Source organism: Nipponia nippon, unplaced genomic scaffold, assembly GCF_047370975.1.
Source record: "Nipponia nippon isolate SJK-2023a ecotype South Korea unplaced genomic scaffold, ASM4737097v1 scaffold_2, whole genome shotgun sequence".
In the NCBI taxonomy this organism is placed as follows: domain Eukaryota; kingdom Metazoa; phylum Chordata; class Aves; order Pelecaniformes; family Threskiornithidae; genus Nipponia; species Nipponia nippon.
The window spans coordinates 99,665,205-99,809,383 of record NW_028262336.1 but is presented as its reverse complement, the minus strand read 5'-3'; the positions used below and the strand labels follow the sequence as shown (position 1 = coordinate 99,809,383).

At 41.5% G+C, this 144,179-nt stretch overlaps 3 protein-coding genes across 17 annotated transcripts; all 3 read left to right on the top strand.

Annotated features, from left to right (window-relative positions):
- The first annotated feature begins 11,998 nt into the window (after nucleotides 1-11,998).
- LCP1 (lymphocyte cytosolic protein 1) lies at nucleotides 11,999-41,677 on the top strand. Of its 2 annotated transcripts, XM_087758706.1 has the most exons (17): nucleotides 11,999-12,210; nucleotides 22,104-22,194; nucleotides 23,979-24,130; nucleotides 24,887-25,016; nucleotides 25,961-26,093; nucleotides 26,687-26,768; nucleotides 28,742-28,907; nucleotides 31,574-31,716; nucleotides 33,377-33,403; nucleotides 33,746-33,841; nucleotides 34,371-34,566; nucleotides 35,250-35,328; nucleotides 35,520-35,634; nucleotides 36,481-36,614; nucleotides 37,632-37,755; nucleotides 38,661-38,785; nucleotides 40,220-41,677. In XM_087758706.1, the coding sequence occupies exons 2-17, from the start codon at nucleotides 22,128-22,130 to the stop codon at nucleotides 40,350-40,352; spliced, it is 1,902 nt and encodes a 633-aa protein (XP_087614832.1). In that variant the 5' UTR covers nucleotides 11,999-12,210; nucleotides 22,104-22,127; the 3' UTR covers nucleotides 40,353-41,677. The 2 variants fall into 2 exon arrangements, with proteins under 2 accessions (XP_087614832.1, XP_087614831.1); XM_087758705.1 differs by lacking the exon at nucleotides 33,377-33,403.
- Nucleotides 41,678-52,532: 10,855 nt separating this feature from the next.
- On the top strand, nucleotides 52,533-70,891 carry CPB2 (carboxypeptidase B2). The gene is made up of 11 exons (XM_009463150.2): nucleotides 52,533-52,603; nucleotides 56,662-56,737; nucleotides 59,395-59,519; nucleotides 59,611-59,719; nucleotides 60,257-60,358; nucleotides 60,905-61,009; nucleotides 63,677-63,793; nucleotides 64,787-64,877; nucleotides 68,431-68,633; nucleotides 70,498-70,582; nucleotides 70,707-70,891. Exons 1-11 carry the CDS (start codon nucleotides 52,533-52,535, stop codon nucleotides 70,889-70,891), a joined length of 1,269 nt encoding a protein of 422 aa, XP_009461425.1.
- A 1,206-nt stretch (nucleotides 70,892-72,097) lies between these two features.
- Nucleotides 72,098-121,701, top strand: ZC3H13 (zinc finger CCCH-type containing 13). 14 transcript variants are annotated; one of them, XM_087756215.1, is made up of 20 exons: nucleotides 72,098-72,365; nucleotides 78,501-78,623; nucleotides 79,060-79,169; nucleotides 84,586-84,697; nucleotides 91,379-91,487; nucleotides 93,755-93,894; nucleotides 94,654-94,814; nucleotides 96,144-96,341; nucleotides 97,741-97,914; nucleotides 101,690-102,000; nucleotides 103,076-103,540; nucleotides 104,501-104,683; nucleotides 107,796-108,339; nucleotides 109,418-109,521; nucleotides 109,939-110,958; nucleotides 112,061-112,567; nucleotides 115,880-116,035; nucleotides 116,966-117,166; nucleotides 120,440-120,603; nucleotides 121,210-121,701. In XM_087756215.1, the coding sequence occupies exons 2-20, from the start codon at nucleotides 78,507-78,509 to the stop codon at nucleotides 121,378-121,380; spliced, it is 4,947 nt and encodes a 1,648-aa protein (XP_087612341.1). In that variant the 5' UTR covers nucleotides 72,098-72,365; nucleotides 78,501-78,506; the 3' UTR covers nucleotides 121,381-121,701. The 14 variants fall into 14 exon arrangements, with proteins under 14 accessions (XP_087612341.1, XP_087612347.1, XP_087612340.1 ...); XM_087756214.1 differs by having other exon boundaries at nucleotides 72,226-72,365; nucleotides 78,498-78,623; nucleotides 97,822-97,914; XM_087756213.1 differs by having other exon boundaries at nucleotides 72,226-72,365; nucleotides 78,498-78,623; nucleotides 115,880-116,029.
- Nucleotides 121,702-144,179: the final 22,478 nt, after the last annotated feature.

Here is a 144,179-nt window from a genome sequence, read left to right as displayed (position 1 = left end):
ACATAGACAAGCAGAAAGTCAGAAGAGGAAGGGCTGTCCAATGGTTAGACCACTATTTCAAACCATGGGAGATCTCTCTCAGATATATATATATTAAAAATATGTCTTTTTTTTAAATAAGAGAAGTACAATACCTTAGTCAGCAGCAGCTCGGTTGCTACCAGCATTTGGGCTAGCTTCTTTAAGCAAACTCAGGTATTTCTGCACTACTCTGCTTTCACTGTCTACATGCCCTTAGCTGCATGGGTTTGTGCAACCAACCATAACCAGAAATCCTAGTAGCTGCAAGAGAGGTATGGCCTTAGGCTGTGACCACCACATATCTGCCGTGTGTTTATCCTCTCATCCTTCCTCCCAGAGCCTTTCTTGTGGTGGGATTTGAGGACTCTCCTGTGTTGGCCCAGGTGCACAGAACCCGTGGAGTGCCATGTCCCAGAAATTTTGGACAGAAGTGCACAGCCTTTGCTTGAATCCTGACTTATTTAGCAAGGGCAGGAAGGAAGACCTGCTGAAAAGATGGCCTTTAGTAAAAGCTGGGGCTTGTGGCTGCAGATACCTGCGTGCTGGGAAGGAAGGGAGACGACAAAACTTCACAGGGAGGCTGCAGAACAGCTGGTGCACAGGATCTTAGTAAATGCACAGTAATTTCTCTCATTCATGAGTCAACATCTCTCACATTCATTGCTGGAACGTACCCTTGGGCACAGAGTAGCTGGAACATCATAGTTCACATGCCAGCTGTCGTCATTCATGTGGCCATGGCCAGAAATGCACCTGCCAAAGGTGTCCCTGAGCTTTAAGTAGAGAAAGCCCACAGTACTGAAATACACGTATTGTTAAAATGAAAGGTAACAGCTCTTCAGTCATGGAGGAAACAGAGATGACAACATACAGCTGAAACTACTGAGGAAATACAAACAGGCTGAACTAAATCTAGTCTTTGCAAAGGCACCTGCAAACCCTCTTGTTTAAATGTGATTTGCAAGTCAGAGCCTGCAGTTGAGGACGCACTTATAGTGTCAGTGTGCTGCACAGGAGCACGGTGGGGCTTACTTCTCTGTGAAATGGATCAGGAGAAGATTGGTTTGTAGGGGATCGTTGCAGGCCATCAGAGCCACCCCCCAGTTTTTCTTCCTCTTCCTGTTGCAGTTGCAGGAGCAGCTCCTGTGCAGAGGAGGGAGAGGGACCAGGCAGACTGTTGGGATTTTCTTTAGTGTGAGATCTTTGCCTGGCTCTGCTATAGTTTGGCTGTCCAGTGTTTCTGACAGCTAAAACGAGTATTTCATTACACCCTACTCAGTCATGTAATATGTAGCGCTGTGAAGAGCTGAAGAACATATTTCGTTATACCTAAAACTTAGATACTTTCCACACTAATGCTTAGGAAAGGATTTAGAGTTACTGTCATGTAGGAAACTCATTGCTGCTCATGTGAAGCTCATAACTCACCGGGTGGGAAAAGGCAAAGAAATGCCTGAAGGAGCATCAAAGCAGCCAAAGCAAGTTTAACCATCAGGCAGACTGCTCCTGCCACTCTTGACACGCAACCCTCTTTCCCTTGAGCTATTTGGTGGCTTGTGCCAATCTTTTATCCCAGTCTCATTCCACCTCTCCTGTGTGCCTGTCCTTCAGCCCTGGCTAGCAAAGGGGATTGAAATAAAAACTGAGGATGCTCCTGCTTTCTTCTCCCCCAACCCTTTGTAGCTCTCTGAATGATGGTGGTAGAGCAAACCATCCATTTGTCTATATCTGGTTTCTCTTACCCCCCTCTCCATCTCATCTGGGAGACTGCAAGCCCTTTGAGGAAGCTTTCTTTCTTATCCTCCGTCTCTCTTCATTCCTGGAACCACAGTGCCTGGAGGATCCAGGAGCTCTTGTAGAAACCAGCCCTAGGAACAAAGAAGACACAAAGATGCGAAGGGAAAAAAAACTGAGCACCCAGGAGCATTCTGGAAGAAAAACTTCCCACCACATTACCCATTCCTCTATGCAAACTTGAAGTGCCAGGGAGGATGGTTTCTGGCCAGCACTTCACAGTGATTGAGGCCATTTTCATCCCTGAGCAGTAACGTGGCTCATAGTAGCTGGTCCCAAGTTTTGGAGTGGACTCCATGGCCAGTCTGTACATATTGCCCATGGCAGAGCTTGCCAGGCGCGTCTTTGCCACTGGCTTTGGTGGGAACATGCCCGGCAGAATGGGACTGGCAACCCCAGGGTGGATGTGTAGATAGCTCCTGCCTGTGGAGATCTGCAGAGGACTTACACTGCAGCCTCTTTGGATCTGTCCTCCTGCCCATGGAGCCTGCAAAACACCACCAGCACCGCTGGGCGTTGTTGCTGCAGGAGGAAATCATCTCATACTGACAGCGCACCAAGAAATCCTACCGCTCAGGTGGTATTCCTCGTGCCCATCCGTCCTCCGTGTGCCCTCAGTTAACCCATGTGGGGTGTGCAGAGGAGACTGAGGCAGAGAACAAGCTTCCACGAATGGCTCTCAGCTATTTGGGAGGCTGGTCTGGCTCCATCCTTCCCCTGTCCGTGGACCACCTGCTTTCTTCCTTCCCTCCTGCTGCCATAGGGCAGGCACCAGCTCACTGGGGCGATCCCAGCCTTCGGCTCCCTGCGCACCCGTGTCTTTCCCTTGGCACAGCTTCAGCTGCCTGGCCAGGGGGTGATGGCGGGGCTGCTGGCCATGCCTTGGTTGTCCATACTGGCCAGTTGCCCACTTCCAGGTCACGACATAAGCTGGCCAGTGGTATCATCTGCAGAGGTTTCCTTCATCTTAAATGTTTTCAGGGGTCTATGTCCCCACTGTTTGGGAACAGCTGAGCTCAGAGGTGATGGAGTTGGCCATTCATTGCATGCGACACTGGTAAATAGCCGAGAAGGGGCTAAACTGATCTTCCTGAGACCATCTCCAAAGTCATCCTGCTCATTGGCTCAGCTGTACAATGAGGGATGGAAACTGGGCAGCAAAGCTGGCCAGGAGCAGGACTAGTGACACTGTCCCTTTTGGGGTTTTGGTTTATGGGATGGGTTGTGTGCTCTTGCACATTACAGGTCAGTGAGTGCCTGGGAAACCTGTTGACTTGTGGGTGACGTGCAAGGAAGCTATGGTCTGTGCATTTATTTAGTGGGATGCAGAGCTGAATATGGCCGAACACTATTGCTCCTTGGGCTGTTTATGCGGGGGATTTCTGGGCAGCTGCCTGGAAGAGTTTGTTCTTTTACTGTCATCTGTGAGAGCAAAGAGGGTGCTTGCTGGGATTACTGGTGTGTGTCACCTGGATAGCACAGGGCTTGCCTCCTGGCTCTGCCCTGTGGAAGGCCTTGGTTTCTAAATTCCCAACACCACTGGCACAAACACACACACAAGATCAAGACGGTTGTAGAGTTTTCATGTGTTACCGATGTGTTTAACATTTCAGTTTCCCCTGTGCCTCTGAATGCTGTGTCAAAAGAGCAATTAATGTTTGTTTCAAGTTTGTCTGTCTTTTAGGTAGCACTCAAGAAGTAATGTTTTCATGCTGCTTTTCAAGAACAGTTGTTTAGGGGCTCTTTTGAGTCTTCTGACATTTGTAAACACACCTGATGACTTTGCCTCATTAGTTTATGGTGTGCATTGGCCACAGCAGCACAGAAAATGGAGCAGCTAAGTGAGGATGAGGAGATGAGAAACTCCTCCGCTTATCTGAAGATGCGCTCTGCCCGTTTTCTAGCCGTGCAGGCAGCTCCTGTATGGTATCCATTGGTAGCAACACAAGCAGCATCTGGGTAAGCAAACTCATGCCGCCTGGTATGCATCTGACACTTCACTCTCGACACTTGCTTTTGAGTAGCAGATCTTCCATCCCTCTGTGTTCCCTCAAAGGTCTTTCACTTTAAGCAGTCAGCAAAATTAAAGTCTAGTTTTATCTTTTACAACACGTGCCTTCTGTATGATTGCTAATTTTAGTATCCCAATAGAGAGGATCTCCCTGACTATATTTTAGTCAGGTGCTAAATACGTTGTTTACTAAAACTTGTCCAGGCTGCATCAAAATTTTGCTCAGGTGTGCAGAGCCTCGCAATCTTGGCCACCGTTACTGTCAAAGCTTGGCTACTGCTCTCTATAGACTTCTGGAATAGGAACATGTCTTTGGATGAATACCCTTCAATTGCCTTGCAGAGTGCATCCACATCTCTTCAACCTTATCTCAGCTGAGCTTCCAAGAGGTATCAATGCCTGCTAGGACAGGAAGGTGTTTGACCAGCAAGATGAAAAAAATGCAAGGAAAAGCTTGGTTTTGCTTATTTGAGGTAAGCAAAGCTGATAGTGGAAACATGAAGGAATCATAACTGGGTTTTTATGGGGCTTGGGCTGAAGCAGAATTACAGCTAAAACCAGCTGTAATCAGTATTTGTTAGTTTACCTATGTCATGGAAGGGATTAATCCCAAATACAAGCTCTGACTTGGAGGTTTTCTTCATCACCATGTAAAAACATTACTGAGACTAGATTTATCAGGAAAGAGGGTGGCCTTTTACGCATTCCTTTTCCAAAAGGTAAGATTTTATTAGGGATTCAGGACCTTCATATTACAGCCTTTGCGGAAAGCCTGGCCTCAGATACCTCCTGTGTTTAATTTCCATACTAATGCCTCCACCAAAAAAAAAAAAAAACAACGAAACAATCTTTTTTTGTCTTCCTGCAGCTTCAGTCAATGCAGGACATGTTCCTTCTGAGCAAAAGGCTGTCACCCCGTGCAGTACACGGTCAGCCTAGCGCTGGCTTTCACCCGCGGAAGGTGGCGAGTCCCCCTGAGGCAGAGCCAAAAGCAAAGCCAGCTCTGCAAACACAACCATGGCAAGGCTGGAAATGAAACCCCCTCAGTTCGGTCATTTGCTCTCCAGATTCTGTACTGAGGTTTTTTTTTTGGATGTGCTGTAGAAGGACAGCAAGTTCCTCCTGGGGGAGGCAAACTTCCCCTCCCGACAGGGAACTAATAACTGCTTGTACAAATTTCTGAGTGGCAGCTTCTGTACAGAATTTCGGGCCATTGACCCCCAGGCTTGGAAAATGCAGGCGAGAGGCTGCAAAAAGGAGTGGGGCTTCTGAGCTGAACAGCCTTAGAAAAATTGTGAAGAACACTGGCAGAAGAGCACTGCGTGAGAGCAAGTGAGCAGAAGCTGCTAGGGTGGGACTCAGGGAGCAAGGAAACGGCAAGAGATAGAGGGAGAAAGGAAAAAAATGTAGAAAATGTGCAAAGGGAAAACAAGAGAATAAAGGGAAATGTGAAAAAAAAAAAAGAGGAAGAGATACAGGAATATAGCTTTTAAAGAAGTTGAGTGAAAAAATAGAAAAATAAGCTAAAAGCAAAGCAAACAGCCTAGGAGGTTAAAATTTCCAATATTTAAAAATATGTAAAATCAAAACATAATGATAGAGTAGACAAGAAGATATGTATGCGAGTGTGCCTGCGTGCACATGACATTTTGTTCAGTCGTACAGGTGTTTGTGTGCACATTTCCTTTTGGATCCAAAGCAAACTGAATTATTCTTTTCTTGGCAAAAAGCCACCTGTGGAGAATTTGTTCAGGAGAGCAGCTTCACTTATAATTGTTTTGTGTTTTGTTTTTTTTTTTTTTCCTGTCATCACACCATTTTGCAGCAGAAGACAGGTACTTGAAATTCTGGCGGTGTGGTGGCGGTGCCTGGGTTCCCAGCAGAAGTGCTTTATCAGCACTTCTATACTTCTTCACTTTTATTAGGTGGCAAAGCCACCTAAGATTCACCCACCAAAAATCCAGTGAGATTGAGGCTGTTAAGTGTAACAGATAAATGAGAAGGTTGGTTAACTATGAGACAGACTTTGCCAGACCCAGATTTTCAAAAATCATTACTTTGTATCCTCCCAACTTTATGAAAAACCCTGTCATACTTATAATTAAAAAGAAAACATTTTTTCTATCTGTTTCTCCACACTTTTTGCTCCTGTAAGCCTCTGGCCAGCTGAGCCACCAAAGTCACGTTTTCATACTTTCTCCCCTCATCACAAAGGTGAAATATTTCCTGAAAGAAAACCAGAACATCTAGGAAACAGATATTGGGCCAAGTCAGGGACTAACCAAAACTCCAGTTTTCATAGAAGTGCAAAAAACTGCAAAAACATGAGAGCCAGTATTGTTGCAACAGCCTCTGTGAAGGACACTTCTGGACCCGTATCCTTCTGGAAACAGGTTTATCAGCTGGCAGAGTCACTGCCGGTCTCTGTTCAAGATGTGGGATTCAGGCCCTTTCCCAGGAGAAGCAGCGGTGCATGCCCTCCTCCCACCGCAGTCAGCCCCGGGGATAGGCCACAGGCCGTGGCTGCTCGGTTGGCTAATAGTGGCCAAGCTTTCCCAACCGCTTTTTCTCTCCCCCCGCCAAGTAAAACCTAAGATTAGCTCATGCACCATTATTAATATTTCACTAGTACACCCCGTTGCAGCAAATGGATGGTTCTGCTCAATAATTCATGACTGGGCGTAGCGTATTAAATTTGTAGTGGGGTGTACGCTTTCTTGTTATTTATTTATCATTGCTTTCATTTTACAGGGTGCTTTTCCCTGGTGTTTCACTTTTCACTTGGTTAAATGCCTCTCCTTCAAAGTTCAGACTGCTTGCAGGAAATTAATCTTGTTCCTTACGCCTTTTAAGTAAGGCTAAGCTGTCACCGCAAGGGCCTGGGACTGGGCCATAAGGAGAACTTTCAGACACACTCAGTCACTTCAGTGCAGGAGATCTCTTTGAAGCAAATGACTTTGGGACTTTGGTACCAAGTCTGACAGCCCAAAGTTCATCCCTGGCCTCAGAGCTATCTGCTTTTTGTTTCACAGGGATGTTTGGCTCCTTCTGCTGAGGGGACAACCTGCTCCAAGGCCAGCGATTGATCGTTGCCTCGTCTCCTCCTCTGCCAGCAGGCACTCTTCTCTCCTAGGTCCCTCCAGATATGTTTTGGGGAGTGTAGATCTTTCTAGGCTGGTTGTAGGTTGTACCCCCTGCTTAAGAGTGATCTTTCGCTGTGCTTTGTGGAAACAATCTACTCATAGATTATTTGATCCTTGTGGCTCATCTTGATTCCTAAATAAGACAGCCTGTCAGTGAAACTGAAATAAAGATTTCCTTAGAAGACAAGTTTTCAGAGTTAAGGGTTTGGAAACTGACAGCTGCACAAGCATGTAAAATCATAAACCAGTCTCCCAGCCTAGATTTAACAGGGCGTTATCCTCCTGGCCATTCCTGTGCCCAGCTCCAGGGGAAAGGCTGAGGTTTGGAGAACCACTGCTTCTCAGAATGACCCCACCAAAACCACACTTTTCAGTATGAGAGAACTTCTTTTTACATGCCTCTATCTCCAGGCATGCCAGTATACAAGCCTAGATGTTCCTCCCAGCCCAAGTGTAAATGCCTTTTTGCTAATTTGCACTGGAGGCTGCTAGCTCTGCTATGTGGCAGAGGTTTCCCTTCATTTTCTTCACACCTGTGTAGACATGGGCCATCACCCTCCACGCTACCTTCTCCTTCCTCCTCTGGCTCCACGCAGCAGCTGTGCAGGGCACCACTGGGAGTGCCAATACAGGAGGTCCATGAGGGTTGGTGGGTCCTGGTGTGGAGGACAGTGATTGCATGGGGGTTGGAGATCCCATGTCTCAGGGAGGCAGAGCGCGGTGGCAGACTCCAGCTGGAGGTGAAGCCCGGCAGGGGTAGGTCTGCCCCATTCCTTCCTGCATGAACAGATTGAAACAAAGAACGAGATGCTCTCGTTGCACCAACAGGTATTTCATGATATCATGATTCCACCCCCAAAAGACCCCAGTATCCATGTTGTGACAGGTTCAATGGCATCACCCACCATTGCTTTGCATTCTCAAGGCTTTTTCTGGCAGATGGAATGCAGGAAGAATACAGCATAAAAGGTATTATTTTCACATGCATTCTGCAAAGCCCCCGGTCTTTAGTATTCTCTCTCCTGCAGAGATCACACGCAGCATTTCAGGATACATTGCTAACACAGTCCCAGCAGTGTGTCAAATTACCTTTCCCCCACCTGCGCACATGCCATCAGACTCCTGCTTCACAAGGACTCATTTACCTTTCAACAGCATTTAAGTTCTCAGGGTCCATTTTCAGAAACGAGGCAGGCATTTCAGTACCTAAATCACTAGTGGTTACAGGAAGTGTCGCTGGCTTTAATAGGAGCAAGAACAGGGTCACACGGAATAAAGGTGTGATTCAGATCGCATCAAACTGTCGTGGGAATTAGATCGGGTCCTCTGTACTTATATTAGAGCAAGATATTATTTGTTTAAATGAGATCACTTTTAAATAATTTCCATTAATTTTGGTTTGCCCTAGTTTTTCATGGACCAGGAGGTTCCCCTCAAAGGGTTCATTTAAAATTGTGCTGTCATTAAAACAAAGATACTTTGCAAGGTCCGCAGGAAGCTTCCAATGTCAGCTTGGAAGATCTGTGCTGCTGTCCCCGCTCTGCTCCCCACCATGCCTTTCCCATCCTGTGTATGTTCTTGGATGGAGGACATGTCCACAACCCGTGACTGTATCAGCAGTGGTAAGGAAGGCATTGCATTATACGAATGTGATTTTGCAAAATAATAGCTTTTGGAGAAACTCATTCCCTGAAGCAGAAGCAGCCTGCAGGAAGGCAAAGGTCTTCGGAGACTGTGGTGGGCAGTTACAAATGCAAGAGCCAAAAGGTGGTTGTGCCAGAAAAGGCCACCGCAGGAATACCCTTCCCTAGTTCCCACAGGGAAACTGTTCAACTACAGCAGACCCCAACTCCCTCCTCAGCTGGGGATCCCTGCAAACCCCCTCTGGGCTGCCAGAACACAATGCTGCCAAGATGAAGCTCTTGTACCTCTTCTTAGGCAGATGTCCCAGTTTCTCCAAATATAATTCCCAATTCATTGGTGGAAACGGGATCAATCTTGCAGGCTTTTTGGGTTGCCGCTTACCTTGCTAAGAAATACCAGAGCCTGATGACAGGAGAAAGTGGGCAGTCACCGCCCTTCCTAAGGGTCCCCAAGTCACCTGGGGTGGAGGGGAAGAAGGTGAGAGCCCATCGGCAGGCGAGGAGGTGGGAGTGAACGTGCAGTGCTGCTCAGAGCTGCAGGGCTGACACAGAGGCAGAGGAGAGCCAAGGCTGCGGGAGAGGAGAAAAAAAGCTGTGGAAGGGTTTGAAGCCTGCGGTGACACGGTCTGGCTGACCTGCAGCGAAGCGTGGCTGCGTTGCGCCGGCAGCAGGATGAGAGTGTCAGCGTTGCAAAAGGTGCGTGGAAAGAAAGGTCCTTCAGGCCCAGGGATGATAAGGGGCAAGGCTTCTGAAGTGTTTTAGTGGTGACAACAGAGGGGAAAGGATTGTTTTTCACCTGTTCAGCTGTGGCTCAGGGGCATCGCCTGTTTAATTATAGTCCCCCCTCTGTGAGTGATTGGACACAGTGCATGTTAATGTATGGTACTTAATTTGTAGACAATCATCTTAGTTGTTTCCTAATGTCTTTGCCTGTAACTGGAGTAACACCCCTCTAACTCCTCTGCCTTTCATGCAAGTGAATCTCAAAGTAGCTGCATTGGGATTTTGGAGCTGTAGGTCAAGTGTATTATTGTTCTAATGTGGGACAGTAATGGACATTTAACTCAGTATCACAGTAGATCCTACCATAACACCAGCTAGCCTGTTGCTAAGCGTAAGCATACTTTATTGCAAAATACAAGTTATTTATATTGAAGAATTACAATTCAACACCCTTCTAGGAATCGATACTATAATGATTGCCTGCAGTATCTTGCCTTGTGTAAGAAATTACATTAGATAGATCATTGTCATATAATCATACATGGTCAGCAATACCACAAACAAACATCACGAGTTAACCAGGTACAGGTAGGAGTTAACTATTGCACTGTACTAGTTAAATGTATTTCAATGCTGCCCAATAAAATTGTTATTTGTGTGATGCTTCAAGGATGCACAGTGCAGAATTTAAATAGTGTGTTGTCATGACAGGACTTCAGCTGAAGTTGTGTGTAAAGACTACTTAAGTTTAATAACGTTTGGTGAGACAGCGTTATTAGGTATACACAACGACATTCCAGTAGGTCTTGAAATAAGGCAGAAAAAGGGAAAGGGATTCATGGTCCACATGGCAAATATATCAAAATCTTTTGTTTATACTTGCCTTATAAATCCATCATACTTTAAATCTCATCCCTGCTGTCCTTGTATTTCTAAGCTTGTTCGAGCACTGTTTTAGCACTGCTGGTGCCTATTGGTATGTATTGGTATGAATCAGTGCTGTGTACTGATGACATAGTATTGAGCTCAGTCTAAGTGAGATGAATATAAAATATCATACACTAAGGTGGAAAATCTGAGTCCCTCACCTACCTTCTGCATAAGCTATGATAATGCAAGAGAGGACGTTAAGAGCGCTTAGCAAACATCTCTGATAAGGAAACACCCATCTCTAGTTTTCCTGTGCAAGTAAGATGTTAAATTTAAGGCATGCATCCATTTGGTGCCCTCTTCCCTATCTCGGAAAAGGTATTGCAGCATTCAAGGAGATGTCATGGAGAGCAACTGAAATAATTAAGCATTTGAAAAAGGTCTGTAAGAAAAAAGTTGAGGCAAACCATCAGGCTGGTGTTGAATATCCTAGAAAACAAAGAAGAGGAGCCGTGGCACAGTCTATGAAATAATGAAATACCACAAGGGAGGTATTTTTCTAATAGAAGGAAGTAATCAAAAATGCCTGGAATATATTTCAATGTAATTCTGAATACAGCAAATGTATGTGTGCTTCAAGGATGGATCTTAACTATGGGGATTTGTTCATGAGAAGGTTTTCCTGAAGCTCTCTACATCAGCGTGTCGCTGATGGTCCAGCTGGTCTGATGAATCGTGAATGACAGCTTTTTCATTAAAGCCATTCAGCTTGGTTATTTTTTCAGCTGCCTGTTTTCAGAGGTGAAAGTCAGAACATAAGTTGTTAAAAAAACTGAAGGATGATTCTTCAGTCTGTGGCAAGTGGTGGGAATTTTGCTGTTAAGGCCGGACATTTCTTAAGATCCCCACGGGGCTAATGAATCACTTTTATCTACTGATGTTGTGTTTTCAGTTCTGTTAAGGCTTCTGCGACACTGCATCATCAGGGTTGAAAGACAGCTAATATTTGCATCCATCAAGCACTTTTATGCTTGCCCCTCAGTGTCTCTGGGAAACATGTCCTTGAAATTGGCGTCAGTTGTGAGGCGTCATGAGGAGCACAGTGTCCTGCTTGAGGCTCTCCTGTACAAGAAAGGCTTTGACAAATTGTAGAGAGCCACCAGGATGGTCACGGGCTGGAGCACATGAGGTCCAAGAAGAGGCAGAGAGAGCTGGACTTGCTCCACCTGGAGAGGAGAGGGCTGAGAGGGATCTTTTTGGTGTCTACACATACCTAATCGGAGCTTATAGAGAAGATGGAGCCAGCCTTTTGTCAGAGGCGCGCACTGAGAATAAAAAGGTCACAAGCTGCCTCAAGGGAAATTCCAACCACACACAAGGAAAAAAGTTTTCACAGCGAGGACAGTCAAACGTTGGCAGAGGTTGCCCAGAGATGCTGAGGAGTCTCCATCCCTGGAGACACCGCCCCGAGCGCCCCAGCCTGACTTTGCAGCCAGCCCTGCGTTGAGCACGGGGTAAGACTGCAGACCTTGTTGTTCTGCAAGTCTCAAATATGGCTGCTTTTAATCGCCAAAGAGAAAAGGTGTTCTGTGCGTGCATGCATGCATGTGCTTAGTGAGAGAGAACGGAACTGAAGAGGGGTAAAACTGAGAGGAAGCGGTACATGCCAGTGGACCTATTGTAGGAGTAACGAGGTGACGAGGGAGGCCAGAGAAGAGCAGATTTCCTTATAAAGACAAAATCTATTTCACTATGACGTTTTGTCACCAGTCACTTCCCTCTCTGGGCTCAGCCTTGGGCTTGCAGTCTTGGGCTTGACTAGTTGCTCTGCAGAAAAGGAAGATCTTCCTAGTCACACAGCAGCCTGTTTCAACATACTACTTCGCAGTTCCCCAACCTACAAAAAGCTTTATTTTTTTTTTAAAGAAGTTCTTCCCTGTCCATTGGATTTGCAGCTGTCGAACAGTTGCTCTGGCAGTTTGGACCCACCGCTTGAGCCCGGGAGGTAAGATCACGGCACCTGCTGTTTTTTTAGCAAGCTGCCCTCATTGCGCGTACGAGCAGTTTAACTGCACAGGAAACTGTGGTCACCATGAAAAAGCAGTGCAGGTTCTGTAATAGCGTGAAGCCTTTTCCAGTTGTCTTGTGCATGCCATTTCTACTGACCTTCAGGAAAGTGTTTGATGGATTTAAATGGGCAGAGTGGTCTTTGACTGGGTAAAGTGGTAGTCTTTGAATTTGCATCTGCTGGCATTTCATTAGTTTGGCAGGGTGTGATAAAGTAAGAAGCTGTTATTTAGATTGCAGAGTGAATCCCTGTAAGAGGGTAATTCTAATTCCAGTGATGAAAAACACTGATTCATAAAGCTAATGTATTTTGGCCCGTATTGTTTACAATACACTCTGCTGCCTGTTAGGACATTCATACTAGGCTTTTATAAATGCAATTTTACTCTCCAGAGAATAAATCAAACTGATTCATGATGGAGCCTGATTGTAGTAGAGACTTCTGCTTTAAAAACGGTGATATGTGGTGGTCCTAACATTATATTTGCCTTTTAAGATCCTGATTGTTGAAGCTGGTCAGGCTTGTCCCTTGTCTTCTTTGGGATTTCAGCTCAGGCTGTAGATGAACTGTGACTTGCAATGGTCTACAGACATTTTAGGCGGTAGTATTGTGAACAGCAGCCTTTGGGCTTAACTTTTTGCTCTGTAAGAGCAGTAGACTTGCTGGTTTTGTCAGACTGTGGTTTCCTCAGCATGTGCATTTGGCTTGAACACTGTCTGTACAACTGACCCTTAAGCCTGTGAGTAACTTGACTTTTCAAGCAAATGGGACCTCAGGTCTTCATTAGTGCAGCCAAAGTCACAGACAACATTGTCTGGCTGACCCCTCACTGCTGCAGATATCAAGTGAAGATGATCTCTAAGAAATGGCAGGTGAGATTGTGCCATCAGAAGTGCAGATGGGTGCTCAGCAGATGGCCGACTGATTATCTTGATAAAAGTAGCTCACATCCTGAAACCTCTCGTGTAGAGAAACTCCAGCATGTATCACCTTCCTCCCCTCTTGCTTGTCATGCAGGAGCGGTTTGCCCTCCTGAGATGGGGCCAGAGGGTCTGCGGGGGTCAGGGATGGGGCTGGGCAAACTCTCCTGAGCAGAGAGGAGATGTGGAAACCCCCTCCGTGGTGGGAAACTCCATCGAGGAGGGATGCTAGAGCAGGAGGGACTGGGAAGTACCTGCCTGCCTGCTGGTAATGAGAGTGGGGATTTCTGCTTCAATCCTGACCACGAGGTCCAGATTTACTTAGCTCAGAAACTGAAGACAGTGGTCACACAATAGGTGAAAAAAAAGGTATTATGTTACTGTTTTTGAATCCGCTACCTCAACTGAAATCAAGTAAGGGTTTGGACTGATATACTGTTATGGTTATAAAATGTTTGAGATCCTATATGAAACTCATTGTACTTAAACAAGTCTAGTGGTGTTGCTTCTGCTCACAAAACATACCATGCACTCCATCATGCTGTATTATACTACCAATTTTTTTTTATCCTGTTTCCTTCTGATTTCAATCATGTGTAGCTTAAAACGCAGCTGTGTAGCGTGCAGCAGAGCTATCTTGATAGAAATCCTACAGTAAAAGTCATCACCATGTGTTTTTTCCAAAGTATGAAAGAACTTTAGAAAGAGATTGAGTAAAGGGGATGGAAGGAGATGGGGAAGATCAGGAAAGTACAGTGCATTCAGAAATGTAGCTGATTTTCATATTTGTAGCCCTTTCGTGCAAAACAGCAGACTCCAGTGAAATGCTAATGCAAAATGTAAAATATTTATCAAAATGAAAAATATTTATGAAAAAAACTGAAACAGCATTTAGGATACTGAAACCAGCTGTGCTGCAAGATGGAGTAGGAGGCTCTGCGCTGGTCGTTCTGTGCATCTTTGCAGTTATCAAAGGGGAAAGCTGTAGGACGGGAAATAAATGACCATCCCCAGGTGAGACAAGCGGGATGTCCCAGACATGGAGGCAGTGCCTGCAAGGAGGAGGGTGGCACGCTGCCACGAGGGGTGCCTGGCAGTGGGGGCTCAGGGACCACGCCATAAGGCCAAATTATTCTTCAGAGGAAAGGGGCACGAGAGGACTGTGCCTCCCGCTGCTCCAGTTCCTGCTTTGGTTCCCCATTGCACACCCAGAGACTCTACAGCTCCCAGCGTGGCACTGCTGCAGGAGGGGGTCCCAAGCAGCAGGACAGCCTGTAAGGAGGGCTATGTTCAGATGTGCTCTCCGTTTGCTGGTCTGGTTTGGTGGGTGGAAGGACCTGATCGCTCAGGGGCTTGCTAAGCCCCTGTGAATCCCTGCTGAAATCAGTGAGGAGTCCTGCAAAACTGAGGACAGAATACAGCTCCCAGCATGGGAGCAACAGTGACAGATTCATAAATCCAGGTGGAATCCGTCAAATGCAAATACACATTTGCATCTAAAAATAATATATCCACCTCCTTTTTACAGCTGGAACATGTTTTTAGTATTTTCCATGCACAGAGGAACTGTTTTCCTGCTAATAAGCTGGAAACACAGGCTATGTTCTCCTTTTCTTGTATCAGATACTGGGCTTTCATAGGACATTTGGGGCTGAGTCAGAACTTCGTGACCTGACCTTCTGCCATGGGGCTGCAGTATGATGCCTACCTCACAGGAGTAGGAAGAGAGGCTTTTATCTGTCTGCCCAAGGGTTTTGTGTCCCATCCACCACCCCGGTCATGATGGGGCAGAGGTGGGGTAACTCTTCGTGTCCATATCCAAAGCAGCCCCTGTAGATGCTCTCTTCTTCCCCCACCCTAGTTAGCAAAGGTGGAACTGGGTGGGGCAGGGCTTTCCTTGCCAAATAGGACATCTGCTGAATGACTGAAGATGTTTGTCCATTTAGCTTGGTTCGAAAACCAGCTTTGGCCAAAAAAAAAAAAAAAAAGAAGAAGAAAAAAAATCACTGGAAAGCACTTGAGAATCAAAATATTCCTTTTTCTATGGAAAAATGTTTTCACTTAAACGCTAGCTAGCTTGTGTTGGTAAAGGGATAGAAAACATAAGTGACCCAACAAAAAATGTAGTGTACTGGATCAATTTTTTCTTTTTAAAAAAAATTGTACAGACTTTGATTGAAAAATAATATGCACATATATGCTGTCTCCCTGGTAGGATGTATCTGACAGATAAAAGACACATAAGGAGAGTATTTACGGGTTCACAGCTCTGCTTCTTCAATGTCTTAATTTCCTTGAAGGATTAGCACTCCCTGCCAGTGAGGGGTATATTGGAAAGAGATCTCCATTTCTCTAAAAGCTCTGTGGATTTTCCCTTCCTAAGCCCTGTTGACTCGTACTTGATTTAGGACTCAGGCATCGTGTTGACAAATAAGGTCCTTTATAAAATGGAACATTAAGAAAATAACTCATGGGTATCACCATGTTGCTTTCTGAACAGCAATAAATGTCTCTTCTCTGTGTTTCTTCAAATTGTATACAAAATAAAATATGTGAAGTGCAACAGCTTAACAATTCCAGTGCCTGCATACACAGTGAAATTTCGCTGTTGCAGGCACCAGTCTTTTAAACTGCCTTTGAGGCAAAGAGTGTAATTTATTGTGGGCTAAACTGTCAACCTTTATCACGTACCAGGGAGGAACTATGTGCCATAACTTCAGAAAGACTCCTCTCTGTATTTTATATGCTGATTTAAACAGCAAGATCTTGCCCAGATTGAAAGTACAGTAATATCCAAGTTACACATTGCTAGTAGAGCCAAATATGTTTCTGCCTACTTTAGGATTTAAAATTTAACTCAGCATCTTTGAGGAAATTAGAAAAAGCTCTTATCCATGTGTGTATCTATAGCTATTTAAATAGGGAAATAGTCATACCACTAAGTGCACAGCTTGGAAAATGAACTTTTTTTTTATTAACCTCCTCACCTGTTCAAAGATGCTGCAATTCTTCATGCTTCTTCAATGATTTTCAAAGTTTTTGTGCAAGAAATGCATCTAATTGACATGTGGTTCAAAACTTGATGGTATTTGCTGATGCTGTCAGTCATGGTCAGTAGCTGGCTAGCTGAATAAGTCACCAGCGAGGAAGAAGCACATGGATTCTATTTTTTATTTTACATCATTAGCAGAAAAAAAACTATCACAAAAAAATGTCCACGCAATCTGCCTGGAAGCTGTGACACCAAACAAGAATAAAGGACATGGATGGGACTGTTTGTTTGTCTAAGATGGCTGGATACCCTAGAGCCATCGCTGCAAATTATCACTGCTCCAAACTGGCACTGAAATTTAGTGTTAATGCCACTGTCCTACTTTGCTGTGGGTGCACTATGGATCACCCTGCTAGTGCAGGGATACAAGCATATTATTTTGATCAGAACTGCAAGAATAACAACAGATAATAATAAATATATGAGAGAGAAGCACAATAATAGCAAGTATGCTGAGAATAGGAAGTTTAATTGGGAGATAAACTATTCTGGATTATGCAAAAGAATACATCTGGCTGATTGCCAACAAGATGGCTTTGCCTGTTGCATTTTAGTTGAAGGTCTTTTTTGCCGATGAGCATAAGATGAAACTTTAAAATTGAGGAACTTCTAGGCCACACTGTTGTGGTTATAGCATTGATTCTTCTTTCAACATAAGATCCACTGAATAATTTCTCTTTTTCTCACCCCTTAGTGAAAACGAAAATGACAAAAACTTGTCTCCAGAAGGAAAATATTTATTAGAGTGTAACTCATAAATCTTCTCCTTTCTTGTCTCCTCCTTAGCCCTTCCATATTGTACAAAAGAAACTAACTGAGACACATAATTTGCACAGAAATGCATATGGATATATGGACTTATGTGTGGGACCTTATGAGAGAAAGGTAGAGGGAAATATTTATGGGGACGAATATCCTATCAGGGATATTCTCATGAGTGACCAGGAATGAGGAGGGCCACAAAGGTGCAAGAAGTATGGGACAAAGGTCAAATATGCTCAAGATCCTCCTTTTTCCCTTATATTTTTCTGGCCTACAAGACGTTTCAGATCTGTCACAAGAGTTTCTGCACAATTCTGGGGCCACTTCTCTTATTCCTGCCTGCTGGCGGCACTCTCCAGCGTGGGCTGTACACTGGGGGAGGATTGCTGGTGGTGCCTCTTGGAAATTGGCTGGGAAAGAAAGGCTAATGCAGAAAAGAGCTGAGGAAGTATTCCCCAACCCTCATGGAATGCCTGACACTTGGAAATTGAATTTGTGGATGAGACAAGAAAGAGAAAAGAAAAGGAACTGGAGCTGTGAGCTCTGATAAAGTAAAAGGTAGAGGTTTGTGTGCAGAGGGGGACACACTCTTACGCTGCCCCATGCAATTCTAACAACAGCTGCATTTTGCAACAGTGAATGTCTGTTGTTTCATCGCTTTCAGAAAAAATAAGCAAGTTTTTGACAAGAAGATGGCAGAAGAAATAGGGAAGTTTATATGACAGGGAACCTACGTGCAATCCTTTATCTGATCACTCTCCAACAGCTTAGAGGGGTTATTGTATTGCTAGCAAAGTACTAGCGCATTAACAAAGCCCTGGTGGCAGAAAGTGAGTAAATATCAGTAATTTATTCAACTTTCTTGGCACCAAATTAAGTCATTCCTGATGACTTAAATATGTGTTTGTGAAATGTAATGTTGCCTCATGAAATTTGCTTTTTTGCTTTGGGGAAAGGTGCAACTTTATGTCTAGCTGTAAAATGTGGTTTCACATCTCTGAGGTTTTCATTGCCTCGCCTGCAGTAAAGCTTAAACACCAAAGAAGTGGAGGAAAATACAAAACAAGGTAACCATTTAATACAAGTCATGGAAACCTTTAGGTTTTAATGGCTTTGCCGTTTATTATTTATATTGCATGGTGGGTGCACACTTTGCCAAGTAATACGCAACCAGGCAGCTTCTCAGACTACAGCTTCAAAATTGAAAGAGATGAAAGAACATCAATATCGTTGTGTTTCAATTCAGCAGTAACGTTCAAGTTTGAGATTTAGTTCTTCTGTTATATGCCAGAGTGAAAATAGTTTGTTATTAGGTCTCTTAAAGCATCAGTGTGATGGTAGGTTGTTCTGAGGATAAAGTCAAATAAAAGGAGGCTCTACAGCATGGCTGTAATGTATTGGTTTGGAAATGACAGCAGGAAAGGGAATGCTTTGAATATCAGTTTGTTACAATTCTCAGCAGTTTAGGTAAGACCATTTTCTCTTTTTTGCATTAACCTGTAACTCAACAGTCTTCTGGGGAGGAAGGAATGTATTTGCACAACTTTATTTTCGCTTTTGCAATAGCGGGTTTATGCTGTTTGGCAAGCAAGAACGAAGTGTGACTCCCCGGCAACGTGTAATCCAGATGTCCTGATGCCATCTGAAGCTCAGTCTGTCTCAAGGAGTGTTTTGTTTTCCTTCTGAATTTTTATTACCTTCCATTTCTTTCTTGTTGGTAGTTCCACTGTCTTTCTTGCTCTGACCTATGGAGCTGTCTTCCCCTCCTCGGCGTCCTGCCTCCACATCTGAGCATGTGTTGACTTTCATCTTGTTCTCTCTAAGGAACTTCAATTCTTTCACTGATCTTCAATCACACCAGGTCCAGGATCCTTCCTCCCACCTGCTGCTGACCTTCAAAATCTCATTTCTGCTGATAGCTAAGCTTCTGTTTGCATTCCTTCCTTCTCAAACTCCCCTCCCTCTTGCCATGCCCCTCTCCTGCCCAGCTTTTCTTTTTGCTTCTTGCCATACATCTCCGTGCTCAAAGCTGTCGCCTGGTTCTCATCAGCTGATTTTCCCTTTGCTCCTCCCTCAGCTCCTCAACAGCTATTCCCTTCAAAGAAGCTCTTCCAACTTGTTCATATTGCCACATATTCTCCTTTGCTGTTATACATATATATTGCTGCATTTTTTTCTCTCCATCTGTCTTGTCATACTCATTTTACAAATGGTTTGGAGCAGAGCAGTGCACTATATGCTTACAATGCCTTGTGGATTATCAGTAACTGAATCATTCACCTAGGGTTGTTGGATGCCCTCTTGATGGGCTGCCTGGGGTATTTTCACTTTTCATTGAGAATAGTGAAATGCTGGAAGTGTTTGACCCCTAGAAGCAAATGACTCTGCTCTTGATTGATAAAATCAGAAGGAAAATATTGGATCTGACCTCCCACACCATCGTCCAGATGCATTTTACATTTCTGTGTGCCTAAATATCATCATTTACTTTTGATGATCTAAGCAAAATAGTCCGTTTATATACTGAAAAGTAGCTTTTAAGAAGTGGATTTGCTCCTTTTTGCTGTGTGTTGCTAAAGCGTTGGACTTTTACTCTCTTGATTTCCCTATTTTGTGTTTTACTACTTGAACATTTTCAGAAATGACAGTGATTTTTAACTGTGAATAACTCTGAAAACTTCAATCTGAATATTCTGGGTATGATTATTTGCATGTAAACTTCAGGGCTTTCGTGCACTTTGCAGAGGGCTTCTGGCTGCAGCTGACAGGCTGAAATCAAGAGATACCAAGGGACTGAAAATGCAGAAGAAACTCAGTTGTGTGTTTGAGTGGGCAGTGACGATAACTCCATCGCCCGAGTACAACTACTCCTTGGGTGATCGAGGACCAGTTCTCACACTCAGTACAGAGATTCATCTGATTTCTTGGTTAAGCTTTACAAAAGAGTGGGTAATATTGACCTGAGAGATATGTCAGAAGGGTTAATTACAGCAAAAACCTTCATCCTATTATGTATTATTAGTATATGTGTAAATGTATGTACTATTAATAGGATTCTCTGTATTTAACAGATCAGTTAGTTAGCTACAGATCAGAGGCCACAACTTCATATGCAATCCAGTAAAGTCCAGTGTATGTTGGTGATAATTTTTTCTCGAGGTTATAAAATTCTTTGCAAAAGTAATGTTACAGGCAACAACCTGTGGTGTTTCTCATCTGTTAAGCTCTAGAACAGTCTTAATGCTGTTAAAAGTTGTGTTGCAAATTATATTGCTTGATGAAATGCCTGGACTGGAAGGGTTGATCTTGCAGTGGAATATGGATTTTCTTGCTGATAGTGTAAGGTTTTCATGTGTCCAGGTGCATTTTAGGTAATCCACATGTTGCAAAACCACACAGCATGCAACAGAAAAAGATTGCTAGTGAAGAATCAGAGGCAGGAAAGATGCCAGGATGAAGGAGAAAGACTATGGATCTAATTTGACTCTAGTATATCTAACCCACATTGCTAGTGGATCACAGGGATTTTTACAGGTAATCCTTGAAAGGAAGGTCGTTAGAACCACTTTTAATATTATATTAGTATTTCAGTAGCAATCACCAGCTCCGTCGTGCTGAAAACTGCACATGGGTTCTTGTGCCCCGGGGGTGACTGCATTATGATGGATTATGCTGCATTTCTCTGCTTATGAAGGTAGGAGTGAATGAACAGATTTTTCTCTGGAAGCTGTCCTCACCCTAAAGTCACAGTGATGAGGCAGATAAAGGGTGCATGATACTACAGGGAGACAGCAGACAAAAAGCCAACCACATGAGATTGCCTTTGGGCTATTTCACAGCCATGTCCAGAGTGGTTCTCACAGATACAAGGAATCAATGCATGAGTTCAGGAGAGCATTAAATCCGAAGCCCAGACAGGCTGTACACAACTCTCTGTCTTTGCAGAGAGCTATAGCAAATCCATAATTTTTAAAATTATCCCTGTGTATCTTTCTATAAAGTTTGGAATCCAAGCCTCCAGGGTACAGTGTTGGTTTTAGTCTGGGAATGAGGAATTTCTGATTTTTTTTTCCTCATTTGAACACTGTAGCTATAGCAACCACTTTCCAGGATCAACTCAGGTTTCCATTCTATTCTATTTAAATAGTTGCTTGGTTAATTAATACTTAAAGAGGTATAGGACACTAGAGTCATTCTCACAAATATAAAATAATAGATAGTCTTTCTCCTGAACAGTTTCCTCATGAATAGATGCAAGGGACAGTAGGTGCATGAAAAAGCAGAGGGGTATAATGTGCATCTTCTGGCAGTGTATTAAATGATGTGACAAACAGAAGTAAACTTTCCCTTTCTGATTAAGAAAGGTGCCTACAAAGGGCAAGTCTAATCCTTCCTCCTGCTTTATGTCTTTGATGAGAGGAAAGGCAGGAAAACTCCTTCCAGCCACCCATTCCTAAAGTGCCACCCAACCTCAGGCACTAACTTAGGTACCTTGGGGGGCAAGTCCCTAAGCTCTCCTCATAGCCAGGAAGAGAAGTAGCCCTCTGGGGAGCCCAACCTGGTGCTTTGAACACCCTGTGAAGGAGCTTCTCTCCATCCATCCACCCCATAAGGGTGACCAGCCTCCTCATTAGGTACCCAGAGGTAGGCAGTGCAAATATCCCCCGGGGCTCTGGCTCCAACCCAGACCCCCGGGAGCAGACAGGGCTGCTGCTTCTCTGCCGGTGCTGCTGAAGAAGCACGTGGTGAACTGTGTTTCTAAAGGGGGAATAACAAGAACCAGCACAATTTTGTCTGCTTTCTCCATGAGAAGCAAAAGTTATCAAAGATGGGATTTAATTCCAGTTAAATTAGTATAAATAAAACTGTTGGGATTTTGAGCAGGGCTGGGCAAAACAACAGGAGGGACCTGGATTTGTATCTCATGTACACAGGATTTTACCCCTTCACTTGATTTTGGGATGCAGAGAGGAACTGGGTTTTCAGCTATGGGGAACTGCTCCAAGACTTTGAAAATCCAAGTGAAAACTCCCTTTTTCATCACGATTGCAAACCCAAAAAGGCACCAAATAAAAACAAGTGCTTTCTTCTTGCAGACCTGCCGCTCGGAGAACTAAGAAATGGCGTCGACAGCACACTTCTCGGAGGAGGAGATGGCAGAGCTACGAGAGGCTTTCAGCAAAGTCGGTTAGTACAGCAAACAGGAAAGACGCTGCAAAAGTGTGAAGCCGTGGCAGGCTCTTTTCTCACTGTCCAGCCGTGAGGAGATGGAGCTTACTCCAGCGCTGATCTACCATGTCACAGAAACCACAGAAAGCTCTTTTCCTCCTGCTGCAGACTGCCTAGATGAAACCACATCAGCAGGCTGCAGAGCAATGACCTCTTACCAGAGAGAGATGGTAGGGCAATGAGCAGCAGGGTTTACGAAATAACCTCAAAAACTGTACAGAAAACCATACTGGAAATACTCTCAAGTGTTTTTCTAAGAATACTGTTTATTCCTGGCAAATTATTTGGAAGGCAAAAAGGTTTTATTTTAATGGAAACTGAGTACTACCTCTGAGGAGGAGGAGTCTGGAGAGGACAAATGTGGAAATGGCTACAAAATTTGTAATCTCTTTTCTATGACCTTTCAAGCCCTATATATCTTAAAACTGTGTGTTTCCTTTCCAAGCCTTTAAAGGTCTCATCTGATTTGTCTCCTTTAAAGTCACGCAGATCCATCACTGTCTACCCAAATTCTAAGAAAAATCCTTGTGTTTCTCACAGCTCACTTAACTTTTCTTTGCAGATCTGTCAGCCTCGCTGGATTATGTGTTAATCAGTTTTTCTTACTGCTTCAGGTGATGATCATCTGATTTCTGCACACAGACTAGTCCAGGCTGGCAATCTTAAACATCTGGTCACTGTGTGTGCCCAGTGCACCCCATGCACTGACAAGGCAAATGCTGGAAGGAAGCTCTCATTCCTCTCCCAGACATTTCCCTCTCCAAGTGCAGATCCTTTTGTTGTGTGACTTCAGAAATGGATAGGATGCTCTTTGCCATCTGTATTACCCTGTGCTACTGATGCTCAGAGCCAAGTGCCTTTTTGCTGCGTGCAACAAGTGATTCACATTGCAGCTTCCCATGCAGGAAATCGGCACATGCTTCTTTGAAATCACCTCGGCCTCTGGGCTGGGGAAGAAGAGCCTGCAGAGCAAGAAACACACAGATATATAAAAACCAAATATAAATATACAACCATCTATAACTGTATAACTATGTGCATAACGATAGTGTTTTAACAGAAACTCTCCATGCAATAGAATAATTTTCCTTCTTTATTTGTGGAGATTTTCACAAACTGGTAGAGAAGAACGGACTATTTAACCCGTATTGGTGATCTTCTTATAAAATCTGGCCCTGGACATTGTAACAGGCTCAGCAGGACTAGCTGTGCTAGCAGCATCACAGAGAAACACCCAAGTTTTTATTTTAAGGATGACCGCATGCAGTTCCAAGTCTCTAAACTCATGACTTCTGATCATATTAGATGCAGAAAACAGGCCAGAATCACAAGTTATATCTATGAATATATGCACGTGTAAGGTGTAACTCTGTCTTGCGTCAACTCCATTTTCTTTAGCTGTTCTGTAGACAGGATACTCCCTCTATAAATCACTTAAATGTTTGTCTGTATGTAAACCTTGGAAAGTCAATTACATCCATCTAAACCTAGCTTTGTTAAGATATTACTCTATGTCTAAAACATATGAATTAATCACTGTGAGTTTTTGTTTGTTAAATGGTGATTGTAATTTTTTCTTGGGTGCAAATGACACTGCTGTGGTTGAAAACATTGGATTTCGGGATAACAAATCTTTATATATAATGTACACTTCCCGAGGTAAAATAAAACCAACAGCCTTTGTATGCATAAAATTTCATTAGACTGATGTAGAACCTAAGTGATTGCTTTAATCCTTGCAGATATCAGTGGGAACGGCTTCATCCACACCAACGATTTAACAGATGTGTTGAAGGCAGCCAATCTCCCTCTCCCAGGATATAAAGCCAGAGAACTCATTCAGAATTTGACAACCACGGGCGATGGCAGGATCAGTTTTGATGAATTCATTTCAGTAAGTAAGATGTTATTTATTTAGTATATGTAAGATGCCAGGCGGGATACTCAAGGTGGTCCCCAGGGCACAGCACAGGCACAACCACAAGGTCTCATGGGCACCTAGTTATTCCAAGGAGTCCCCTCACTGGAAAAGATGAGAGCAGGAGGTAACTGAATGAGAAATCCTGCAATTAACTGGGACAAGTTACATGAATACAGCTGTGTATTGAACAGACTTTATATCTTTCAGTTTGGTTGATGCAGCTGGATGAAGTTTTTCAGTTATAAGTTGCAAAAATATTATGTTCTAGCTAGATGGTTATGAAAAAATTCAGCAGATGGAAACTGAAAACTTTATGTGGCATTTTTTTCTATTAAAAAACTTCTTTTTCTGGTCTGAACTGGGACAAAAGCAAATGCTAAAATAGTGGAATTTCCCTTGGGATGGAGAAACAGAATTTTACTTATCCTTTCTTCAAACTGAAACTGTTAAAGGCCCTCCTCCTGCACATCTTAGCTCCGTGGTTTCATACCATGTATGTTTCTGTTACTTAGGTGATCTTTGTTCGCTGCTTTGAAAACATAAAAGCTGTGTATGATCCTGTTCTACCACAGCAGATACACAGATTTTACACAAAAACCTACTGAATAATATGAAAACTGTGCTTCCCTATGTATGAAGCAGAGAGGACGTGTCTCCTGGCCCAAGACCTCACCGTTTTAGCTTGGTTTAATTCTCCAAAATTTTAAAATTGCCTCTTGTACTTGAAAGATTTTCCAAAACCTGAAGAGTGATGACGTTGCTAAGTCATTCCGAAAACAAATCAACAAAAAGGAGGGGATCTGTGCTATCGGCGGGACATCTGAGCAGTCCAGTGCTGGCACACAACACTCTTACTCAGGTAGGTACAGCTGTCCTGTACTGATAGCAACTAGGACCAAGTGTGCCCTTGGATATCATCTGCACCTTATGTTGATACAAAAACACAGGTGCTCTGGCCTTGGTGAGCTTTGGTGGCTCTTCAGGCGAGGCTGGTGCAAGGCACAGAGTTGTGAAGGTGACAAAGCACGGCAGCAGGGTCTTTGTCAAAAATAGCGTGAGCCGGTTTACCGGGGTGGACAGAGCTGTGGCTATGGAAGGAAGCTCCAACCAGCTTAGCTTCCCTTACTATAAAGGCATTGCAGCTCTGCTGGAGAACAGCCTCCTGGCACAGCTGCAGCAGCACAAAGACTGGCCCGCTGCTGTCTCTGCTTACGGGCCAGGCAAGGCAGGGGTTCCCCGCTGTTACCCATTTCCTTGTACATTTTACCAGTTCCCTGGTAGTCTCTCTGTAAACTCACCTGTAACCAAATGGTTCCTGACCTTTTTCTAAAGAAGGCATTAAATAATTAAATTAATTAAATAATTAAATTAATTAAATAATTAAATTAATTAAATACAGAATTCACTTATTTGAACTTACATGGGATTTTGATTTAGCAGAGCAGTACAACAATGCATTCAAATTACGGTGCAAGTACAAATTACGCTTAGCAGAGCACAGCAACTGCAACATGTAGTTGAATCACATGAACTTCATTACCAGTCTCTATAATATGTCCACCCTCATGACACTGGGCAACCCCAGTCAGTGGGAAGGAGTATGGAAGGAGTAGTAACCAGCTCAAGCCCATTGCTATCTTCAGCTCATTTGCCTGTCTCCTCAGAGCCTTCTTCCCTTGTAGGGGTTCATTGATCAGTCACGCTGATGGGAGAGTCTTCTCCCCCAGGAGTTCTGCCTTTGTAAGTAAAATGACGGTAGTGGTATTGCACAACAAACTGATGGCTTTGATGTTGTGTCCACAGAGGAAGAAAAGTATGCCTTTGTCAACTGGATTAATAAAGCTCTTGAGAAGGACCCTGACTGTAAACACGTGGTCCCAATGAATCCAGAAACAGATGACCTCTTCCAGGCGGTCGGTGATGGCATAGTGCTATGGTAACTAATACCTATCTTTCTCACAAATGGGAACCATGAGTCTGCAGAAGCTCACACCTCTGCTTAAATGGAAGCTGCTGACTTGACCTTAAGCTCATGAATCTTTGCAGATTCAGGGCTTTAAGATTGCTAGTTTTTTTGCTTCTTTTCTCTTTAAAAATATAAAGTTTCTTTCATGTTAAATGAGAGTTTTTCTTTGCCTCTGGATCCTTGTAATAAGATGAAGCCAGTGACATCTGAGGAGTGAGTTGGTTTTATTTTTGTCCAAGGACTTTTAGGAGTTCACATGAAGCAGCATGAGATAGTGAGTGTTTCACAGAAATTTTCTGCACAATAAACTTCTCACACAACTTCACCTTGTGGCATTCTTGGCCTCACACCTATAGTACAATCTGCATGTGGCCCAAAAGAATTGCTCAAGTATTGCATGTGTGCCCAAGTGTGTATGTGTAAAAACAGAGGCTGTCTATATTTGTTCAGTAACTCTCCAGCTCTTTGACTTGTCCTACAGTGTAGTGACAAAAGCTATATTGTATTTTGTGCACACATAGCTAGTAGTGTATTTCTTGTTGGTTTTTTTCTTTTATTTCCAGTAAGATGATCAACTTTTCAGTGCCAGATACCATTGATGAGAGAACAATCAACAAAAAGAAACTCACACCCTTCACAATACAGGTACTAAAATGTAATAAGATTCTTTGCTTTTCCCGTGAGGATGCTTTGGTATAATCACTTAGAGCAAAGGCTGGAAATGCCATGTTCCTGCCCAACAAAATCAAGCCAAGTTGTTTGCAGCAAAGTGAGATGCTCAGGTCCTCATAAAAACATAAAGACTTATATTTCTGTTTCTTTCCAAACATATGAGCAATCTGACTAAACAAACTGTGTTTGTATTTGCATTTAGCCCAATGTATGATGTTTACCAGTTCAAAGCTTTAGATAAGCTTTGTGGTATATGAATGCAAGAGCAACTGGATAATAGAGGGACCGATTCCAGTTGGATTAGCTCTCAGAAGGCTGAACCCCACATCCAAGGTCACACAGGCACATCCACGGACTTGAGTTCACAACTGCTGTGTTGTAGTCTGATGTCCTCACCAAAATATTAACGGTGATCCAGGAAGTACCGTGGTGTGCGACATGCCTGAGATGGGACCGTCGCCTTGGCCTGCCTTTGACAATCCATGCTATTTCACCTTGAATACTGAATCCCTTCTTTATTTCTATTATGTGCACACATATATGATTTTAAAATTGGACAAAAAAGCTAATTTTCACCCATTTAAAGTTTATTGTGTTTCTCACACAGCAGTATGTAAAGAGATATTTTTATATGAACAGCATCTATGTATCTGGGTACAGAATATAAATAGATACATGGAATAGATATGAACCTAACCCAGTTTAGCCCTCAGCTACTCTGATTTGATGGAACATTAGCCAGGCTCAAGTAAGCTCAGAAGGCATTAAATTGGATTTTTATGCTGTATACCACATTTTTCAGTTCTAATCATTTTGGTCAGCAGCAGAGCTTAGTGATGCAGCTCAGATCAATCCCTGTCACACGTAGATGTGATTTGATCAATACAGCTTCCACTTTAACTTAACCCTTTTACAGCTGTCTGGTGGAGAAAAGGTAATTAATTTGAAATGCTCCAATTTTTCTAGCTTATGAGAATTTACACTATGTCTCTCTCTGTATTTTGTATCTAATCAAATCTCTCTGTCATGCCAACAGTGATGAAATTCATGTGAAAGATTGCGAATCTGTGTGATAAATTATATTGTCCAGGCTTCTTTGCCTGCTTTACTTGCCTGCTGTTTACCAAGCCACCTTTTTGACTAGTGCATACCTGTGGGTCAGATTTTCTTATACTCTTTGTTTTAAATGGGAGTTAAGTGGCAAAGGAACATAACATTCCTGAAACATCACTTTCTTTCTGCCCCTCACTGTGAATCACAGAATCCCTCTGCTTCCACTGAACACTCCCAAACCAGGACTCCACACTTTGAAGTTCAAAAAGAAAATATCCAGGCTTGACCAGTTCTGACCTTGGCTGAACTACAAGGTTAAAAACTTAACAGGTTTATTGATACTGATTCCTGTGACCATGTGCTTTTTGTATGCATTGCCAGCTAGCAACTTATTTGTATCATCTGAGGTGTTAGAGCTTTTGCATAGTGCTTAGGGAGAGCCGAGCCTGGAATATCTGCCAGTCAACTGGGTTGTAGCTCCCTCGTTCCTCCGTGTGTGCAAGACTGGCCGGAGGAGAGCTTGCCCCATGCTGAAGGGGCAAGCACTTGAACACGTGCTTGTGCATTAGCTATAGGGAGAGCCTGGCTTTGATAACCAGGATTGAGCCAGGACATCACTGTGAATGCAGATATATGCTCTGTGCTCCAATGCCTTTGTGACATGGTGTCTTTCACCTTTGCCTAAGAGGTCCTTTCCATCTTCGTGTTGGGACCCAGAACTTACTTGTAATTCCAGGAGATTCTGCATTCCCTTGCTCCCTGTGGTCAGACATATACATAAATGCATTCACACTGAAGCTGCTCACAGATTTCACTAGCTTTGGCTGTGCTCCCTTCCTGTATCCTCAGCTCTCCTGTTACTGCATCATTCGGAAGTTCTCTTCTTTCCCTAGGAAAATCTGAACCTGGCCCTGAACTCTGCTTCAGCCATTGGGTGCCATGTTGTTAACATTGGAGCTGAAGACTTAAAAGAAGGGAAACCTTACCTGGTTTTGGGTCTTTTATGGCAAGTCATCAAAATTGGACTCTTCGCTGACATAGAGATCAGCAGGAACGAAGGTATGTATGGCTCTTCATTTCAGTGCTCTACTGTTATCACTGAATAGTCTTTAGGATAAAGCTCTTTTAAAAAAATTCTTAATTCAATTTTTTCTTCAAGTATTTGCTGCCTGTCTTCCTGACTGCTCCAATTTCCCTTGCTCTTCACAAGTTCCAGCACTCCAAAGTCCAAGGCTGTGTGTAGGCTTGTATACGCAGAGCCAATTTCACGCTCATTGGGTCAGGAATGATGGTCTACACCCAGGTATATTGGTGTTTTGGCACTAAATCTGGGATAAGGAAATGCTACACTGTATTCAGGAGGCTTTGCTCTTTTCTTGCTCTTGATTGCCAAACATCTCCTCTTTCTTCGTGAAATCAGAATTATAGAATCATGGAATAATTTAGGCTGGAAGGAACCTCTGGAGGTCGACCTTGGAGGTCCTCTGGTTCAGCTGTCCAACTACCCACTTACAGCAGTACCAGTCTCAAGGTTAAATGAGGTTGCTCAGGGCCTTTTCCAGTGCTCTCTGGGCCACCTGTTCCAGAGCCCAACCACTCTTGCTGTGAATTTTTTTTTCTTATACATAGTTGTAATTTCCCTTCCTGCACCTTGTGACTGTAACTTCTCATCATTTTGCTGTGCATACTGGGAAAATACAGCTCTGGCCCCTCTATAATTGTTCAACACAATACTTGTTTCCCTCTCAGACCTTTTTCCAGGCTAAACAAAACCATTTTTTTCATCCTCTTCTCATGTATCATGTACTCCAGCCCAACCATCTTGGTCTCTCTCCAGTAAACTCGCTGCAGTTTGTCAATGTCTCTCGTACTGGGGAGCCCTGAACTGGACACAGCACTCCGGATTTGTCTCACCAATGCCAAAATTCTCCATGAAATAGCTTCAGCGTGAGGCTGTGGGTGTGTACATGCAGGCCACACAGCAGCTCATCTTGGTGCTTTCTTCCCTGCACCTCTAGATAGTCCGCTCAACCAACAGTGACACTTCTTTTCTCCAGTTACCATGCAGGTGTTACCTTCATTGCTTCACCCCTTGCACATTTCTATCCCTTTCATAGCCAGAGCCATCTGTTTCCAGAGTTCCCAGATCCCATTCCTTTGTAGGTAGCCTTACCCTGCTTAATAGCTATTTTTCCCTTTCTAGTATTTTCTTCTTCACTTCTCATCTCAGACTTCAGTTTGTCAGGGTAGACAAGCCAAGATCATTTTGATTACTTTTCAGGTTCTCTCTTTCCCTGACAGCCCTTCTCTGCAGCTGTTCCAGGTGAAATTCCCCTTTCTTGAATATGGGACACTGCATTTCCAATAAGGTCTCATGAGCACATGGTATCAAGGCAGTAATACATCCCAGCCTCTCTGGGAAATACCTGGGATGCACTAATATCATGTTTGGTTTTCCCCTGATCACATCACATGGTGGCTCAGAGTAGCTCAGAAGACATCTAATACACTCAAGTTGTTCTCATCCTCTGTTCGTATAAGCTTTATCTAATAGCAGTCATTCATATTAATTCCTTAGTGAATGTCTTTGAACGTGGCACTATTAAATTACATTCCATTTTTATTACTGTCATCTAGTTCTTTCTGTCTGATTTCCTGATCATCCTCTGTATTGACTATACCACCTAGTGAATATCATTATCAAATTTTTAGTATATTGCTAGTATTTGTGCCAAGACAATTGATGCAAAAAAAATAAAATGAAAACATTAGTCCAAAAATCAATCCATGATCAACTCCACAAGAATCCTTCTTCCAGCCTGCTTCTCTCAGTGTTAACATTGTTCTCTTCATAAAATCCACTGTCTACTTTCAAATGCTTCTGTTATCTCCTTCTGGTTCAGTTTAACCCCATAGCACCCTATATCAAATTATCTGTGGAACTCCAGATATAGTAGGTCTCCACTGTTTCCTTTATATAGCAAACCTGTATTTCTTTCAAGGAATGACAAAAGATATCAGGAGATCAGACTAGTGTGACACACTCTCCCTTTTTCATCACATTAACAATTAGTTTCCATGTTATTAGTTGTTCTTTTCAAAACTTGTTCTAAAGCCTTTCATGCTCCAGAGATCAGCTGAACGTCCTGCAGTTGCAAGGGTCGATCTTTCCCTCCTGCCTCTTCCTCCTTTTATGAACATAGCTACTATGTTAATTTTTCTATATAAGTAGGGTATTTTCTCCAGTTGACAGATAAGTTAACCCTACTGGTCAATGAGCCCATGAAGTCATGTGCAAGTTCTTCAGAATACCTGTGTAGATCCAGTTTCAGTGTGAAGGTCACTGAGATTCCTTTCATCTAAGCTGCACAAAGTCTGTGTTCATTTTTTCATTCCCATCTTGCCCCTGTGCTTAACATCATCATCTTTTCATTAAGATCTGAGGCAAGGAAATCAAGTAGTTCTTAGACCACACTGAAATTGTTTTGCATTTCTGTACTATCCACTACGAGATCCACACCTAACAGCCTTGTCCTCATTTTATTGATGAGATCCTTTTTCTGTTTATATGTCCTCTGTCATGCTAACCCAGCTTGAATTTTGGCAACGCTTTGGTCGCTCACCTTTAGAAACTAGGGCAGCAAAATGTGTAAGAGAAAATAGTTATACATTCTCCTCTACAAGTATTTACAATATCATTAATTATTTCTTTTTTCCCTGCTTAGCCTTGATTGCTCTTCTGAGAGAAGGAGAGAGCTTGGAGGATCTGATGAAGTTGTCTCCAGAGGAACTGCTGCTGAGGTGGGCAAATTATCACCTGGAGAATGCAGGATGCAACAAAGTCAACAACTTCAGCTCAGACATCAAGGTATGAGAAACACTGACCAACAACAGCAAAACAGCAGCTCCACACCCAAATCGCTGTCCTCCAAACAGGGATTGTGCACTGAAACAGTCCATGTAGCTGAGTCTGCTCTGACAAACACATGGAACTAGGTACATAAAATCATTTTAGTGGGGTTTACCTTTCCACTCAGTATTATTCCTCCTCCTCCCGACCTCCCAGTCATCACTGCCAGCCTCAGCACACCGAATGCCTGGGAAAGAATGGCTGCTGGCTCTGGGCAGGGCATATGGACTCTGCCTCTGTATTTTCAGTTCCCTGACTCTATTGCTCTCCTCCTTCCTAAATGTCCTTAAATGCCTCTTGACCCGGCTTTGGTTTGGAAAAGGCTGGACCTTACCCAGACATATAACTAGGTGTAGGGGAGGAGGATGGCGCTCTTCCAGTTCCCCCACTTGATCTTTCCTTCAATACAGCACCTGGGTTATGTGCTCCTCTGTCCCAACCTTTGCTATAACCCTGCATGCACTTACCTGCAAGTTTTAATTCAGTGGGACTATTCAAAATAATATAGCTAGATGGGGAGGCACTTGCAAGGATGGGTCTCTAGTCTGTGCAGCATATTTCATGTACTTGGGACTTCATGGGCTTCTGGGTGCAGATTTCAGCAGAGCTTTCTCTGTAGGACCTTCATTCTTCCTAGACAGATGTATTTGAACCTCAGTGGCGCACACTGATAAGTTTCAGACACTAAAGCTACAGTGTGAGGCCCAGTCAGCATCCCAGGGCTGTAGGAGGTGTATCGGGGAGGGTGTCTGAGCTGGATTCCAGGCAAGCCAGGGGCTGGCCGGCATACCAAACTCACCAGCCACGACCCAACCTGCCTGCTCCCAGCATAGCACGGGAAAAGCCCTGCTCCAGACATGTCTGCTTGTAGGCTTCACCAGGGACTGAAGCATGAAAAGTCATTTACTATGACTTACTTGACATACAGAAGAAAACACCAGGGAAGGCAACAGGAGAGTCTGAGAGTCACATTTGACAATACAGTTTTTACTGTAACACATTTTTGGTTCACTGGGTGGAGGTGACTGGGGAATATCCAGGGACAGGGAAGGGAATAGAGTATTTCCCATCTTTCTGTAGGCTGGCCGAGAGGACTATAATGCAACTGATTAAATCCCATCTGCAATTGAAAGGTAAATCACACTTACCATATTTACAGTTGGAAAATAAGGCACACGTTTACCTCTCAGAGGCCAAGACTTCAGCCTTTACAGTCATTCTCTAATTAAGTGTGTCTCCCCACCTCACAGATCTATAAGATTTAAAATAATTCAGGTAATCTCCTTTATATTTTGAAGAGTATTAGTTAGGTTAGTTAGTCAAGTCCCTAGACACTAACGTGTAGCTTTATTTTCAGTTCTTCGAGGTTTTCATGAAGTGAGATTAATATTTTCCACATTGGATGCAACATTACATTTCACAAAATATTAAAGACACAACATGTTAAATCCTTGTCTTGTTCCTGCCCCTTTGCCTGAAAAATGCTGATACTGTTGTCTGTTTTAACTTTTGTCCTTGAAAACTATGCTTTCTTTTCCATAACTGTTCCAGCGTTGCTTTGAAATCCGCTTTAAACATCTGCTTTCTCCTTCTGCATTTTCTTTTATTAAATGCTCAGCAGCCTGACTTCTACAGCATTATAAAGGTATGCATTTTCTTATCTCTAATTTAATGTTCAGATTAAGTCAATTCAAATATTGCTTTGGTGTTGCCGTCCTTTATTGAAGTACAACACACAGCATTTTGTCTTGTGTGTTGAGCATTCTGCAGCATATATATATTGGCTTAGGGAAGAAATTGATCTGGCAAATACAGCATAAAATAAGAATTGCTAAGTGCTTCCAGCTTAATTAATTTAATTATGTAGCCCAATGATTGATGTAATAAAAACAAAGCATGCAGACACATTGTTCAGGGGAGCGCAGGCATGCAAAACCTGAGCTTTAGATGTAATTTTTCCTCCCTTTAATTTCTCTGTTTGTCACAGGACTCAAGAGCTTATTACCATTTGCTGAACCAAGTTGCCCCCAAGGGAGATGAAGAAGGCATTCCGGCTATTACTATTGACATGTCAGGATTAAGGGTAAGATGAGATAAGTTTAGAGTAAATGCCGATACTTTCTGTCTGTTACTTGCATTGCTGGCCAACACAGAGTTGCACCGGCATGCCAGAACAAGCAAACTCTTTTTAGCATTGCAACACGATCTGGTATTTCAGAAATCAAAGCTTTCAAAGAATTAAATGATGCATTTTTGCCTTTCGTTGGATATTATCGCTGAAACTTTAACAACCATTGAACCCCACTGATAAACTACTAACACGTAACAAGTATATTTAAATACATTTATTTGGGAATTTCATCAAACCATCCCCTTTTATATGGAATATAACTGTAAAAGCAATATGGTGAGATGGCTGGACTGTAGGTAAAGCCCATTTGAAAACACAGACCTGCCGTTAGTAAAAGTGGGAAAGAAAATAGCTATAAATCCGACAAGGACTTGCTTTAACAGCCCCACACCTAGCTCCACACACGGAGACCCCGAGTGGGTTTTGGATGCAGTGCTAGGCGGTGGGGTGAGGCTGATGGCCCCGTTTTCTGCTCGCGCAGGAGAAGGATGACGTCCAGCGAGCAGAGTGCATGCTGCAGCAGGCGGAGCGGCTGGGCTGCCGGCAGTTCGTCACGGCCACTGACGTCGTCCGGGGGAATCCAAAGCTAAACTTGGCCTTCATCGCCAACTTGTTCAACAAATACCCTGCCCTGCATAAGCCAGAGAACCAGGACATCGACTGGAGCTCTATTGAAGGTAAGGAAAATGCAAATAAAGGATGTTTCTGGGCACCTGTGCCACAGTATCCCCAGCTCTGAGTTGATGATATGTTAACCTAACCTTATGTCCTTCAGACATATGTTCACTGCACCGTTAGCACAGGCACCCTTGAGAAAGGGAGGCAGCTCTTTACCTGCATGTAGCTTCTGGTATTGTGGGGGTCTGTTCTGTGGATAGCACATGTTAAAGATAAAAATGTTTGTGGGATGTCTGAAGCAGTACAGACTATTGAGCGTGCTTGTTAGTTGAAATTAGAGTTGATTTGGCATTCCCTTAATTGAGAATATAATTTAAAAATCAGATCTTGCATAAACCTGCTGCTTGTTTGCTCTGGGTTGGGGTGAGGACCACCATTGTATGGGTCATTTGCTGAGCTTCAGGTCCTTCTTTCTCAGCCTCATACTGTTCATGCTAAGGCACAGGCTGTTCTTGAATTCTTGAAGGCATTTCAAGGCCAATCTGCCTAAATACTATAATATATAGGGCATGAAGAAATATTACACGCTGCACCGTGCTCTCTTATTTCACATGTCAACCAGCATCTCCTGTTTATGGTTCAGTGCGCTGTAAATTCTGAGTTACGGTTTCATCACAAAACACTTATTTTACTGGAGTGTTGTGGTTTGCAGGCCTGTTGATTGATGTATCTGTTGTTTTAGGTGAGACAAGGGAAGAGAGGACGTTCAGGAACTGGATGAACTCCCTGGGTGTTAATCCACGTGTAAATCACTTATATAGGTAAGAGGAGGTATTACACTTCCTTCAGATGATAAATACAGCTAGCAAATTGTTTACAAAAACATAAAAACTTTTGGACTTTATAAGAATATATGCTGCTTTTTTTTTTTTTTTTTAGGACGCTAAGTTTATCTCTACTATTAGTTTAGTCTGTTCTTCAGACAATGATATATCTTTTTTATTGTTTTCAGTGACCTGTCAGATGCCTTGGTTATCTTCCAGCTCTATGAAAAGATCAAAGTGCCAGTAGACTGGAACAGAGTGAACAAACCACCATATCCTAAACTGGGTGGCAACATGAAGAAGGTACAAAAAGCTGGAATAGCTACCGTAGCCATGCCTTATCCTCAAAGGATGTCTGTATCATTTCAAACAGTAACATGTGCACTCATGTTGCTCTCAAGTCCCAAGTACAGCACATTAAATGATTTTTTGTCTAGTCAGTGAATACTTTTCCGTCCTGAAAAAAGAAACATACATTTGACTCACTGGCTCTGTTGACAGGTGAACAATATTTGTAAAGGAAAAAGACTTGACACCTTTTGTGTCAATATTTAAAAACTGTATTTGCAGACCACTTTTGCTACTGTCTTAGTCACCAATTATAATGCACCTTCACCGTGAGTCATATGGCACCAACTTAATTGCAGCTGTCTGGATCACTGCCCTCCACATCAAATGAAGACAGTGATGATAAGCATTCTTGACCAGATGCCTCAAGACCCGATCACAGAGTTGCTGCTAAATACAAAGCTTTCTCCCAGCTATCTGGATGAGTAATTCCATTCAGTTAGGCCAGAGTGATTAACTGACCTAAAAATTGACTGGGACACTAATGCTTTGTCTCAGTGCAATGCCATGATGCTGGAGGTACCCATGAGCCATAGATTTGTATCTTCTAGGGTAATCAGTTTTTCAGGCCCTGATGATGAAGTACAACATTTCTTTTTATATTAACTATTTACCATGGTATTTTTGGGATGGAACTGGCTGCTGGTAGTCAAACAAACAGCTGTATTATCACAGAGCCCCAAAGCTCCTGTTTGCCCAGGAGGATCTGGGCTAAGCGATCCAAAGAATTTAAAGTAACAGTGTCTTGTCTTCTTTTTTTCTATATTTTTGAACCGCACTAATTGACGCTGTCATTAACAGCTTGAAAACTGCAACTATGCAGTGGAACTGGGAAAGAATCAAGCCAAATTTTCCCTTGTTGGCATCGCTGGGCAAGATCTGAATGAAGGAAACCGTACGCTCACGCTGGCCTTAATCTGGCAGTTGATGAGAAGGTATGCCAGTCAGACACAAACTCCAGAGTGCTTTGGTATACTCAGTTTGTATTGTAGTAGTTTCCTGATGCTACCACTGAGACGGCTCTACAGGCTACAGCTTTCTCACTCCTCTGTTTGCACTTATATGTAAAGACAGAGTAACCTTTTGCTCACTCCTAGCTAGGGATGCAATCAGGAAGCACATTATCTTGTGGGCAAGGCTATTACAGCCAGCTCATGCAGAAGATTATTATTGTCACTATCTGTATAGCGTGAATAAATGTTCATTGCATGGAAGAGAGAAAAAGAAGTTGAAAGGTCTCTGTATCAGCGAGTGGGGAGAATGTACTGAAAACAAGGAATTAATGCAGAAGTTTTGTAATCTGCTACCTGAAGCAGATGCAACTCAATAAGTCTCCCCACTTTAATGTAATTCTCTGCATGTGTGTGTGTTTGTGTGTGTGTTTACGAGCTCCATAATTGGGTGTAAAGAGATCCAGCGGTTAGGAACTGGATACAGACTAAATTCAGTCTATGAAGCAAGGTATAGGTTTATCAGGCAGGTAATTAATCTAGGGATGTGGTGATTACTTGCCAGCAATTTGGGATGTCTTTCCAAGGTGTATGCTGTCATATAAGCAAAATATTCCAGGCTTGTGTTTATGCAGAGGGTCGGTCTTAGATGAGCAAAACAATTCCCTTCTGGCCTTAAAGTCAGTGATTATTTTTTAAGCACTGTGAGAATGAGTCATTTACACTGAGATCCACTAAGAGGGACCTTGTAGGAATTTTGGGTATCAAAACTTTTTAACACTATCAAAAAAGTGATTAGGGAACTGGGGGTGAATTAGACCCAACAGATGAATTAGCATGTTATAATATAATTCATACATACTGTGAGCGTGTGGAAAGCAGGGGAATATCAGGTCTAAGAGGACTTTTGGGGTGATCCCAGTCAAGATGAGCACGTATAGGGTGGCTCTGAGGTTATGGCAGACTTTGAGCAAATGCAGGTATCCTGGCTTCCCTCTTCAGGTACACCCTGAATATCCTTGAAGACATTGGTGGTGGAGAGAAGGTCAATGATGAAATCATTGTCAGCTGGGTCAATGAAACACTGACTGCAGCTGGGAAGGATTCAACCATCTCCAGTTTCAAGGTACAGTTTTTTGCTGGAAGTCTCTGCTTAGGAAGCTCTTATTCAGTGTGTTTGTGTGTAGTTATATGCATTGCCTGTATATAGATGTATATATGCATATACACACACACAATATATTATGATATAATTAACTACATAGTTTGATTATTTTTCATTCCCTCTTAAAGGCATGTTCAGATATAGAGATTTTATTCAAGGGGCTTTATTATGAAAAGGTAACAGAAACATGGTATGAACAATACAGCAAACACCTTGAATGCCAGTTTGACATAGGAAATCAAAGTATGGATCCAGGAATGATGACTGGAATTAAGCAAGAACTGCTGTGCTGTTGATTATTAAATGACGGCAATTACAAATGACAGTATTAAAAAGAACAAGAGCAATACTTTCATAATGTGGTAGTACCATTCAGGGGTGGTGCCCTATTTTGCAAGGCACCTTACAAACACAGAGGTGCTCCAATTCCAGAGAGCTTCCAATTTTTCTAACACATCTGAGACACTTCCCAAGCTGGGGAACATTCAGTGGATGTAAATCAGCAGTTTGCACCAGGCGAGGACAGATCCATCAGACTTCACGTAATGAGCTCAGAAGTCACACAGCTGGTCCCCCTTGCACCTCCCATCAGTAGACGTGTATTAATGTCATCTCCCCACAGGAAGCAAATTCACTAGCCCAGCACCCCATCTTTTGATTTAATGATGTCTCATCCATTGGGGAAAAAAAAAAATCCTTGAAAGCATTCTTAGTCTGCTTTAGATGAAAAATGACGCTAAGCAGCACTTCGTGAAGATCTAAATGGTATGTGACTGAGCTGTCCATTGCTCTTGAGGCTAGACTCTGGCTTTGTGGGAGATCTGCCATCCTGTTCTTGCATCTAATTGTATTTTTCACCTATGCAGGATAGCAAAATCAGCACCAGCATGCCAGTCCTGGATCTCATTGATGCCATTCAACCAGGATCAATCAAATATGACCTCTTGAAAACAGAGGACCTGAATGATGAGGAGAAACTAAATAATGCTAAGTACGTATGTGCCAAGTGACACTTAACACGAGTTACCTCCTCAGGCTTGCCTGACTCTGTCTTTGAAAACTGCTCTGCTGTCATTCTCATCTGGCACAACCTCAACTGAGAAATACCTCCAGAGTTAGAAGCATGAAGGCTAGGAGTTAGGCAGTAAAAAAGACTATCAATGGAAATGAAGTGTGTAATGTTATAATTCCCTTGAAGGGATCAAAATCACTTGGCTTCACAAGCTCCTATTTTCTCTTATTTAATTTAAAATTCTTTCAGAGATCAGGGAACAATGCCAACAATAGTGAGCCATGGAAACCAGTGATTCGAGGTCATGATACCTCTTTAGTCACATATAGGTGGAACAAGGGCATATTTGAGAGAGAAGGGGGAGGACAGGATTCATGCCTGAAAAAATGGTTTTATGGATGTAGATATTGATTTTTTTTTTTCCTGAGTGCAAACCATTTCCTAGCAGAGAGCCAATCCTGGGGGCATCTGCCTTTCCTTTCAGAATTATATAGATCACCTCCCAGTCTGATCATCAGTTTAGCTTCTCCTTTGCTATGTGGCAACTACAAAAGAGAAAAGGATGACTGTAAGGCAATCAGACCTGTCATCATTTTTATAAAGACTTTTCCCACTGTTCTTTTTCCCTTCCATTTCCTACCATCTGTTCTCTTTCTTTCCTTGCAATCCTACATGTGCTTCTCTCCGTACTTAATTTCTTCATCCCTCTGCTGATGTTTTCCTTTTTTCCCCTCCCTTTCTCCCCGCCCGCCTCCCGCCCCAACATGTTTCTCTGCATTTCGGGGAGAATTTCACAAACATATGTGCTCTGCAGTGGGAAGAACTTGGGATTTTCTAGCTTTTTTCATGAAAAAATAGAGAGAACAGACATACCCACTGGAGAACAGCCAGTAGCCATGTACAGTGCACTCTGAGGAGGGAGATGGGAAGGTCAGCTTGCAGATTCTGGGTACGACTCAAGCAGAAGAGAAGTCCCCAAATGTCGATCTTCCAACAACACTGATGTCCACCAACATCAGCCTTCTGCTTTCCGGCGTCATGAATTTGTTTATGTGCGAAGACTGAGCAGCAGGGATTGAGGGGGAGCAAGACCAGAATGGCTGCTTATTAGAATAATCTTTCAGGGGATGGGAGACTAAGTGTTTCATACCAGACTTTGACCTGCAGTCTCCTATGCTGCAGTTAATCAGTGCTCTAACCATCAGGGAATACACTCTAACTTTTGCTAGAAATTACTTCTTTATGAACCTGTCTCATACATTCCTACAGAAAAGTTTGATTCTGACAAATCAGTAAGAAAGTTCCCAACCCACTCTGGTACTGGTCATGTAAAACACTTCTTAACAGAGGGAAAATTAATGCTACTGTACTAATTTATTTCTTTGCTTTGTTTTTTTCACCCCTGCCATGCAGGTATGCCATCTCTATGGCAAGAAAAATTGGAGCAAGAGTCTATGCCCTTCCAGAAGACCTGGTTGAAGTAAAACCCAAAATGGTCATGACAGTGTTTGCTTGCCTTATGGGAAAAGGCATGAAGAAAGTTTAAAGCACAAAAGACTTGTACTGATGCCTGGTATTCACCCTTCTGGTTCCCTCAAACTGGATGTTCTTCTCCTTATCAAGGAAATATGCAGGGTGCTCATGCTTTTAAAGCATGAATGTTATACACAGTTCCAGATCGTACAAAAGTTGTGTATCCACATGTATCCAGGAAATGTTTTGTTCTGAACAATAATATGTGCTTGATTTCTTTGCCTTATTTTCCACTTTGCTAGATATAACCATTTCATCTTCCTGAGTAAGTTCTCAATAATGAGGCCTATACATATCCTTTTATTAATGGATACCAGGGTTTTCTGCCAGAGGTCACCTGGAGATCTTTGTCTTGGGAGGTACAGACAGCTTTTAGGATTATGAAATGTTATATGCTGCTTCTGCCTGAAAATGTCTTCATGCTTCTGGTAGCATTTCTGCCATACTTTTCTTCAGTTTGCACCTGGGATAACAAAAGGGGTTTCCCCAAGCCAATGCAAGTATTAGTGACTATATTTTTGGAACAGTAGGATCCTCTTAGGAAATTCTTGTGGAAAGAGAGAAGTGTCTGGAGTCTGCTATGTGTTGCCGGTATGTGAACTGAGCCATAGTTTTCCCTGCAAGTTATGCCTCTGCCGTCAGTGGCATTACCCACAGAGTACATTACTGTTCACTGAAAAAAACATACCGTAGCCTGGTCCTCCAAGAACACCCGAACTCTGGAACTTTTGCAAGAAATGCTCTCCAAAGGATAATTCATTTTTATGTCATAATACACTTAAAACATAAGCAGATTGCAAAGCATGATAGAAATGAAAACCATGTTAAAGGAACTAAGGGGTTATAGTCAGTTAGTAGCAATAAGATAAGCAAACCAAAGAGATACAGAATGACGTATTTATGTAGTGAATAAAAACTAAACTCTGTTAACTTTACAGACTTGCACTCAAAGGGCTTTGACCCTGATTCAGGAGAGCATTTAAATGTGTGCTTGCATATGAAACACATACTAAAATGCTTCCCTGAACCCAGGCTGGGATCCTCAATGGAGCTAAATCAGCATAGCTTTGCGGCTAACAAGGCGCTGTCAGTTTGCCTCAGTTGAGGACCTAGCCCCATCTGCGGATAGTCAGTGGGATATATTTGCACTGAATCTCTTCCTTGGCTTGAGTCATTTACTGTTCTGGCCTTTATGTGCATTTCAGTGTGATGACACGCAGAAGGAAGGAATTTTGCCTTAATGCAATCCCATTGACACAGTCTCAGTTCCCTCCCTCTCACCCTCCCTCTCTTCCAGCCACCTCAGGATTGCCTTAATAAAGAACCAGTATTCAGTGACATGAGAAGCGTCTCCAAATAAATTGTTCTATAAAGCCAAATGCTTAATCTTTGTTTTTAGTAATGCATGTGCTAATGGGGAAGGGTGTATCATATAGCTGAAATAGGGACAGATTTAAAAAAAAAAAACAACACTCTGGGCTTGCTAAAGATATGTCTTCCATATTGTTATTGAAACCACAAATTGCAGAGAGCAGGAAGAATTATTTCGTAGGTAACTTCTGTGCATGCCACTCTGAAACACTGCTAAAGATGGGATGTTGCGCTGGCTGGACCTGCAGCCTGACCTGGTACGATTTTCCCCATTTAGATCAATACCCCTCATCCTCTTCCTTTGCTCATATACCCATAAACTTTGTTTAAACTTTGTTTTTTTATGTATTCTGCAATGCAAATGTGCCACTGTGTTTCTGTACTAAAGGTCAGATCCTGTTCCTGATCAGATCCGGCTGCCCTGTTCCTCTCATGAACCTATGTATTTAATACAGGATGGGAAAGGAACAGCATCCCAAGACCTGTTCTGTCTGGTCACAGTATTTCCCAGTGCTGGCAGAGAAGGAGAACATCTCGAGTGTTATATGAAGAGATGTCACCCCAACTTACTGCCCATCAACAGCGAGTTATCAGAGCATGGTCTCTATGCTGCTCCTCCCCTTTCTAAGTGCAGGACCCCCTGTTGCCATACAAGAGGGGTGGCACTGAAAAGGCGGCTGCTCTTCCTTACGTTGTTTGACTTGGGAGTCCAGCAGAGGTAAACCAGAGAGAGGAAACTGCAGGCAGAAACTGTGACCACAGCATTTCCCTCGGGTGGGATGACCACGTATTTTGTGTGTGTTGCATGCATGTGTGTATGTTCGCAAACTGCAAGGGCCATTTTCAGCTGGAGAGACAGTGTAGATCCGAAAGGGCCAGGTAATCCTGCCTGAAGACAGCCCTGCTCTGGGTTCCCCGTCTCAGGGAGATGCCCTCGCCCCAGACTCAGGGGCAGACGTGGGGAATGAGGTACACGATGGATGGGAGATGGCAGCAGCACCAGGCTGTGAGGAAGGGCTTTTCCCTTGGTCCCAAATGAATGCTGGCACTTGCTATCCCCACAGGGAAGAAGGGATTTTCAGACACAGCATTTCCCCTTCACCAGGCCTTAGCAACTGTTTTTTGCATGAGGGTAGGATTTTTAGAGGAGCCTACTGAGAGAGGCGGGGAGAGGAGGCTTTCACACATGATGCATTTCCCATAGGCAAGATGTAGGAGTCCAGTGTCCCCAGGGATCGAAACCTGCCTCTAGCTCAGGCTCTGGAGAGGGGTCAGGTAATGTACGCTGTTATTCAAAGCGTGTTTTGCGAAGGGGGCTGCTTTTCCTCCTCCTCAGCATCCTCGAACTGGAGCCAGGCACTCTGCCATACAGCCCTCCCTCCTAGTCCCCTGCCCCCAGGTTGCATTTTGGGGCACTCTCTCTGAACCCCAACCTGCAGCTCTGCACCAGCGCTGAGCCCTGGCACCAGCCCTGGCACCAGTGCAGCAGGGAGAGCGAACCACGAGATGGCAGTCACTCTATCTGGAGTTTTAGAGACTGGCATGCATGACCTCCAAAAATGCTCTCCTCTGGGAAATGGGGAAAAATTGGGATATTTAACCCTAGGCAAAATGCTAGCACCTGTCAGTGTGCAAAAGGGAATAGGTAGGGATACTATAGTAAATGCCTTACCAGATCTTCATCCCTATCTCTATAATCTCCCATGAAAAATAAAGCTGACATGGACCCGAAGGTGTGGGAATAGCCACATTCTGGTACAGGAGTATAAACAATTTCACTTTTCAATGCATCTCTGTTTAACTGGGTATTCTCATTTTTTTGATGGAATTGAGGTTTTTCATGAACTGGTAATAATAACCTGTAATAAAGCTCCCAGCAATTGCTGAAGGGGTTAAACCCATGACAAGCATCACAAGAAAAACAGGATCTGGAATTTTTTGCTGTTGCTTTTCTCCAGCTTTTTCCATCACTCTTAAGGAAAGCAGCTGTCTTTGGGATTCACTCCCAAATCAAGCTGGCTTTGTAAGCACTTTAATCATAATTTTCAAGGCTTCAAAAAGGCTTAGACATTCATATGAATAAAAAGAAAGCATCAGCAGTTAGACTAACTAGGAGAAAAAAAACCATGAGGGCAATCAATCCACATGCTTCAGGGTACAGCCTGATCACCAGATGGACTCAGAAGGAAATATCCCCCCATAGTGTAGTAGAGCATAATTAGGTGCATGATGAGGATTTTACACCTTCTTGTAAATCATTTATCCTGGCTAGAAATCACCTATCCTGGCTTTAGAAAGGGGATAGCAAGCAGTATGGCTGGCTACTGTGCTCTTGTACAGAAAAAGTCATGTTTCTGCTTCCCCCAGAGATGGAATTGAACCAAAACCCCAACCTGACATCAGTCCTCCTTCCGAGTGCATCTTACTTCTGCTGTGAGCCTGGTTATAAACTTCAGGTCTTGGTGTCCCTTGCTGCCTAACCATGCAGCAGCTTCGGTTTGGCTCCTGCTTGGAAAACAGGACCCTATCTCTGGTAGATGGCTGCAAAGAACACATGAGCAGCACTGGTCCCACAGCAAGTACTCAGCTACTGCTGCTTTCAGCTTGATGGAAAAATGGATCCTGGTGCCTCCGGTCTTGCAAACTCATGTGTTGAGTTGCTACTGAGACTCTCCAGCTCCCCATCTTCTGCCGCTTCTGGCAGCCTCCTTCACCATCTGGAGAATGGACTTGTGAAGAATTTGGGAGCGTTTTCCTCCAAGCTGCTCGGCCACTTTAAGTCCAGTACTTTTCAGGCAAGCGGACAAAGCAAGCAGCAGAGAGTATTGCCACTGAATGCCTGAGCCTCGTTGCCTGCTGTGTGGTGAGCAATGCCAGAGTTAAGGTTTATACACAAACCTAAGAGTCTGCTCATTAAGCAAGTCAGTAAATAGGGGAGCTCTGTGTACTGGTAAGGTAATAGACTTTATATAGCTTAGTGCAGTCAAAATCTGAATTAGGACCAAAATAACTCAGTGACGTTCTCATTTAGTTCATTTTTTTTACGTATATCAGCGCTCGGTGGCAGTTCTCTTCTGCCACCAGGAAAACCGTGTTGTTCTCCTGTTGGTTCGTTTGCTACTCAGGAAGTAACACACAGCTCTGAAGTAAAATTACTATTTTTAAAGTGTTGTTTTTCATCCTACCTTATTTACTTTTTGCACCCTGATCACTTTTTAAAGGCAACAGTATCTTACAGAAAACCTAACTCGCTCCCAGGGTGCAAGCTACTATTGCTATTACAGATCCATGATAAATTGTCCAAAGCCGAGACGGCCCAGAATTCCCACAGGCCGTGTGCTCACAGGTAATGATACGTCTGAAATTCGTGACAAGGGCAGAAAGCTACGTAACCAATCATGCATATAAGCCCTGAACTCCCCTGGGGCAGGCATTCATTTAGTGCACGTGCTAAGGATCTAAAGGAATACGGCAATGAATATTTGTGAACACACAAAGCATGGAGAGAAGCCCCATGCATCCACCTGGGAAATCTCCTAGCAGGTGACTGACACACACGGTGCTGTTTTGTTTCACGCAGGCAGAAAGTGTCCCATTGCCAGGCACCTCTGGCAGCCTGTGAAGTTGTCCTGGCTCTTCACTGAAGTTAAGCAAACCGGACACCTCACAGCGCGTGTTGGTTTGTCACTGAGGTGGGGAGATGTCTTCTGACCAGCCTCTCAGTAAGATGTCCTCCCTTGATTTTGCAGCCCTGGAGCAGAACACCCTGCACGCCTGAGAGGTAGCAGATAAGCCTTAGGTGCACCACCTCTCCATGCCTTCTCCTCAAGACCTGCGTCTGCTTGGGTGCTAGTGAAACAGTCCTGTGGTTAAGTAACAGGCCAGTGAAAGTTTCAATCAGCCACATCAGTGAAAAGTAAGAGATCTCTGAGGAGGGATGTAGGCCCTCACCACCAGCCCTACCTCCACTGCTTGCTGCACTGTCACATTACATTTCGCGTCAGGGAAAGGTGGCTGCAGTTCCCCGTAATGCTTCAGTCACAATCCTTCTCAGACCAACATGGGGTGATGCTGCCCATGTGGTGATCAGACCTTGTAGAACAGTCAAATGCCTCTAGAAACTTTCCAAATCCACTGCTGGAGCCAAATTCTAGGAATATAGGTTCTGCTGACTGTAGAGGTTGTGAACTATGCTAATGGGACCTGTACTGTCAGAAACCTCCTTGGCTTGCCAAGCTTTACAACACGTGGGAACAACCTACTAATACAGCCTCTGCTGACCTGGTGGCATCCATTCGGGAGCACCCGGAGGCTTTGCGCTTAGTAGAGGAACAAATTCTCATAAGGTCATTTCACTCTGCACTTCTCATACAAGCTCTGGACAGGGGGATACCCAGCACTGTGACAAAAATCCCTCTCTAGCCTACAGTGATCTCCTACAGGTTTGGAAATGACATCCAAAACAGGAATCATGGGGCTCTTGGAGCATGGCCCTTGGATGCAGATTGCAGAAGCTTTCAGCACAGATGCCGTCAGCTGCCAGAGCAGTCGCACCATGCTGGGCTGGAGCAGCCATGCAACGGTGTCACTGCTTTGCTGGGGGCCTGCAATTGCAACACTAAGAGTACACTGTAGGAAAGCTCACCTCTCCCCTTCCCCATCCCTGGATGGATAGAAGAAAAGTCAAGTGCCTATTTGGATGTATTGGTACAATAGCTGTTCCGCTGGGACAGTGATGAGTCTCTGTGCAGTGTGGATCTGCTCACGCAGACTGATGGTCAGCATGAGCTGAGAGTGAGACGTGCCTCTCTCAGGCGGGGACCACATCAGCCGAGAGGGGTGAACAAAAGGGGCCAGGAGCTCTGCTCCATGGAGCTTCTTTTCACCAGCATCCCCAAACAGGTCCCACCATCCTCCAACAGGTCCCAGCATCCTCCAAAAGCCCAAAGGAAGGGCCCCCTCTTCTATCCTCTGCCAGATGCCATGCAAGTAATGGGAGAAAGTGCAAGCAGTGCAGAGAAGAGCAGCAAATACTACAGGCAGAACACATCCCTACTCCAGGGCTAATTGCATTCCTGATATGTACATACACACCTATGTACATAGAGAGGGAGACAGACGTGCATCCATTCGCTTGCACCTTAGCCGAAGCGTGCTCTCTGTACGTGGTACTGGGAGAACTTTTCTCAAGTGCTCAGAAGCTCTGCCTGGAGTGCTCCTGTGGCTCCCTTTGATATCCTTTGTTTAACAAAGTTATACTTGCTTTGCAAGTGCTCATTGTTAAGATACGGGCAAATAAATCAGTATCTACTGGCAATAAGAAAACATGAATCACTTGAACAACATGTTGTTTGGCTGAGAGTTGATAATAGACCTTCGGGAAACAGAGCTCGTGAGAAAAGTGCTTAACCAGTACAGACACCTCCTCACCTCCCCACCTCCCCAAAACAGCACATACACTGCAACATCTTTCTCTCTGCTGACCCTGGAAAGCTAAACAGCAAGGAGAGTAGAATAAAAAATGAATAAAGTAGGTTGGCATAACTGAGTACTCAAAAACGCAAAGTGAAGATGTATTTTGAGCCTCGGCTCATACCTATCAGCCATGATTGGAACATACTGCCTCTATAGCACTCACCCGGGGATGAGAGGTCTGTTTCCTTCCAGGTTAACCCATCATTTTCTAGCACAGGTAGCATCTGATTTTTATGTTTGGGAATGACGTGAGGGAGAAATGCCAGAACCACAGATATTTAGACATAGTCCAGATTTTCTCCTCCTGGTGGTTTCATGGGCTGCAAAATTGTTTCCAGAATGAAATGACAGAGGTTGGTGACATTGGCCATGTATGTAAATGATCACAGTGTCCTACGGAGATTAATTGGTTCATGAATAAAGATGAGGAGCTGAGGTGTGCAGGGAGAAATCATTTATCAATTACATGCCTTGGAAAACTGAAAGATGATGCAGCCTTAACGGCTGAATGGGTTTGAAAGGGAGACTTGTAAATTGAGTTCTAATTCTGTTCTGCCGCATTCATAATAAAGAGCTGTTAAACTAATTGCATCCTTGTGTGGTTCACAAGCAACGGCACTCAGCTGCATCACACAGCAAGCAACAGAGATCAGAGTTTAGTTAGATTTTAGTCATCCTTTGCCTCACATAGGAAGGATGCTAACCAGTTACCTTTGGCCTCATCAGTAGTGACAACGCACAAAAAAAGGGCAAGACCCTGTGAATATTTTTCAGGAGATTAATTTTGCATTTGAATCTGAATTTAAAGAACCAAGAAGGACAGCACAGACTCACTTGGCTTCTGTGTTCTGCTTCAGTCACATGGATCCACTGGAGTGATTACCCATCCCTGGAGGGACTCATTGCTGATTAACTGGAAACAGGAGGATTCTGGAGGATCAAAACAATAGCAGAATATGCTAATCCCAAACAGGGAAAAGGATCTGAGGGATGTGGTTGCTGATAACAGCTGACCTCCCCTCGTCCTGCCTCTTTTGTGTGCTTGTTAACAGGTTTACTGTTACCGACAGATAGTACCAACCTAGCACGGGCTCTGGCACATGCTGAAATACAGACGCAGATCTGAGAATCTTGATGCAGAATGAGGCTTGTTATTTTAAATCTTGCTGCTGGATATTGTGCAAGCCCCGAGATCAAAGAGGACAGCCACACCTAGGTCCTGGCTGAGCTTAGAGGAAATCTCGTGACACTTGGTTGCTGAAAGCCAAGGGTGCCAGTAATGGGAGTCACTGGAGATTACTCGGCGGCACTGCTGCAACTGCTCGAGCCCATCTGGCTGCAGCAGTTCAAGCAGTTCCTCCTTTGGCATGTTTTATCTGACCACTTTCTGGGTCTGGCTCTCCTTCACCAGCAAGAGCAGCTGCAGGAGCCCAGCATGATGGCGGGGCACAGCTGAGCATCTCCGAGGACACTGGTGCAGAGGGTGCTTGAGCAATGATACCCTGACTTAGCTGGGACGTGGGTGCCTGGCCTCTTCTGCTGCCACCTTTTTTGGCACTGACAGCTTAAACCACCACACAAAGATGTGCCAGAGCCTGGTCTGGGTGAGGTACAACACCTATGCAACATCAGGAGGACATGGCTGTTACTACATGTCAATGTGGAGAGGGAGGGGAGAGACAGCAGGTTCAGCAAAAAGAGTGGAAATATCTCTTTAGAATTGCCTTTAAAGTGTGATTATACTTTAAAAAGCAATATAGTAATGGCACCAGCAGGCTTTATATACTGCCAATCCTAATTCCCACACGTGTAGTTTTCAACAAAGAAATCAAGAGACTACTTTGTTAATTATCTGCTCTAAAAACTAGGACCTGACCATCCCTTTTTGACTAAAAGCCCATGCATTCCCCAAAGCTACTCTAAAAGTTAACAGAAACCAACGCAGATCAAACTGTCCCCCCATTCCTGAAAGGCTTCTGGTCACATCTGTTACGGTAACACTGGCAGGCACCAGTTCAGCATAGCCCATGGTCGACCCAGTGTAGAAGTAACAATTAATCCAGGTGCAGCAAAACCTTTGAACTCAGCCAGAATTTTCAACCAAGCAGCTCTTCATCAGGGAATGATGATTCATCAAAAGCAAAATGGGTTGCTGGAAAGGCTCAGTTTTGATGAATTTCCCAATTAGAGAAAAATATACTTGTTCAAGAAAGGAAGCTTTCAAATGGCTGAAATCTCCCCTTGCAACAGTTCCTAAATTCAATCTTATTTCCTCCAGGTCTTAAAAAAATGCATAGGAATTTAAGCTAATTTTCAATAAAACGAAGAAAAAGCTTTTAAATTGAGTAAAAATCAAACAACAGTTGAAATTATAAAAATGAAATATTTTTATTAATCCAATTGTTTTTATAGTTGCCCTTCACAGTGTTTGTTAAGACCACATTTTTCTTCCCAGCTTAGCTGGGAAATACTTCGCAGGTTCTCAGAAATTCTTGGTTAAGAAAAAATTTACTGTTGTGGGTAGAGCAAGTATATCTTAATTTATGACTTCTGTAGCCCAGAACACAGCAAATTGCTTCTGACCATAAGAAGCACCTGAAGTGTCCAAGCTGAGGGAGGGAGGTAGACAGAGTCCATAGGATTTACTGGAACAAACACAGTGTCCTACCTCTGAGCGAGTCATCCCAGCTCCGGTGGCCATGAATAGGACGAGGCGTTTCATTACCCTTTGAGATGTCTACAGGAGGTCACAGATGAATTGGTCCTGACAAGTGCTCACTTCTCTGCAGTGCCTATGCAAGCAGCACGAGATGGCTTGCTCAGGTGTAGCGGCCTGCACTGGGAAGGGCTAACATTAGAGGAGATGATTCTCTCTTCCTACGCGGATGAGACGAGCAGATAGGGGGAATGTCAACATAAGTCAAAGGACAAATGATAACCCCTAACAGCTGGGTGGAAGCAGGGAAGTTAATGCTTAAGTTTGGTGTCTAAATACATTCCCAACCCTTTCTATTATGTCAGTAGGTTTTTTTACCGATGTTCTGCCTGGGCAAGGCTAGAGCGCTCACAAGCCTTTGGGGGTAATCAGTGTATAGCTGGTTGCTCGTTAGAGCAAACCACAGCAATGCAGTATAAATAGATCATATCAGGAAAGGAAATCTGACCCACTCGGAGACTGAACTGTCACAGAAATTGTCTTTGTGTGTTAAATGTGTGTTAAATATGTGTTATACAGTATGAATATCTTTGCGATGGGAGGCTCCATGCTTTCAAAAATCAGCCCACTTCATGGAGGTGCTTACTGACCAGGAACCTCATTTTAGGCACCCAGATCCAAACAGCTTGGCTGCTGCTGGGATGGAGCTAGGGGATGCAGTGAGCGTGGAGCTGCCATTTAGTCACCCAAGGAGGATAACCAGTGGCACTGGTTTTGAATGCTGTGCATGACCTTGTTGCTGAGACAGGCTGTGTAAATGGAGGATGTAGTCTGCGTTGTTTAGATACTAATGGAAGGAAAAAAAAAAGCAGAAAGATGATTGATCCAAATAAGCAATGTCCAGCACATGCTTGAAAGGCAATGGGTTTGTGTCCTACCTTGAGCCATCAGACCTCTGAGGCTTTCAGACAAGCAAGAGGCATGGGGATATACATCTCTGCCTCCTGGTCAGTCACATCTTCCATTTTATTTTTTGTTTATTTTTTGTTTATTTTTTGATCTTTCATCCTACATTTACTTTTCCATTTATTGTGTTTTAACCTGTGCAATGCCTTAACCACCACAAGACTCTGTTTTGTCCTTCCCTCAGAATTTCCTCTAGTGCCTTTAGTTTCCTCAAACACCCATTTTTTCCTCTTTTTTTTTGGTGTGAAATATTTCCAGTGCATACCAGAAACCAAAAAGCAAGTAGGAAAATGGCAGTTTTCAAACAGCGTGTGAACCATCTCTTTGCAGATGAGCTGGAGAACCCATAGGAAAAGCAACCAACATACAAAAATGTCTGATACCTACCATTTGTCCAAAACTTTCTTCTCAGGTAGATAGCAGAAAGTCTCCCCTTTTTCCCACTTAATTAATACTTTAAGACATAGAGAAATATGATCCTTTTCTTTCTTTTGTTACCAGCAACCCCACTCCGTCAGCTTTTCGATCTCCTCTGTTACACCTATCTCAGCAGATCCAATTCTTCTTTAAATTCATATCTGTGCATCAGACATTTCCAGATGAAAGCATAGCTGGATGACCAAGTTTCATCTCCTGTATTTTATACTCTGTTGGCAGCTTCCTTTTGCTTACATGAGGGAAGGGCATCTGAACCATCGGTTTAAAAATCAACCCCTGTGGCAGAGCGCTGCCCACTGCCCTTGCCAGGAAGCGCCTCTGAACCTTACCAGAACTTCCTATTTGTTTGAACAACATCTAGAAAAGATAAAATAGGAACTACAAAAATCTAGGTAAGGTGTCAGTGGTTCAGCTTCCTGTGAGAACAGAACGTACATGGAGATCACCTATTCTGGACATGTCAAATTCATTCAGCTTTTCAGCATGTCCTGTCTGGACAACCGTGGATAGAAATATGGGAGGCAAATCTTGGGGCATGCAAAAATTAATAATAAGGAGACGAAGAGTCACTGGTACCTTTTCTTGAAAAGCTAACCCAGTGTGACATGTGGAAAATGCATGGATGTCAGAACATCACAGAAAAGAGGGCATGGAGCAACACAAGCAATCTGAAATCCTTGGATGGGTTGGGTGTTAACCAAAGAGGTAAAGGCCAGCTGCGGAAGACGAAGACCCAGTTGATGTGCTCCATTCTGAACTAGAGGAACGGTCCTCAGTAGCAAGAGTGTCATGTTCCACTTGCTCCTTGTTTTTTCTGCTAGCAAATGCCAGCAAAAGAAGCTTTCCTGCTCAGGATTTTTCCATTTGGACTTAATAACATCACTCCCACTCCTCTCACCCAGCTCCACGCTTGGCTGTGATGTGCTATAGGAGTGCTGAATGCAGAGCACGCTGCTGGACCTCCGCAAACATTAGAGGATCACCAAAACTTTGTGCTTGCTGTTCTTTCTTATGTTTGTGGTTGATAGCCACAATGAAATGACACAAAGGCTGAGATGACAAAGTGACTTGTCAATATGAAATGTCCAAAATGTACCTTATCCTTTTGTGGATGGACCTCCCCAGGGAGCTCTGTCATATTGACTTAGCCACCAGGAGTTTGGGGTCGAGGTGAGAGAGAGTATTAAATTTTAACCACTCTTTAAATAACATTTTTGAAATCAATAATGTGGGTCCTGAACCCTTGGCTTTCCAGTTGCATTTGGTTTCATTGCGGGTGCCGTCAAGATGAAGTTTTACCTGTTCTTTTTTACCCTATTTATCTGGATTCAAGAGAAGCATGGCTTGGCTCTTCCAAGGTAAATATCTGATGGTGCTACTGGGCTTTTAGTGTGTGGTGAGTAGGACAGGGAAAGTACTGAAGCAAAATAACTCCAAGTTGCATAAGAAAACATTTGGCAAAGGTTGACATTTATTTATTGCTGTTGTAATTGGATATGTGGTTCAATTTAACATATAGATGGTGGAGGAAATGAAATTATTCTAAGTCTTCTTTGCATCCATAAATCCTATGTTTTTAATCATATTAAAACTATTCTTTTTGGTCTAAGTGCAAATCAGTTCTGTTCATTCAGTGCTTTTGAATGCCAATAAAGGGCATTCTGAAACTTAATGGGAAAAAATAATTTGCTTCATTTGCCTTAAAACAAGACCTTAAATGAATTACTTCTTGAGGTAGAGAGAGAAACCATTTCAGAAAGTGCTAACAATCTGGTTTTTTTCTAAAGCAGCTTTTACGATTATTTTTCTGTTCATAAATCATTTTTGAATAACCATTTGGTATTTGTACAATGCTTCAGAAGCAGCTTTATTGTTACCTATCGATAAACTTCAGAAATGCCCTGAAACCAAATGCTTTGTTAAAACATGAGAACATATGTCAGAGATGAAGACAGCCAAAGTGCTTTTATTTTCTACATGTACAGCTGGTTTAAAAACCTGAAATGTTTTAATAGGTAGGACTAAAAGGATAAGCCCCTCACGTGGTGATATTAAGCAAGATGAACAACCTATAGGAATCACGATTAAACACAGGCTGCTCCCAGGACTGAAATACCTACACAAATAATAGTGAATTATGTCTCACAGCCCTTCTGCAACTCCGCACCACAAGCCAGTGGGCAGACCTGTGACAGGTGAACACCTCTCGAGTTCATGCCTTAAAAAGAGGATCTTTCATCTCCACTTGTGTTGCAATCATATTTTGTCGTGGATTGCTACGGAGGTGTGAGGGTTAAAGTAGGGGGACAGTTAAACATGTTTTTAGGTGAATTCAGTGGAGAAATATTGCTCTGTGCTACCTGAAGGTTCATTTATTTCATGTTTAAATAAAACACTGAGTATCTGTCCCTTACAGAAGAATATGGCATTTCCCACTGGAAAGCATGAATCTAAGCCTCCCAGCCCCGGTTATGAAAATGGCTAAAACAATGAGATTTTAAAGGTGATATATTATACCTGACTTTTTACTTTTATTTGAGTGCTGGTGTTGAAGGATTTAACAGTCATGTATTAAAGCTTCCCTTTGCAAGGTTATAGTGTGATTACTGCATCTGGACTTCTAAGAAAAATACGAAACATTGTGAGACTTGTGAAAGAGCTGATAACACTGGAAAGACACCTAGCTCACTTGTAGGGGAAGGGCAAGGCTGGAGGCTGTTTGAGAGCCAGCAAGGTGGGAGAAAAGAGAGCCCACAGGCAGACATCATGTGCTCCAGGCAGATGAACAGCTTACATGGTCCAGGAGAACAGGAGAAGATGCTGGCAGTGCTCCTCTGGTGACACTACCTGCTAGAGCCAGACAGATATTCAGCTGGAGTCAAGTAGGGAGGCCTCTCTTCTGGAAATGTTAGTCAGAAAGAACATGCAAGGTTTAAATGAAGCCAGGCTATGAGGACAGAGAGACACATCCATGCTGATGCCTTGTTTTTGTGGGCCTGTGTGATATGTGATGCTGACAGCCTTCCTAGTGACTGAGAAATGCAATGGAGAGAAGGGATGAAGAGACTGAGATGCCTGCAGAGAGCCGGCACTGATTTATGTCTATCTGTGAGATGGTGGCCAGGGCCCATGGATGGGATTCATCTGACTATATTGGATTTCTACACAGTTCTGCATGGGAACAAGTCCCCTGCACCTTCCTGTACAGCTAGTGGAGAAAAATACCTGTATTTAGGTTATAATTCATTCCAGTTTAGCACACACATCTAAATTAGCTCAGGTTAACTGGACCCTGAAAGTGCCTGTTTCTTTATTGAGAGTGACTAGCTCAGATGAAGATACCAAAATCATCTAAAATGAACTGTAATGTGTTCCACTCACTCTGTCACAGCTGTAGGATAAGACCTGAGCATTGTAGTGTGGGGATGGCAGCTGGACTTCTATTTACCCAGAGGTAAAAGGGAGAGGAAAAAGAGATGGGGAACAGCAATAGAGTCCAGTGGGACCCTGGCAGAAAGTTGGAGGAGGGGAATGAGAGGGATCCTCTTAAGGACAAACTCAAGGAGCAACCAGGGAAGCAGGGCATGAGGACAGAAAGTGAAAGAAAAGAGGAGTGTTCAAGATGAACATGTCCAGCCGTACCAGGGCAGCAGGCAGGGCAAGGAAGCTGGGAGTGGAGGGTTGTTTCTGAGATTGGTATAAAGGCAATAATTAGAGCTTTTGTCTCGGCGTTTTCTAACAGGAGTGGGGCAGAAGACAGATGAAAGAGGGTATAATGCCAAATCGAAGCAGAGGAACTGAGAAGCCTAACGGCTACAATTTCGGCTGTTAATACTCCCCATGTTAAACATGACTACCAGAGCAAGGGCAGAACTTGGATCAGCTTGTTCAGTGTATTCAGGTCCTACCAACGAGAGCTATAGAGGAAATGCTGCTAGCTACCACCTGTCCAGTACTTACTGCACCCAGCTGAAATATTTGTGCAACAAATGGTGGGGTACAAGTACATACCAGCTTCCTCCTTACGGCACTCTCGGGCTGTAGGAATCATAGGATGAGACCAGATGCAGCAGCCTTTTTCTGGTCTCCCCTGTGAAAAGACTTCCCCAGATAGAAGAAGATAAATTTTAAAGTAGCCCCAAATATACTCTTTGGAGTGCACTGGCCTAAAGATATAGGTAAACTGCCAACCCTGCTTATCCCTCATTGCTTTTTGATGCTTTGTCAAATGATGGTGGAGGCAAAAATAGGGCTGGCATATTGTTCGTTCTGCATGAGAAACAACAGCGATTGCTCGAAGCCTGGCTAAAAGCAGAAAAGATGAATCACCTGGTTCCCAGATGCTGTCAGGTCTCTGCTTGAAATCAGTCACAACAACGAGTTGTGACAATCATGTTATGCAGCTTGAAAACACTAGTTTTGAGAGCCCTGCCTGTTTTCTTTTCAGAACAGTCCTTGCAGACAGGGCTGGCAGGGACTTCCACAGTGCCCGGTTTAGGCACTGCCACCAACTCCACACGATTACAGGGCTGAGAGCCACCCCAGCCCAGAAAATGGAAATAGGGGTCTGACATTCTCCTGCGTCTCCTCCTTGTACACACACCAATTATTTTAATTATCTATCCAATGCAGTTTTGAACTACATCGCTTGCAGGGCACTGAAGATCAGGGCTGGATTTACAATGCAAAGCGGTATGTTTTCTTTCCAGACAGTGAATTTCACTTCTGTCACCGATGATGAAGTCAGGCATGGAGTAGCTGGGAAGCGCCATCTCATGTACAGCATGTCCGGACCATGGGTTTCAAGTAGAAAGGGAATACAAGTTACCGGGCAAAGAGGGAGATGACAGTGGTATAGATCAACTGAAACCATACCTGGCTGAGGGACAGAAATGAGGAGATCAGAAGAACTGGACTGGAGTAGGAATGATGATGGCCTCTGCACATCTCCAAATATACAGATAGCCTCTGCACATCTACAAAACATCATGTTTGGCATTTGCCAAACTGGGAGGGCTTTTGCTCTGCTGAACTGTGACTGAGACTGAGAAACTCAGGGGAGGAGAGGAGAGCTGTCTTCCTAGTCTAGGCTAGTTTTCCACTGGTGCTGCTGGACTCCAGATTAGCTGGGGCTGGTTTCTGTTGTGCTGGTGCCAGCTCCCAGGAGTGATCTCAGAGTCCAGCAGCAGATATTGGCTACCAAAGCCCTGCACCACCTCTTTCATGGATTTTACTGACTGGCAGAAGCAGAGGCTGGAACAGGGCTCAGCATCTTCACTACTGAATCTTCTTTTAGTTCATGGCAGCCACGCCAGGGAAGACGAAGAGAAAGAGACCAAGCCTGCTTCTCTATTTTTGCCTGACCTAGAGTGTTCCAATGACCAATGTATTTTACATAAATACCCTTGTTTTTCAGGGATGAAGTTTTGTGGGCTCTCCCACAAACAGACAAACAGGTTGAAGCCCTTCAGGATTTACTGAACACCACCGAGGTAAACAGATCCCTCTGTCTCTCTGGTCTCTAGGCCAAATTCTTCCCCAAAGTGCACTAATACTGTACCCCCCCCCCACCTCCGAGAAAGATTTAGCCCACTTTCATTCATTTGTCCTAATACAGTAACTCAGAAAATGCTTCGTTTTCATTGCTCTGCTACGAGCTCAGATTTCTGCAATTGATTTTGTGTATTAAGACACTGCAAAATTGGCAAAGGACCAACACACAGTAAGTAGAAATGCATTTGCAAAGGAACCTCAGTGCTTTAGACCAATGCAATCTTGACCTATATGACCTGCACGGCTTTGAAGATCGGGACTGGATTTTTGTGGTATTTTTCTTAAAGCAGCATTTAGAAGACAAAAATATCTTAAGCAATACATTTTTTTTATTACTTCTAACTTTCATTAAAGCATAGAGTACTTAATTAAAATAAGGCATCTCTTCCTCTTCAAAAGCACTTGCCCAATCACACCCTCTCAGTTTGAAGCCAACTCTCTGCAACAAAGGTATAACCATTCCCTTGACCAACATAATTTACAGGGTGATTGAGGATGTGTCTCAGATGACTGAGAGCTTTTAATGGTGCCAATGCCCAGTCTTTCTCTGTCTATCTTGGCTCCTATTCATTTTGTGTCCACCCCAAAATCCTACTAGTCTTCTGCTGTCCCTACTAGCATCTTCTGATCCTTCCCTTCAGTTCTCACATACCTTGATAACCTTCCTTGCTCTTTTCCACCTCCACAAGTCAACTCACATATCCATCTCCTTTGCTGTACCAAAATAAATCTCCCTTCCTCCATCTTTTCCTCACCACCGTCATTCTTCACTTTCTTGTACACAGGAGCCCCAAGAAGTCATGAAGAACAACTGCAGTACATTCGGTGCAGAGATAGCATGTGGTGGTTTCTACCGAGTCACTTATGTGACTATGCAAACTGAACATTTTTCAAGGGTTATAAACTGGCCTTTTTTTTCCCATGGCTATAAATTGGGCAAGTTATAAGAAGAAAAGGTAAAGGGAATAGGACAAGGAAAGGGAAAGGGAAAGGGAAAGGGAAAAGGAAAGGGAAAGTGAAAGGGAAAGCGAAAGGGAAGACACAAACAGTACCTCCCAACAAATTTTAATGGTTACAATCTAGCAAAAAAGAAGCAATTGAAAATGAGCATCTTACAAGAAGAATTATCAGGCTAATTATAGGTGTTACTCCTGCAAAAACTGGAAAGCAAAACCCTAAAACAAAGGAAATGCTTTGTTCTTACAGCACACACATTGCAGGTAGCATCCATCAGAAGACCCAGATGCAGGAACACCTACGACAGCCTTTTGTAGCTGCCCCTGGGCCAATATTGACCGTTGCTGATGATGGGTAAAGAGACCAATAATCATATGCATTATCAAAGTTTCCCATTTCCCATTCATTGCTCCTCTGCCACCTCAGCTGTGTCAGTCCAGAGTTCCTTAGTTTTCCTTACTCTCAATTCAAAGAACGCCTACACTAAAGAGAAACTAAATCTGAACTGGTGCACATCAGTGCAGATAGCAGGCTAGCCAGGGCAACAGGGAAATCGGTGCTGGGGAGCTAAGCATCCAGCTTGCTTCTTGGATGGGTTTTCCAAGCAATGCTGAGCCGTGCCATGCTGTCACTACCCTGCCAATAATGTCGGAGATGGTTACACTGAGACTAGCTCAGCCATTTGTACAGCACATTGTAGTCATATATCCAGGGGCCAAATGTTTTACCATTTATTGTTCCAAAGTCTTGATTAAAAGCATGGATGAGTTTTCTGTATGATTTTGCAGACATGGTCTCTCTGAGAAATGAGTGTGGTAAAGAGTTGACAGCTGATACGTGCCTGGAAACATGGTGCCCTAAATTGAATATAATATTTCTGGTGCAACTGCACCAGAAAGGAAAAAAAATAAACCCTATTGTCTGGCGGCTCCACGCTATATGTCTTCAAAAATGCATCCAAGAATTATGTTGACCTTTTTCACACTGTAAATTCATGCCTAATTTTCTCCTTACTGTCACCCCTGGATCTTTTGGTATTATTGGTTCTAAAGTTTCAGTCTTTTATTGAATATGTTGGCTTCTGATTTTGCTATTGTAAAAGATCTAATTTTACCAAGAAGAATCTCATTTTCTTATTTTCCTCCCATTTCTAATCTCTGTATTGCTGCTTCAACTTGACTTATATTCAAACCGCTTCTGGCATTTATTTCCTCCCTGATCAAAGTCATCAGCAAATTCTATAACTACAAAGACTGGTCTGATCTTCATTAATTCTCCAAATACCCTCAGGGAAAATAACTCTCAGTAGACTTGAAAGCACACAACACAATAACCAGCTAAACATATCTATTATACTAGAAATACTATCTCAGAAAAGGTTATGTTCCTGTCTTTGTTCTTGATTTATGAATTTATGTGCAGAAGTCATTATAGACGTTTCTTAAATACACACGTTTCATTTTCAGCAGTAGCAGAATGCTATAACACAGCACAGGGAACATCGAACTGCTTGTTACAAGTGGTGTCTTAAATTGAAAACATATGCTTTGATTATTTTCAAAATACTTATTAAATGTTAGTACGAATATCTTTTCTTTCCTCAGTAAAAAAAAATAAAATACTTTTGGAAACTTTGCAGGTCATTCTTTGGCAACCTGTTGTGGTTGAAAACATCAAGAAGGACAAAGAAGTCCATTTCTACGTCAGGGCATCCAGCATAAACAGCATAAAAGCTCAGTTAAGGCAACTGACCATCCAACACAAGTATGTATTTTTTATTTGTTGTCATGAGTGCTTCTGTAAAGTTGTTTGTCATTTATTTAACAGGAGGTTGTGCTCTCTCTTTGTTATTCAGAGTCTTGCTGGGAGATGTTCAAGGACTTATTGAAAAACAGACTACCAATGACACAGTCAGCCCACGCAGTTCTTCATCATATTATGAAAACTACCATTCGATGAAAGAAGTAAGATATTTTTATTGTAATCCTCTGTAGGTTCAATGGGTGAAATTTGTCTCATGGTTGAGAATGGAGATAGGGAAAGAAATCATCAATAGGTAAATAATTACCATTGTATTGCTCAACCACTGAGAGTTGTATTTACTGTAATGCCTTCATAGAGAAAGAAAGAAGCACCAGACAACATCTCTCATACATGTATTGCCTCGAACTGCCATTCAAATGCAGTCAATACAGAAGCAAAACGAAGTTACAAAACAACATACAGATATTTAAAACATGAAATGAATAATAATTTAACAAAACAGAACTAAAAAGGAATATCAGGGCTATACTTGGACTGTGTTGTGACTGTATCTTACTGTTTGTTTTAAGAGAAATTAGAGTCAGGCAACTGGTAAGTGGGCTCAATTGCTAGTTTTTCTTTCCTATCAGCTAAAGAGGCAGGATTTTGGGAGGAAGAATGAATTTAAGTCTAGACCACTTTCAGGGATGAAGGAAAACAATAGGGAGAAGACCTATTTACTAACTTCATCCTTGCAGATATATCATTGGATGGAAGAAGTAGTGAAAGTCCATTCTGACCGCCTCCAGAAAATATATATTGGATCATCATATGAAAAACGACCACTTTATGTTCTGAAGGTACAGCTGTGACTTACTGCAAAAACTTTCCAAGTACTAATGTAAACAAGTGATGGGTTTTGGCCAGAACACTTTCTTAAATCTATACTTATATGCATATTTTTGTGTTTTTTAGAAGTTTCCTAAGTTCTTCCAGTAAGATACATTACCTTTGCAAAGGCATTTGACCACATTAGGTTCCTTGTTGGGTCACAAAGAAGTTATCACATGTAGGCCATCATCCAAAGGCATGAAATACCAGCATGGTGGATACCGTCCTCTGTTGACTATGAAGCCAATCTAGTTTGTTGCCCTGCATAGTTGGTGATCTACTCACTTGACCTCAGGTCTTGCTGTAGTCTTAGTGTCTACGTTAGGAGCTTGCTGCAAGTAGCCTGAATATGGCTCTCTGGCTGTATGTGAACGTAACTGACAGCAGTATCCTGGCCCTAAGCTCTCCCCGCAAGACAGACGCTGCTTCTTCCATCTTAGTTACCCTTTTCACTTCCACTTTTATGTGGTACACTTTACAACGGTGACATTTCAATACAATTTCTCTTTTGTCAGCTTTCTAAAAGCCAGGAAAAGTCCAAAAGTGCCATATGGATTGACTGTGGTATCCACGCTAGAGAATGGATTTCTCCTGCTTTTTGCCTGTGGTTCATAGGCCATGTGAGTAGATAATCACATCTGATTACTGTTTTCAAAGCAAAGTAAAAAATCTTGATGCCATTTACCTTCTCTGTCCAATCACACTCTAAACTCCATAAAGTCTTAATCTATTTACTTCCACAACACCAACACATGAGATTTGTGTCTAAGCTGCATATGTAGCAGTGAGTGTGTGTGCATGTGTGTGTGTCAGCAGATGGAGGGGGGGGCGGTGTGAGAGAGACAGAAAGTCATATGGATCAAATGCAAAAGAGCTCGGATGTATTCTCAAGTATGAAAGAAACTTCAAAGTATGTGCAGCAAATTCAATAGAGATCTTTAAAATTATGAATGGTCAGGGATGGAGAGGGCATGCCAGGAAAAGCAAGTATTTGGTAATCTACTAGGGCTATGTCTATGCTGCCACACGGATCCAAGGAATGATCTTGGCTCTGGGCCATGCAGCACTTGGTGGCTTATGCCCATATTACTCCAGCTGGCACTGCCTGGAGTGGATCAGAGGACACCCAGAGTGAGCTCAAGCTGTCCTACAACACTTGCCTGTTCCCGACTTGCCTTAATAGAGCAATAGGTACCCCGCACTTGTCTGCTCCAGGCATGGCATACCTCCACACCAGCATGTGCACCTGCAGTCTCTGCTTAGCACTTGCTGTGATGTGTCATCTGCTGCTGCGTCTGCTGCTACTGCTCCTCCGCCTCCTGCCTCTGCGTTTTCCATTTGTGCTCCTGCTTTTTTCTGGATCTGCCTCATTCTGCGAATGAGGCCACACAAGCCACCTTTTTCTGAAGGTACCATCCCTGCTAGAGACACCCTCATTTCAGACCTCCAGAACATGACCAACAATACCAGCCACACACATAGCACCAGTTCACAGAAACTAGTAAATCACTGTTGGGATTGGACTGTAGTATGGGCTTAGCCCGACCAGCCTTGATGTGCAGCCGCAGACCAATGGTCACACCTGATCTTTAATATCTACACTGCTCAGGATAGTGAAAAAAGGAATGCCAAAAGATACAACATCCATGGTTTGCACCTGGATCTTAACATATGTTGCCTTGGTCTTTTTGAATTTAAGGCATCTCTGCTTAACTCATTATGCTGAGATGCTGGTCCAGTTCCCGGTATGGACCAGGAAAAGGCTCCTAAGGTCTTTCTGGCCCAGACAAGGTTGCCCAGCCTGCTCAGTTAATGTCCTGAGATATTATTTATTGCTACTTTTTCACAAAAGCAAAGTTCACAGTAAAAATAAGCTAGATGAGATTGAGACTTCACAATCACCAGGACTGTAGCCAGAGAAACAACATAGATGAGTCCTGGAAACATGAATTATGTTTTGACCATGATGGAACTAAATAATAATGATGATGATGACGATGACGACGACGATGATGATGATGATGATGATGATGATGATGATGATGATGATGATGATGATAATAATAATAATAATAATAATAATAATAATAATAATAATAATAATGAAGAATGTGTTTATTTCTGTCCTCAGTCACAACTATAAAACCTCAATGACTATAACATTTGAAAGGAGACTACAGAAGTTAGGGACAGATACGGCTGAATGTACCTTGTGACCGACTGATAATCCAGCCTTCCAGGTTCCCTTGGAGAGAAATGCATTTGCCCTTTTCATGCTGCTCCAAATAATTACCAGCTATGTTGTCACTTTGCCAGTGACACGTCCCTGCAGCATTTTTCAGAAGTAACAAGCTGAACATTTAGGTTCTCCATGCCCTTGATCTAATTTATGTGTTTTAAATTTAAATTTTATTTCTATATCACTTCATGAAGTAACATTTTAAAATCTGACATTAATACACATCTGCACACACACAATAAAATCACTGGCTCTCTCTAGCAAATCCTAGGCATTCTTTATAATGGGTCCACTCTTTATCATTAAATTTTGTTGTTAAGATTGTAGAAAGATGGACGTTTCTCATTTAGTCACAGAAAGTCCATTGCCTGAGGAAAACTAGGAAGGATTTAAAATGAAAGGTGGTTTAAGTAATGCATAAAGAAAAAAAAGACATGATTAAGGACTTAGTCTATTCTAATAGTAACAAAACCACTTATCTAGGTTAAAATTTATCCCTGTGTTGTGGACCGACAACCAGGTTAGGTATCACTAAAGCCTTCAAAATAGGCTGTGAAGCAAAATTAGCAATGTAGATCTTACTGGCTGTTGGCATACAAGAGCATCGAAGTTACAATGCAACCAGAAGAAATACCGTTATGCACAGCAGCCATTTGAAATGTTACTTGTTATTTTGGGGCTTGCTTTATTTCATGCTACTTTTGTGGTATTTTGGGTGGGATGGAGGGTTACTATCATTTCTACAAGCAGCAAAAGCTCAAACCTTCCTATTAAGGCTTCCACTCTATCTCATGACCTCCCATTAACATTAAAGGACTGCAGTGTATCCGATTGACTGTATCAGTTCGATTCCTACCCTCTCCCTGGCACTTCCAACCAAAGAGCTACTTTGCTATTTAGCAATTTCTGTGATGTGATGGACCTCTATCAGGAGGCAGACTGGTCTGATAATTGCACAATTATTTTACACAGGCCATCAGGTGCCATTCTAGGAAGGTAAGAAAACCTCTATTATGAGTGCTTTTTAAGTTTTCTCTGTGCTTTATAGGCAATCCATGTGCGTGAGAGAGATCAGAACATGACAACGCTTCTGGAGCACTTTGATTTCTACGTCATGCCTGTGATGAATGTGGATGGCTATGAGTACACGTGGAGCCATCCCTCTGTATGTAGAGCTTTTTTGACAGGTTGTGCAATGTACTGATGTGCTATTTATGGGAACTATCAGTGTGTGTGCTTAGGGCAGCATTTCCATCCTGGAACTGCATGCCCCAAACTCTTAATTGGTATTTGGAACTTCTGCATCTCTGCCCTATTTAAACCACATGAAATATTGCTACTAATTGGCATTTGACCCACAGTACCCTTGTGTCTTCCAAGCTGCTGAAAATGCATTTGGAAATGACAGAATCTCATCCTGAGATTTTAATACTACCAGATGTTAGGGAACGCCTGTGTCAGCCTTCAGCAGTGAGGCTGCAAATACTGGTACAATTCAGCACAAGCTGAATAGCGTGCTGCATCACATAGAGCATAGCCAATAACTCACTCCTTCCTCCTGTGAGGTAGTCCAGTCCTCCGAGTACTTTTTGTTACAGATAAATGAAGGTACAACAGGTATCTTTTGTCCAGGATTTTATTTATTGGTTGGAAATTCCAAGCCATTGAGACGGTTCTTTGATTTTTAGATCCTTCACTCAAGTTAAAAAAACAAAAATCGCCTCCACTCTTTTACTCGCTCAGTCTTCAACCCAGCTTGGCTCACATTTGGATAACTACACATATACACTCAACAGCTGCACACCCAATTTCCAACTTTCCACATGCTGTCAGCAACGTCTATAGAAAGGTTGGACTTGGACTCCTAAACTCACAGACCTGGCCAAACTGTATGTCTTCTTCCCTCCTTCCATGGTCCAAATCCTTTGAAATCAGACCAGATGTGACCACATCTTACCTTACCCAACATTTCCTTTTATCATCCAGCCTCGCTGATAATCAGATTGTGGTTTTATAATCTTCCTTGGTCTTTTGCCTCTTCACTGGCACACGACCTGTAGGGGCCCAAGTGGGGAGTCACATTTAACTAACTAGTGAGATGGTGCATTGCTTTTCTCAGCTTTTTCCCTGAACATGGCTTATGTGTCTCTTCCCATAGAATCGGCTGTGGAGAAAGAGCCGCTCATCGCACGGTAACAGCAAGTGCATCGGTACTGACATGAACAGGAATTTTGATGCGCAGTGGTGTGGTATGACATCATTTCCTTCCTATTGTACCCGCCTCACTTTTAGCCTTTAAAATTCTTTATTTTGAAAACATTTTTATTTACTATTTCACAAAGTTGATATAAAGACAAATGCGGCTGAATATCTGTTATGAACTGGTGAACACTTCCCCAACTTGAGACACTTTTTGTTGGGACTCAGGATTTTTCCTCCCCAGATGCCACACCAGGGACTAACCTCTTCCCAGCACGATCACAAGAGACAGGGGGATCCTGGATCCTGCTCCTTGCATCACACCGTGACACACCTGGTGCAGGCTGTTGGTGGAAAGGAGGAAAGAGGTGGCCCTTGCCATGTCACCCAAGGCCTGTTGCACCATCCAGTTGGGTAGATGCTCCACCATGTTGTATGAACTGATCACCTCAGTCATCCTTCAGTAATGCCTAGCTGACCAAGATTTTTTGGCTCTCAGTGTTTGTTGTCAAGGCTATATCACATTTACTTACCCACAGGCACTTTAGTACTTGACAGGTTTTTAACAGTCCGCAGAATAGCTATCTTAAAATGCTACCCTACAGATCAGATCTGGCTTCACTCAGTACTGACACTAATGTCCTGTATGACTTTCAGTCATCTTAGTGCATTGCTAACCTGGGAATAAATATGTTTATTTACCATCCATGGCTATTATATGGAGAAAAACTTACACAGGTAAAAAAATGTCTGGATGGCTGGGCCCGAATAGTTGTGAATGGAGTTAAAATCAGCTGGTGGCTGGTCACAAGTGGTGTTCCCCAGGGCTCAGTACTGGGGCCAGTCCTGTTTAATATCTTTATCAATGATCTGGACGAGGGGATTGAGTTCACCCTCAGTAAGTTTGCAGACGACGACCAAGTTAGGTGGAAGTATTCATCTGCTGGAGGGTGTGAAGGATCTACAGAGGGACCTGGACAGGCTGGACCGATGGGCCGAGGCCAATTGTATGAGGTTCAACAAGGCTCAGTGCCGGGTCCTGCACTTGGGTCACAACAACCCCATGCAATGCTACAGGCTTGCGGAAGAGCATCTTACTTGAGTAACCAGGGAAGTATTCATACTGTTTTCAGCCATGCTACGCTCCTCTCTTAGACGTGGTTGAAAAAACAGAAGGGAGAAGCTTCAGCACCTTGCAGGGTCATTGGAGAGAAAAAACTGTACAGATGAATCTAAGCACCAAAGTCAGGTGCTCACAATAACTTAAACAGATGATTGCAAGGATCTCCCTAGGTTTCTACCTCCTTTAGTTATACAGTCAGTAAAATGCTGAAAAACAGAATCCTGTTTTTCTTAGTTAGCATAAGAATATTGTTTATACTGATTCAGATACATTAGCAACCGATAGCAATGGTTGAACAGATTTGATCCAGAACATCTTAACTGTAGAATCTCCATTATTGCTGTAGCTGTGTGAAACACCAGGAGTTCAACAGGATCCTCAGAAGAACCAAGCTGGAGTTTTATCACTTTATAATACTGTTGTAATTATTATTAGCTGTGTCAATTGAATACAATAACACAATTGTGTTCATGAGAAATGACCACAAATTCGTGGCAGCCTGCAATTTAATCTTTACTCACATACTTCTAAACAGAGAAGAGCTCTTGTCAGGAGTGCCAAATGTTCAGACTTCCATTTGCTTCAGATTTGCTTGTGAATACACTTTATCCCACTGCAAAATTCCAGGTTTCAGATCTATACATTTAATTAGAAATGCTCTGCTGTGTTTATCTGTTCTTCCTCTTCAGCTGCTCAGATAACAACCTGATGAAATTTATGAACAAAGCCTTTATGGTTTTTATGAAGAGCAAAATATACTAAATGCACTGATACCTTACGCTTTTCTTTTATACCAATAAAAAGCAAAATTACTGCACTAAAAGCAATGCATTAACTTGGCATTTGCTCTGTGGAACTAAATTTGACTGGAACCCAGACTTAAATTTTTCTCCACATTTTCCGTATCGTTTCCTTAGCTGGCTGTTCCCAGTATGATCAAGAATTTAGGAAAGCAGACAGAACATCCATCCAAGATTGCCAGCCAACAGATTCTTCATTGCCTTTTTCCTTGGACAGTACTCACTTCTGTGCAAAACAGAAGAGTGTAAAATTTAACATTCTCATTTTGCCGCTTTTTCATGATTTCACATACATGCCAGGATTTGTTTGTATTTTCATGTGCATGAATTTTCAGGGACTGTCTGTGAAATCCCCCTCGGTTCAGAAACATTAAGGCTTACACGTATATCCCAGAACACAAACGTACCATAGCCCTCTCTGCCCCAGTACCCTTGTTTCTGACCTCCCAGCCTACATATACCAGACTGTGTCTCTGTTGCCACTTCTCCCCTACAGTCTGCTGTCCTCACTATATTATTTCTGCTTCTTCTGCTGTGTCATACAAGGGTGTAGGTCATCTGAGGAGTTATTTTCAGCCACTGATATTATAAAGGGGCCTGCAGTATCTGTGGAACAGTTGAATGCATGAAAATACAGGCTTATTCTTAACATCGACAGCCAGGTTCCACCACATCACCTAGTCTTTCTGTCTATCACAACTACATTTCACCCAAATACACCTGTACAGGGCCTTGCAACTTCTAATTAACTAGAACATGTATATATAGATATATCAAAATTTTTAAGTGTTTTGGGGTCCAGATGTGCTCCCCACTACCTTGTGGCATGCTATAGATCTTCCCTAGATATCACTGGCACCAGAAGATGCTTCCTTCTCTCCTGTATCAATGATAATAGCTTGCGTTGCTTCTACAGGGCTGCTGCTCTGCAGATGTAACTGGCATTACTGATTTCTGGAAGATGGACATCTGTTAAAGTGTCCCAATGCCCAGGAATGAAGAAAGTCTTGCGAGTGTTAAAGTACTCAGTGACCTTTATTCCTGCATAGGATTTAAGATAAAATGTCCATTTAAACTACAGATAGTAGCAAAGGGGAAAATCTACAAAATTTATTAAAACATGAAGAGCTGACATTTAACACTAAAGATCCTGGCTGCTTCCAGAAAGTTATTTGGTCTAATTCTGAAGATAGCAAAAAATGATGAATCCTAGTTGTCTCCTTGGTAACTTGTTCCAGTGCCTAGTTTTCCTCATTCTTAAAAACCTTCATTTTGAGTTGTGTTTCTTCAACTTCCAATTGGCAGTTTGCTTTCCCCCGAGATTAAAGAATCACTTAGAAATACCTTTTTCCCGTAGTACTTCTAGATTTTAAGAAGGGATCTCACAATCTTGTCCTTGATGAATTTAAATGGAGCATATTCATCCTCTCCTCTAAGACTTTTTATCCAGTCTTTGAATCATTTTTTTTCTTCACCTTCTCCAATTTTTTTCAAGAGTATGGTAGGTCAGAAATCCTAGTAGGCTTGCACTGATTTCTACAAGCATGAGAGTTCTTTCCACAGCATGGCAGAGTCCACGATTTCTTGTGTATTAGCATCATACTCTGCTCTTTCATTAGACGAACAAAAATGCAGAAGGGAAGAAGTTAAGGAGTAACACCATGCGCTTTTCTGTTACAGGGAAAGGAGCATCTCCCAATGAATGTCAGGACATATACTGTGGACCCTACCCAGAGTCTGAGCCTGAAGTGAAAGCAGTGGCTCGCTTTGTCAGAGATCACAAAAACATCATTAAAGCCTACATAACCATGCACTCTTACTCCCAGTTGGTATTGTTTCCATATTCTTACACTACGGAAAAAAGCAAAGACCATGAGGAGCTGGTAAGTCTTCCCATCTCCTGAAGTTTCACATTTATTTCAGAACGTCTTACCCTGCTTGGTTAGGCTTGTAATGAGGGAGTCACAGTGCTCTGAGGATCAAGAATTAGGAAATGAGATTTCTCTTAACATTCCGAAGAACTTAAAGAAGTCTGGGCCGGTCTAGCAGTGCGTAAGTCAGCAAGCTTCTTCTGAAGACTACGGAAAAATGAAAATATTTATTCCAGATTGATAACACATCAACAACCCCCGATATGTTGAAGCTGCTGCTAAAAGAGCAGACTCTCAGTTTTTTTGGACACAATATTTGTGCAAATTCCTGATTATGCTTTATGGTTTACACAAACTCTGAAATTACTTGGGTGTGTAACTCTGAAAAATACCCTCCACACACCTAAGCAATGAGGTATTCTGGTGGACACTTGCTGTTTTTATTAAGGTTTTTGCTAGGGATAGTTATTTTAAATGGTCCTAATGGCAGGATGGAAAACATGTCCTGCTTATATAGAGTTTTACATTCTTGAACCACAACATCCCACAGTAAAAAGTCTCCCAGAAGACAGGCAGAGTTCAAAACAGAAAGAGTAGCCACTGCTTTTTCCCACTGACCATAAAATTCTGGGTTTTTCTAGATCTGGAAAGGATATCCAGGCTAAAATGGGATTTGTTAACACAGAGTAATCAAGCCAGAAGAGTAGGTGGACAGCTTAGTCATATTCTTCTTATGTAAAGACATCAAATTCCCTAGAGCAAGGAATTCCCTTTCCTGCACTTCCTAGCCCACTTTTGGTATTTCCTAGGCTCCAAGTGCTGAGGCAACGAATTATTTTATTTGCAGTAAGGGCTCCTGCCTAGCAGAAAGAAAGGAGCAGAAATCATGTAAAGGTGACCAGAAAGCAGGTTTGCAGGCTTTGGGATTTGCCATATGGGAAGACAGCGAAAGTCTGAGGTGGACAGGTCATTTCATATGCTATATGACATAAGGACAAGCAGTAAGAGAGTTTCTAAAGATATAGGATTGACATTTGCACACACTGCTGTCATTTATTCTGCTTTTCAACCTCATGCATCTCCCATGCCACTTAACATATTTTATTTTTAAAAAGCATATAAACCATTTTATTTTAAAAAACAAATGTTGTATAGATAAGAGGACTGTAATAAGTACACAATTAATGCATTGGAAGCATCCTACTTTGCTAGACAAAACCCCAGACAGTCCAGTATCGCATTTCCATTGGTAACTAGTGCCAGTGTGTTCAGAAGAAATGAAAAAAATCCAGTAATGTAAATACAGAGTAATCTAACTCCAAACAACATATATTCTTATGCTGTCCTGGTTACTGTTTAATTTCCTGAAACAAACCATTTTATATACTGCAATTAAAAAAATGCAGTTGTGAGTAAACAGTAATAATGCATTTGTGACTCCTTCCCTGTAAAGCAGAAAGAGATGCGCTAATTCTGAGCATTTAAGTCTTCTTCATGGCTTAAGAGTAGAATTCCCTCAATGAAAATCTTTTTCTGCTGTTTTTGTCAATACTACATAAATCAACAGTGACTTAAATACTGTGGCAGAAAAGGAAAAATATGAGACACATGGGAACAAACGGTTTGACAACAGTTGGCTTCCTGAAGTGGTGGTAAGGTCCCATCTATATTTTTTTATCTAGCTACAGCAGAAATGCAATCTGTAGCAGGGGCATATGCTGAAAATTTTAACCACATTCTGTGGGTTTTCTAGAGCCTTTTGTAAGAGTATTTAACTAATGTAAGATCCAGAGCGCAGTGTAAGTAAATCCTAACTGCATACATATTAACTATTATCACAAGGCTACAAAGCTAATCAAGTTTTGTTTAATTTCAGGAAAGTCTGGCAAAGAAAGCAGCTAAAGCTATAAAGAGGACCACAAAGAAAACTTATAAACTTGGTACTGGTGCACAAACAATTTGTAAGTATGACTTTTCTACAATAGGCATGACAGCATATCCTTGCTAGCATCAGAAGACAGCTTTTGAACAGAAAACTGAAGTTCTGGTTTCAGGTAACTTATCTATTTTCCCTTGCTCACATAGATTTAGCTCCTGGAGGTTCAGACGACTGGGCTTACGATCTTGGCATTAAATATTCTTTTACCATTGAGCTTCGGGACACAGGAACTTACGGATTTTTGCTTCCTCCTCAACAAATTAAACCAACTTGCTTAGAAGCTCTTTCTGCCGTCAAAGAGATAGCTCAACATGTTCTTCAAAATTTGTGATGCTGAACATAATTCCAGCATGACTGTACTTAGTTAGCTCAAATAATAATAAAAAAGCTTGCTGCTTTATTAAAATTATTTATATATAGGCAAAAAAAAAAGAATGACTGCACCCCCTATACTTCATTTTAGAATACATCAGGTTTTTTCAACCATACTTATATACCTATACCTACGACGGTAGTTCAGTGCACTACAGAGAGAGAGAGAGAGAGAGAGAGAGAGAGAGAGAGTGCACATTATAAGGGGAAAATAGCATAGATAATCTTATGTCCTTCTAGATGGTGGGAACTCCAGGTGATGTAGCATCAAATGGGCCTCTGATTGACACACGGCATGCTGGGCATTGCCCATCCATAGAAGAGATTCCCCCATTTCGGTCATTCAAGCTATTATAGGATTTCCTGACAAGAAAACAAGCCTATTCATTGTTTCCACTGTCAAACGTAAAGGCCGTTCACATGAGAACTTCTTGCTGCACGCTGAGATAAAGGCAAGGACACACAGGTGGCCAAATCACTGACACCGCGGGGGAGCTGCCCACAGGCTCCTCTGCCACAATTAGCTGGCGAAGTTTATTTATCTCGCGGCAGAGGGTTTGTGCAATGCAACACGGGCCTGAAGACTTTATACCAAGGCTGGCAGTGACAGGACAAGGGGCAACAGTTTCAAACCGAAAGAGGGTCGGTTTCGATTGGACCTAAGGAAGAAATGTTCTCCTGTGAGGGTGGTGAGGCACTGGCACAGGCTGCCCAGAGAAGCTGTGGATTCCCCACCACTGGAAGTGTTCAAGGCCAGGCTGGACGGGGCTGTAAGCAACCCGGCCTAGTGGAAGGCGTCCCGGCCCACGGCGGGGGGTCGGACTGCATGACCTTCAAAGGTCCCTTCCAACCCAAACCGTTCTGTGGTTCTTTTTTGCGCCTCAGCCACACCGTTTATCACCCCCACAACCCTGGTAGGCCCAGGCCGAGAAGCCGGGCTGGCCACCCCCGGGAGTCCGCGCAGATGCCCGGGTCGCGCCCACAGCTGCCGCCCAACGCCGACCCGAGGCCCCCTCAGGAGGCGCGGGGAGAGCGGGCGGGCGGGCAGGCAGGCAGGCAGGCCCTGCCTTCCCCGCCCTCCCCCAACATGGCGGCGCCGCCGCTTCCGCCCGGCCCGCCGTCACCGCCGCCGCCGCTGCCCTCCCCTCCCCTCGACGTCATCACCGGTGCGGCGGGCGGCGCGAGGGCCGCCGGGAAGGGCGCGCGCGGCGGTGGCGGCGGTGGTTACCCAGCGGCCCCGGCGCGCGGGGGCAGGGCGGGAGCGGCGGGCGCCGTCGGGCTGCGGGAGCGGGTGGCGCTCCTCGTCTTCCTCTCCGTGTCGCTCCGCGCTCAGGCCCGGGAGGACGGACTCCCCCCTCGCCCCCTCCCACCCTCTCCGCCCCGGGCGGCGGCGGAGGAGGCGGCGGGGAGCGGCGCGGCAGCGGAAGGAGCAGGTGAGTGCGGCCGGGGGCGCGGAGCGGGGCGGGGCGGGGGGAGAGGGCCGCGCCGGGCCGTGAGGGAAAGGAGGAGAGGCGGGAGGGGGCGGGGTGGGCCCCCGCGCCCCTTTCCCCCCGCCCCGCCCCGCCCTGCCCTGGCCCGGGGCACCGGGGGCGACGGGGCTCGGGGCCGCTCGGCCTGCGGAGCTGCGCGGCGGGGAAGGGCCGCGCTCCCGCCCGCGGCCCAGCGCGGTGCGGGGCCGGGGGGCGCCCGGGGGGCTCCCCGAGGAGGGGGGCGCGGCCGGGAGGGCCGCGGGTGAGCGGCTGGCGGTGCCGCCCATCCGGCCGTTTGCTCGGGGTGCAGGTCCCTCCGTCGGTGGCCGTGCTGGAGGCTGCCTCCCAGGTGCTTGGATCTCCCCTGTTCGTGGGGTTTTTTCCACTTCCATGGGCCTCTTCTCCCGCTTTCTGGCAGTAAAATAGTTTCTGCTTTATGCGCTTAGAGGAGCTACTAATTTCGCTCGTACGAATTCACTCATCACCATTTCTTTAGATAGCGGCTACAGCTAACTCCCATCCCTTCCAGAACTTATAGGCTGGGTATGTTGGGTTAGTGTTACGGATGGCCTGCTCAGGTCCTCACCTTTGACTTCTCTGCTGGATTCTCACTCCACCATTGATTTCTTGCCGACCTTCCGCAAGGCTGTTTGAACGACAGATTGTGACAGATAGTGGGTTAGCAACCAGGCCCTTAAGGGATCTTGCTCTGGTGGTGAAACACGGTGCCTCTGTGCAGACGGGAGTGGACAGACTCAGCCCATGAACGGTGCGTGTCTAAAAACTATAGAAGTGCGGCTGTATGTGGCTGTGCCTGAGATGATACACCCTGCTTCTCAGCACGTTTGCTCGAGTGTGGCAACATGATAACCTGGTGATCCAATTTACAGATTGGAGATGATGTGCATCCAACAGACTCGATATGAAGGCTGAGTGAGCTTGGATCTGTCTGCACCAGTCTGCATAGACTGTCCCTTAGTCTGGTGAAACATCTTCCTTGAGTATGAGGACTTTGTGCGACAAGATATGGAATACCGTATAGGTTTTTTTGTGATACTAGGGCCTGATGTTCTAATTTATTTATTTACATGTAGAAAGCCAACCATGATTTTATACTTGTGAAAACATAATTAGCAGTTGCTTATCACTACTAATGCAGAAATACTATATGTTAAATTAGAGGGATAAGTTGAAGTTAATAAGGTGATGGGTTAACAGCATGGAGTTGTTAAAGTAAACTTGGAATAATTTCTAGTTTTCTGTCAAACAGGCTTCTTTGTGTGAGTTGAAGAGTGCTAGACTGACATCGCATAAATGTGCAACCAGTATTTGACTCTGTTTTTGAAAGTTGGTTAACAACGCGTTTTACTATTTTTAGCATTATTTTTAGGTAGTAAACCTGTGGAGCTCCTTCAAATATCACTATTTTATTAGTATTGTGACATGGAAATGTTAACATTGTAATCAGAAACAACCTTTTCAGGTAAAAGCTCTTCATTTGGAAAAGTGAAGGGAAGCACTGACATTTTCCTCTTTCTAAGCTGTTATTTAGTTGTCAACAGGTATTTAGTTTATCCTGGAGTGTTATAATCAGTTTGTATCTGAAGTTCTGTAGGATTTTAAAATCAAAATTTTGCTTGTGATTTTAAATGGCATGTTATTTATCACTTCACAGGTAGGATTTTCTTAAGTGACATAATGTTTAGCCTGTGTGTGGTGTGCACGTATGCATGCACAGACATTGACATGCTTACTAGTGATGTCTTGGACTTCTTAAAGAGATTTTATCTCCTTGTAGTTTTTTTGTGAACTTTGCTTTTGTTCTGTTACATCTCAGTTTCTAGTTTTCTTGTAGAAACAGGATTAATTTTTGCAGAGGACTGGATTAGGTTTTTCTAACAGAAAAGCGTGTGTTTCAGATGTGTTTCTCTTGATCGTGGCTTATGTAATATCATACTTCTATTGAAGAAAAATGTTAAGCATCCTTGACATCAAAATGTAGGAGTACTGATAATAAAAATACAGAATTTCACTGAATATTGTGTCAATCATATCATGCTTCATTGATTTCAGTTACTTGGTTAGTGCCCACTAGGTATACTCCTCTCAAGTCTGTCTACATTTTAGATTTATTTGTGAAGTAACAGCCTGCAATATATTTGACTTCAAATGGTAGTGTAATTAATGTCATTAACAGATTGTCTCCCACCCTGGAAAAGTTACTCCATTTAAAGAATAACATAGATACATCTGTAAGTTATCGTAGTGTTAAAATATTTCTAATTTATTATTAAAGATTCCCATGGATCTTATTTATGTATGGAAAAGTGATACTTTACAGTTAAAACCTTAGCTATAGAATTTCTTTTAGGAGTACAAAGTTAATTTCATTTAGTGGTTGTAAGCTGTTGCATAAGTTTCGGACACTTCAGTGCCCCTAAGTAGATTTAGCAATGCAATGTCATGTACCTGAAATAGAGAAGTACATAATTTTCTTAGAAACTTCTTTAAAAAAAAAAAAATCATGGTAGTAATTATTTGCAGTGTTGAAATATGAATGCTCAAGGCTCAGTCCACACTGCTACTCAGTGCTGTCTAATCCACGTGGATTTTCAATAAGGAGATGGTAGTTCAGAGACACAGGTGTTTGACGGAGAGGAAAATCATTGCGGTGGCCATCAGTGTGGGACTGATAGCAGGACTGTGATCATCAAGGGTAGAGCAACACAAGATGAAAATGTGGGAGAATTGAGCAAGTTATGGGAATTTTTATGGGATGTTCCATTTAAATTCTTCTTGTTTATCCATTAATGTGCAGTCTGAAAAATCTGGAAATGAAACAGCTTAAATTTTTTCCCCTCACAGCACTTGTTTATACGCAAGGAATCTTGTCAGTAATATAAAACTGACATTATGCATCTGAGATTTCAACTGCAGTATTGTTTTAATAGTCTCTTTATTTTTCCGACTTGCTTGATCTTTGAAGAATGAAAATGGGACTGACTGCATTTTCAGATACAGTCTCTAAAATGTAATCTTTGACATAGTGAAAATTCCTTAGTTTGCCTTTGAATAATGTGTCTGGACTCTAATCCTGCAGCCTGTGTAACAGCAGTATTCACTTAACAGTGAAATCGCATGCAGTTCTGGTTGCAGGAGTGAGACCCTCGTGTGGTAGTATGTACATACAGAAAGTAATATGCTGTGCAGTCACAGCATACTGGTTTTGTATGCTTAGAGTAATTTCTCATGAAATATCTCTTCTGTTAATAGAGTACCTGTTCTTAATTGCAAGCCGGTGGATATGGGCCAGAATGTGAGGGTAGAGTTGACAGAATGCTACCTGAAATAGTATGTTTTTTTGTTTCACATTCCAAGTTTTTATTTTATTTAAAATAGGGGGTTTTACAAACCTTAGAAGATTCAGGGTTGGTTGGTGTTCTCTTAATTTCCTTATAGGAAATTATCGGCCAAAATATGGGGAGGTAGGTAGTTGGAATGAAATTATCTGTTCAGTTATGATGATGTTACCCCCTTCATCCTCTCCGTGTTTATAACTATCCTTTTAAGACTAGTCATCATCATAACTTCCTATAGAAGTTGCTTCTAAGAAGGTACTATTTGCTGGGTAAAAAGTAACATTTAAAAAAAGATGTTTTGCCTCTGTTTCTTTGAAAAGAAAAGGACATTCAAATTAGGAGGCAAAATGAATGTAAATTTTTTGTAGTTGTATATTGCTATCATGTCAGTGTGTACTGTACTTATGTATTAGATGCACTCATTTTATCTGTCCTTCATGTGTTGAACCCTCTTTCAATGCCATTGCCAGTGCCGTTCTTCTAACCCTTTTTATTTCAGATATGGCTCTTTTTACTGTAAATATTTAAACCAAATTCAGTATTTGGTATATGATCGTCTTATTAAAAATGCTTTTGCATATGTCAGTCGATTTTTGTATCCTCTATTAAAGGGTGTAGCTGCATGAAACCTTACAAATTCAGTGGGGTATTTTGCTAATATACAGTGGAAAACAATCCTGAAATGGAAGGGTGCTCAGTTAAGTGAGATGTGGTATTGTTTTGCTTTCTAACTTTAATGGTTTATCCTGTCAGACCTTATAACTACTGCTGCACATTGAGCTGTCCACAATGACTCCTAATTATTTTTCTCAGAAGACTGGACTAATTTGAACTCATAGAGTATTTAGATAAAATCATTTCTCTTTGTGTGCATTACATTATATTTATTTGCATTTCATCTGCTGTTGTATTACTCAATTTTCTAACTCAGTTAGATCTTTCTGGAAATCTGTATTCTCCACAGTTTTTACTAACCCAAATAATTTCCTACTACTGGCAAATTCTACTGTTTCACTGTCTGCTTCCACTAATTGATGTTAACCATTGTTTTTAATGTCTGGTATACACTACATGGTTAACTTCTGCCCTCTCTGAGCATCTTGGTTAATGTCTTGGTTATCTGAACTTTACTTATGAGATAAAATTCTTCAGATAATCAAAGGCTTGGAGAAGTAGTCACTAGAGTTGAGCTGAGAAATCTCTCAAGTACATAGTGTAAGCGTTCTTCTGTTGTTTATAAAGGAGCTAAAGTGCTTAGCAAGAGCTTGAGCACAGAGTTGTGTTTGTAGAAAGTGCATGGCTGTCAGACTTCTAGGGAGGTCTTGTCATTGAAGTAACCATAGGATTCAGATAATGAAGTTTCACCAAGGTACAAGAGAGAAAACCAGGTATTATCAAAATATCAAGTGTAAAATATAAGTTACAGCAGTATTACATTTTATGTACATTTGTCCACATTTATACATTATAAATTTTTTTTTGCTGTAGAATGGAACCTTACAGTCTGAATGCTCGGGGGACATATTGCTGATCAGATCAGTGAAAGTTTGTATTAATCCAGTGTGGTGGGTGTTAGTTTAAATTTGTATTATTCTGACTGTATGGGTGAGCTTTTTGTCATTTGTAACCTGTTTGTGTATGAGAAATTAGCTTAAGCGTGTGTGTGTTCTAAAGGCAGTGACACATGGATAGGAGCAGAAGAGACAGCAGAAGGAAGGGTAGGAGATTAGCGTTTGGCTAATCATGGTATACTGACTAATGAGCTCTAGAATGATGGCACTTTGCAATACAACAAAGAGGTGGTTTTTTGAGCTGTATGTAAATCGTCCAGCAACCGGCAGATTTTTCCCAAACTGATTTTATTTCTGTGTAGATCAAGTAACATTTAAAGAATGGACAATAGTTTTTGGAGCCCATTTTGCCCTTTTTTCTACAACCTGTCTCTAGTGCTAAAAATATATCTTCCTTTTTTTTTTTAACATGGTTTTCTTTCTATATTCAATAACTCCTTCCTTTCTCAGGTAAGATAAATTGTGACTTCTTATTTATCAAACTTATGCTGTATTTGCTTTAAAATCTGTTTTTCTTAATGAAAAGGAGTTACTTGAGAAGCTTAAGGAGTGTATCACTGTTGTGGGGGTTTTTGGTTTTTGTTTTTTTTCTAAACTTGGGTGGTTCCAAGTAGTTGTAGGATACAAACCAGTAACAAACACAGACACTGGATGATATCAAGGTGGTTTTCAGCAGGTTGTCACACACAACAAGGGGGGAAAAAATGGAGCTCTCATTTTTGGGGATTTGTTTCTGAAAATGGGAGCCATTTTTAGTGGTCAGAACCTGTTCCTGAGAGGTTGATGAAGTAACATTAAAGGTTCTTCTCACTTGAAGTCACTTGAGTTCATGCACATGATGAAGGAAAGCAATTGTTCTGTGTGGTGTTTGCTACCTAAATGAATAACATGACATATGATCTTTCCCAAAGGGAAGCTGAAGAATCCAAAGCAGGTCATAAAATAAAATGAAAAATTATCATTACTGGTGTTCAGCTGACTAGTTCAAATCAAGAGGCATTCCTTGTTATTAGATACATTTCACTCATTTACGACTTCTTTTTCTTTCTTCATCACCTCTGCAGCAATTCTTGCAACGTGTATCATACTATTTTATTCATGTGAGTTCAGTGTCAATAGCCCCAAACTGAAGGATTTTACAGTTTTGCTTTTTTTTTTGGTTGAAGTAGTACAAAATGTCAAAAATTAGAAGGAAGGTCACAGTGGAAAATACCAAGACCATATCCGATAGCACATCCCGAAGACCCAGTGTGTTTGAAAGGCTTGGACCCAGCACTGGAAGTACTGCAGAGGTGAGTTGTAAAAGTGTTCTTCTTTTCCTCCCCACCCCAGCATCTTCTTTTCCAGGATTTAGGTGGTGGGAAAGAGTAGCTCACGAGTACCAAATACTCAGATGTGACTGATGTTAGTAAAGGTGAAAAGAACTCCTTAACGCATGGATGTTCAACATACTAATACTAGAATTTTCAAATAACGTGTGTTGTCCCAGCTTCTGGAGAGGAGCACTAGTACTGTACATATTAATAGTATTTCCACCAACCTAAATTTTTCTCTGCCAGACCTGATGCTCATTGTTGATTATTTTTTTTAATTAGTTATATTACTGGTGGATAGAATTTACAGATAAGTGGGAGTTAATGTGGAGTCATTTGTTTGTTCTGCCACACTCACGCCAATGGTATTTCCAGAAATGAGTGTGAAATTCACCCAGTAATGTCTGTCTCTTAGACACAGTGCCGTAACTGGCTGAAGACTGGCAACTGCCTCTATGGGAACACATGTAGATTCGTACATGGCCCTTCACCACGAGGTAAAGGCTATAGCAGCAGTTATAGAAGGTAAATCAAGAACTCACTTTGAATTCTTCACATGCTGTAGGAAAATAGCTTTTGCAACTATGTCTTCTGTTGTTTTTTGTTTTTTTTTTTTTAAAAAGGTGAAATGCTGTGATGTGCCTAATGGTATGTTTTATCAATAACCAATTGCATTGTGAAGCTGCTCAAAACAATTAATTTGGCAACTTGCAGTGGGTTTTCCCAGGATTTTTGTGTGTATGTAGCTTTAAAAAAATGAATGGAGTCCTCTGGATGCAGATTAACTTCTTATATTACATGAAATGGGAAGTTCAGGTACCTTAATACTTTGGTTTTTTGGTTTTGTTTGTTTTGGTTGGTTTTTGTTTTTTTTTTTTTTTTTTTTTTTTTGCAGAGTGTCACTGCAGCTTCTGATATGCCTTTCTGTCCTTTACTAAAATGCTGTTTTGAAACTACTTACAGCAGTACTCACATACTTGCAGCCCTTCTGCCTTTGCTATATTGTTTGATGAATAAGGTGTCTATCCTTTCTCTCCTGTTGTGAGAAAACACTTCTCTTCAAAACATAGTTTTGTGACTTTATCTGTCAGATATAGAACAAGTACCATAGGAAGAGATCCAAAAAGTTACTTCGTTTTTCAGAAGATAATATTTTTTTATTATCTGCCTCTTCATATGTTACTATAATTTAAATGTTTGGTTTTTTCGACTGTCCTTTGTGTGGCATAACACCTTACTGAACTGAAACTAAAAGTGGCAGTAAGTTTGTAATATTCTTGCTATAAAGGACAAAAAGATAGTATAGTTTTTAGCATAGTACCTCTTTGTATGAAGGCTTTACATTTTACGAACAACTGTGCTTCATAATGCTACAGTAACGTCAATGTTACCTCTAGATTATGGATGGGCGCACTGAAGCATCAAAGTGTAAAGCAACAGCAGGAAGGTTGGCATGAGGTTAGGGTTCTGTTTCTGGCTCTTTTTCCTATTCCTGTGGCATCCGCTCAGGATGATCTTGACTTTGCTTGTTTGATCTTCCATTGCTTCTAAGGTGGTAGCAGCTGGGATACAAAATATATCACTGAGTTTAATGTTTCTTTCGGTGTGTAAAAGATTTTACTCTGTTCTGTACTGAATGTTCCAAATGGGAAAAAGGAGTGATTTACAGGCAGAGATTAAATTTTAAAACTGTTAGAATGTCACTTTCTCCTTGCTTTCAGTGTTTGGAACACTCAGTGCATAGTTCTGCTTGGTCATTTGAAGAAAAGTGACATTTCTTTTAATGATTAAAGCTATGTTTCTGCTTCACTGTCACCACTGACATTTAAGAATAATGTTGATTTGCTTCTTTTTATTGCTAACATTTTTTTACTAGGACTATATGAAAAAGTCAAAGGACAAATCTTGCTGCTTATTTGCCTGATACATTCAACATTTAATAAAGGCGTTCTTAAAAATAAAAAGGAGGAGGAAACCCCTACGTACCCGCCCCCCTCCCCCCCCCAACAGACAAATGAAAAAAGCATGCTTGTCTTCCGAAGTTTCTACTGATAGCTCTTGGCCAGGCACAGAAAAAGCTGTTTTACGTACATAATAAAATGTTGGCATTTTCATGCCATTTAACATTACAAGAGATTTTTACAAATGTTATCCAGGTATTTTGAATGCAATTTTATTGGCTTCTTGCAAGCCAAACTAATGCTGCTTCCACATCAGTTCAGTTCAAGCAGTATTCTTGTTAAAGTATCTGGGACAACATAATGGTGGCATGTCTACATGTGTTCAGCCAGGCCTGCTGGTGAAATCTTTTGTCTGCTTTGCAAGCAGTTTGATAGGACAAAGCACATCTTGCTGCCTTTCTGTCTTGCCCCTTCAATTTTATACCCATCTGAAATAAATCTAATTGTTAATGGTTTTATCTGACCATAATGCCTTCCATAGTTCAGAACATCACCAGACAGTAGGAAAACTTGACTCTAAAGTGTGAAAGAGACTCTTAAATCTGGTTTCGTTATAACTCCGTTTCAGCATTAATGCTGCCTCTCACAGCATGAATTTTAATCTTGCTGTTATAAAAATAAACCTAGCATGTTTTTACCTATAAAGCTTTCCTGATGAGGATATTAAGAATTCCATAATAGGCCTGCCGGTCTTCCAGGCATCTGAAGTAAGGAGAAGCTATCAAGGAAAGAGCTGTGTGTAAACATGCTATCCCACAAGGAATTTTGCTCTCCTGCTCCACTCATAGATTGCCTGTCTGATCCTCTTCATTCTGGATCATTATACTGGATTTAAAAACCAAACCAAACCAGCAGTAATCTTAGGTAAGAACATGTGGATTTTGAAAGGTTCAAATATTGTTGTATGGGAAACTGAAAAACAGGACAGTGCTTCATGAGCATATAATTATAATATGTACATTATACATTAATAATTGTCATCTGCCTATACGTGCACATGTGTGCAAGCACACACATACACCCCGATATTCTCAGACACGTGTGTTGTAATGTGTGCCTGTTGCTAGGTAGTTGTTCCTGACACTGTGAGAAGCACAGAAGCAAATGGAGGCACTGTTATGAATGTGCATTTCCTAACCAAGCTACTGACTATGGAGAACTGAACTGTTGCAGGAAGTAATGCTGTTTAAAATTACTTAACTGCACTGCTTAAAATTTGAAATTATTAAATTCTGCATTTTAGTCCTTATTGAAAAGATGGGTCCAGCACAAAATATTAAGTCATTAAAGAGAAATTTTTCATTGAGTGGTTTTCTTCTTTCAGTGTACAGGGATAATGCTGTGGAGCCTTTTGCATGAAAGGTTCTACCAGTTGCTGTCTAGCCACATCATCTTAAACTGTAGAGGTAAAATTGTAGTTATCTTGAAATACAGCAGTGTGCATGACCTAGAATAACCAAAGATTCCTTTTGGAGGGGGAGTGGGGGGAAAGTTATGTAGAAAAGAAGCCATTGTGTAAAAATTAGAATTGTGGTACACCTGAAAGAAAAATCAGCTAGTAGACCAGCTTGATTTTCTGTGCATTAAGCCAAAGTATCTGAAAACAGTTACAGCCTCCTGAGTAATTATATCTTAAAATTTGACAAATTTTCAGTCTTGTATTATTAGACTTTTTGAGGGGTTATGATGTTTTTTGGCAAGGAGGGGTAGGATGGTTACCATGACTTCACTCCAGTGTTCTCCTAAAGCTAAAAAAACCACCAAACCCCCAAAACAACAGAACCAAACAAAAAACCACCAACAACCCCCAACCCTGAAGCTATAGCTTTTTTCATTTCTGTGATTTCTTGATAACTTTTGTAATCTTTAAGTAGATTTGAATAATGTTTTAACAAACTAAGGTTTTTTTTTCCTTCCCTCCTGTACTGAAAACGGTGTTAATTGAGGGTGAAACAGTTTGGATGTTTTTTCACTACAGCATATGACCTTTTTAAAAAAAAAAAAAAAAGTACTAAAATATCAGATGTCTCTCTAGAAAGTACATGAGCTGCATTCAGTGTAAGTTCTCTTACTTTCTCCTTCAGCTACTGGGGTTTTTCCTGAAATTGTTCCTCTTGAGGAACAACATTATCTATAATCTTTTTGCCTTTTAAATTAATTTTCAGTTTCACAAATCCAAATCCTTTGTGCCATGGCTGAAATATTATTAAAAATTAAGGCATTGAATTGCCACTTTAATGTTGAAAGACAGTTTATTTGTTGAGGTAGCTGGTGGTTGGAATGCTTTGGAGAGTTTTGGTAATACAAAGGAATTATCTTTCTAAGATGGAGGGAGGGAAAAAAAAAATACCTTGAATACCTTTGCTAAAGCCAGACACTTTAAAGATGATATAATCATGCATGCAAAGAAGATAACTTGTTTATGTTTGTATGCTGGATATTATTTGATCTTTCTTAGTGCTGAAGGAAGCAGCACGCTACTGTTTTGTACCTTTCCTCTGATCTAGATTGACCTGTATTTACAACTTCATGAATTAAATGCATTTAAAAATGAGAGCAGTCACTGGTCTTTTTCTTCTTAGATCCTAAGACACTTAACCTTATGATGCAGTTTAAAGAATTAAATATAGATAACATTGCAAAAGAGGAAGTGGAAACCAATTACTGTTTTTTCAAATATGCACAAGTTGAAAATGAAATGATATTAATTTAGATATTTTTATGCGTAAACTGTGAAAGATAGTTTACCCTTTGTGTATTATGTGACAGAGGAAGGGTGGGAGAAACAACACTTTCTAAATGGAAACCCTAATTCAGTCTGAAAAACAAAACAAATGCAAATTTCATTATTCAAATATTATATATAGCTCTTCTAATCACCTAAGGCAGCATCAGTATCCCTTTATGATTCTTTAGTGAAAAATGATAGGTACAGATCCAGTACTTTCACACAACCATTTCACAGAAGAATCTGTAATTACGGCTAACAGCCATCACAGAAGTACCAAACTCAATATCAAGCCAGATTTATATGAAGAGAAAATGTATTGTCCTGAATTGAAAGATCATTTGAAACAGCTCCTACACCCCCTTTTTTTAGGAAGTTGTTTGAATGCAAGAGTTGTTCTCTTTTAACCCATAAGGGATAAATGAACTTGTGAATCCGTACTAAGAGGTGACAAAATTATATAGATGTCTTGTGGTAGTGTAGGATGTTCCTCTCCCTTCCCACATCACAGTAATACCTTTTACAGATAATATACCTTAAAGTTGCATGACTAGTAGAGTTCATCCAATATTTTGTAATTAAATAATGAAATAATTATGTTACTGCAAGATGGAAAATGGAGGAGGCCTCCAAGAGTGAATTTCTGGTGCATGGACTTGCAACAGTGGTTTTTTTGTGTGGCAGTCTCACCAAGGCCATGGGAGGATGGCACCTAGGTCACGTTGTCTCCACTTGCAGGCTTCATCCGTATTCAGAGTTGTGCTTCTGTGTGACTATCATTGCTAGTCTACAGTAGTTTGACTCTGCATTAATTGTATTTTTTTATATATATAAAAATATGTATTATATCTATATATTAAAATTGGTGCAGCTTAGAATACGGAGAAGGCTAAAGATATCTTGAAGGACTTGGTAGGAGTGATTGTGAAACACATTTGCATGATGGTCAGAAAAAGAGTTTTTCTGGATAAGATCACCTGACTGATCTAGAGTAGTAACTGAGTCATGCCATATATACATACAAGTAGGTTTTCTTCTTAGAGTCAAGGCTTCCTTGATGTTCGGAAAGAGCTGGTTTTTTAGAATGCTTAAGCCCATTTGAATGGAATATTTTTTTATTCATTCACTTCACTTCTGGGTGGGAGGTTTAGATCTTTCTGTATATACTAATAAAAAATAATTAAAAGACAGATTGTATTCCTTTAAAAATAGTCCCGTAGAACCGGTTATATTATGTTTCTGTATTATACAGGTCACCAGAAAGACCCACTGGAGATCTTCGGGAAAGAATGAAGAACAAACGTCAAGACGTTGAGGCAGAGCCACAGAAACGAAGTACAGAGGAATCGTCCTCTCCTGTTAGGGTAAGAATGGAGTTTGCAGAACTCCAGAATCCCTCAGTAGCAATTGGGCAGTGTGTCCTAGAAACTTGATCATGGTGACTTGTAATATTTAAAATGTTTTAATGAACTGATAATTTTGTACGTAGCATGTGGCATATTTTATTATGAAGTGTCTTAACAATTGTATTATTTTGCAATTTTATAGCACTTTCTGGTCTTTTGGTTCCCAAAGATTTTATAAATCCCGCAGACTAAAATATGTTATAAATACTGATAAACAGGTGTTTAATAACAGTGCAGAGTCTTTGATGATTACCAAGAAAGTGTATTAACCGTTGTTCCAATCATCCACTATTTTTCTCCCAACACGTATTCATTATTTACATGCATCCTGACTCCAGTTGTTCATCCCAAATTTGCTTTTGATGAGACCATGCAGTTACTGTTGTGCTAGTTCATTTTGCCTTCCTCCTCACATACTCATCAGCCATCCCAACTGCTCACTTTTGGATTTTGCAAAAAATTCATTCATTACCATTCTCATTTTCTAATCATCTTTCTGCAACCCTGTACCCCTCAAATATCAGAAGTTACTTATTTTTAAGTTGTGTTATCTGTTCCTGATGTTACAAACAAATAGGGGCAGAGTTGGTAGTGTGACCCTGCACCTGTGTAACAATATCACCAGTATATTCCTGCGTCATGTTTTTTAAGACCATCTTCGTATGAATAATGATTAAAAGGTTTTATTTGTGAAAAATCGGTTTTGCTTCTGCAGGTATTAACAGCATTCTTTTTTTTTTTTTTTTTTTCCTCTTGGTCTGTTCGTACTTGCTGTGTAAAATGAATTTTTATGTCAGGTGTAAAGAAATCAACAGCAGCTGCTATCATTAAATTAACAGAATGGCTTACCTTCCAATCATGTTTTCAGTTGCTGTTAATTTGTGTAAACTTCCAGTCTTTTTACTCTTCTACTTAAATGTGTTTCTTTTATTTTCTAATAGTTTGAATAAACTGTTCAATTATTGAGTACATGGTTGGTGGGAAAAGTGTTTTTTCCAACCGTTATTAAAAATTTACCGTGACTTCTTCTCTCCTCGTACAACTCTAATTTTGATGTAATTCTTACTTTTGGTTAGTTAACCCTGCTTTTTATAGTGTTCTATTAATGCAATAATAAAATACTCTTAAACAACTAAATCCCAAGTAAAAGTGAACTGGAAGGAGGAATCAAAAGGAATCAGAGAATTAGTGGGTCTGTTAAAGTACCAAAGAATTATTTACAGAATAAGCACACTGTAGAGAAAAAAATACTCTGCTTCAATCTCATAAAACAGAAGGCTGAGGAAACTACTGAGCTTTTGTATTAGTTGCATGGAGGCAACTCTCAAAATATGGGATATCCAAAGAAAATATTCTGGAACAAATAGATGAAGAGGGACAGGTGTCAAGACTTGCATTGCAAAGAACCAGAATATCTAAAAGAACAGAATACTGAAGTGACTGAACTGCTAACAAAAATCTTGCTCCATTGTGAGAGCTACTATTATGGTGGAGCTCTAATATCTGACGTTTCCATCTCTTATTAAAGCTTTTGGGATAACAGAGGAGCTGGATAAGAAATCTTAACTTTTGTTTTGAAATAACGAAAAGTAGCTTGTTCCATAAAAAGTTTCATAATCGTGTTTAAAAAAAAAGAAAGAAAGGAAGAGCAGCACTGTTCCTGCAGACAAAATTAGTGCTTCACCAATCTACTAGCCTGAAACTTTAATGGAGAGTAGTGGCTAAGAGAGAACTGTCTGATACAGGTCAAACCTTAGCTTCTTTTGAAACAAGGCTTTTGAGGCATATAGATAGTCAAAGAATAGCAGGTATTAATATTGTCAGGTTTAGAAGCTAGCTAAGGGCAAAATATTAGATTAATTTCAAATGATGAAGTTACAGAGGATGCTATGGTGCTTCATCTAAAGAGCTGTAACTTTTTAAGAATGTGGAAAAAATGTTGACATCCCAAATGTCAAACTTTGCAGAAGATACGGAAACAGTACTTGAGATTACTAGAGCCTGAGGAATGCAGTAGGAGTTGGTGAAAGATAGTTTTTGGCAGTACAATGGCAGATGAAACTTGGTGTTGACAAGTGCAAGGTAATGCACAATGAAGAAAGTATTTAAAAGAAAAAATCATGAATGAATATTTTAAATGTAACTGAAACCATCCAGTAGAAAAAGAAGTTATTGTGGACAGCTCAATGAAACCATCTGTTCAAAGTGCAGTCACAGTTGCAGAAGCAAACGCTCAAGTATATAAAAATGGAATAGAAAATGATCAATATTATGCTGTAGAAATTCATGGTCCAGTTTCATTTGAAATGCTGTTTGGTTGTGATCACCTGTATGCAAGAAAATACAGTCAACGGTCTTTTTGAAGTGGGCATGGAGGTGAGAAAGAGACTGGAGAGAAGAAAGGCCATGTGGCGAATGCATGTAATGTATGATTGAGAGAATGTAAATTAGATGCGTCATATTCATACTTTATCCCAGTAGAAAGAGTGGCAAATTTGAAAATGACAAGGGGAAATGCTATTTACATTATATATGACAATTCTACCTGATTGCCAGAAGATACAGTCAAAAACCTGACCAGGTTCCACAAAAAGTTGAGACAGTATAACTAGTATAAAATCTTTTTAGAAAAGATTTCTTGTTCTTTGGAGACATAAGATAACTAGTATAATCTGTATGTATTCAGGAAGAAACTTCCTGTATGGACAGCTTATAGAATATATCCCTTATTATTTCTTCATGTCTTGTACTATTATTTTCAGAGACAATATGCTGTGTTATGTAGACAACTACATTGAACTCAGTTGTTTCTATGTTTCTCAGATTTGTGTTTGGAATTATTTCAGCACTGTATGCTAGTGTATCAATTATTATACAAATAATTAGATAAGGTTCCTTCCATTATTGTATTTAGTTGGAAATTTTTGTGTTGAATTTTTCTCTGTATTATGAGAAGGCAGTTACATTGGAGTATATGAAGTATTACCTAAAGTATTACCTGGGAGGTGTGTGTGATTTGGGAGAAACAGAGGGAAGAACTTAATGTACATTTAGGAAAGGTTTTTGTAAGGAATGTGTATCACTTGCTTCATATCTGTGCTTTTTGTCACTGTGGCTTTTGAATATCTCCACTGGAAATGGAAGTCGGCATTCTCTTCCATCTCTGAAAGGGAAACAATACCTGCTCGTGTCAGGGAAACTTCAGATTCGTTTTCTTGTATGCTTGTGTAGTGTGGTAGTAGTTTATACTATAAAGGTATTATACCTAGAGCAAAATAGTACTGTGCTTGCCCAAAAGATTCTAGCTGTAATACATGATAGCTTATTCTAGATTTAAAGGAATCTGTGCTTTTGAATTAGTTTATATTGCTGCTGCATGTACATGTGCTGATAAGGCTGAAACTGAAGCTTCTGCCTTGTAAGAATTGTAGGTTGTAAGAGTCTTATAAATATTCTCTCCATCGGTGTTGGCAAAATAACACTTCTTGGCTAGAAGCATGTTTTGCAGACTGGATGAGTCCAAACTCTTCTGGCTGTAGAGGGGAATTCATTCAAGTAGACATCAAGTCTTGTGCTGTAGAGTGCTGATCATATCTTATGGGGTGTGGAACTTCAACTTAAGTAGACATTAAATTAAATAAAATATCACAGAATTCAGCCATAGTGTCGTATTTTTTTTTCCTTTCTTAAGTAACATTTCTCCTGAACGTCAACATTAAACTGTAATCATCTATTCAACACATGTAAATAGTTTAACTGTGAGCACATACCAGAAAACAGCATAGACAAAGTCTACTAAGTTGTTGTTTACTCTTAGGACAATCTACAGTATTTTTTTAGTAAATAATTATATTATTATGGAAGTGTATTGTTTCTCATCTAGTAAATGGCATTTTTTCAGAGTCTGCAGAGAAATAGTTTACAAGTGTGGCTGAAGTGGATACAGCATCTTCAAGTACAAGTGAAAGACATGCTATTGTCCTTTAGGAGCTTGACTTATTTTATTCTTGGCTTATTAAGGGAGAGATGAAAAAAAACTGTAAAGTACAAAAAGGTCTACAAGGATATGAAGGAAATATTTACTTCCCATAGTATGAGGGAATTAAATGCGTTGTAAGTGGAACAAGTACAATAGAAGGAATATGTTGAAGACTTCTCAATGAGAAAATTCGAATGTGTTCTAAACCATCATAACTTAAATTCTTGATTTGCGTGCCCCAGGAAAATATACTCAATTTCTAAACTGAGATTTGTTTTTCAAAGTGCAACATTACCAGAATCTTTTTTCCTGACAACTAAACTGAAGTAATTTAGTGCATGAACGGGCTCGGATCAAGTTGTCCTGACTTGTAAAACAGCATGCTTGCATAAAAACTGTCTATTCCCTTCCCCTATATTCAATAATTCAATAAAATTCCTTTCATAGATGTTTTTGTTCTCGGTTCTTCTGTAGAAGTATGATTGTGCCACTACTGAATCTCTCCACTGAAAGGAGAAAATACAGGGTGTTTCAAGATGCTTGTGTTTGGTTGTAAGTTTGGAGCTGTAGGCAAGATAAATACAGGTTGTGTAGTATTTTTAACATGGGTTATTAAATTGGTCTTGAAGCGTTCTGGCTTATCTGCACGTTCTCTGCCAACAAGTTATTTGGGGAATTCGTTTTAAGAAGTTTTTTGAAATCGGTATATAGAGGCTGTCCTAACGTGTATTTCAGTTTGCTAGTAACAAATAGTGTTGAATTCATAGAAACTAGTATTTGTATTTAAGAAATTATGTTTATTGTTTGTTTATATGGTAGGAATTAGTTGGAGTATATAGCAGAAGTACACAAGTTTAATAGAACAGACTGCCTTCAAGAAGGGCAGTCTAGAAAAATTAAGATACTCTAAGAAAAAAAAGAATGGTTGCAGGAGAGGCCTGTTGATAAAGTTACAGATTTTCAGATCTCATCAGAGTAATTTTCTTTTAAAGTAACTTGCTTTGGAGCGTAGTACAATTCTTGCTCTTGGACTGAAATGCCTTTAGCACATGTTGTGATGATGCCTTAGTTGATGTAGACTTGTCTGCAGTTTATGTCAGCAACAACATGACTTGATAGGCTAGGATCTTGTGCATCATTTTAGAGATCCTGTCATGAAATGGAGAAAAATAACTTTTTTTTTTTCCCTTATTATACAAGCTGCTTTAAATTAAACATGACAAAAATTAGTTCCTTTAATGTGAAGTTCCTTTCGTGTTATATAGCAACCGGTCAGTTTTTTCCAAACCTTCTAAGACTTTGAATGTGATATACTGAATGCATCAAGATGAGAGGCTTGAAGATAACTGTGTTGAAGCATCTGTTCTAGTTCACTAGGTAAAATAAATGCAGTACTTGTTCTGTCATCATTTACATCATTAAACTAGAGATAAGATTTTAACATTGTTAGTGAATAAAAAGGGATAGTTGAATTTTAGTCACTTGGGAGTGACTATCCACAATGTTACGTTATTTCCTTACTGTGTTTCTAAGGTGATATTAAGCATTTAAATTAAGTAGAGATCTAAGTCCTAATAAGGAATAGCTAGTGAAATTCTCGGGCATCTCCTTTTCTTGGCATAAAAACAAAGGTTCCTACACTGAAGAAACCCCAAAAGGCAAACGAAGGCACTATGGGAGGTGAGAACAAAAGGGATATGGGGCAGACTTTCATTATTTGCTCTTTCTGGTTTCCTACTTAATAAATTAACCTGAGATACTTCTGAGCTTGAATGTTCTTTTTTTGCAAATAGTGAAAAAACTTCATCCTGTACTCCCCTTGAGCCCAGGTAGATTATTTGGAGAATGTCAGTTCAGCAGAGGCAATGATGGAACTGTGCAGCTTTACTACTGGAATTTAGCAGGGGGAGAAGCGCAGCACAGGTTCAGTTGCCTTATGAAATTATCTTCTTTCCTGTAAGAAATAGTCTCTGGCTTCCTTAGGTGTCCACAGGACCATCTGCCACATGCAAAATGGGTGCTACTGCAACAGTTAGACTTGTCTAATAACTCGGGGCCAGTGAAAGTTCAAATATAAAGCTGTCAACAAAACTTGATTCCAGTGTGTTGCTTTAGACTTTTTTCCCCCCTTCCTTCTGCCAGCCAAGGGTCTCCATTTTTTTATTTTATTATCCCCCTTCCATTCTTTATCCTCTGGAGAGTTAAATGGTTCAGCTTCTGAGGCTCATCTACCTTGCATATAAATATTCTTATTTACAGCTGAGAATTCTTACTCCAGCTGTTAAAATTATACTCTTTAAATGTTCATTAAACTTCTGGTCTTAAGAACTTGATCTGTTCTTTCGGTTCCTGTTTTAAACTTTATTCTCTGATACATGCTCGCTTCTTGCCCTGCCTTTAAACCGTCTTATTTTATGAATCCTTTCTTCTCTTTTCCCCATCTGCTGTTTGCATACTGATTATATGAAATTGCTTTAGAACATGTTGGCTGTGGGGTCTCTGCTTATTTAAGAAGGTATTTGTTCAACAGGCTAAGGGAGAAAATGCTTTTTGTACTATAAAAAAGAAACAGACAAAATACCATGTAAAATATACCTGCTTCTTCAGGCTTCTTTTAAAATAAAGTTGTTTACTCTAATGCAGCATTTTTCCCTTTATAGAAAGAGTCTTCACGAGGAAGACATAGAGAAAAGGAGGATATCAAAATTACAAAGGAGAGAACACCAGAAAGTGAAGAGGAAAATGGGGATTGGGAAACAAATAGAGAAGGTAAGTATAATTAAACTAATGGTCTCCCTACAGCTCAAAGAATTGCAAGATTACTGGGCTGTATGTAAAGCAGAATGCTTAAAGATTTTGTCTTAAAGCAGAATACTTTTATGCAGTAGCCAGTAATGTTTATTTTTGGAGGAGAGCAAAGAAGCAATCTGAGTTGGACTGCTACAATGGTAAAACCAACTTATTTTAAAAACGCATGCTTTTTTTTTTTTTTTTTTTTTCTTTTTGACTCCTCAGACAACAAGGAACTTGGTCATAGGCTACTCCATGGCTGAACCTTTCACATAGACCACTAATTGAATCCAGGTTACATCCAAAGTAATTTTGAAACTGCTCAGGAGAGAGCATAATTCCTTTGCATTCAAAAGTTAGCAGGTTTTTGTTGCATAATTTGTAATGGTGTGAACTGTCTCATTGACAAGGGCTCCATTAGAACGGGTATAACAACAGCTGAAGGTAGCAATCGGTGAACTCTTTATATTTAGAATACACTCGAAGAGTAGCAAGAGTCTTGCGTTACTTTCTGTAGTCGATTTTGTTTGGGTCGTGGTTTTTTTGTTTGCTTTGTTTTTTTATTTAATGGTTAAAAGGTGATTTCATTGTCCTTGTTGATAATACTCATGTTTAATATGCAGACAGTTGAGGAGAAGACTCTTTATTTTCTCCCCTCTCTCCTGAGTTTCACTTTTGTTAGAGACCAAGTTCACCTCACAGTGAAATTATGGCAACTTCTAATGAACTGTGGTATTTATGTAGTTTTGTAAGTGTCAGTGTTACAGAAGTAGTTACAGTATTGCAAGAGAAGATGGGAATCCTGATCCATTCTGAGTGAATTCGGGTATAATGAATGTGTTTGCAATAAAGTATACAACAAGTTGTTTGTGGGATGGAGCTCCTCTGTAAATTTCGTTAAGTAGGTAGCTTTTCTACAGTATGTGCTGTAAGTGTTGCAAATATTGTTTTGCTGTGTCTTCTGCACAATACCTGAATAGAAAAGTAATGATAATATATTTTGACTTCTTTCTAAATTTTGTTTTCAGCATGATTTAAGAAACATTGACCCATGACATGTATGCATGGAAATAGAATCTAAGTCAAAAAAGTTTGGAACATAAAAACCTCAAGATCTATATAAATGTATAGTAAGAATGTCTTAAGTCTTAGACACTGAGGCTTTCAGCTTGAGAATTATGATTTTTTCAAAATGGTGTTGATCATAGCTATGTGGATGAAGTAGAATTACTGTCTGTTAAGTTCTAGTGAGTGCTGTATAAGCAGACAGATGGACTGGGAAAGAACCTATGCTGTTAGGAACTGCACCTCTCTATAAGCTGTTCCCATGCATTCATGACACATGAAAGAAATTTGTAGACTGAGTTTAGTTCTTGCAAAACCCTTATTTAGTTCCTGTGTGTAGGAAGGGGAGTGAAAGCTAATGACTTTTTAATGAAGTCATCTTTTCTCTGACAGTTATTTTCCTAAAGTGCTTTTTGAGCATTAGACTTAAATAGCCATAAACAAAATAAGAAATGTAAACAGTGAGTAAAACTGCTTTAATTTTCAGTAAGATTTCAGTTGCAAGGCTTGAAGCGTATGATATTAACTAGCCATGACTTAATGAAAAAGTGAGAGAAATAGCACCTTTTCTGATGTGAAAACCAAACAGTAATAATGTTTTAAAAACAGAAATAAACTCTTGAAGTGTGCATTTATGCTATGAAAGAGGTCATACAGACCTCTTTTTTTTTTTTTTTTAACATTTTAAAATCAATTTGTAGATGTAATTAAGTATATAAATTGATTTGTGGGATACTCTATTAAACAAAATCCTCTAATATCGTGCATCTCTTTAAATCTGTTTCATGTGAGGTTTCCCAATTAAGTAGCGCTCTACATATTTCTGGTCTTTGTGAAGACAAACTCTTTTAATTTTTTTTGTTATTTAAATATAAATAAATGGATTACTGAGTTTCCCTTGCTACCTCAGCTTAATAATTGATGCAAGTCTCTGAAAGAAGTTAAGGTGGGTTTTTTTTAATGAAGTTTAAGAATTTAATTGCAGGTTGTACGGAACTAACTGGAGTTATTTCAGGTTTACATACATAATTGGAGAAGAGATTTGGCTTAGCTTTATTGATCCATTCATGCAGTGCTTAAAAGTCATGGAAATATTTATGCTTGGCATCCAGTTTGCTAAATATTATTATTTATTTCATATGTAATTGTTTACTAATATGTTTACTTTTTTAAAAATAAAGACTCTGATAATGGAGATGTTAATTATGATTATGATCATGAGCTGTCTTTGGAAATGAAGCGCCAAAAGATTCAGAGAGAACTCATGAAGTTGGAACAGGAAAACATGGAGAAACGAGAGGAAATAGTCATTAAAAAGGAGGTTTGTATTACATAACTGTGAAATTAAAAAAATAAGTCATCAGCCACTTCATAGGCTTCTAATTGTTTCCTGGAAGACTTGAGCTTTCTGGGCTACAAATGCACTATTGTGTTACATAGTAGTAAATAACTGGCACGTGTATAACTTAGTATGTGACTTGGATATTAGTTGTGAGTATCTGGTCAATCATCCAGCACCATAACCAAGTTTTCTGCTTTGTGAAGTCAGCTGTTGAATGAGTAGGATTTAATGCATTTTAATGATATAAAACTAATAAGACCTTTAACAGAGAAGACGTAGAAGAAAACACAAGGCATTTGTGAAGCTCCTTTTCCAACATGTCTTGTAGTAACAGAGTAGAGTGACAGAGGCCAAGCTGTAAGTGTTAGAAACCCTACGATTTTGGGGAAGATTTTAAAAGAAAAAAAAAAAAGAAAAAAAAAAAAGGCCTGAAAGGAGGTCTTCCTTTTTCAGACAAACTTGAGTGCTAACTGGGAGCATGCTGATTTTAAACTTTTAGTTACAGTTTTTGTAATGTATTACAGTGCATTATCTTTCTTCCCCCACCCTTTTCCTGTTGTCTTCCTTTTATAGTGTTCTTTGAAGAGAATGTGGTTAGTTTATTTGAGGTAGATGTGTACATGGTTAAGATCTCATATGTAGACTGTTACTGAATTTACATATTTGACATGTATATCAGCATACAGGTAAGCTTTTGGGCATCAATATCTTACCGGTTAATATCTTCTTTTCCTCAAGATTTCTCCAGAGGTGGTTAGATCTAAATTATCACCATCGCCATCACCAAGAAAGTCTAGCAAATCTCCAAAACGAAGATCCAGTCCCAAATCATCATCTTCAGCTAGTAAGAAAGAGAAGAAAGCATCTACTGTATCTTCCCCACTTTTGGATCAGCAAAGGTCAGTGTGTAGATACATCTTGCAAGAAAGTGAGAACAGAGAACCACACTGATTTTTGATTACTGGGGTTTTCATAATTAATATGTTTTTTTATTTTCTTTGCTTTCAGGACTTTCGATTATATAACTTTAGGGGAAGGTCTCTAAATTGTGCACTGTGAATCATCTTTTGCAGAAAATTGTTACATGCATGTAGTTGTCAGTTGATTAATTTCATGATTTACAAGCAGGTCTGTCTTTTTGAATGAGTGTCCAGAGTCTCTGGGAGGTGATGAGGAAACATAAACCATTAAAAAGTGGGAAGCAGTTTTATTTGAGATGCTGCAGCCTGTGATATAGCTCCTCTTAAACTGAAGTGAAACGTTTAAAATTTGACCAACTGCACAGTTTCTTGGTATTGCATATTGCTGTTCAGGAAATAAATTCCCTGCCTTGAAAGTCATACACTCTCAGTTCAGGAGGGGAAAAGAAGTGGGGGATGTGGCGGGGAAGGAAAAAAAGTAAGGACAAGGTATGTGAAAATCACAGGAAGTTCAAACTGGGCACCTTGCCACAAAAAGTCAATCTCCAAAACTCATTTCTAAGTTCTTGCTGGCTGCAGGACCTTTTGAATCACTGTTTGCAGCTTTTAAATAGGAAAGAAATTACTGCAGCAGTGTAAGCAGACAAGTCTGTATTTGCTAAGCAAAACCCCCCTTTAAAATAGGGACAAAACCATGTTGTTTCTGCTACGAGAAAGTACAGAGTGGGCTAGTATGCTACTGACATTCAATATGCAGTGATACCTACTTTAATAGGGTTTATGTCAATGGTAGTTTGTATGGAAAAATATATACTGTTTCATATTGTGAGATGCATATTCAAAAATATTTGAATGCTTTATCCCGTGTCAGGTTGTTAACATTAAATTGAAGACATGAGTTGTTCTAGTCATTTTGTGTATGTGATTGGGGTATTGCATTGTAGAAGTGGGAGTCGAAACAGATAAGATACTCTGTAGACTTCTGGTCCTCTGATGGGTGCAGTTCAAGCAAGGGCATTTTAACTTTGAAAACTGGGTCTGTCTGAATGGGAGCAATTCCTATTTTTGTTCACTTTCTTCAGAAATAAAGGTTATAAATGGGAGAGCTTAATGTGATTTTTTTACCATCTGCATTCACCCTTCAGTCACGTACAGTTATTGAACGCTGCTTGCTAATGGAGTGGTGAATCCTATCCTAAAAGCTTCAAGGCCCTTTACGTTACAACTTTCCTGCCAACATCTGAGAAATCATTATTTGAAATAGTTGGCAGTCCTTCATTTTTACCCCTCCTGTTAATTTATCTCTAGGAGTTCTAAAAGTAACCAGAGTAAAAAGAAAGGTCCTCGTACCCCTAGTCCTCCTCCTCCAGTACAAGAGGAAACTCCCCTGGGGAAAAAACACAAAGAAAAACATAAAGCAAAAGAACGCTCAGAAGAAAAGGCAAGGGAAGTGAAAGAGAGAGGGCGTGACTTTGAAAGGCACAAGGAGAAAAAAGAAAAGCAGAGGTAAGTTATGTTGCATTATTAGCTTTTAACATTAATGTAACCTTGCTTTTAAAGTTATCTTTTATAGAACACTGAATAATAAGGGATTTATACCTGCTTTGCCAACAACCTTTTCCATACTCATTAAATATTTTAAGCATGTTACATAGATGGATTGATAGACTATAACTAACAGATTGGTAGGTTCTAATTACATAATTTAGTAAGTTTGTAAAATGCCCTTTTGAAAGATTTGTTACTTTTCAGGAAGTTGGACCTTCACCAATGGAGCAATTCATTTGCCAAAATCTTTATCAAAGTCGTTCACTTGTCTGCTTGCCTGCTCTTCTGAAATCTTAGAGGACTAATATCTTTCTAAATTGGCAGTGGCACATTTAAACTCTCGCTAATCTTCAGTAGGTTAAAAGTATTTCTGAAGTAGTCAGAGACTACTGCAATTTTAGAATTACTTCACTTTTGCATCTCTCTCTCTTTCTCTCAAATGGTGGACTAATATGACTATTCCCATTATTTTCTGAAGCGTAGGTATCCATTTAAGTTGAAAAATACATCATCTGCATTTTTAAGTCCTGTATTCCCTTGATGAAAATTACATGTTCGTAAGTGTTTGCTTTGTAACTGGCATAGCAAAGACTAAGGAGTGGAAGACCAGTGAATTGTGTATTTTTAATTGATTAAATAAATTACACCATTCTTACTTTAAAATATATTATTTCCCTCATGTTTACACACTCCATTACTAGAAGGAGGTCATAAGCAGTAGAAAAGAATGTTCTAGGTAGTGCTGAAAGGATCAAGAAAGTACTTGGCTTATCATTGTACTATAATCGGGTATTGCTGTGGTGACTACAGCCTTTCATTTAAGTGTTGGTTTTTTGTCTTTTTTTCCTGAACAATATAAATTAAGAAATAATGTCAAGTCTTCATGATGTACAGTAGGTGAAATAATTGAAGGTTCTGCCAGATCTCTTTAATTAATTTGCAGCTGTGATTAGTGTTTGAAAATGCCTGTGAGCTTGAGGCTTCTTAAATAAAGTTCTGACATTACAGAAATTTTTAAATAGGGTAGCAAGATAATTCTCCATTGATAGGAATTCTGTTTCACTGCCACGTGAAATATTAGGTAAAATTACAAGAATATATTTTTGGTTTTACCATATTCTAGTTTTGTATTTTATAGTCCAGTGATTAGCGAGAAATTTAGTGCATATCTTGCATTCTTGAGTTTTGCTAGCTTAAGGTAAATTCATATATGAAATTATAGATGGAACAAATGATTCTACAAGATAGTTCTTGATCTTTTAAGCACAGCTTCTGTCTTGTCTCTGTTTGTAATTTCTTAGAAATGTACTAATGCCATATTACACCTCTTAAACAAGCTGCTGTTTATGTTTCCCAGGGATCCCTCTGAAAGCTCCCATAGACAGAAGCGTTCTCCTAGTCCTGCAGATCATTCTGGCAGTAATTCTTCCCCTTCCAGGGAGTATTCACCACCTGCTGCAAGGCGAAGACAAACCTCCCGAGCTCCAGCCAAGTCAACCACTCACAAACATAACTTCTCACCCTCTCGCAGGTGGGAAGTCAATTGCATGGATTTTATTTCCATGAATAGTTCTAGATTAGAAGCTTCCTCTGTTGGTTTGACTACTTGTTTGTATGTGTTTGTTGTGGGTATGTGTATGCCTCAAACACTTGAGCTCTGAGACTTTTTTTTTTTTGCCAAGTTACTACATTGAGAGTATCTGTCATGGCAAGAGCACAAGTCATGGTGCAGGCTTCCAATTATCAGTTCCTCTCAAATATTTTGGCTTCAGGTGGAACTTCAGAAGTCTGATATGAGACATAGTCAGTCTGTGATCCTTTGGGAACTTTTTTTTTTCCTTCCTCACCTTCCCGCTTCTTAAAAAGTAGAAAATGTGAGAAGTCTTCTATTTTGGAGATGGGGAAGGAGCAGAGTTTCTCCGTTCTAAAATGGGTAAGGTGATACACAGATCCTGGCTCTACACGTCTATCCTGAAAATCAGGCACAAGTGGCTAAACAGTACAATATGAGGACAATTTCAGAGACCCTTCTCACAGGAAGCTTCAGGGAAGGTATCATCCTGCTAGTTCTAGGGGGCCTTAGAAAAAAAATCCTTTACCACCCATTAAAAAGAAAGGAGGAGGCTGCTTATTTCGGTCTAAAGGAGGCTGTAAGCTTAGGTTTAGAATGGGCAGTGCTAAATTCTACTGCAGTCCTATGTTTATATAATGGCTTATTTTCTGCACTTCTGTTGAAGGGTCAGGGGAAGACACCAGATGTCATATATATCTGCATGCTGATAAAACAAGCCAAATAAAACCCATCCATTCAGCAATCCTAAGAGTCATAAGCAAGCTCTTTTGCTGCTGTGGTGACTCAGTTCAGCTGGAACAATGTATTGTATTAACTAGGTGTCACTAATGGACATTTTCTCTAAATTGGATTGTTTATAGGGAAGGCAGTAGAGCAGCCTGTTCCCCGTGCAGCTGGCAGTAGTAAGGAGACTGAAAAATACCTTTGCAGTACCCTTTTCCCCCCCTTTTCTAGCCTACTCCAGTATTTTGCTCATCACTGCCTGCTTGGGGATTCTGTGCAGACATATCAAGTGTTGTACAAGGGAATGTTAAGCAGGGAAGATAAATGGGCCTTCTGCTAGAAGCAGGGAAGGATAGTTGAAATGTTTTGTTTGTCTGCAAACCATTGATAGCCTTCCATGCAAGCCAATTTTGGTAATCCTGCATTTCATAATAATGGTTTAATGGTGAAAAGTAAATGTAGTCTTAAAGATGGTGAGTCATGAAATTATATTAGATCCTGTCAGTCATTTCTGACCCTGACAGAGTTTTACTTCGAGTGCTTAGGAAATTTTACTGCTAATTCCAGGCCGTCTGTTTCATTCATATATGACAATGTGTACAAATTGTCATCTTACCGGCATGCAGGCTACTTGTTTCCTCAGGAATAGTGATTGGTCCCTCTTGTGATGGAAAGCTGCAGCTAGCATGAGTGTATATCCATGGAGACAGAGAAACTGAGTTTCCTCTTTCCTGCCATCCATGAGGAATGTTCACTGGTAGCACGCACAAGGGGACCTTCAGGCTTTTTAATTTTCCAGGCAAAAGAAGGTACGCATAAGCATCCTGGAGGTCAGACTGTGTGTAGAAGTGACAGGCATCCCTAAGCCACATCAGGAGCACGTCAGCTGGATCCCATGCACTTTTAGGCCTTCAGACAAGGAGACACAGAATCTTAGTCTATTGTTGAGGTATCCAAATATTCTCTGGCATCGACCGTCATAAACACATCTCAGTGGGATAGTCTCCAGGCCTGGCAATATCTGAGTGTACAAGCTTACAGACACAGTATGAATTAAATCGAAAAAACAGATGCAGCCTATTCTTCAGAGTGTCCTAGTTAAGTATGTTCCAAAGGCTGGTCTTATTTATTTTTCTGTCTCACCCCTTTCTTTCTGCCACTTTTCTGGGTATGTTTTCTAGTAGCAATGAAGTGGCTCAGTTCAAGTGTTGTTTCAGCCTGTCCTGCAAAAATTTGGTTTGACTTCTCTCAATTGAGAGACTTCAAGTCTGAAGTGCCTCAACAATCAGGTCAAGATGCTTCCTTTCATGAATATGTCTGGTTCTGGTTCTGGAATGGAATCTGGCTCTAAAACCACTGTCTTCGTGAGATCGGTCCTGTGGTAATCAGCATACTCTTCCATGGGGCTCTGAAAGCAGTTTTCTTGAGTCACTGACATTGACTAGAACGAAGGATGAAATGCTGATATTAACAGAAGATTTCCACCATGTTGTCTTTTACCCAAAAAGGACTTCCTTACAGACTTGAGTTCCTACCTGAGGTTGCCAGTGATTTCACTGCACATTCCGTTCCCAAAGCTTTGCTCCTTGGAAGCTGAATCATTGCTCTGTGTTGTTGACATGAGGAGAATCTTTTTACCTGCAGAGTCTGGGTCTTTAAGAAGCCTTACCCAGGAGATCCACTGCTGAGTAGCATTGGCTGGGCAACTGTCCATTTGGCTCTTGGATAGTGTCATGACAGGCTGTAAGTCTGCCAACCTGAATTACTCCAGAGCTCATTCTCTTCAGAGCCCAACAGACATCAGCTATCTCACTGAGAAGAATTTCTTGTGACGTTTGCAAGATATTCAGCAAAAGCTGTGTTACCTATGTATCTTTACCAGCTGTTGGGCTATTGCAGAAGATTGCAGGGAGGTACTACTGTCCCTCATTTGTGAGTCGCCTGAAACTGAGAGCTTCATCTGTATGATCTGGATGTTTATTTGAAGTCACCAACACTGTATATGGGTATTCAAAAGCAGGAAATAAATTACTTAAAATGAAGCGGGATTTTTGAAGATGTGTTGTCTGTGTGTGGTTTTTCCGACTCCTGCCCTTCTTTTTGGAGTCCCTGGAATTTTGTGAAGTAGAAGGGAGTTGGAAGTTAAGGGCAATGCATATTTCATGAGAAAAGATACTTGCAAATTGCTTTGATATGCCGATAAGGGGAAAAAAACCCCACTACTGAGCTCAAAGGCTTGAAGTGTGCCTTTGTCCACGTTAGACTCTGCATGGGATAACGTATTAAGAGGAAATTTGTTTACTGTTATGTAAATGATCTTTAGTTAAGTGATGGGATTTTGAAGGTGAGAGACACTGTGTGTGCTTTTTCTTATTCCATTAGATCTAAGTTTTCCCTGTTCGTGTAAACGTTCAAGTTTGCTAAAATTTTAAGTAGATATGCGTATGGGTTTTTAGGATCCAGGCCTAAATTGTTTAAAGATCACTGCTTATGATAAAAGAAAGAAGTTAAAAGTGCACAATAAGGACACACTGTTGCTTTCTGAAAAATTGAATGCTGTTGGAAACAAAAGAAGAAAAATTCCCCTTAGGTAACACTGTGTAAAAGTCATCTGCCTAATTTTTCCATAAGCTCCAAAAAGCATTTTCTATTGAAGAAAACAATGGTTCTTGGTTTGGGGGCGGGGGAGAAGATCATGGTTTTTTCTGACTCCTTCCTCCCTTCCGCCAGGAAAGCATTCTGGTAGCTGTGTAATATAATTTTGATTGGACAGCTTTTTCTTGCATATTAAATAAACTATAACCATTTAAAGGTAAGCATACTTTGAAAGGATATCCTTGGTACCCTTTAGGGAAGACTAGTTCCATGTTTTACAGAAACAGTACTTATTTTCAGCAGACAGAGGGTAGAGAATGCACAAATTATTTTAATCACTCTTTTTTGTAGGGTATGGTAAGAACCTTTCAAATGAAGTTATTACATGTGTGCCTATTCTAACTCTTCCTTGCAGGTCTGCTTCCCCATCAGGTCAGCATCATTCTCCCATATCCTCCAGACATCACTCCTCTTCATCACAGTCAGGATCCTCTGTTCAAAGACATTCTCCTTCCCCACACCGCAAAAGAACTCCTTCTCCATCCTATCAAAGGACAGCTTCCCCGCCTGCAAGGCGATCATCTTCTCCCTATCCCCCACACTCTTCCTCTTCTCCTCAGAGGAAGCGAAGCCCTTCGAGACACCGATCTCCTGGAAGAGAAAAAGGAAGACATGATCGTGATCGGACCTCACAGTCTCATGATAGGCGCCATGAAAGGCGGGATGGTATGGATAAAAAAATAGCACTTGAGAATAATATTGTTTATTTGGAAATTGCATTTTGAAACTTGATTTTCAAATCGTGGCATTGTCTGCACCTATCCCAATGACTAGCGGGTGAAAAAATTACTAGCTGTACTATTGTTCCTGTGCTGGCGGTGCTGTTTTCAGGCACTGCACAATGGAATATTCCCGATAGGACTGCTTATGTAGGCTCAGCTGATTGCAAAGATCCTGTAGGCATCTGTCTAGGTGTTCCTTGTGTAATGCAAAGGTGGTGTCAGTAGGTAAGTGATCTTCTCTTGTTATCAGGCGTATGCTAGTGGATCAGCTGAGTGACAGCAGGATACTTGTAAGTAACTATTACTCTTTTACGTGAGGTGGCCAAATGCTAACCCAGTCCTCACTGATTGCTCTGTCTATTGTCTTTTTAATTGATGTTAAGTGAAGTGTGTGAAAAGAAACAGTCGTTCCCTCTGGAAATCTGTAAAGCCGGTTGAGCAATTTGTGATGGGCAAACATGCCGTTTCTCTCAAGAGACAGATTACAAAGAGTACATGTCAGCTTTTTTTAGACTGGCTGTAAACTTACCTTCCTGTAGCAGTAACATTATAAATACGTAATTTAAAAAAAAATAAAAGAAAATTAAAAAAAGAAAAAGACTTTAGCAGGGCATTGAGGTCTTAAAAGCAAGTGGTCTAAATATAGCAGAAATTTCCTGAAAATGTGTGTGGAGAAAAAAAAAAATTATGATTGGAGGAGAAATGGTCTAACCTTAAAATTACCAAAGTGTGCCTGCTCTCTAATATGTTTGAAATTTATTTCTGTTATACTTACTGTCTTTTTGAACAGGTAGATACTTGTAAAGCACAGATTCAAATTCATAAAAAGATCTTTAAAGCTTACTGAATGTATAGGTAGATAACCAACATGATCTTCTCCTACTTACATATTAATTTTGATTTTCTGTGCATATTTCAGAAGTGTATTTTGACTGTATTATTTTAGTGTTATTTGTGTGCTAAATTTTTGCTTCCTCTGATTAAGCTAGGTATATAACATTCTTTTAAACATTTTACAGAAACTAGAGGGAAAAGGGAAAAAGAAAGAGAAACACGAGATGATCGTGATTATGACCAGGAGCAGAGTACCTCCAGGGATCACAGAGATGACAGAGAGTCCCGTGATGGAAGAGATCGGAGGGAGACAAGAGACAACAGAGATCGGAGGGAGGCAAGGGAATCCAGAGACACTCGAGACTCCAGAGACACGAGGGATTATGGCAGAGATACCAAAGATAGTCGTGATCAGAGGGACTCACGCTCCACACGAGATTCCCATGACTACAGAGACAGAGAGAGTCGCGATACCCATAAAAAGGATGACCAGTATCAGGAGGACTCACGCAGCTATGGAAGATCCCATGGCAGAGAGGAGAGCTCTCGTGCTGAAACAAGGAATGACTCCAGGAGCGACTCCAGAAATGAGAGCAGAAGTGATAGAACTGGCAGAAGTCGAGGCAGAGGTCCAGAATTATCTGACAAGGGTATTACATGATTTAAAAGATTAATGTGTCCCTATCATTGGAGATTGAATATTGACTGACATTCATACTATCTTGTTTGATATTTGATATGGAAGTGCTGCCAGATAGTTCATGCTTCTAAAGCTATGTTCAATTCTATTGTCGTTAAATTATAACAGTTGCTTAAATTTATAGCACTTCTGTGTTCTCCATTCATTAAAGTGGCATAACATTGGTACTCTCTCATCCCATTTAAAACAAACCCTAACCCTTACACCACTCTAATGTTTCTGCAACCTTAGGTTTTCCTGTGGGCTACAAATACACATAAGAGGCTGATGTGGAGTGGGAGATTCGTAGGGGGAAGCATGTCTCAAAGTAATGGGCAGCAGGTTTTCTGTTTTCTCTCAAGAGCAACTGCATGTCTTAGGTACCTGAAAACTATCTTTCACCTCCCTGCCCCACCCTTCTTGATTGACCAAAAAAAAGTGGAATTTTAAGCTTTGGCAGTATTTTTGAAAGCCTGATGCACTTTGTAGAACAGCTTCACTTACCACCTTTTAATCATCTATAGTAAATATATTTTGGCTTTCTCAGGTTTATCGTGACATTTCATTAGGAAGATGCCATACAATTTTTACAGGAAAAATGATCTCTACTTTCTCTGCTTATTCCTGCTGCGCTGTCTATAAGTTTACATCCTACTCGGAACAAATGTGAACTCCTAGTCAGGAGACCTCATGCTATGACCAGGGGATGGTGATTAAGAAAGTCTTGAGCTTGCAGTTCGAAAATAATAACTTTACAATTAAAATGTGAAATTTGAGAGTCGTTGGTTAAGTAGAGTTTGACACTACACTTTCTATTTCTATGAACAGTTAATTCAAGTTTATTAAAAATTAGTACTTTAGTGGTTATAAAATATCAGTGGATTTCCTTACATGTGGAAACTCATGTTTTATATTGATATATCTCTATTAGGAAGTCGGGGGACTAGAGGATCCCAGGTTGACAGTCACAGCAGTAGTGGAAACTACCATGACAGCTGGGAATCAAGGAGTAGCTACCCTGATCGGGATCGCTATGACAGTCGAGAACAAGCAAGGGATTCCTCCTTTGAAAGAAGACATGGTGAACGGGACAGGCGTGACAACAGAGAAAGAGGTATTTTAATGTGTATTTTTACACATACATATGTAGTCAAATGTATCTCTCTCCCTCCTTTTTTTTTTCCCTGATTCTGCCCCCATAACACTAATTCATAAATAACTCGTTTGACACGGCACACTGACACTAGTCCTGTCCTAGCTTCACTAGTAAGATCTCTCATTGGCAGTGTATGCATGCATGCTATGCCTTTTCTCCCTTCCTATGGCTAGATTTTGGCACCTTCTGTTTTTATTCATCCAAGTAGTCTTTAAACAAAATAAACTTCTTCAAGAGATTGCATTGTACAACTTCAATGTAAAATGTTTTTGCATCCTCTTTGCCTCCTCCTCCACTTTATGTATGTATGCATAGAAGCTTAGAGTCATGACTGCATTTTATTACTGGTTCTGTTTGTCTGTATAGAAACATAGTACTTTTGCACTGTAAATTACATGAGTGTGTTTTGGGGAAGGCCTGACTACTAGACTGACTGACTTACTGGCTACTTACTACTAAAGCAAGTGACAGTTTAAACTTACGATTAATTCAAAAATTTTTTGCCTGGGAAATTTAGTATTGATGAATGCTTTGTTGTGGTCAATAATAATTGGCTAGTAAGTGTTGGTACAGATACCAGTGATCATAGAAAGAGTATGCAAGAGTATGCAAAAGGTCACGCTTCTGCACCTGAAAGAGTACTGTGTTGTCTCTGAGGAACTTAGTACCAGCTTTCACTTTGGAAAATATTTGTATTGCTCACCAATTAAGAGAACAGGAGGAGTCAGGCAAATGAAGACAGCATGGAAATGAAATGAGGAGCTGTGAAGAATAAATATAAAATTGGAATTCTTTTTTTTTCTATCTTGAATTTTGATGTGAAAATGACAGATATGTTCTAGCTGTTGTTTAACTTCAGTTTTTCAAAGAGGTGTTTTGTATGTTACTTTGTGCGGTGCTTTTTGGTCTATTGCAATGTGTCTATTATTGCTTGTTCTTGTGACAGGTTCTGCTTTAGATTCTGTCTCATCTTCAAGGCAGGATTTCAACAAACCTAATCTCCAGGCTTCCTTTTTCTTGTCAGCTGAAAAAGTCCTGCAGTCTGAATGTGTCCTGGGGGTTGGCTTTTGCAGCCTAGCTTTCATCTCTTCCACCTCCCCACCCCCAATAAATCCTAGATATATTATAATGTAATTTGTGCTTTTCGTATCTTACAGAGTTCTTAATCTATTAAGAAAAACATTAAAAAAAAAAAAGAAAAAAAAGCCCTTAGAAGGAAAAATACATCATCACAACAAAGTAAACTTCTAGAAGGGAAGTTATTTTGAATGGCTTGTGTTTCCCTTTGGGGAGAAAAATGTATAGAGCTTGAATGGAAATAAGATCTGTTGTTTCCTTCCTTAAAAATATAGATCACTTTTTGTAGTAGTAAATCTTCCTCAGAGTTACAATTCAAGACATAGTTTCCGTAATTAGACCACAGTTTTAACATTTGTCATTCAGAGAAGAATGGAGATAGATTTTGGTTGGTACTTAGTTCTATCATATGTAAGGAATCTTTTTAGTGTGATTTTTAAAATGTAAGCTTGCAAATTTGGGCTGTCCTTGTTCAACTAAGGCAAATATGTAGGTGTTCCAAACAACCACTGGAACAGCGCTTCAAATAATGAAATCACGTAAGTGCTGACTGTCCACGTTTAATTGTCTAATACACTTCCAGTATCTTGATTCATGTAAGAGTTTCATGTAGATGTTTTGTCACCAAAACTGACATAACAAACAGGAGTTACAGAACTTCTGTATAAAATCTAATACTTAAAATGATTTATCATGCATACTATAATGTTCTGGGCACTGTTAAAAGAATGTGAAACCTGTTCATGGAACCAGTTGTACGTACTGATGATTTCCCTTTTTAAGAAAGGTGTTACGTCCATGGCAGAAATGTCACTCAAGTTTGCTTTTAATTTTACCTGGTGGCAGGGGAGCATTAAGTCATTGTTAATTCACTCAGAGATGAAAATTGATTAAACTGATGGAAATGCGTGTTTTATTGATTTAGTCCGGTTCGAACTCTGCCTGCTCACCCCTGGTGGACATTGTCTCAATTTACAGCAAAGTGCACTCTCAGCCCCAGAGTAATGGACTGAAAAATATCAACCTCTGTTTGTGCCATTTTTTGCTCTTTTGTATAGTGCTTTTAATATATATTGTGGAAAAACAGTTTTATTGATTTGTTGTGATACAAATACTACTAACATCAGCATAGAAATTGTTACGAAGTGGCCAAAATTTATAGAAATATTTTTTAAAAATATGCAAAATATAACTAACAAAATGCAGCTAAGTCTGTGGAGAGTAAATACCATCAGATAAATCAGGTTTCACTGTCCTTCTGGATCAGTCATTTTCTATATAAATTTAGTTTTCTCTTCTAATCCACTGTCTGAACACTGAAAAACTCAGCTTCTAAAATTCTATGGCTCTGCAGTGAATACATATGGAAACTTCCAGCAGTCCTGTTTCCTGTATTGCATCCTTGCCTCTCTCTTTCTCATGGATTTGGTTGTGTATTTCTGTGCAGGGATCTCTTCTTCTGTGACAAGACAGGCTAGTATTTCTTATTTTGCAGTAACTTTTACTATGTATTATAAATAGCGTGAGTTCTTGTAAAGCCTGTGACTCCTAGCAGTTTTGGGAAGTAAAATTTTTGTACAGAAATCTTAACGTTTCATTTTCATACGTGTGTCATTCAGAGCTTTTCAAGACCTTATACCAGATTTTGAATCATTGAGTAATGCAATAGTAATAGCTAGGCTGTGAGGCATATAATTATCTTTTGAAGCCATTCAGAAAAATCTGGTAGAAAATAAAATTTTTGTAGTAACTTTTGGCTAAGATAAGGAAAGCCTGCTCCTTAAATATTGCAAAAATCTTTCAAAATTAGTACTGCTTTTTGTCTTTTTCCCTCCCCAAAGAGAATTTCCAAGTTTCTGCAGGGAGTTGCTTTTCATTTAACGCAAACCAATATCTAGATTGTCAAAACAAAAGCTCTTGTGTTTTTATCAGTGTAGTGGAAGCGGCGTATGTCCCTTTAGCACTTAGTAATCAAACCTGCCTCTCTTCACAGATCAGAGAGCAAGCTCACCGGTACGACATCAAGGACGAAGTGATGACCTCGAGCGGGATGAAAGAAGAGAAGAGCGAAGGGTAGATCGGTCTGATGATAGGAGAGATGAAAGGGCCCGGGAGAGAGAGCGAGAAAGGGAGAGGGACCGAGAGAGGGAAAGAGAGAGAGACCGGGAAAGAGAAAGGGAGAAGGAAAGAGAGCTGGAACGAGATCGTGCTCGGGAGCGGGAGAGGGAGAGAGAGCGGGACAAGGACAGGGACCGTGAGCGTGACCGAGACAGGGACCATGACAGGGAAAGGGAACGAGAGAGAGAGAGGGAGAAGGAGCGAGAGAGAGAGCGGGAGGAACGAGAAAGGGAGCGAGAGCGCGAAAGAGATCGAGAGCGGGAACGAGAAAGGGAGAGAGGTCGGGACAGGGATAAAGAAAGAGACCGCCAGAGAGACTGGGATGACAAAGAAAAAGGAAGGGAAGACCGCAGGGATAAGAGAGAAGATATCAGAGAAGAAAGAAGTTCAAGAGATGTCCATGAGGAAAGAAAATCCAAGTGAGTTGATCTAAATGTTACTTTGGTTAAAAAAAAAGAAAAAAAAAAAAAGGCAGTCTTTTACTGTTGGTTTCAGTAAGTTAGTAAGTAGGGGAGTATCATAAGGAGGAAGATATCCTGTTTATGCAGGGGCCTGGTCTTGAGCCATGTCTCCCCTGCATCTGTGTGGCACATACTGGTGACCCCAAAATCAGTACTATGCTAGTGAAATTAATCTGATGCTTTGTTAGTGCAGAATCGTAGAACTACTCAGGAGCTAACAATTGAGTCAGACCATGTAATTTTCCCTTCTAACTATATTTGCGTGGCCTTGTCTTTAATAATGCAGGCATTCTGGGAAGCATAATAGCGGACTGTGGTACCTTTTGCAGCTTGGAAAGTCAAATAGCAGCTAACTGGGTCAGGATTCATGCCTTCATTCATTAAATTTCTGTAGAACATACATTACCCTTTGCACTACTAAATTTTCAATACCAGAAGGCTACCAGTGAAGGTGTGAACAATACCCTGAGTATGTGGTGCTTCCTTTAAGTGTGTAGCGCTGATTCTTTTTCTTTTTTCATTTAGTACAATAAAATTCTCATTGTTCCATCAATGATAAGCAAAAGAGTGTTGTCCTGAATGGCTGCTTTGCTTGGAAGTAATTAGTAGCTTCTGTGTCAGAGAATTGTGGATTCCTCTAAATCTAGTATGGGCTCTGCCCCCTCCCACTGGGGGAGAAGTGAGCAGGTGTCTAGGTGGGGGCTTAGCTGCCAGCTGAGGTCAACCCACACAAGGATCATTGCCACAGGAAAAAAATGATCTTAAGAGTCTTCCATAACTTTTTGCTAAAAAGGTAGTTGTCTTAAGTGTTAGAGTTTTAGTTTAAGGTATCTTACAATATGATGAGAAAATTGATCATACTTGAAGTTTTGGAATAACAACTTAGAAAACTACAAAACTTCCTGGCATCCTTAGATGTGTTGTCTTCTCTATGAAGTGCTTAGACTTCAAGGATTGTACTGATGATAAACTCAATTATTGAATGTTTTCTTTAAAGAATCCTGAAGAAATTTGACTGTACATGTTTGTTCTGCAGGAAGCGTCACAGAAATGAAAGCAGTCCAAGTCCTCGTCAGTCACCCAAACGTCGCCGTGAGCACTCTCCTGATAGTGATGCTTACAACAGCGGAGATGATAAAAGTAAGTAGCAGTTGGCTATCTCTGCAGCAGGATCCAGCTTACCCTCTGCCTATGGAAAATAACTTGCAATCTTAAATAGAAAAAACATGGGGCAAGCTTTTATAAGTGTCCTCCTCCCCTTACTTTTATAAGCAACACCATTTTTCTTAATCCATATGTTTGTCTTCTTGTCTTCATTTTGTCGCTATATGTTACGTCTGCCAGGTGATAGTGGCTTCCACATCTGTTGTTTAAGATGCATTTTTACCAAATTGGAAATAGTCTGTTGCTGCTGCAGCAGTAGAAAAACTTAAGAAATGTAACTGAAATAATGGATTATTTGTTTTGATTGACAATTTTCAGCATGCACAAGATACCAAATGTTCACCTGTTCTCCTTCCTAAACAATACAAGTACATCCTTTTTCCCATTTTGTAGATGAAAAGCACAGACTTCTGAGCCAGGTTGTGCGGCCACAGGAATCCCGGTCACTGAGCCCCTCTCATGTTACAGAAGAGAGGCAGAGTCGCTGGAAAGAAGAAGAGCGAAAATCGGACAGAAAGGAAAGCTCCCGGCGTTATGAAGAACCAGAGTTTAAAGAGAGGGTTTCTTCAGCAGATAAGCAAAGAGAGCAACCAGATACTTCAGAAGGCTCCCGGTCCAGGGTTCAGGAAAATCTTGGACACCGTCCCTCTGAAGAAAGAGATGCTTCTGATAGAATGCATGATGACAGCAAGAAGAAGTCTAAGGTACAGAAAAAGGCCACAAAGAAGAAAAAAGATGATGACAGTGGGGTGGAAAGGTATGCTAATGAATCAACGACTGAGGAAAGCCAGGTCTTTTCACCCAAGAAAGGTCAAAAAAAGAAAAATGTAGAGAAAAAGCGGAAGCGGTCCAAGGGTGATTCTGAAGTTTCTGATGAAGAAATTGTTCCACATCATAAAAAGAAGAAAGGCCCAAGAACCCCGCCTGTAACAAAAGAAGAACTGGTTGAAGCACCGCCTGAGAAAGCTGTGGCAGAAGTCCCCCAAAAAAGAGAAGATACGACATTTAGTGACTGGTCAGATGAAGATGTTCCTGAACGTGGTGACATTGTTGTTCCAGAAAGAAGCACTGAGGACTCCCATAGAAAAAGTCACAGGACGAGGGGTGAAAAGGTGGAAGCCCCTCATGTTACTATAGATGATGGACCACACCGTAAACCTGTAGATCAGAAGCGCAGCAGCAGCCTTGGTAGCAATCGAAGCCATGCCTCAAGCAGACTCAGATCCCCTTCCAATGAGTCAGCTCATCGCAGTGGAGATGACCAGACTGGACGGAAGAGGATCCTGCACAGTAGCTCTAGAGACAGGGATAGGGACAGGGACAGAGAGAAGAAGAGCTTAGAAATCACTGGGGAACGGAAATCCAGAATTGATCAGTTGAAACGAGGGGAACCCAGTCGCAGCACATCTTCAGGTAATAAGATACATTTTAGTGAGACTGACCTATCGTTCTGTATAAAAGTACAAAGGTACAAATCCCAAATCATTCTTGCATGGCTGTATGCTCTTTTGATTTGTAATTAGTGTGAAGGGAGAGGGAGGTGCTCTCTGCCGTTCACTGTAGAACGAGTGAATTAAGATTCCTGCAAGTGTTACCATATTTGAAAAGCTGATCCTCAGCGGGCAGGATTACCACTTTGTTTACACCAAAACATTCAGTCAGATTCAGTTAATGCTGCCTGGGAAATAAAGTAATCTGTAGGACAAAAAAAACTCATAGAGAAAATGCTTGTGCTAACAGAACATTGAGATAGTTTTATCATCTAAATAATGTTCTTAAATTCATTATTAACATTCATTTTGATATGGAAATTCTGAAATCTATGCAAAATGAAAGTGTCTCTTCTCTCTGGGAGAGAGATCCATTGTCATCTCAGGAGCTATTTTCACTGAGGTAAATCTGTCATGGTTCCTGTTAGGCATACTTTTAATGCATATGGAAATCATCTTGGTTGCAAATGAAAATAATCACAATTGACTGGTTTTATTTGTGTAATTCCTGTAAAAAACAAACAAACAAAAACGGGTAAAATGGTTTAAAATTTAAACAGCATCAGTAGGAAAATATCTTCCTCCTAGAGCACTTTGTCTCCCTGTTCTCCTTATGGTTACATGCCTGAAATTATTTTTCTGAATTTATCATTTGCTAGCCAAGGCATTCCTAGCTTTTAGAAGACATGTTTTGAAAATTTTGAATTTTAAGATGATTCCTTTTTTTTTTTGTCCCTCTCCCCCGCTTCCCTTGCCTAAATTTCTGAGTTAAAATGATGTACCTTCAGTTTGGCTTCTGTCATAGTAGAAAGTAGCCACGAAAAATCTTTTTTGGGAGTGGGAGAAATACCTTATGTTTTTACGTAAAGGTAAATCTATAGACAATCTGAAGGCATTATTAATTTGAAGATGATGCTTTTGAGAAGTACATTTTCATACCTGAATCTTTAAAATGCTTTGGTTTAGTAAAATGGTATTACATTTACGTGCTGTAGTCACGCATATATTTAAAATATTTTTTTCAGATCGTCAAGATTCAAGAAGCCACAGTTCAAGAAGAAGTTCTCCTGAATCAGATCGTCAGGTCCATTCCAGATCTGGGTCCTTTGATAGCAGGGAAAGGCTTCAGGAGCGAGATCGACATGACCATGATCGAGAACGAGAGAGAGAGAGGAGAGAGGGAAGACAGAGAGACTGGGACCGAGATGTTGACAAAGACTGGCCGAGGAGCAGGGAACGAGAGAGACTCAGAGAACGAGAGAGGGAGAGGGAGAAAAGACGGGAGCTGGATAGAGAGAGAGACAGACAACTACCTGATACTGCCGAAAGAGAGAGAGACAGAACTCTTGACATCTCTCAAAAAGAATCAACAAAACACAGTGAAACGAAGCTGGACAGAGATCACGAAAAGGAATTTGATGGTGTTTGTCGGGATTCAGTGGCTTCAGAGAAGGAAAGAACAGACAAAGATTTAGGACCTTTACAAGGTTTTGAAGATGGAAATGAGGCCGAAAAGGTAGAGAGTTTGGAAGGTGAGATATTCTGGGCAAGAACCTGGACGGTCAAATATTTTATTCTTTGCCTTTTAGTATAGTGCTGAACTGAGCTATATTAGAATAATTTTCTACTGAAAGGCATATTGGCTCCAGCTTCTCTATTGTGGAAGCAGACACAATAAGAGAGAATTCTGATGAGCATCTCTTAGTGTTAGTTGTGTTAGTGTTATTTGTTGAGTCTTGAGGCAAAGAAACAAATGATCTGAGGTATAATTTCGCCAAGGTGTAACGTTTCTGAATACGTAGTTTGCTAAAGAATAACACCATTTGATTGCCTTGTTATATCATTATAAGATCTATTTCTTAGTTTGGAAGTGACAGGTAATGAGTGAAAAAAATGAGTGTTGACTTGGAACTGTTCTTTGGAGTATTCTTCTGCAGAGCCCAATTATCATAGAAATGATTGTCTGTTTAGTAGGTGAAACATATGTATGGCTTGGCACAACAGTCCAAAAATGGCTTTCCTGAGGTAATCTTATTAAATGCAGCTTCAGTTTGCTCGCCCTAATGGTACTGGAGGAAACGTGCTTAGGATTAATAAATAAAGTCAGTAAGGGGCAAACACTGGCAAACTCTTAAGAGTTTGTCACAGGGATTAGACAGCTTGAGCTTTGCACGGATAGGGAGTTTGGGAAGTACTTATAACTTGTATCAACAACGTGAAAGAAGCAAGAGTCTAAATCCAGAGTAACTGATGTACGTTACGGTTATGTTCAGCAAGTTGGGTTTTTTTGGTAACTGCAGGAGTTTTCTTCTCTAAAATCTGTTGAGAGGAAAAAAAGCATCGTAAGATTTGGAATTTTTGGATGTTTGGGATGGTAAGGCCTGAAGTCCATAGTCTTCAGAAGCAGAAAGAGAAACAAATGAATTAAGCTTTTGTAGTTTTACACAAGATAACAGGACATTGTCTCATTATATTTGCATTCTTAATAAGAATTATCTGTGGTGTTTATTGTTAATTTGGGCTGTTAAATCAAATGTCTGGAGAGGATGATGAGGAATATTTATTATTTATTACTTATTATATCTCCTACCTGATTGCTCACAAAGTGGTCATTAGGGTTGACTGGTACAATTGAGAAAATTCCATTTAAGGAGGTTATCTTTGGAGTGGAAGCACTTGTCAAAGATAGTATTTTGAGCCAGCATGGGAAAGTCTGCTCTGTCTTGCTGTAATGGACAGAATTCAGTGATTTTTAAGCTAGAGGAAGGAATGCTGCAATAAATCTGAGAGTACAATGTGGTAACTTCAGAAAAGAGTTGGTGAAAGGCCATTCCTAGGTACGTTATCTGTTTCCAAGAGGGCACCTGTAACTAAACAGGCTATGGATATTAAATGTGTTCTTAGGCCTAGCCTTTCAGCAGACTTCTTGTAAGTGTTTTAATGTGTATTCTTTTGTGTATTTTTCAAAGGTTGCATTCTAAATTCTCTGAAAATTATCATCGGTAGGAAGTTATGGTATATTTAGTATTATTTTTTTTAGAAAAATAAATGTCTTTTGTAAAATATTAGATGGCATTCCGTTTTAGTAAAGGATACTACATATAGCATGTTTATGATTTTCTAAGGTTTAGTGTACTTTATTGTCTTTCATTACTTTATTACTCCTGTTTACATTGTTCCTTTTAGCTGACTAGCGTGTCATGTTTTTAATGCAGAATTAATATAAAAGTAGATTTCTGCAAAAAAGCAATAAAGGTAGTGACGGATTATAATCTAGAAATTATCAAACTTTGATTTGAAATTCAAAATTGAGAAAGTAATCTTTTTTAATCATGTATTGAGAACTATGCATTATTATTTTTAATGACTTCATACAGTGTTGTTTTTTTTTTTTAATGGTTCATCTGTGCTGTCCAAGCACATAGTTATGCTGAGCTAGTGTATCCGCTAGATCATTGTGGAGGCAGAAGATGGATCATACAGGCAGTGAATATTTAAAATTGTAAGACACAAAATGAAATCTAGTATAGATCGCCTTATTTTCCTTTTAAAAAAGAAAAACTTTTTTGAAAACTAAATACAGTTTCCAAATCTGATGATATTAAGGAGGTATCTGGTATTTAGTTGGACAAATTACTGTAGTATATTGTCTAACAAAATGTGTGAGGATGTAATTACTAAATTATTGTAATGTCTTGATCCTTAATGTGTTTGCTCTAGGAGTGGGCTTAAATAATGCCCAAGATGCTATATGCTTCCTCCAAAGCACTGCCAGGCGGTCTGAGTAGTTAATTTATGCTCTACTAACATGTCTTTTACTTTTTCCATACTGATTTTGAGGTTAGTTGAGGTGATTTCTTTCTTTTTTTTTTTTTTTCTTTCTCCTCTGTAGCTTTTACAAAGGCAAGCAAAAAAAAATTGAGGGCAACTTAAAATGGAGGCAGGCAGTTTCCTTTCTGGATAAGGGAGCTGGAAGATATTAGAATAGTCATCTACAGGGGAGGACCCCTGTAAATTGTCTAGTTTGTATGGCACAACTCATTGCAAGTACCATGGCAGAGAACCCTAAGAAAGCCTGAGTTTAGAGCAGTAGGGTTTCAGAATGCTTGAATACTGTATATATATTGATCTTTCAGTCTTGGAGGTAAGAGAATACCTTCAGATGTTCCTTTCATGAACTGCAAAATGCAATGTTTGAGTGTCTTGTATTTACAGGTTTTAAGGAACATGTTTACACATACAGCACAGGTATTTGTGTATATGCATATAGTACATGGATGGATAGGAGTGTAACAATAACTGAAGAAGTTTGGCATGGCTTTCTAAAAGCTCTTCTTGTGACTTCCACAAAGAATCTAAAACTCTGTGAATAATTGCTTCATTCAGGATATCTTGCACCTTCTTATATTTTGAGGTTTTGTTACTTCTTTCTCTCATAGAGCCTTTGGACTGAATCCTGAGTTTGGACTCAATCCTGAGTTTGGACTCATGTGCAAAAGCATCTGAAAGACTTTTTGGCACTGAGATCTGTATTATTAACTACGCATCAGATTATCAGATAATCAACATATGTTTCTTTTGAATATGGCCTTTTATGTGCAGTTCGACTAATACTGCACCAAAAAAAATGACCGAGATATGTAAAATTAAAACTGCTGCATTGTGTATGGGAGAAATAACTTCTCTGTTTCCATGAGTTTAATACCTATTTTCATGTTGAATATACTTGTCCCCAAAAACTAACAGTTTAGTTTGCTGAACCTCTTTGTTTTCAGGCTGCTTAAAGCATATTTAGAAGACAAGAATGATTGCTTTAAAGCTACAGTATGTATCTGTCTCTGTAGGAGGAGAAGATGAAGCAAAGATTGATGATGTACAGTCACTGGGGTCTGGTGCTGGAGAATACGAGCCAATCAGTGATGATGAACTGGATGAAATTCTGGCAGGTGATGCTGAAAAGCGGGAGGATCAACAGGAGGATGAGAAGATGCCTGGTAAAAGTATAGCAAACCCCCTTTATGATTATTTGAATATAAAGATAAGATCAGTTTGCATGTAATGCTATTGTGATGTTGACAGTATTTCTGAATTAAGAATGCAGTTTGTATGTTCTTCAGTATTTCTTATTTGTTCTGTAATAGTCAGGTAAGCCTGAGAAGTATAGAGGTAACTAAAGAGTACTGGGAGCTGTATTGTGAAGTAATATTTATCTTGTTTTCTATAGCTAGAAGGGTAAGCTTTTTGTTTTTATAAACATGTTTTCACTTATCCCATTTGGTTTTGATCATTATTTGGAACTGATATTTTTATGAACAGATTCTATCCGTGCTTGAATGCTTCCCAAATGCACTGGGAAGCATGGAATCTTCTACTTGTAAGTTCGGTTGGGTCACCTGGGCTATATGATCAGTGTTCGTATTTTCTGTGGTAAACGTATTAGACAAGCACAGTTGTATGGTTGTTCAATAAATAGTGTATCTCTCCTTTGAAAAAACCATCCAGCATCCAGAGTTGTAATACTTGCTTTTTAACCATTTAATTTGGATCTGTCATAGCACACTTAGTTGTACTGTGACTTCTGTGAATTCTTAAGTGATGTGTCCAAATCTGCTGGCTAAGCAGGGTCCGAGCAGCCTTCCACGAAGGGGTTGCAAGAAAAATGAAGCGGACTATTAGGGTTTGGGTTTGTTTGGGTTTTTTTCTTTAATCCAAGAACCGTTATATTTGTATGCTCCTTTTTTCCACCAATCTAAGTGAGTTTTGACGTTCTTACCTGAAGTGTCTAAGGATCTGTCTTTAAGAACTGCAGAATGATGTTCATCTAATATATATTGCTTTTATGAGCCGGGGATGTACACAGCATGTGAAATTAATCAACTGTGGTAAGGGATGATGATGTGATAACGCATTCTGTGTCAATGTTTTTGCAGATCCTGTGGATGTCATAGATGTTGATTGGTCCAGTCTTATGCCAAAGCAGCCAAAAGAACCACGGGAGCCTGGGGCTGCGCTCTTAAAATTCACACCAGGTGCTGTTATGTTGAGAGTTGGCATTTCCAAGCGATTGGCAGGACCAGAACTCTTCACCAAAATTAAAGAGACTTGCCAGAGAGCATTAGAAAAACCTAAAGGTAACTGTTTCTGCAGGGATTAAACTGTCTTTTGTACTTAATGGAAGTCCTTATGAAATGTGCATTAGTTCATTATTTTAGGTTTCAAGACCATAGAAAGTGTGTAATGAGTATTGTGTGAAAATTACAGGAATGTAATACAGCTGCATGTCAGTCAAATTAGTGTTTTAATCCCAGCAGCGGTGAGGAGGTCTTGAATATAATAGCCTAAACAATTCATCCTAGTGGAATATTCTTTTTGTGAGACCATTCATGCTTTCCTAGCCTAAAGTGTGTCAGCATTTTTTTGGAGAGCTAAATATCTTCTGCAGTGAATTAGCAGTAATATTGCGAGAAAGAAATAAGATTTCTTATTTTCTCTGAAGGTCCTCTGCATGTCCTCTTATTTTCCCTCTGAGGATCCTCTCCAGAATGTATAGATAGGAGTTTTTGGGTCAGAATGAAGGAGCTAAGTGACATTTGTATATTATGTCTCTGCTGGAAGTGGGAAATTAAATAATACACGGTCTGGCATTTGGACAAAGTGTGTGGCACAAGACATGCATGATAGATGGGATGGGCGTGAACTATACCAGTGCTGTTTACTACAAATCTGTAATGTGAGGAGGGTTTTTGCATGAGAGAGAATACTGATTTTTCTTTTTGGTATCCCAGGAACCAGCTGAGCTGCTTGCAACAACTTGCATGGTAGAATTGGTTTTTTAGGACTATGAAACATGTGCTTTCTATAAGATCTCTGTGGAAATTATTCCACGATCTAAATGTGAGAAAATTATGGCTTATAAATAATAGTATTTGTGGAACCCCTGTTTTTCTGGAATAGCAGATTTTTCTGATTTTTTTTAACTCTGTGAATTCTAGATCCTAATTTGAAACAATACTTCTTAATTCTTTGCAACATTATTCTTTATGCAGTTGTCTTGTTAGTCTCCATGAATGTCACTGCTTGCTTGAGCCATTTAAATTGTATAACTGTTAATAGTGGGCTGTTGCTACTGCTTCTACTTTTTTTTAAAGTCAAATTAAGCACAAACATTTTTAATGCATCATAGATAGTATAATTTGAGGTGTGTACTTGGTATTAGTAAGTACTGTAAATGTCCCACTGCAATACTTGCAGCTCTTTCTATGCAGTATTAGCTTTCTTCTAGTTTAAAAAAAAATCTCATCTCTTATGCTTAAGAATTCACATAACTGATGTAATTGTTACAACATTGAGTCTTCCTGAGTTTGCAAACTGTCTGATACAGTAAAGGTATGAACTATGTCTCTCTCCCTGTAAGCTTTAATTTTGCTGTGTACTTCAGTGCTTCTTGCCAAGGATTCCTTGCAACAGGAACTGCAGTGCAGAATCACTCCACCTGGCTATTTAAAATGATACCCAAAATAACCTCAGCAGTCCTTGCATGCTTCTCTAGAAATAAACAGAAAGTCTGTAGTGATAACAGGAGGCTCTCCAGCACTGCCTCTGGGCTGTCTGAAGTGCACTCAGATTCAGCAGAACTTTGCACTGGAGAGGAAGGGGGATTGAAGTGTTTTGATTTCCCTTTGGTGTGTGCGGTCTGTCACGCATCAAAGTTGCTGCATGCGGAACTGCCAGCAGGCTTTCAGGCATGCACATTTCCTCTGTAATCTGCTGAGGTGAAGGTTCCTTGTATAGTGATTACACTGCCACTAAACTAAGGCACAAATATGGTGCCCTGAAAAGTGAATGACTTTGAGCTAGATATCCACTGTGCGTTACAGTGAAAATGTAGTGTTTTCACTTTGGACTTCTTCATGGTGGTATAATTTGTTTCCCTCTTTTATTCATGGGTTTGGTGTTCCCTTCTTTGTTCTTATTGTGGATGAAAAGTTTCTGGTAATACAAAGAAATGCAGAAAAAAAGGAAACGATAGCTTGTTTCAGTGTTGTGGGGTTTTTTTTAAATTCATTTTCTTTGGAAACAAAAATCTGTAGTATCTGACGGAATTGAGATTTGTAGCTGACTTGCCTTCTATCTGTTATATGCAATTGTTTCCTCTAAGGATATGGACATGATTAGTTGCCAGATATGCTCAGTATCTGGCACCTAGGCAGGCTCTACAAGGTGTCAGTGTTACCTTTGAAGTGGCCTTTTTGTGTCTTGTCACTTGTTTGTGTTGTTGATTGTCCATTGAGGTTGTCTTGATGACTTCAGTGCGGTTCTCTTTAACCTGCCCTTGATTTCACGTAACTTTTTTTTTTGTTTATTTTCACCTTGTTTAAAAACTAGTTTTACTCAGCTTCATCCAAATTCTCTGAGTCGTTTAAAAATGCATCTTTGTTCTCTTCTGTGTGCATTCTGCCAAACTGCTGTAGCAGTCTTTGCTTTTAGCTGCTGAATTTTCCCCAGGTTTGCTGGCGTCTCTAGTTAGGCGTTAGATTCTCTGCTAAACACCAAACGTTTTACTGTATAGAGGTGGCTGGATTGGACTTAGCTACATACCTTCCCTTTTTTTTTTTTTTTTCGCCAATTATATCATAATCTTCCTATTTATTCTAAAGGGTTATAAATCGATGAGCTGCGGTCCAGCCATGTGCACTCTTTTTGTCTTTTTCTGCATTTCGTAGAAACAGACTTGTCAGAACAAGACTCACCTCAGGATACATCTTTTGTTAAAGTGGTTAAAGTGTTCCAGCTGCTCACTGTTTCTTCTGATAAATGTATTAGAGGACTAGTCCTGCCACTTTGAGTACTATTAACAAATGCTTTAGATGAGCCGGTAGGAGGGGGAAGTTCCTTAGCATCTGTTGACTTGCTCTCCAGGTTCATCCACCATAGATAAAAGAATTATTCTACATAGTCATATTTCACTTCTGCATAGCCATACAAACCCTATGTTGACACTAGTACAGTTATCTGATGTCTTGCAGAGAAGTGGAACTTAGACCACTTTCTGATTAATGCTGGTAGTAAACACCTTTCATCACACGTGTCTGACCATAAATGATATACCTACTTCTGTCCAAGAGCTGTCACTTGATTGTTAGGCCTCTCAGTGATTGGTGTCTCAATATTGCTTTCCAGTGCTGAAGCTACCTACAAGGGTACCCATCCTTCCCTTTAAATGGTGAAGGATTTATGTGTTGGTTTTTTTTTTTATAAACTGCAATATCCTTTTTTTCCAAACCTTGATATTGTTTAGAAGGCAGAAATACAAACAGTAAAACTTCAAGGAATTTCCTATTACGGTATATTGCTGTTCAAAAATAACGTGTATGTTGATATCTACAAATATCATTTCTTTCTAGATGCAGAAAACCTTTTTGAACATGAACTGGGGGCCTTGAACATGGCTGCACTTCTCCGAAAAGAAGAGAGAGCAGGTCTTCTCAGTAATCTGGGTCCTTGCTGTAAAGCGCTGTGCTTTCGAAGGGATTCTGCAATTCGTAAGCAGCTAATGAAGAATGAAAAGGCAAGTGGTTCGTCCACAGTGCTCGGTCAAAATGGGGAAACAGATTTCACTATGCAAAGCGTTTCTCTAGGGAGATAATTTTTGTGTTTGGTGTTCTGGAGTAGACCTAGTCCTTTAAATAATGGAGAACAGACTTTAATTTAAAGAGGTTGTAGGGTGTTTATTTTTTACTTAGGATGAGAGGTTAATTTAAGATTGAGTCTAGAGGTAGGTGCTGTTTCTCATTTTGGGATTTAAATTCTGGAGATACATATTCTATATTTAGAGAATACATAATAAAAAGAATTGGTTAAAATACAATTTCAAAGACAACTGTTGAATAATTCTCCTGCTCGAGATTCCATGTACTTTTATAAGAATTATAAGATTCTGTTCTTCCAAGATAAAATTGAAAGAAAATACGTTTTAGCCATTTTTTGCACTACAGTATGTTTTATGATCTTGCATGCTAATAGAAAAATCATTAATTCTCCAGGTCTTTTCTAGTGAATATGTATGATTAAACCTCTAATTATTGAGAGTACTTGAGGTTAATTTCTCAGCTTGCATGTTAAAAGCCACTGTTTTCAGTTCTTTTTTTTTATTTTTCATTTTTAATTTGAACAGGGTGCAACAAAACAAACTTATACAAATTCTGCAGCAATGGACAGCGACTTGTTACGGTTGAGTCTACGATTATTCAAACGAAAGACTGTGTGCCAGGTTCCTGGGCAGGAAAAGACAGAGGATAGTAAAATCCCACAACCGGCTATCCAGCAAGAAGTGTGTGTGTCTTGAGTGAATGACTGTGGTGGCACTTTCTAGTTGATTTTCCGCTACCAGTGTTGGTATTGATGTTTAGAACTGGTTGGTTGGAAAGCAGTTGTAGAAGATGGAAGAAAATACTCCGTTTGTACACAGATAAGAATTATTGGGTTTGGATGTGAATAAAAGGGGTAAAAAATAAAGACTTCTGTGTGAAGTTCTCTGCAAGTTTTGTAATATTGAATCTTACACTGTAACATAAACGTGTTTTATGGTGCATCAAGTGTAATAATGTGAAATGTCTGGTTTTAGCAGTTTATAACACCACCTGATATTAAACTGAAGAAAACTGTCTGCGTATCTTTTTCCTCGTTATAAATGTTTTTGGTTTGTTTTTTTTTTTTCCATCACCACCCTCGTCCCTCAGTACTCATCTGGAATTTCTGCAATAGCTTGCATCCTGGGAGTCTGTCTACCTCCACTTTCCAAATCCCTTTCTTATCCCAGCAGCCTCTGGTGTGGATCTGGATTTGGACAAAACTCTAGCTCTTTTCCATCTTTAGCGTAGGTTTCCTCTGATAATTTCTGGACACAACAATCTAGTCCAGTCACTTAAGGCTCCCTTCTTGTTGATGAAAAGAAGTAAAAAAAATTCCAGGAAGTGATTTATGACCAGTTTTAGATGCCTATATTTGAGACTAACAGCGTTTTGGAAATGCCTGCTGCATACAAAGGAGGACTTGTGCACATATTTTACATTCTGTTAAGTATTAGGGCAGATCAATCCCATGCAGCAACCTGAGGGGATTTAACGCTTAATGAGTTTCAGGGGTTTTCAGATGTTAGCAGCAAAGGCAGTGAGCAGTGATGTTTTGCTGGGTGTTACAGATTTCAGGGGCCTGATTAGAGACTTGTCAAGCCTGGACTCAATTTTGTAAGAATTGTTTTCAGTTTGAGAAGTTAATATTTTGCGTAGGATCTTTGGATTATACCAGTCAGGTATGTTTAGGTAGTCTGTGGACACCTCCGTGTGAAACGGAGACTTTTAAAACTTCAGACTAAGTCTCTGTATACATGTCTCTACTTTTCCTGGGTTTAAACCTGAACTGTTGCTTTGAATTCTGCTCATAGAGAGTGGGAAAGAAATCCATAGTTTAACCTTGATACTGGGTTGCTGCAAAGCAACTTGTTTTCATTGTTCTCATTCAGGTTGAAAATGAGTTATGAACCACTGAATTTTTTGACAGTTGGCTTATATTAGTTTCTTATCCTTTTTCTCCGCTCGGAACCAGCGCGCTGAGGTGGGATGTTGACTGTGCAGTTTAACAGCAGGCCTGCCTCACATCTCATGTGATTACTGGCAGTTGTATTAGCTTCAAGCAAGGGCCTAAATAGGAATAGCAATTCAGTTCAAATACAAAGCTTTCTTACTATGGTGCTTTCCTATAATGCCTAGCACATAAGCATTCAGTAAAATGTTCTTAGCTACGTTTAAAGAATTGTTGTTAAAGAAAATGTGAGGGGGTTTTATTTATATTTTTCTAAGTGCGCACACAATAGTGTATATATGCTTGTATCAAATATAAACAACGTGAGAAATTTCTACCACTTGTTTGGTTCTTATTAAACTATGTGATCCAGGCAAAACTTTATCTTCCTAAGTTTTTCACTTGTTGAACATTTTTAAGGGACTTGGTGACTATTATTTTTAATGTCATCATTGATTTTATATACACTTATAAAAAAATAGCCTGTCTTTTAAACACACTAGTACTTTAACCTGAGCAAGAGTTAACAGACCTGTTCTATTCAGCATTTAAATGCATTCTCACCTATTTTATAGCTACAATAATGCTGCCTTTAAGCTGAAAGTATTAGATCATTGCTTCCAATTATGTTAAAGCCTATTTTAATCTCCGTCTCTAAAAGACATAAAAATGTTTGATAGCTAGAAACAGCCTTGTCTAAGACTGCAGTACACAAAATAGATTCACTGTGTGGCTTTTAATTACACTGTGTTTACTTTAAACACTCTTCCTGTAAAACAGTCAAGGTGTATATATGCACTTAGTTTGCAGAAGAATATTTCACATTACCCTAGAAAATGCAAAATAAGAGGCTCGCTGAGCTACCGTGAGGATCTGGTGAAGTGCTGGTGTCCCACTGAAGGTCAAAGCCAGTGCTGACCTGTACCACCATTTGTTGGAACTATACAAAAAAGGTGCTGAAATTGCCTCTGGCACAGCTTTGGTTTGGTTTGGTTTGGTTTGGTTTGGTTTGCGGCAGGACACGATGGTACTGGCAGAAAACATGCCGGTTTCTGTGAGAAGCACTAAGATTTTGCAAGCGATTCCTCTCTCACCTGGCAGGAGCTACTGCACAGGTAAAGCCCAGCAACCGTGAGGTTCCTGTGTATGAATATTTTCGGTCTCCCTCATTTTAACATAAAGTAGTGTTTAGTTTGCAGGTATTCTCTCTGACAGGGAATATAAGTTACAAAGCTGTCTTCAGGTAATTTTGCAATAACTTTAGGAAAAGGAGATTTGCTCACATACCAATTTCAAAAAAAGGGGTGAAACTTGTCTAAATTGGAGAACTTGCTTTAGAACTGGCTTTAGGACCTTCCATCCCCTTCCCTGTGTTGGTAATCACTTTTCCGATGTGGTCTGCCAGCCCTTTTAACCGATCTCTTCCTTTCTCCCCGTTTCCCTCCTAGCTTGATTTTGTGTGGAAAAAGAGTGAATGGACGCATTTTAGTCCGGCTCTCATCTTGCAAGGCTCCAGCAGTGATATGCAGGAGCCTGTAACATTTCAGGTAGCAGCGTGAGGACGGGGATGAATGTGTGCCTCGGATGCCCTTGTGTGCTCAAGCTCCAAGTCTGAAAATGTGGAGGAGCCTCTATTGCTACTCGGTTTCTCCTTTTAAGCTGCGGCAGCAACTTTAAAGCAGTGCCTGTACCAAAGTAGAGATGTCGGCCCTTTCTGCTGCTAAGCCCATGCTGTGCCTAGTTGGATGATAAATTACTTTTAAGCATCCCTGAGGTGCAGTCTGGAACGTGGAGCCGCAGAAGAACAAGCTGGTGCCTGCGCGGGTAGGATGAGGCAGGCTTTCACCCACGTGAAACGCTACGCCCAGCTCTTGCAGCCGTAACGGGTTCACAGACAGAGCAGATTTTTAGAGCCTCGAGACACAAATGGGGCTATGACCTGTATCTTGGGATATCGTCACGTTCATTATCTCCAACGGTACTTTCAGGCTATTGCTGCTTCAGCTAGTGGGGTGAGATACAGATTTTGACAGTGGGCCATCTGCACAGTGTACTTAAAAGACGGAGTTCAGACAATTTTACTAAATTAAGGCTTTCATTTGAATTGCTTTGACGTAGTTGTGTTCTCCCTTTTCCGCCGTAGGGATGTCCTTCAGCAGAGAGCAGGCTGGCTGGAGCTGCTCTGCCCGTAGGAGGCAGGGCACACAATATATTTGCAATTCAAACAGTTGCTACCAGCTTAAAGAGTCCAGGAACCTCCTTTGTTTTGTAGTAATGGTCAAAGTCTGCTTTTCAAAGGATCTTTGTACAAACGGTTGTTTTTACTGTACAGGTCTTCACCATCATGCTAAGGGGAAACCCAAGGAGATGTTATCAAATGCTTGGTCTTGGCACACACGTTATATAGTAGGTAAGGTTTTGCGGGCAGTGTGGGAGAGGAATTGTTTTTTTTTTTTTATGCAATGTCAGGAGACAGCTTGAGAATGGCAAATGCACTGTTATAATAACAATAAAAAGCTCTAAACTAAGCCCTAAACTCAGAAGTAAAGCAATGTGGCCAAGCATCACGATGCAAAAAAACCAAAAAAACCAAACTGACCTCTTAAGAATTTGGAAATTTGTCCCATCAAAATCAGTAAAGGAGTCCAAATGTGCGGGGAGAGAAGCACTGAAGTAGCATTCAAAAAGCAAATAGCTGAAGTTTTTTGGAAGAAGACAGTCTTTTATAAAGAACAGCCAGTTTCATGGCCTCTGCCCTATCAGTAGGGGTCAATAGATGAAAGAGGGAAGATAAGTACGTCCTGGGGAAGTTTAATTTCTTGATACCAGCTTTCTCTGTCAGGGATACGCCTACTACAGGCTTGCTTTTTCCTTAGTAATGAAGGCGAGGTATTCTCTTTAAAGACTGAAGTGTCAGAAGACGTGCTAGAACAAACTGCTGAGTTACAAAGCAACGGGCTGCCAGATTTTAAGTGTATGTTCACGTGTGAAAGGGTTGTGTTGGTTGCAAACATGCAGTTCCTAAACAAGAGGGAAGATTGAAATAACAGGTAGTGGATTGGGATTTTAAGAAAGCCTGCGGCTTCGGGGGTAGTGGAAAATGCTCTTTTCCATCTACTTCATGATTAAATTTGCTTTTTGAATATATTAAGTGTTGAGGGGTGCTTGGGGCACTGTGTAGAAAGTACTTGAGGAAGGGAGTAGTAGAAATGGGACAGAAGCGAGTATCATGCAATCATAGAATGTCCTGAGCTGGAAGGGACCCACAAGGATCATCAAGTCCAACTCCTGTCCCTGCATAGGACAGCCCCAAGATTCACTCCATGTGTCTGAGGGTGTTGTCCAAATGCTTGTTAAATGTTGTCAGGCTTGGCGCCATGACCACCTCCCAGGGGAGCCTGTTCTGGTGCTCCACCACCCTCTGGGTGAAGAACCTTTTCCTAATGTCCAACCTAAACCTCCCCGGCATATCCTCCTGCCCTTCCCTCGGGTCCTATCATTGGTTGTCAGGGAGAAGAGATCAGCACCTGCCCCTCCTCTTCCCCTTGTGAGGAAGCTGTAGACCGTGATGAGGTCTCCCCTCAGTCTCCTCTTCTCCAGGCTGAACAGACCAAGTGACTTCAGCCACTCCTCGTATGGCTTCCCCTCTAAACCCTTCACCATCTTCATGGCTATGGTAGTATAAGTTGTATAAGTTGTAGTTGTCAGCCTGGGAGTGAGACTTCACACATCTACAAGCCACAAGCTCACCCATCAGAATGATGGAGAGAAATACCTAGGTGTGCTGAGCACAAGACGCACTGGTGAAAGAGCTCTGGAAACAGGCAGTGTAGCCCTAACATGGCTCCAGGCGGGTGTTTCCAGCAGGGAGAGGAGCGGGTTTACTACTCTCAGTAGTACCTGCGAATTCCCACCTGGTCTCTCCTGGTCTGCTCCTCTATGCTTGCAGAAGTTCGGTTCAACCTACAGACACAGGGAGTCCTGAAAGTGAGGAGAAGCATGGATTATGATTGCTATCTCCTAAAAAACTGGGAAAGTGAGAAAAAGGGGAGAAGAAACTGAAAAAGGTCAGCAAAAGAACAGGCGAGCCTAAGCTTCCCATATGTACCTTTAAGATGGACACTGGAAACCCCCTAAGGACCTGAATAGGTGCACGCAAGATTGACCTTCTCTCCCATTTGCAAAGGTGCTTTGTGTCAGCATGAAACCTGCAGTTGCCTCTCTCTTAGACATCATTCCTGTGTCTGTGTCTTGCATGCTCACAGAAAACGTGTTAGCAAGAGGTTTCACAGGACTTTTGAAACGTCTTGCATGAGGTTACCAGAAAAAAACTAAGCTGTAGCAAGTGAAGGATAAAGAAATGGCATGAATTAAAAATTAGCTGGGAAACAGAAGGTAAAACAGAGGATTAAATGATCACATCTCATCACAAACAGCTCACAGTGGGTGACCTCCCTGTACATTTGTGATTTGGAAAGGAGTTGACTGAGAAGGAAGATGATTAGAAAATTTGCAAATCACAGTTAAAACTGGAGGAAAAACCCACAGAGATGCATTTGCTGCCATGTGGCCCATTCATTTAGCTCATTTCAAGTCCTTCTGCGAGTCAGCATCAAGATGTGCAAATTGACACATCACTGAAGGGGAAAATTTAATCAACTTCTATACCTTACAGTGCCATAAGTTAGCAATATCCGTGCCAGAAGTTCACAGGAAAACTTCAGTCTGGTGTAGAGAGATGTGTGTATAGCCAAAAACAGAAGAATACACAGAAAAGATGATGTATGCAAAGGTAGAAACTGCGCTATGAATAGGGTCCTAATGCAAGAAAGCTTATTGCAAAACAGGTGAGCACTTGGGGAAGGCATGGAAGATCTCATATCAAAGTTCTTAAAATTCTTGGGACTGTGTCCGAAGAAAGGAAAGGGGTAACAGTAGTTATGATTAAAATATATGAAACAGTGGTCCAGAAAAAGGAGGATGGAACATACTTTTTTCCTGTTTCTTATGGCAGAGCTCAGTCGTAATTCAGTAAAATTAAAGAGTGGCAGAATTGAATAATAAAATGGAAATTCTTGTTTTCCTCACGGTGCCTAATTAGGCTTAGAGTTCAAGCTGTAGGATGTTGCAGAAGCTAAAACTTAGCAAGATTTCCAAAAGGACTGAGCATGTTGAGAGTATATACAGTTGCTCCTGGGAGGTAAACTGAGACTGTGTCTATAACAGCTTGTATTACATGAATTTATACACAATGGGGAAGGCTCTTGGGCACTGCGAGCGCCTGGTACCCAGCAGTTTGTTTCTGTGTGAGCAAGCTGTCCTAGCTCCTGAAATGGGATGGCTGCCTGTTGGGAAAAGCCCCTGACCCAGCTGCCAAATCACATGGGTGATTTGCGTGGGGAGAATTCAGGCTGGGGCAGGCCAGGTTCAGTCACGCGATCATTCAGGCCCAGACAATCACGTTCCTGTGCTCAGGAACCGTCCTGGGCATGTTTGAATCTTGTGTGGGCTTAAACTGCTCACCTCTTGGCGACTGTAGGACCTGCCGGGAGGGCTACGTCAGCCTGTGTCTAACTCTGATAGAAATTAGGAGACCCTATCTGATGGCTTTTGAATTTTCCTTTCAGGTGTCTGGTTAGGACCACTGTAAGAGAGAGATAAATTGACAGATAACACGCCTGACTGCAGCATTTTTCCTGCACGATCTGAATTTTTTTTTTTGCTTTATGCAAAAGGCTTCCTTGCCATCTTGTTCAAAAGCAAGTTGCCCAAATAATAAATGCACTGTTAAATTCCCACTTAGCAACAACTATTCTGTTCTCCACTTTCCCTGAGTAGTGGTACACCTCTTTGCAAATCTCATCTGATGCATGAACTGTCAAAACATAAATGGGCAACTGTGACTTCTCCGCTGTCTGTTCTGGAATGATAGCATAATCTATTTGCTGTATTCACCCCTTTAATTTCCATTTTTATTGCTATAATCTAACCCACTTTTTTTTTCCTTCTTGGTGCACAAATTATAAAGATGGCCTTGCCTATTCATCAGTAGACTCTAAAGCGCGTGCGGTGTGTGATGCACGATTCTATCTTGTTGTTTGATCCAGTTAACGCCGCATTCATAACTATACATAAAATATGGGGAGTGCTGTCTGATGACAGCTTAGCATAAATCACAGCATCCTCTGACCAGGTGGAAGCATGAAATCTTAGCAGATCTGAAGCTTAAAAAAAAGACTGATAAACACTGCTTTTAAAGTGTTTCTAAACCTGTGAAAAACAGAGCTGTTCTGGTCATTGCATGTGTTTGAACGGGCACACGAGCCTTTTCCTGGAACGCAGGACCGATGGCATCACCATCTACATGGAAATGTCATCACAGGAGTGCTGCATAACCACAAGGTTTGTTCATAAAGAAACGCTCAAATTAGGGTCCCGCTTCAGCACCATTTTGGGAAAAGCAATTTAATACTGCTCAGCTATCATAGGAGCATAAAACAGCCTGATTTTGCATTAAATTGCTGGAGCCTATAATAAAATGTACTGGATAGTTAATAAATAAGGCAACTGGATAGAGAATTTCAGAGTCAGACTTCTTTTTTCTGGCAACAGGCATGTATCAGTTCCAGCCTCAGCTCAGCCAGGCACATCTGGATAGAAAGGAAAGATCACGTTTATGTATGGGAGATTCAACTCTAATTTTCACCTGTGTAAACCAATGTGAACTGTGAAGAGAATGACATTATTAAATTGATATACTATCAAAGTGATAAATCCAATATCTGGAAAGATGTTTTCCTTCCCTGCTTGCTTCTGAACCGTAGAAATTGATTTTCAGCTCTTCACCCGAGAACAGCAGGGGAGGATTTATCAGGTGTTTTTTTTTTTTTCTTTAGAAATATTTTGTGTTGGTCTAAAACTACCTAATCACTGTTGTATTGATTTGTGTATCAAAAAAGGAATATTAGGTAAAGAGCAAGAGTTTCCTTGGCTTTTCTCCCTGATTGTTACTGAACTACATATGTATGTTTTTGCTACAGTTTCCAGGGGGTAATTTGTCCTGTCTGGCCACAGGACAGAGCAAAGAGTGGACAGCCATCTGCCTTAGACTTGCATTCACACAGGCAGCAGAGTTTCCGCCATCACACAGAAGCGCATCCAGAACTGGGTGCCTCCGCGGTGGCCTCGGTGCCATGGAGGGGTCGGCGGGCTCAGCGTGCTGCTCCCAGCCGTGCGCGTGGTGATCAGACCTCGGGCAGAGCCCATGGGCAGAGGTGTCCTGATTCTTTGAAATATGCATCTTTAGGAGGATTTACATAAAGTCATTGTTTTTAAGCAGGGCATAGAAGCACAAGGTCTGCAGCTCCAAAGGAGATATTTTATCTGGAGACCTAGTAACATACTTTAATCTGATAAATGCTGACACTGTCCCATAAAGGGATGGAGGAGAAATCACTGTAACCCTAAACTAAACGGAATTGTTGGGTTATTTTTTTCCTCTTCCTTCTGTAAGACTTGGGTAGCTTTGCGATTCATCACACACTACTGATCAAAAGCTGGGGAAGTTTCTTTCCAGCCTTACAAAAATTAAATTTTACACAGTTTTTGACCTGGATTAGTGGTGGGCATGGCAATATAGAGCCAGATCCCAATTATTTCTTAGCTGTCGCCCCCAGCCTGCTCCGTCCCTCCACTGCTGGTGTGTGCTGCTGCTTGTGGGCAGCAGATCCATGTGGGCTTGCTAGAGAAGGAATCATGGAAGGGTTATTAGATGGCAATAGAAAGCTGTTGTAAATAAAAACATTCAAAAAGCCAACAGAAGTCTTAGGTACATTTAAAAATGCATTGTAAAGAATATCGTAAAGACCATTGTAGAGATATAGTTATCTTCAACATGGCCTTCTTTCTAATTGAGTCTTAGACCCCCGCTGGTTAAATGACTGGCTTTCTATCTACATGGTTAAATCTGCTTTTCTGTGGATAACTCTTTATGAACACTGCTCCTGTTACAAATCATGAAGTACAATTTATATCAGCAATAAAACCTTTAACAATTGCTAAAACAGTTAACCAACTCACTAGAACATTCTCCATCACAAATCTAGCCTTAGGAAGTTAACTAACAAACATGTTATTAACCACTGATGAGGAGCTGTTTGGAAGAGATTATTGCTTAATTAATCTTTGTACTGAGCTAATAAGAGTATTAAATGGGCCGCTCTGTCGAATTGGGTTGTTAATACAGATTGCAGGTTCCCTCAGGGGGAAATCTGAGACCAATATGACATTAAAGTTAGCCATCCAACAAAGAAGATATTTTAGGCATTAAAAATAACAACACCAAACATCTTCATTAATAATGTCAGAAGATTCAGTGGCTGTGTGTGTATGAGTGAGTGCATGTGCATGTATGAATTACCGTGCTCTTTTCTCTTCTGGTAAGAAAGCTATATCAAAAATCTTATTTAGATTCAGCGTTTTTCATCACTGTTCTGTTGTGGCATAAATTAAACTTGTCACATTTATCTGTAGTAAGCAGGTTACGCTGATCAGGAAGGCAGCATCTGAAGCAAACTCTAATGTCATCTGCTTATCCTAAAAAGACAAACAAGATCAAAAATCTCTTCATATTAATGAGTTGAATAAACCTTCTGCTTGATACAATTTGTTGCAACAGTAAAAGGCAGTGACCAGATTGCCCTTGTGCTTCATGGCATTTTTAGTAGTCAGTGCTCAGGTCTTAGCCATGAAGCAAGGTACCCATACTTAATATTAAGCCTTCATTTTGAAAGGCATTATAATTCCCTGCCCGAGAAGTTACCTACTGTCTTCAACTCCCTTTTAATACACGTTACATCTTTTGGGAGAAGAGAAAGATTCCATAAAAAGAAAGGTTCGAAAGGAATAATTCGCCCTTCGATGTCTGGTGTTAGTAATTCAGAAAGGATATTGGTCTGTCACTACAGTTGCTTCCATGCCAGCCCCTGTCCCCCATGAGACCAACTTCCACCCTTACACGCAACTCAGAGTTGTTGACTCTGTGTATGCCTGCATCCCGTGATCCAAATATTATGCTCAATGTGTCATTACATTTATTTTGTATGAAATGATCTCAAAAAGATTAGGCAAAGCATTTATGACATGAAAGTAACAATATGACAAAAATGCATTCATGCATTCCCATATTTTTGATGTTAGGGTTTTACCTTGTCTGAATTCTTGCTGGCTTCAAGATTAATATACTGCACATCCCCTCCTCTCACCAAAAGCGTGGGTGTGTCTAGACGAAATGAAGTCCTTGTTTGCCTGACTCCTCTGTGACTAGCCCTTGACATCTTACAGGTTTATTTTATGGTCTTTTGCTATGCACACTTGAATATTGATGAGAGTCTTGCACTTAAGGGATGTGGTCATAGTACAGATCATTACTTAGTGGTCTGTTGACTGGTTTCTCTATGTTGTCCATGTTGTCTCTAATGCACCACATTGAAGCACCAAGGCAAAACTTTCTTGATTAGCATACCCTTGGAGACCTCTAAATATTGCCTCACTTCATTACTACTGCAAAATGATGAATATGCCTCACCAAAATTAACTGTACTTTGGACATCTCCCTTGCCTGATTACCATGCATTTTTTATTCCTCAAGGATAATGGATGTTTTTCCCAGCCAAGATGTTATCATGGTTGTAGGCACAGCTGCGGAGTCCCTCTGTGCCTGTGGCCTTTTCAGGAACAGGTCTTAGCTGCTAATCAAAAATGGTCTTTGTACATGTGCACGCGATTTGTGTTTGGTGAGTATGGGTTGGAATTCATAAATCAGAAGTGATTCATTAAAATAACATAGCCCTGTGCTTTTATAAACATCAGGATGAGGGCTGGAATACCTCACTCCTGACTGTCTACAGCATAAGTCCACAAATCAGAGATACTGTTTTCCCATCCCTCGTTTCATGCTGATCTTTTAATGTACTAGCCGAAGCTAATCTTATGTGTACAACAGCATATTGGCTTGTTGTATTTGTTACAGATAATTAATATTGCTCTAGTCAGCCATCTTCTCAATTATTATTTCCAGTTTCTTCATAGTTATTAAACCATCACATTTCAAGTGCGGACAAGTGTCCATGATGATATACAGAGGCCTGTTAAGTCGGAAACTTGTACGTGCCTTTCTGTTACTCAGATCCCCAAGGAATACCGCTGTGGTCATGCTATCTTCAAATATATATTTGACCTATACTTCATAGGCACCATTAAAGGTTAGAATAAATATGCATGTTTTCTCTGCTTATTAAGTGGAACTCTAAACATTAAGAGAACATGAGAGGATCCACTGATCTCCCAACTAACACAGTAAATTGCTCACGCTGGATGCACCTGCCTGCCTCAGCTCCGCTCCACTCATCCATGCTGCTGTTTTGGCGTATGTGCATTCATAGAAATCCATTTGCATGGAAATACAGCTCACTAGTTAAGCCTTTGCATTGTAAATCCAGCTTTAATATTATCAGCAGTGCTCCCTGCTGTGCATCAAGGTCCAGTAAACCACTCCTCCATGCTGGGGTTGGAAGACCCATTGCACGTCCCGTGTCTTCTAGACTCTTGCTTCCCATTACACCTTCTTCCATGAGCAAGGCCAGGTCCCTCTTGCTGCAGTGGAGGCCAGGTGAGCTGCTGCAGTAAGTGCAGGAACCTCCTAGACATGACACCACTAACTTGTTCATGTGTTGTCCTCAGTAAAAATCTCCTTATGAATGTTCTTCTTGCACAATCCTTTCTGTACAGGAGGAGTTAGGTCCCGAGGGAGTGTGAGCTTCAGGGCGGAGGTCTAAGTGACACAGTCAGAGACTGCAAAACCCCGTCGCCCCCAGGTCACCACCACATCTGTGGTCTTGAGGACCATCAGCTGGCGCTGAACAGTGACAGCGCTTGGGAAGAGAGGGAAGGAAAGCTGAAATGGAAAAGCAGGGGGAAAGAGTATGAATAAATGTCTGAAAAAAAGAAGCAAGAGAGTGAGAAAATGACAGAACAGATATTGTTAAATCTCTGTTCAGGTAATAAAAATCTCCCCTCTACACAGAGCTGGACAGACCCAGCTCCCAACAAAGTCATGTTGGATTTGGGGAATTGTCTTTCACAAGCTTTTTCCCAAGAAGAAAAATGTCGTGGCTTTTTACTAAAAAAAATCTGAACACCAAAAGTGGTCAGAAATCCAGCTAAGGATAATCTTCAACTCCAGTAATCCTGTTTGTCCAGGACAGGGCTCCCCCTTCCCCTCTCTGCTGTCAGACCCTGATATTTCATTTTCTCACCGTCGCTCAGGCGACCCTTTTGTCCCCAACCACAGCCCACCGGCTGCAGCAGCGGTCCCCCACCCCCTTTCCCCTCCCCTATTTAGGTACATTTCCACCACTGCCGTGACCTTCAGAGCTGATGTATGGAGCATCCCGGCAGGATTGTTCTCTCTGACATTGAGCGTGAGGCTGGGCAATAAAATGAGGAATTAGCAGGCATTTACATTCTGAAGTTAACGATGAGGAGTGTGAGCCTTCCGAACATCTGTTTCCCCTGTTTTCAAGGGGGCCTTCAATTTACTCCTGGTTCTCATCCACGTGGCTATTACCATTAACCGTCAGCCAGCAGTGCCCTGTGTCTGGGGAACAGAGGCTGGGTTGTGGAATAAAACCCCTCTAAATCGTGGTACATCTCAGTTTTGGGGGGTCAATTGTAACAGCCATGGGGTTAGGAAACAGTCGGAGAGCGTCTTTGCGGGTGATGAGAGAAACATAGGGAAAGCTGTGCTGTCCTCAGGCCTGGAGCTGGAGTCAGGGCTATATAAATGAGGAAACCGTTCCACAAGTGGCTGTGATCTCTCCCCCAGGGAACTGCTGGTCTGTCTCTTCTGCCAGCCTGCGAAGTCCTAGGCTGGTGACTGTCACCCAGGGAAAAAACAAAGCCCTGACCTTAAGTTGAGAGAAGGGCCAGAAAATCCAGAAATTGGCAACTTGCAGGGGAAAAAGAATGAGAGGGAAAAAAATAGTAAGACCCCTGCCCTGCCCGCCAGGATTGAGTGTGTAAGGAAAAAGAAGTCAGGAGGGATGGATGAAGGGAAACTGGGTAATGACCACTGCTTTGAGATGGACTCGGCAGACATAGGGGCAGAACGCTCTTCCCCAGTAAAACACAGGCAGGGGTGAACCTACCAAAGATCAGTCACCTCCTGATCCAGGGAACGAAGGGGGCAAACTGGGCACTCTGGCACCCGGTCAGGATGTCAGAGAAAAGCGTAGAAGGGATCTCTTATGGAAGAAAATGCCTGAATGGGTTATAAAGGCCAATATAACAATAAATCTTCCCAGTGCGTCTGCCTGTGACTTTCAAAGCTTTGTAAGAGGGCACATTGTTCAGCTGTTACACCCCTCCCTGATTTAGTGGCACTGGAAGCAGCCTTCACCTCCCAGAGTCCCCCACTTCATTGCCTTTAATAACCTCGTGAAGGGTAATGAAGCATTTTAGGTTTTGTGTCAAGCTGGCTGGTGTGGTGGGGGTGGGACATGAGGGCTCTGGGACACCTGGTCAAGGTTTCAAGATGCCTTTGAGAAGGGGTCTGGGGTGGGGATGAGGCATCCCAAGGCTCGGCCCTGGGGACAGGGTCCCGCCGCTGCAGCAGTTTCACCTGAAAGCCTGGGGAGCTGCCCTCACATTCGGTGCCAGCTCTGTATCCTTTCCCAAATTGTGCCTAGTCCCTCTGTGACTTTTGTGTGGAAATTTGGGGCTGCGGCAGTACAAGGACGCAGGATGGAGGGGAGTTGTCTGAGCCTCGCGTCTGCTGCCCACCCACAGACAGAGCTGGAGGTGGGTTTTAGCATTCCCCCTTGTCAAAAGAGTTCCCCCTTGTCAAAATCTAAGCACAGTAATAGCCTGGGGGGGCTTTAAAAGCCTGATGCGAAAAATGACTTTCATTATGCATCGTGCCGCTCGCAGTCATCCAAACGCTGTGATGCCGGCACACACCTTAAATTATGGATCTTTGACAGCTGGATTCAGTGCAGAGGTGTGGGAAGCCTCTGTGGTTTACAAACAACAGGGAGAGACAGGAAAATCAACATGTCACACCAGTGTCTGCTGGCCGTCCCACTGATTTAACCGGCTCCACGCTTTTTAGCATTTGTGTTGGATTTGCTTGGCTTTTAAAAACAGACTTGCACACTTTCAGGCTTGCAGCCATTTTCAGATCAAACACCCCACACCACTCCTGTCCCCATCCTCTTCTGAGACGCATTTTGGCTGGCACAGATTGTCTGATGAGGATTTGGTTCCAAAATGGTGCATCCAAGGTTGTAATAGAGCGTTTTCTTTTTGGCCATTTCCCTTTTAAGCAAGGTAACCAAGAAACCCCAATTTGCACCCGCGAATGCTGATTGCACTAAGTAGTTAAGTCTATCAAGTTCCCAGTGACACTTTCTGTCTGTGAGTTTCAGATAAAGACGGGAGGCTAAAGTAGCTTAATGGATTAAAGCAATTGCCTTCCCCACCTAGGCACCTCGGCTGGAATCCGATTTTGGCGCTCAAGTGAAATTGCTCATTTGCTTCAGGGAAAGGAGTTGGGGACAGATCACCCGAATTACGCCGGTGACCAAAAGGCCCCATCTGGAAGCTGAGGGGTGGCCGTCACCAGAATTGGGGCTATTGGCACTTCTAGATGCGGTGGCCTGCCGATGCATGTGTCCCTGCAAGTTGTTCCCCTGCCAGATGCTCTCCCTGTATGGGATTTCCCCACTGCTAAAAAATTAGCCCCCTTTGTCATGGAGTAACTACCACTCACAGCAGATACGGAGAAACTTGTCCCACTATTGAATACACTGTGACAAATTCTGCCAAATTCTCATTCACTTGGAAAGCGGTGTTCAGACTGAGGAGGTACTAAATGGTTAACCTTTCCATCAGACCAGGGAGAGGCTCTGGCTGTGAAAGCACCAGTAATTTACCTTCCATTAAGATGCTGCAGCTTCTCATCTATTTGAAGGCTGATAGAAATTGTTTTCTAAATAATAAGGCTTTCCCTGTAAAAAATACCATAGGTAATGGAAAGATTAAAACAGAAGTTGAGACATCACCAATCTATATATTCAATCAATGTCAAATGTTTTATGCAGTCATTCTCTGCTTCCTGATACATGTTACTAGGACCATACCAGAAAGCTCAGGAGAATTTCCAGGAATTGCTGCTATTTTAACTTTTTTTTTTTTTTTTTTAATTAGTTCAGCTTTGAGGTCCAGAAGAGAGTAACTGAAGGTTGTCCAAATGACCTGAGAGACTGGTGGAAAATCTTGCAGAGAACCCATGGCGTTTCGTTTACAAGCCTAGAGCCCCTTCCACAGGAGCAACGCAGCTCTCGGGGCTGTTCCTTTCACTCTTCAGTGTGGCTGTAGTAGAAGTGGACTTTCTTAAAGGATCCGTTTGCTTCTGTGTGTAGCTGAGGCTCATCACTCCTTATTTCTCAAGACATCCCAGAGCACCTGAGACAATGTGTCCTGGAGGGTCACCCCTTCATTACTGTCTTCTCCAAGGTGGAACGTCACAATTTTGCCCAGTGACAGTACACTGCAATTTTCACAAGGAGAAAATTTCTCCAAGATAGCCAGATTTTGATTAGGAAGAACAGAACCAGACAAACTGAATCTGAACAGTCAATGCCCCGGTTTTGCAAACTTCTTTTTTTCCCCGTGTAATATCTAGAGAAACAGTCTAGGAGAGCAGTAGGGAGGAGGAATCCCTTTCTAACCTCTGCAAATAGAGGCTGATCCCACACTGCTGGTTGAAGGTTATGTGAAACGTATCACGGCCAGCGCTTCACAGGAATGATGCATCTGTGTGACAGAGGAGAGAGACAGAAATACCACTTAATGCCAGATTAATCCAGCACGATTTAATAATAAGGCGCAAAGGAACATAGTTGTCATTTACCATTGGCTTTAAAATGCTTTGTGTTAACCGCATTTACTCCTCCACCTGATGTAAGCTGTCCACTTAAACCCTCTTGACACGCTCTCTCTGTTATCATTTTCCACAGATCCCTGTTTTGCTGCCCCTCTCTTCTGGGCTTTTCCTGCTCCAACTTTCATAGAAGTGTGATTGGAGCAGAAAAATGGCTCAAAAGCTGCTACAATGGGGGTCCATTTCTCCCCTCTCACATTATTTTCTGTTAAGAGTCTAGAAGAAGACTGACCTTGGCATAGGACACCGGGTCACCGCCTGCCCCATGGTACGTGGTGTAACCATTACTCCCTCTTGTGAGGATGTAGGAAGAAGCCTGCTCTGCAGCCCTAACCAAGGGAAAAGTTTTCCCTGCCAGTGAAGTGAGCAAATAGGATGGGAAATTCTTCCTAGGTCATATCTGCAGGGTTGTTTCTAGACTCCAGCCAGAGGTGATGGTGATTTTTTTTTCCCCATGAAATTAGGGACTTTTGTTGTCTGTGCTGATGGGTTGTTTTTTTTTCAAATTTCTACATGAAAAACCCAGAGTTTGAAAAAGGGAAACATTTGGGAGGTTCTTGGCAATGAAAACTTTTCAGATCATGAAAAATCATTACAAGTAGCATGTTCTTGAAAATGTTTATTGAGTGGAAAAGCTGTTTTTCACTGGAAAACATCAGGGACAATTTTCTCCTCCACTCTAGCAGATCGAGTCACACCTGAGCCTGAGCTCCTTTTTTATACCATTTCATTTCTGTTTATTTTGCCTCCTTTCCCCCAATGCCCTTCTTCCTCTCTGCCACTGACAGGGATGGTGCCGTGGTCGAAGGGTCAGCACTCCCCGGCTCGGCCCCCACAGAAGGCTCACAGCACCGTTCAAACGTCCTGGAGACCCGTGGGATTTTGTGGTGTTCTGGTGTCAGGGTGAAACCACTGAAATGATTCCCCATTTGCTTCTGACTCTAGGAAGCAGGAGAAGTCTGGAGCCAGAAAGGGGAGCAGAGCTCTGAAATCTGGGACACGTGGGCTTTCTTCCAAGCGCTCTTCCAGGCACTGCCCAGACTTCTTGTGCAGGCAGCGATGGGTCACTCAACCCTCGTGTCCATTTGCCGAGGGAGGCTCTCATACTCACTACCAACCCAACCCCATGCCCTTTTTGTTCCCTGCATTGTCACATAAAGACCCCAGGGATCCTCAGCTGAAATATCATTACGCAATGACAATATTACTAGGATATGAATGGCTGCCTTACTCCTATCTTGTTAGTTAGGATCCACTAGCTAAAGAAATTGCTGTTTGCCCCAGTCAGCCACTGAATACTGTTTATTTAACTTACAAAATGCAAATATGTTGGCAGTCAGAGGGTTAAGAGAAAGCAGCGACTAAGTACTTGTAAATTGATGTAGTGCCCTGCGGGTACCTCTGCTGGTAATAAAGTGCATCTCATAAACAGATCTGACTCCGTGCTACAGTCCAGCAAAGCAAAGTGGAGTGGATCCATCCCAAATTAACTGTAAATGAGACTGACACTCTAACACAAATCGAATGCCCCTCAGGGCTCCGCTTACATTAATTACAAAGCCTTGGAAAACGATCTAGAAGGGCTTTCTCTTCTCCGGGACAAATTAATTGAAGGGATCTACAAACAGTGCAAAAATCAGATGTACAAGAAGCAAAAGCCATTTAAATCCTTTTCTTTGCTCGCCTTTCTCATGATGAAAACCAATAATATTAGCAATAACTGCTAAGTGTGAATTCATCTGGGTGTTGTTTTCCTCCTCCACCACTCTGCTTGCCCTGACCTTTGAGGTACAGAAGTCCATCTCGTCCACGGACGTGGCCGCTTCCACACATGCCGTGGGAGGCAACAAATCACCACTCCAAGGCTGGTGGCAGGAGGCAAACGGGTCTGTGAAAGCAAAAGCCATGTCAGAAAAACTCATGGACTGGGAAAGGTTGGACTCCCCAAGGGGCTTGAGGACACCTGTGTGGGCTGTGAGTGCCCCTACAGCTGAGATTGGGGTGCCATGGGTGCTCCTCACCCCTGCCTCACCCTGGAGCACCCAGACCCTCTCTGTGCCCAGACTTGCTGCAGGGACGTGCCCTGTGTCCTGGCTGCTGCTGTCCCCAAGCCCGCACCTCTGCCCACCTGCCGAGGGGCTTCATCCCCATACGGGCTCAGCCAGGGATCAAAGGGCCAAGAGACACAGAGTGCCCAAGCTTCCTCCAGCGCTGTTTCGGAGGAACAAAAATGTGCTTTTTTTTCTTTGCTAGAGGGAAATGGATTTAGCACCCAAGATCACCAGAGCGGTCAGGTCCTCCATCATGACTTAGTCCCACTTGTACCTGTGCATTGGAGCATCTCACCTTCAGCAGTCACAGCAGAAATGCAGATGAGGTGGCAGCCCCCAGGCTGCACACTGGATCAGGGGCTGAATGGGGTTCGGATCCAAAAAAAATGCAAAAAAATTCCTGATCTGAACTTTGGGACTGCAATTTGTCACAGCTCCTCCTTTCTTGTGACGGGCTGTGGGGCCGGGGGGTGTGGTAGGTGTTCTCTGAGGCAGGATGGCTCCTCTCGAGCTTTGATTCAAAGCCACCACGCCAGCAGGCAAAGGGGCGAAAGTGCTGCTTCGTGCCTTATCCTCCTGCGCTGCTGCTTTGCATTTCAGATTCAGGGGCACAGTTTATAATCTAATTCCAAAACAAAGGCTGGCATCTATTTTTTATGTTTTGTTAAGTAGCCTGTTTGGATTTTTATGATTCAACTAATATTTGTGGGTTTTTTATTGTGAGCAGCCATCCAATAGCAACATTAAATAAAAAGTGGAGTCTCTTTATTGATTTGCTTTTAGTTAAAAACAAACATGTCATATATAATCGAGATGTACACTGCTTGTAGATCGTAGAGAGCACATTTATAAAACCATCGAAAGAAATAATTAAGTGGAATATATCACAGCCACCTTTCTGAATCATTCAAACAGGGATGTTACACACATAAAATGCTGATAGTCCTTCTGGCAAACTTTTAATACAATCATTTGGTTTGCACTTTAAATGCCTGGCATATTTTAACCCTGGAGATAAATGAATCTCAGTGGGATTGCTGAGTAATTAAGAAAAGTGTCTCTGATGGGCTTGCTTCATACAGGGAGGTGAAATAACACCGGCAGACTCAGCTGATCATTTGATATCTTTACATTAAAAAAAAAAAAAAGAAGGCAAATGCCGAGGCATGACATTGTCATGCTGCACTACAGGGATTGCTTTCAAACAAGTTGGGTTTTCAGTGTTAGCTGTATCGTGGTTTCATAAATTGCCATTTAAAATGTAAACCAGTGTGCGTTCTGGAGGAAAGCCTCTTGAGACCCCCTGAGCCGGAGCACGATGGCCTCGAGGCCGCAGGTCAGGGCTCATCTGCTCTGTGGGGCTTTCCTTGATTGAGGGCAATAGCTTGGTGGGTAGGTGGCAGTGGTGGAAAGGCTTGGGGAGGAATGGTTTGCTGCCCACTAGCTAATTGCTGGCAAAAGATCCACAGGAGTTGTTTATTTTCTAGTAATGGGTCAAGATATAGTCAGGATGGTCTTGATAACCTGCTTTTAGGTTTTGTGTTATCTGGATGCTCAGTTTTACTGAAGGCTCAGATTTTTTTGTAAGAAATGCCAAATAGAAATTGAAACACTGAGCACCCCCCCAAAAAAAGAAATCAAGCCTTAAATTACTACCTGACTCTTTGATGTGCCGTGATTAGCAACGCATGCAGTTTCAGTCCCAGTGCTATTACACACAAATCACACTGGGAACTCTCCTTCAGCTATTACTGCCAGCAGAGGGATGTTTGCACATCAAGACGTTTAACTCAAAACAGTAGCTTTGCCGGAAAAATCTTCTTGGAGAGCAGGCTCTGCGAGTTTTCCCTTCAGCGTAAAAGTAGAAGAGCTAAATCCCAGGCTGGGAGCTTGCAGCCCTGATCTCTGCTGGCTGCGCTGAGGTCAGGCTCTACTCGCCTCTCGGGAGTTTGCTGTATTACAGTCAGAAACATGGAGCGTCAGCTGGGATTTTCGCTGACAATATTGCTCTCAGTTTCAATGTGTGTCCTCCAGCATGAAAAGCATTCCAGGAAGAAGGTGGTTGTATCCCAAGAGATGATAACCGATCTCGTTATGAAAAACATTAGTTATTCTCTGGAAAACAGGCCCGAAATTAAGACATGAGGCGATTAGGACAGTTGCCCCTTTAAATGATTATTTTCACCTAAAAGATGTTGTTATTATTGGCAGAGAGGTGGCTGCAGGAACAGTCCATTTGACGATTGTGTCTGAGAGCAGGGGACAGAAGCGCCTGTTTATTGGTTATATAAATCAAATTAATTTAGTTAAATTTACAAAGGCAGGAAGAAAAGCAATAAGGTCTGTCCTGTGGCTGTGCCCCAAAACAGAGGCAACACTGTCAGTATTAAAACTGCTCTCCCCAGGGAAACCAAGAGTGCGATGTAGCTGCAAGTATTTATTTACTTGATGTCATTTCCAGTGCTGCATATTTTAAATTTATTTCAAACACTGCTGAAAACCTATACTGGTGAGAAACCACCTGCCCAGAGGGACCTGGTGGGGTGACATGCCCCCAGCATGAAGGGCAGTTGTGCCGTCTTACTCCAAGGAAATAGTGAATTAAGGGTTTGTAACCAAGGTTAATAACTCCAGATATGTCTCCTTCTGCCACGTAAGGAAGGTGGATTATTTATAGGCACATATAAATATATATGGCCCCCTAACTCTCACCTCCTGCCCCTTTCCCCCTGCCCCTCTCCACTGCTCTACCAATATCCTCTGCCCTGTCCGTGACTCCAGCCGTGTCTGAAGCGTGGCACAGCATCACTTGTCCACCTGTGATGCAAAGAGGAGGTAAAAAGAGGTCATACTTTAACAACCCTCCCCAGCGTTTCTCGCCTTGGTATTTGCCACGTCAGTCAAGGCAAGACAATGTGATGTGGGTCCTGGACATCACAGCCTGTCTCTAGCTCATGAGATGCTAGTCCAGATCCAGAGAAAGAAAGGATCACTGCAGGATGTAGCCCGGAGGGAGCTGGGTAACTTTCACTGTGCTGGCCAGCTAGTGATGGCAGGCATGGGTCTGCTTCATCTCTGCTGACATCAGCATAATTGCAAGGGTATATTAAGCTGAAGGACAGCCCAAAAATTCATTTCAGTGAGGACTAGCCACCTCTGACTTTTCCTCCTGGGAAGATCCTGAAGGTGAAATAAAAGGTCTAAGAGTGAAATTCTGCCATCAGATGCCTGCCCATAAATACCACTAGTGTCATGGGAGCACCACGTGTGAACATGGGAAGAGGATTTGGTGCTCCAGGTGAGGCCCTTCTTGTTGAACATCCTTTTTTGTGCACACTTTCTGGGCAGAGGAGTCCCTGTACCAACTCTAACCTAGGTGGACTCAGCCCAGGTGGACTGAAAAAATGCCACCAACTGCCAGGGTGCCTTTGGTGCTTGTACAGATGTGAAAGGACAGTGTCCAGGCAAGCTGTTACTGGGTGCAGCTCATGAGGGATGGATGCCTCTGGTGACACACTGGGATGTGGTAATCATCTTAACAGCACTTGGCACTGAGTCCTGCCTCGCATCCACATCGCTCTCTGAATCTCTGTGCCATTAGCTAATTGAGCTTTGCAGCAATACCTTAGCAACACTGGCATTGGCAGGCATGTTTTTCAAATGAGTAAATACAGGTTTGGAAAGGCTATGTGTCCTGCCTAGCCAGTGGTCATCAGCGGGATCTGCGAGACTTTCGATGGCAGCAGGTGGTGAGACCTTCAGATAGTGGTGGTGGCCCCAGGGCTCCCCAGGACCACAGGGAGGCTATTGCTGGGCTCTGTTCCAGACTCTCATGAAAAGGATTTAGAAATTTAGAAAACAGGTCTGAAATTTAGACCTAGTTGGCACTTGTCCAAACATCCCCAGCCCATGTCTGTGTTGGCAAGGGGTATGCCTGGCAATGGGGAGCTCCACTGCCCAAAGCAGGATGAGGACCAGAGGGGACACAGAGGCTTTTGCACTGCTGTGTACCCACACTAATTTGGGGTTACCTGGGCTCTGAAGCTTTCACTAGGGCCAGGCCAGGGGTATGCTGTGGCCAGAGAGAGCAGCGTGGGCTGTGCACGTACCCCTACAGCAGGCAGGACCCCTTGCAGAGACTACTCCCCTGGTCACGGCCAGGGCTGGCCTTCCTGCAGTGCTGGCCAAGCAGTGCCAGTGACAAGCAGGTCCTTACTGAAGCAGCCCCTGCCATGGCACCCACTGTCCGGGTGGGATGTGCAGGGGCTTCTGTGGGGTTGCAGGATGCCATGTACTGGAGCCGCTGCTTGCGTGGTAATGCCCAGCTTGCTGGGCTTGGGATTCATCTCACCTGATTATGGAGGAGAATGGTTCTGTGTTTGTGGGAGTCGCGGGTGTACAGTCAGTGGAGGCGATTTGGTACTTCTAGGTGGTGAGTCATCTAACCCATTTTAGGTATCTCCTTTAACCTGAGGAGCCCCAGACCTGCTTCTCCCCACTGTCTCAGGATGC

Bases quoted from the DNA above. Each gene is read 5' to 3' on its own strand.
- LCP1 (XM_087758706.1), top strand. From the start codon at position 22,128: ATGGCGTCGACAGCACACTTCTCGGAGGAGGAGATGGCAGAGCTACGA. The intron at 28,908-31,573 runs GTATGTATGGCT...TTCCCTGCTTAG, and splicing joins AGAGATCAGCAGGAACGAAG to CCTTGATTGCTCTTCTGAGA. The intron at 35,329-35,519 runs GTAAGAGGAGGT...TATTGTTTTCAG, and splicing joins CGTGTAAATCACTTATATAG to TGACCTGTCAGATGCCTTGG.
- CPB2 (XM_009463150.2), top strand. From the start codon at position 52,533: ATGAAGTTTTACCTGTTCTTTTTTACCCTATTTATCTGGATTCAAGAG. The intron at 52,604-56,661 runs GTAAATATCTGA...CTTGTTTTTCAG, and splicing joins CATGGCTTGGCTCTTCCAAG to GGATGAAGTTTTGTGGGCTC. The intron at 61,010-63,676 runs GTGAGTAGATAA...TGTGCTTTATAG, and splicing joins GCCTGTGGTTCATAGGCCAT to GCAATCCATGTGCGTGAGAG.
- ZC3H13 (XM_087756215.1), top strand. From the start codon at position 78,507: ATGTCAAAAATTAGAAGGAAGGTCACAGTGGAAAATACCAAGACCATA. The intron at 108,340-109,417 runs GTGAGTTGATCT...TTTGTTCTGCAG, and splicing joins CATGAGGAAAGAAAATCCAA to GAAGCGTCACAGAAATGAAA. The intron at 109,522-109,938 runs GTAAGTAGCAGT...CCCATTTTGTAG, and splicing joins CAACAGCGGAGATGATAAAA to ATGAAAAGCACAGACTTCTG.